Here is a 113,114-nt window from a genome sequence, read left to right as displayed (position 1 = left end):
TAACTCTGCCGACTGCCAGGGGTTCGATCTTGACCAGCTCAAGGTTGGCTCAGCCTTCCATTCTTCTGAGGTCGGCCAAATGAGGACCCAGAAACTCCAATGGGTTCATGTGGATTTGGAGATATTTTGTAAGAGGAGGTGTTGTTGTTTAGTTGCAAAGTCGTGTCTGACCCATCGCGACCCCATGGACAATGTTCCTCCAGGCCTTCCTGTCCTCCACCATCTTCTGGAGTCCATTTAAGCTCATGCCTACTGCTTCAGTGACTCCATCCAGCCACCTCGTTCTCTGTCGTCCCCTTCTTCTCTTGCCATCAACCTTTCCCAGCATGAGGCTCTTCTCCGGTGAGTCCTTCCTTCTCATTAGGTGGCCAAAGGATTTGAGTTTCAGCTTCAGGATCTGGCCTTCCAAAGAGCAGTCAGGGTTGATCTCCTCTAGGACTGACCGGTTTGATCGCCTTGCAGTCCAAGGGACTCGCAGGAGTCTTCTCCAGCACCCTAGTTCAAAGGCCTCCATTCTTTGGCGCTCAGCCTTTTTTACGGTCCAGCTTTCACTGCCATACATTGCAACTGGGAAGACCACAGCCTTGACTATACGCACTTTTGTTGGCAGGGTGATGTCTCTGCTTTTTAGTGTGCTGTCTAGATTTGCCATGGCATCACTGGAGAATTGAGCGGGACGACCTGTTGTGTTCTTGCCTTTTTTAAAAACAAGGTATTTTTTTTACCCCTGCATGTACTTTCTGCAGCATGCTACATTGTTCACCAACATCTTGTATCTACATGACTCTTTCTAATGTGGAGAAAATAGGGAGCCAGCTGGCGTAGTGGTTAAGGTGTTGGCCTCGAAACCAAAAGACTGTGAGTTCTAGTCCTGCCTTACGCACGAAAGCCAGCTGGATGACTTTGGGCCAATCACCAGGACCTCTGCGTTCCAGTCCCGCCTTATGCACGAAAGGTCAGCTGGATGACGGTTAATATAGTTGCAGCCCATTGCACGAACTTCTTAGCCCCTGCTAAGCGAAGCACTGAGGTTCTTAAGTGAACCGGGCAGTCGTTAAGCAAATCCCCCATTGACTTTGCTTTTCAGAATCCGGCTGGGAAGGTTACAAAAGGCGATCACTGCAACTGTCCCAAGTACACGCCAGTTGCCAAGCATCTGAATTTTGTTCACGTGATTTTGCAAGGGACTTCACCGTGAAAGACGGTCCTAGGTCCCTCTTTTCAATGCCGTTGTAACTTTGGAACGGTCAGTAAATGAATGGTCGTAAGCCAAGGACTACTTTATTAGGTAAGAAAACTTTGGTCTTTTTTTTTTCTTCTTTTTTTTTTTTAAAAAGTATCAGCTACTTCTGTTTCTGCTTCGTGAAAAAGCCAAGTTGAAAACTCTCCTTCGTTTTGCTTTGATAATTCCATTGCAAAAAAAAAAAACCCCAAAAAACACAATTCTCCTCCAACTGTTTTTCTCTGAATTCGTGACCTTCTCTAAGCAATCTGTGCCGGAGCTGCTTTCCCAAACAGCAAAAATCCCTGTGGTCTGATGGCCTTTTTCCTTGAGCAGCTGCCTACACTTCACGTTTCTATGGAGCGGTTGAAGATGTCGTTCCTTCGCGGGCGTCCCCGGCAAACCTGCCGATGCTGAAGCCATTTCTGCCCCCCCCCCAAAAAAATGTGAGTCTGACGAGTTGTTGGTTCCGCCCCCCTTTGAAGAGGTTGGGCTTTCCTTACCCTACCTTATTGAATTCAGAAGAAACATGGTTTGCCTGCACTACATTATAGGCACGCTTTAATCATTCTTAACAAGTCTTCCTATGTCCAAATCTGAAGTTGAAACATTTCCTTTGAGAACGTCTAAGGCTGAGCAATGCTAGTGAGCGATCTTGTGTCAGCCTTCTCTGTTTTTATAGTGTGCAAAATACCTGATTGGACAGCTTAGAGACCTATCATCAGTAATAAGGTTAAAAGAAAACAGAATATCCACTATAATGATCTCATTCTCTCATCTATCTATCTATCTAATCTATCTATCTATCTATCTATCTATCTATCTATCTATCTATCTATCTATCTATCTATCTATCTATCTATCTATCTATCTATCATCTATCTATCCATCCTATATTTCTCTATCATCTATCTATCCATCCATCCTATATTTCTCTATCATCTATCTTATCTCTTATCTCTCTCATCAATCTACAGTATCTAAGCTATATCTATATCACGTCTATCCATCCACCCATCCTATATTTCTCTATCATCTATCTTATCTATCTCGTTTCTCATCAGTCTACAGTATCTAAGCTATATCTACTGTATCTATATCATGTCCATCTATTCTATCCATCCATCCTATATTTCTCTCATCTATAAATCTTATCTCTTGTTTCTCTATCTCATCTATGATCTATCATCTACAGTATCTAAGCTATATCTACCTTATCTCTCTATATTATCCACCCATCCTATAATTCTCATCTATCAATCTTATCTCGTTTCTCATCTCATCTTTCCATCCATTCTATCCATCTATCTATCTATCCATCCATCCATCTATCATCTATCCATCTCTATTTCTATCTATCTGTTTTGATCTATCTATCTATCTATCTATCTATCTATCTATCTATCCATCCATCTCTATTTCTATCTATCTATCTGTCTGTTTCTATCTATCTATCTATCTATCTATCTATCTATCTATCTATCTATCTATCTATCTATCTATCTACCTACCTACCTACCTATCTTTATATCACCTCTATATCATGTAGCTATATCATCTATATTTTATTTCTAGGATTTAGTCATGATCAGGAAAGTTTTTTTTTTTAAAAATAGAAAGCTTAATGAGAATGAATTACGTGAGAACTTGATGTCCGTCAAGCAATCAGAACTGGGAAATACTCATTTCAATAAATGGGATTTATGTTTTGCTGATTTTATGGGTCAGCTCTCAAGGGTTATTAAATACAGCTACAAATTGTACCCTACTGCTGCATGTAAAAAAATGTTATTTTACTTGCAGTCAGGATATGACTCTGCATGAGAACATTTAATAGATTCCAGATAATTCCATATGCCGAAATCCAGTATATTGCAGTTTTTGCATTATCAGTTGATATTTTGTGTGTGCGCACACACACACACACACAGAGATTGAAAATCTGTAAGTCACTTTTTGATCTAAAGGTGCCCGTAAAATAGTATTTTAAATAATTAATACTCAAAATGCACACACCCCAAAATGTGATTGTGGAACAGTGATGGCACCTAGTGACTAGTAAGGCAAATGACAACAGGTAACATATATGTTTAAAGCACACCTAATTTCCAAAGATCATCGTAAAATGTGGCTTTCAGAGCAAAGAACATGCAAAGTTTCCCTACACACTCAGGCACTGCCAAGATATTTAAAAGTATGAATTACAGCTTCTACTTGAGACACCATGGCTTTTACGCAAGAATACTTGAGCCGTTGCTCCTCTGTTGTTTTCTGCTTGAACAGACAGAATAGGAACAGCAGAAATTTACCTAATTGGGATGCCTTGGTGACTCATTACAATTTTTTTCCTCACGTGAAATAAAAAATTGTATAGTATTCATGGTTTATGTTACTGACCGCGCCTCCCAGAACGATGAGTACCGAGGTACCATTGTATGCCCATTTGGATATACAGGTGAGCAGGGCACGCTAGGAGGACTATAAAGCCGAATATAGCGAGAATAGATATTTAAGCCTGTGCTTTTGTGCAGAAAAGTTTGAGAAGGAATGGTTGTGGAAGGAAAGGATGTGTCACCAATATGAAAGAACATTTAGGACTTATAGGTGGTTTGACTATAAAGAAGAGTTGACTCTGAAGAGAGCAAACACGAAGGAAGAATGAATGTCTAAAAAGGAAGAGTGACTGGACAGCGTTCATTACATTTTGAAAGAAGCTGAGAATCTGGGAGAACAAAAAACTTTGTGGGAAGAGATATGGCGTCGTAGTGGAAGCAGGTAAAAATGAACTTAATTAAAAAGCTCAAAAGTCCTTTAATAATGCAGAGGGCAAAAGGGAAACGTCACAGTTCCAACCAAAGGTGCTTTCCCCCCCCCAAAGGCAACTCAATTTTCTTGAGGGTTTTTTTCTTTCTTTGAAAACCTTTCGCTTCTCCTCCAAGAAGCTTCTCCAGTTCTTCAGAATGTACACTGCGGGCCTTTACAGAATTTTAGGCTAATAAATAATGCAGCATTTCTTGTAGGGAAAAAAATAAAATAAAAACTTTGTGCAGTTGAACCTAATACGCCGAATTTATTTATTCCATAGTTTTCTTCTAAAATGATGAGGCCACAGGCGACAAGAATCTACCCTCCGTAGCCCATGAAAATAATCCATGTAGTCTTGCTGACACCTTTTTTTGATATTAACCACCATGTCTTCAGAAGCTGCCCTTCGTTCCTGAACACTGGACAAAGCCTCGGTCCCGTTCCTGAACAGCAGTGAACATCTTCCTAATTCATTTTCAGAAGCGATGAATTCGTGGTTTAATTTTTTTTTCTGAAAACCAATCTGGTAACATGAAATTGTTCGGCCAAGGTCTCGGGGTGCCCCCCAACGGCTTCCTACGGACTCCATAACTCTTGGCAAATGGATCGACCCCATCAGCTGACAATCCCACCAGATTCCTACGTTCCCAAGAACTGCGAGCCAACACACCCACCACTCTAACTCAGAATGAGGGAAAAGCCAAATATTTTGGCAGAGGGGGAAAAATAAAAAAAAGACTCTTTGTGATAACGATAAGCGGCTTTCTTGGGTGCAGAATTTTTAACATCTTACAAGACCTACTGATTAATCTTCTTTAGAAGATGAAGGCCACCAGCCTGGGTGAGTTAGATTTTTCAAAAATGCTTTCCGCATGCAACAGTTTAAACCTACTAGTTTGATGCCCCCCCCAAAAAAAAACTGTGGCGTACTGATCTGACCATCTGAATGAGTTACGTTCATCTCCCCACAACAGTGTTGCTGGAATACAATATTTTTCACTGGCATCAGATTGTCTATCCCAGGCTGGGCGACTATGGCATCTTTAACCCAAAGGTGGTTTGTTTGTTTGTTTTCCCCAAGAGGCAATTGGACTTTTTGTTTTCAAAGGAAAAAAAAACAAGACATTCAAAACATTCAAAGAAAAACAAGGAAGTCCAATTGCCTTTTGGGGAAAAAAACAACATAAAAGCACTTTTGGGACAACCATGACCTGGATCATTAAGAACAGGGGTCTTCAAATTTGGCCCTTTTATGACTCGTGGACTTCAACTCCCAGAATTCCTCAGCCAGGCATGCTGAGGGAAAAGGGAAAGCTTTCCAAGCTGAGCCATGCTGGCTGAGGAATTCTGGGAGTTGAAGTCCACGAGTCATAAAAGAGCCAAGGTTGCCTACCCCTGGCCTAGGCCGCTTCATGACTTGTGGACTTCAACTCCCAGAATTCCTCAGCCAGGCACGCTGAGGGAAAAGGGAAAGCTTTCCAAGCTGAGCCATGCTGGCTGAGGAATTCTGGGAGTTGAAGTCCACGAGTCATAAAAGAGCCAAGGTTGCCTACCCCTGGCCTAGGCCGCTTTATGACTTGTGGACTTCAACTCCCAGAATTCCTCAGCCAGGCACGCTGAGGGAAAAGGGAAAGCTTTCCAAGCTGAGCCATGCTGGCTGAGGAATTCTGGGAGTTGAAGTCCACGAGTCATAAAAGAGCCAAGGTTGCCTACCCCTGGCCTAGGCCGCTTTATGACTTGTGGACTTCAACTCCCAGAATTCCTCAGCCAGGCACGCTGAGGGAAAAGGGAAAGCTTTCCAAGCTGAGCCATGCTGGCTGAGGAATTCTGGGAGTTGAAGTCCACGAGTCATAAAAGGGCCAGGTTTGAAGACCCCTAAGAACCTCCACAGACATATGGCATCCTTACGACCGATGGACTTCAACTCCCAGAATTCTTCAGCCCGCCAGGAATTCTGGGAGTTGAAAGCCACAAGTCGGCCATAGTTGCTCACCCCTGCCCCGTCCCTTCCATTGTCATTAAAATCAGATTTCCCCCCCCCCCCCACTTCCACTTTGATCTTTCCAACTAACAGCCATGGGGTTTGTTTTTTTTAATCGTTGATAAAGCACCAAGCTGGTACTTTTGAAGTTATTCCTACATTTTTATTCTTCAATGCAGAGGCGGCTACGGTGGAGCCATCCTACCTTTTTCCTTCTGTTAAGCTTTCCAAATAAATAATGGAGCTCTAGTTCTTATTTAGGCTCAGTGGGTTAGGACGCTGAGCTTGTCAATCAGAAGGTCGGCAGTTTGGCGGGTCGAATCCCGAGTGCCGCGTAACAGAGTGAGCGCCTGTTACTCGTCCCAGCTTCTGCCAACCTAGCAGTTCGAAAGCACGTAAAAAATGCAAGTAGAAAAATAGGGACCAGCACGGTGGGAAGGTAACAGCGTTCCGTGCGCCTCTGGCGTCTAGTCATGCTGGCCACATGACCACGGAGACTTATTGTATACTAGAGTATGGAATTAAGAGGCACTGGATTCAATTCAGTAAAATTCATACTTCATCTGCAATATCAGTGTCCACTAATTCCAGTATTGCTTTTGTCCACCGTCTGCTGTAAATTCAAGAAAGATTTAAGGCAAGGCACAAGCAGCTACAAGGCAGTCCTCAGCTTATGACCACAGTTGAGCCCAAAATTTCTGTTGCTGTTTGTTAAGTGAATTTCGCCCCATTTTACGACCTTTCTCACCACAGTTGTTAAGTGGATCAGTGCAATTATGAAGTTAGTAGCGCAGTGGTGAAGTGAAACGGACTTCCTCATTGCCTTTGCTTGTTGGAAGGTTGCAAGAGGGGATCATGTGGCACTGCAAACGGTCATAAATACGAGTCAGTTGACAAGCGTGATCACATGACCATGGGGCGGCTGCAACAGTCCTAAGTCTGAAAATGGTCGCGAGTCCCCCTTTTTAGTGCCATTGCAACTTCAAAGAGTTACCAGACAATCTGCTGTAAGATGTGATTATATACCTGTACGAACCAGCCTACAAAAATAATGCCGATCAGCACCGCAATCCAATTGGATGGTACCTTAAAACTCCAGAAAATTAACCATTTACCACGATGGATGCTTCAGATTGTCAAGTGTCCCTAGAGAAAGAGGCCGTCAATCACTCTCAACAAGTTACATTGCAAAGAGCCCATAATTCTTTGATCAATCCATTTGCCCCTCCCACCCCCACCCCTTGAAAGAGTTTGAAAACAAGCGATACGCTAAAAGGTTTTCCACATTTGTTTAAACAGCCAATTCGTAAATCTGTTTACATGCTGCATGGGTCCCAGGACAAGATTTTTAACTTACTTTCTTGTTCGATTATTCTCTATTTCCTGGGATTCTTACGGCAGCAGTTACATGCTAAAAGATAGGAGATTTTTTTTTTAATTTTTTTTTTAAAAAAATCACACCTTCCATCCTATTTTAAAAACAAAACTATGGAACTTCTGAGTTTCGGCTGCAAATTTTCCTGCCCTGCTGCCTATGGAAAATACATCTCTTTCCAATTTCATTCCTTTGAACTTTATCAGTTAGGAGACTCTGAAACACCGAGCTGATAGGTTTCACAGTTTAATTGCAGTTTCTGAATTACGTCTCCTCTCAAAACCACCGTCCTGTTTTTCTCCGGGTAGTAGGACTTAATCATCTCGAACTCTTTTTTTTTTTTTTGGAATCCTCGAAAGGACAAATAAGTCACACAGAAAAGTTAAAAATGGTTTTCCCTTTTTCGTTGCTGCTGCTGCAAAAGGCTCCTTTGTCCTCCGTTCGGGACAGTCTTTTAACGTATTGCACAAATGTTTCGCTATAAAAATGCCTTTCCCGCGGGACGGAAAGACAACCGTTTCCGAAGGAGGGGCTATTCCGTCGGGTCCTCGGTCACGAGAGGTTCGTGGCCGTTTCGTTGACTATCTGGAAGTTGAACCTGTCAGAAAGGAAGCAGAGAAGTTAAGTTTTTTCCCCCCCTGCTTCTTCGTGCACTTCGGCTCGTTGTTGTTCAACTCCACCTATTCCTTTTTTTTAAGAGGAAAATCGTAGCACAGCTGTATTTGGGAAGGGTTAAGACAATTTGCTCTACTGGTTAAGGCTCCAGGCTAGAAAGCAGGAGGTGGTGAGTTCTAGTCCTGCCTTCGCCATGAAAACCAGCTGCGTGACTTTGGGCCAATCACCTGGAGACTGTGAGTCTTAGTCCCGCCTCAGCCATAAAAGCTGGCCGGGCAACTTTGGGCCAATCACCAGGAGACCGTGAGTCTTAGTCCCACCTCAGCCATAAAAGCTGGCCGGGAGACTTTGGGCCAATCACCAGGAGACTGTGAGTCCTAGTCCCGCCTCAGCCATAAAAGCTGGCCGGGCGACTTTGGGCCAATCACCTGGAGACTGTGAGTCTTAGTCCCGCCTCAGCCATAAAAGCTGGCCGGGCGACTTTGGGCGAGTCTTTTTTTCTCTTAGCCTAACTCACCTCACAGGGTTGTTGTGGGGAAAATAGGAGGAGGAAGGCGTGTTGGATATGTTCGTTGCCTTGAGTAAAAATAATAAAGGCAGGATGCAAATAAATAAAATAAAATATAAAAGATGTATCAAAGATTTTGTTAGAATCGTAGTACCGCTGCTAATGTTTATTCACTGTATTCATGGACTTTAATGAATACTCTAATGACAGGGCTCTTCAAACCCGGCCCCTAACTGTTTCAACTTTGCTCCTCAGGACGCTGCTAGGGCATTGCATGCCAAGGAAACCAGACACACAGATACTCTTCCACACCCCCATGCCATCGCTCTGCTAAACACCTAATTCTCACAACACTATCTTATGCCTAACAATATCTAAGCTTATAGTAGGACTGAATTACTATTTCCCTTCTCATTTTTCCTACTTTCTCCCATTGGTACCTTACGACTTATCCCCTGTTGTTTTGTACCTTATAAATTAGGACTGTACCTTATGAATTATGATCTGTGACTTACCATTTTCTTTCCTGGTATGTACACTGAGAGCTTCTGCACTGGAGACCAATTCCTTGTGTATATAATCACACTTGGCCAATAAAAAGTATTCCTATTCCTATACGACCCATGGGGTTCCTATCAGTTCTGTGATTCCATAAATATTCTAACGTCAACTTTCCCCCAAAGGCTAAAGAAATGGGGTGCAAGGGTGTCATTACAAGGAAGACCCCCTAAAAATTGGGATGTCAAGACTGAATCGCTATGAAACCTGCTAACCTTTATTGCTAACCAACTTGCCACGGAAAAGGCGGGAGGGGTAGAAAGCGCAGGGAGGAAACTTGCACGGACCTTGAGAGCCTGCAAGAATGTCAAGGTCACTAACGCAGCTGCTTGATGGAGAAGCGGACTGTTCCCATAACAAGCCAAAGTTCTATGATTGGACAATGGAAGCACCCGGTGAGTGAGGGCAGGGGAAGCTATTCTTTAACTAAGCAAATTTTCGGGTGGGAAAACCAGAGCTGGTTTTTCTTCTTCGGTTCTGAGATGTCTATTCCATAAAGTGTTATCTTTTACGCCACTGCAAAGTCTTGACGATTCTTTAAGTTTTGAGTTCGCTAGTCGGACAGTTGACGTGGGATGCGCTATCTGCTGTCAGCAAAGCTCCGGTCCCAAAACAGCTCTTTAGATTTTTCCAAGGATCCTTCCCCCTCATCTGGATTTATAACCTTATTCTGTTCCGTTGGCTCTCTGAGCGAGGCAGGAAAGGAAAGCAGAGTCCTGTCTAAGGCTAGACACAAACAAAGCCTCTCTGGAATCCTTGGTGCTCTCTATGATCTTGGTTTCTTGCTTGCAGACCTTTTGCGATCCAACTAGGGAACCTTCATCAGCGACAAAAACTGTTCTGTCCCAGCCTACGTACGTCCTTGTTACTTCACAAGACAACTCCTCTTTTAACAGGCAGACTGGAAAAACAGGCCCTTTTTATTTAAGTTACAGACCTTGTCCACAAACAAAACAGCAGGAGCCAATAGGAAATAACTCAGTGGTAACAGAAACAGACCATCATCTCTTGACACAGAAGGTCTTTGCAAACGGTTGCTTCCAGCAACCAGCCCTGCCCACGCATTCCCTTTTTGTTACGTAGCCCCCAAGCCGTGGCTTCTCACTGCTTTCTCCTTCTCCCCTGGAGTTGCCCCATTGCCTCCCTCTGATTTGCTCGGGTGACCTGTCTACGTTTTTGAGCATCTCTGAGGTTTTCCAGCTGTGCTTCCTCAGAGTCTGACTCATCCTCCCAGCACAGCTGGCTTTCAACTTGATTACGATTGTAGGGGCCAGGTTCTTCCTCACTTTGTAAGTCTTGTAACTCATCAGAGCCTTCCTCCGACTCTGATGGCTCCCAGGCCTCTCCTCCTCCTCCTCCTCTGATGCCCTGGACTCAGCTGTTGGGATCACAGGCTGGCACGGAATCACAAAAAAAAAGTCTGAGAAACTTCACACTGATGACGTTCCCTAGTTGGGTCATGAAATGTCTGCAAGCAAACAGCCAAGCTCAGAGAGAACCACGGACCGCACAGTTCAACCCTGAGCTACAAGTATTCTCTTCTCTGAAAGCCCAGGGGTTACTCGGAATATACTTACAGGTGTAGATTTAGAAGACTTCAGTCTGAAACGGCAACAGAGAATTTCCACTATGAATCTTCCAATGCTGTGTAAAATGCCTACAGCAAGAGAACAAATTGAACATTTGGTAACGCTGGTTATCATCCGATGCTGTATTGTGGTTATGCGGTCATTATCCAGAGTGTGAAATGATGAGGCTGAGAGCAATTTTACAACACTGGACAGAAGACCCGAAGCAATCCTAAATCCCGGACTAGTGCTGCTTTTGGGGTGCACAATTTACAGCCCCCCTCAAATAAATCTGTAATCTGAAAGTGCTTTCCCCATTCCATTTTCCTTTCGGATCACAATTCCTATAATTCTTAAACCCAACATTTGGTCGGCTCGGGAAAAAGGGAGTTTTAGATCAGACCAGACTGCTGTAAATTTTGAACCGCCTGTTGAAAATACCTTTAAAATAGATCTAAAATGTATAACGTGGGAACCAGCCCTTAGAAAGCTCTGAAATTGTTTGTTAAAGGAGAGTATGAAAATAAAATTAATTTCAAAAAGATTCGGGGACCATACTGAAGAAAAACAAACAAGCCAACTGCAACACGGGTTCACGGGTTTGTCATTTGCACACTCCACAACCAGCTTCCAACAAGCAAAGGCAATGGGGGTGGGGGAAAGCTGGATTCATTTAAGGACTACCTGGTGTCATTTAAGGACTTACTAACCCACCGGGCCGATGGTAGGTAAACAATGCCTTGAGGTTCTTTGAAGAGTTTCATCTGTCGGAACCATGACACCTGGTTGACTTAATAATTGTGGCGAGTCCCTTAACAATGGTTGCCCCCCCCAAAAAAGGGGGATCATAAAATTGGGGGTGACTCATTTAAAAAGCGTCTCGTAGTAATCTGTAATAGATCAGAAGGTATTTTTACCTGTGGTAGAAAAAATTCCTCCAACTATACCACAGAGTCTCACTAAAAACTGCCAGAAAGGCATGTGTTCCTCGGTCACAGTCACCATGAGGGAACTGATGTCATATTTCATGAAAATTCCAGAAACTCCGTGGCTTCCAGCGGCGTGGTTGATTATACGTTCCTAGGAAAAGCAGCAATACAGAAACTGCATCAGGGACAGCTTTGCGATACCCTATGTGGAGTCCTCAACTTACAACAGTTTGTTTACTGACCGTCTGAAGTTACAACGGCACTGGAAAAAGTGACTTATGACCATTTTTCACACATATGACCCTTGTAGCATCCCCGGGGTCACCGGATTTACATTTGGATTCGTATTTATGACGGTCGCAGTGTCCCGGGGTCACGTGATCCCCTTTTGCGACCTTCTAACAAGCAAACTCAATGAGGAATCTGGATTCACTTAACAAACGTGTGACTAATTTAACAACTGCAGGGATTCACTTAAGAAATGTGGCAAGGGAAATCATAAAATGGGGCAAAACTCACTTAACAAATTTCTCACTTACCAACATAATTTTGGGGGTCAATTGCGGTCATAAGTTGAGGACTACCTGTATTAGGTCCAAGACAAATGAAGACTCTGATTTACATACACAAGACAGAAATCAGAGTCAGGGTTGTTCAACCTTGGCAACTTTAAGACTTGTGGACTTCAGCTCCCAGAATTCCCAGGGAGTTGGCTGGGGAACTCTGGGAGTTGAAGTCCACAGGTTGCTAAGTTTGGAGACCTGGCTGGTGAATTCTGGGAGTTGAAGTCCACAAGTCTTAAAGTTGCCAAGATTGGATACCCCTGATCTAAACAGCAACAGTCTGAATGGAAACGGCATCAATGACAACACTGAAATATTGTCTACTTAAAAAAACAACAACCCTCAAATCAAGATGTGACTATTATTTAAAATTTATTTCAGAAGGGCTGGCACATATTAAGGAACATTATAAAAGAGAAAAAAAATGTACTTTTATCACAAAGGAAAACTACAGAAGAAATACCACCTACAGCTCATACACACAAAATACTTCTAAAATATTTTACTTTTTTTATCATCAAGGAAAACAACAGAAGAAAATAGCACTTACAGCTCACACACACACAAATTGTTTCTAAAAACTGCATTATTTTTTTTTTGAAGCCTGGATTTACCCTTTCTGTTACTGCAAACTGATGCGTTTCTGCTGAAATTTTGTGCGTTTGAAGTTTTGTCGGCACCACTGTGACAAAGTACTGGAACATCTGATTGTCTGTAGAAACACCCCCCCCCCAAAAAAAAAACAATTAAAACAAAATTCATCACACAGGAAAAACAACAGTCTGAACACAAACCTACATCGTTGGTTTTATTCCATGTCACAGAGAAAGCTTTAAAGCGGATTTAAACCTGAGATAAACTCATTTACCCACAATTAAAATGGAATCACTGTGCCTACGTCTCTCGTGCCTCTTTATCTGTCCCCTTGCGTTTACCTAAATGGATCACCCCTTCAAGCAAGCTGATTAATCTTTATGTAAATATGTTAATAATTTGAGGGAGGCGAAAGAGGTTCCACAGAAAAACGTGCCATTGTTCTCAAGGCAAAATTCCCTGAAAGTGACAGATTTATTTATGAAACGTATTACCCTACCGATTATGATTATTAAGTTCTCAACGGAGGTGTGGTTAGCACCTCACCAGAGTAGTTTAAAAAAAATGCCACTGAAACGCTGCAATAAATCCCGTCTAAAGAAATCAAGAAGAAAATTGTAATCCAAGCGGAACAACAGATAAACCTGATTTCCCCCCCCCCCAAAAAAATAAAATAAATAGAAACCCACTTACGATCTGATGCAATTTTTTCGGTACCATCTAAAGGATTAATAATGCCCGGGATAAGCTCTCCAAAAGACAAGTGATCTATCCTATGGGAGAAATTGTATGCTGGAAGACACAACGAAAGACAACAGATTAATCCTGTGATTTTAGCTAGAGGCACATATATGAGTACGACTGACGGAAACAGAAGCTTTGACCTATTCGAGGGGATATTATATTACCAATTAGATGTTTCAATATGGTTAAGAAGAGATTGTTAGAAATAAAGGTAAAGGTAAAGGTTCCCCCGCACATGCGTGCTAGTCGTTTCCGACTCTAGGGGCCGGTGCTCATCTCTGTTTCAAAGCCGAAGAGCCAGCGCTTGTCCGAGGACGTCTCCGTGGTCATGTGGCCGGCATGACTAGACGCCAAAGGCGCACGGAACGCTGTTACCTTCCCACCGTAGTGGTCCCTATTTTTCTACTTGCATTTTTTACGTGCTTTCGAACTGCTAGGTTGGCAGAAGCTGGGACGAGTAACAGGCGCTCACTCTGCTACGCGGCACTCGGGATTCGACCCGCCCAACTGCCGACCTTCTGATCGACAAGCTCAGCGTCCTAACCCACTGAGCCACTGCGTCCCTTGTTAGAAATAGAAATATTATTATAACTAGATAGATGAGATTGGTAATCAGAATATCATATTTTGGCGTGAAAAGGGAAATAAGAAAACGCTAAGAAGTTAGAATAAGGGAATCTTTGGGCTACCCCAATATAACTCGTTTTGAAACTATAAATGATATTTTGAATAGGGATGGGAAATTAAAACCGAAAGAAAAAGCGGAAATAGGATACTGACTGAATAAATGCACACTGAGTGCAAAGGCAATTAAGATACGCTTTGATTAGAAAAGATATTTTAAACTGATATTATTAGAAAACTAATAAATGCTGACGTTCAACTGTACATCTATTCATAACAATAATTAGTTAGAAAAGATATTTTAAACTGATATTAGAAAATGGTAATAAATGCTGATATTCAACTCACTAAATGAAGTCAAGGATTGCCTTCAATTCAGGTTCAACTATTCAGGGCAATCGCAGAGCTTCATTCTTCTACTCAAAATTGAAGACGAAATCTCATTGCCTATGTCAGGGGTCTCCAAACTTGGCCACTTTTAAGACTTCTGGACTTCAACTCCCAGAGTTCCTCAGCATGGCTGGCTGAGGCATTCTGGGAGTCAAAGTCCAAAGTCATAAAAGGGCCGAGTTTGAAGACCCCTGATCTACGTCCACAGCTTCCCATTATCCCTCTAGCATTTTGACAATGCCATGCTACCCACTCTCCAGGGAATCAGATTTGGATTCAGACCACAAGATATTCTAGACCAGGGTTAGGCAACCTTGGCTCTTTTATGACTCGTGGACTTCAACTCCCAGAATTCCTGAGCCAGCATGGCTCAGCATGGAAACCTCTTCCTTTCCCCTCAGTGTGGCCGGCTCTGGAATTCTGGGAGTTGAAGTCCACGAGTCATAAAAGAGCCAAGGTTGCCTATCCCTGAACTAAGGGGCAGGAAGATATGAAAGGTCTGTGGCTAGTCTGGAATTGTAGGTAGTCCTCGATTTAGGACCACAATTGAGCCCCACGTTTTTGTTGCTAAGCGAGTCGGTTTGTTAAGTGGGGGTTCTGCCCTTTTTGACGACCTTTCTTGCTACTTGTCACATGATCCAAATTCAGACGCTTGGCAACTGATTCATATTTATGACCGGGATCCTGTGATCCCCTTTTGCGACCTTCTGAGCAGTAAGGTCAGATTCATTTAACGACCAAGTTAAATGATTGCAATTCACTTAACAGGCATGGCAAGCAAGGTGGTGAAATGAGGCAAAACTCACTTAACGCTGAGCAACGGAAATTTTAGCATCAATTGTAAGTCGTGAGTTAAGAACTGCCTGTATTGCATTTTTTTTTAATCTTTGGGCACAGCCTGAAAACCCTTAATGGCTTCAATTCAAGCTATTAAGATTGCCTCAACGAATATCATGCTTCAGCGTTTTGTAAGAAAGCCGGCAGTTGCTGGGGATAAAAACATCTGCAAAACATTTACACGGGTGCCAAGCAATAAGGAGAAGGGTGCAATTCCTTTCTCAGCTCAACCAATCTAGTTGTGGCTGTGATGTGCCTTAGTTTAAGCACCCATTCACAGGCCTGCTGCTTTTGCAGAGTATATGCCACAAAGTATTTTGGCGACCTGAGAAAAATATGTCCAGTTATATTATCAGGGGCTGCCCCAAAGAAGAGGGAGTCAAGCTCTTCTCCAAAGCGCCTGAAGGCAGGACAAGAAGCAACGGATGGAAACTAACCAAGGAGAGAAGCAACCTAGAACTCAGGAGAAACTTCCTGACAGTGAGAACTATTAATCAGTGGGACTACTTGCCACAAGAAGCTGTGAATGTGCCGACGCTGGAGGTTTTCAAGAAGAGATTGGACAACCATTTGTCTGAAATGGTATAGGGTTTCCTGCCTGAGCAGGGGGTTGGACTAGAAGACCTCAGAGGTCCCTTCCAACTCTTTTGTTATTCTATATGCTAGATATTATGGGTCCCCCAAACCCTGCGACAAATCACACTTTCACGCCAAGAGACGGAGCTGACTTACATTCATGGCTCACAAGGGCTGCCAAGTGTGCGTGGCCCCTCGGGTGGGGGATTGCCCTAAAAAGAAAAGAAAAGAAAAAAAGAAAAGGGTTGTGTTGGAACTCGAGAACATTATCAAAAGGCAGACTTAAGCAAGGACCTGAAACACATTTCCAAAGGAACCTTTTTTGTAAACAGACTTCCAAATAAACATACCTACAGTTGCACTGTTGGTCTGTTCCTAGAAACAGTGCTTTTACGTGGGAAGAAATTGGGTTCGTTTATAGCAAGGGTTTCCCAAGCGTGGCACCTTTAAGACGCGTCGACTTCAAGTGCCAGAATTCTCCAGCCAGCCATGCTGGCTGGGGAATTCTGGGCGTTGAAGTCCACAGGCGTTCTTACAAGTTGCAAACTTGAAAGCGTCTCAGGAAATGAAATGAACATACTTGCCCACTGTGACGTGAAAGTTGCCTGCTACTTTGTTCACGTAGAGATGTCCATGAATTCGGCAGGCGTCGGCCGATTGTATGGGATGGTCTTCCCTGTGCGGAGGGGGGAAAAAAAACACCACGCAATTCTTAAAGTAGTACTTCACATTTGAGGGACGCGCCAGCGTCTGGCAGGCCTTTCGAGGCCTTGCAAAGTACGAATTCTCGGACAATGTAGGTTACGTAGGCAAATTTGTAACGGTCCCCCATGACCACAGAAGTAGATACAAGCTCAAACTGAGAAAACATCGGGAGTGACTTACCAGTGTGTCTCAGAACACAGAATATAGAAAAACAGAGTCGGAGGGGACCTTGAAGAGCTTCTAGTCCAACCCCCTGCTCCAGCAGGAGACCCTATACCAGGTGTCTTCAAACTTGGTCCTTTTATGATTTCTGGACTTCAACTCCCAGAATTCCTCAGCCAGCCATGCTGAGGGAAAAGGGAGGGGTTTCCAAGCTGAGCCAGGCTGGCTGAGGAATTCTGGGAGTTGAAGTCCACGAGTCTTAAAAGAGCCAAGGTTGCTTACCCCTCCCCTATTCCTAGGCCGCTTTATGACTCGTGGACTTCAACTCCCAGAATTCCTCAGCCAGCCACGCTGAGGGGAAATGAAGAGGTTTCCATACTGAGCCATGCTGGCTCAGGAATTCTGGGAGTTGAAGTCCACCAGTGATAAAAGGACCAAGTTTGAAGACACCTGCCCTATATCATTCCGGACAAGGGGCTGTCCAGGGTCTTCTTAAAAACCTCCAGCGATGGAGCACCCACAACATCTGGAGGCAAGTCGTTCCACTGTCTTAAAATCACTCGTCAGGAAATTTCTCCTCAGTTCTAGGCTGGATCTCTCTTTAACAAGCTCCATCCATTGCTTCTTCTCCTGCTTTCACGGGCTTTGGGGAATAAGTCAACCCCTTCTTCTCTGTGACAGCCCCTCAAATATTGGAAGACTGCGATCATGTCACCCCTTAATTCTTCCTTTTTGATTGACTAGACATAACTTCTCTGCCAACTACCCCAACCATGTGGCCACAATCCCTGCAACGTCATAATGGTGAGCCAGCCGTCTGAGTCCCTGGATTAATTATGTTCACAGGACCACTGCGATGGCTGAAACTTCGAGGCTCGGTGGTACATCCATTTTTTTCCAGCATCGCCGTAAGTTGGAACGGTCGTGGGGTGGTGGTGGAAAAAATGGACGTTAAGCCGAGGACGCCCTGTATACGTCTCACATGCATTTTCTTTCAGCTTTTTCTTTTTCCCCCCTCCTTTTATCACTTTGCGCGTTACAAAACTCTCCGACTGAGAAAAGCCTTTCGCGTATCCAGTGCTTTTTTTGTAAAAGAAAAAGGTGCCGGAATTCACACATGTCATACAACCCGCCTTGCCTACCCTACAAGGTTCCATCCAAAAAAGGTGCCGGAACTCTGTTCTGAGCATTCTATGAGAAAAAAAGCCCTGCGTGTATATATTCTAAAAATATGGCTTTTATCCCCGAATTGCCACGTTTTGGATTGCATTACTTCTTTTTCATGTTTTTTTTTTCTTTCCCCCCCCCTCAAGGCCGGGAGACCCTGTGAAGCCACCGCCTCACCTTGGCGGCAGTGCTGTTGAAGCACTTTTAAAAGCACTTTTGAATATTATGTCCTGAAGAGAGTGTTCTTCCTGGAGCCGAGACTGAATATTTTGTAGTATCCTAGAAGCAAAGCAAAAGACAAAGATTCAGCTAACCAGGTCCGCCCGTGAAAAGTTCGACTAAACTGGTCTATTGCTAGAAGCCTTTGCGCAAGAATCTTCTGAACTAATCCACATATCTTCTCAACACGCTTAGCGTTAGATACGGGTCAACGTAGTCAAGGGAAGTTGGACTTAGTTCTCATGTGGCTCTGTAGGGATTCTAGGCTGATGCCTCTTTTAACTCTGCCCCCCCCCCCAAGATTCTGCCATTTTCTTGTCCTACAACAGCCCTTCTAACAACAGAGAAACACTTGCACAATAAAAGCAACGTTAGCAGTGAATTATGCACAGCTACAGCTCGTCCATGGAACGATTTAAGTAAGCACTTGGCCAGTTCAAAGTTGGAATAAGGTGTTCTTGGATAGACAATGAATTGTTACAATAATTACTGCAATTATTGAATTGTTACCTTTGCCATTCTCTTTGCAATGGACTGAGTTCAAATATTACCTAAAAGAAAAATAAATTCTCAACGTTAAGACAAACACTGCCTTAGTTTGTTTCGCAAACAAAAAAAAATTAGGAGTCTGAGAAAGCTGCACAAAAAGATAATTCAGCATAAGTCACGAGGCTAGAAGATGGGAACCACAGGCCGGTCAATCCCTCTCAGCCCTGGGAAGAATGCAATGGCAAACCATTTCTGAAAGACCTTGCCAGAAAAACTGCAGGGACCCGCTCAGGTGGTTGCTAGGAGTCAAAATTGACTTGAAGGCACAAAATAATAATATTCATCCCAACGGACTTTGATGCTGCTGGTTACAGTGGGCAGAATTACCAGAGGCGACACAGAGAAAAGCTACTTGAAGCTGAAGAAATAATTTAGCAACGAGCACCTGTTAACTTGTGCATTATACAGTAATTCAACAAGTCATTTCCTGCTTTGTCCATTTCTTAATTTTCCATTTATGTTTGGCTTCCTGAGTGAGGCTTGATTAACCGTCATTGCAAGCCCATTTATTTATTCTGCAAGGCCATTTATTCTGGCTCCCAGCCACTGTCCTATCATCACTACAGCATGACAACTTTGGCAACAAAAGCTGCTACGGTTAGATAGGTGTGAATTGAATACAGAAGTTTCAATTCTGTGTTAAGTTACAGAAAAATAGCTTGCTTCCTTTGGCTTCATATCCGGGAAAAAGAAAATGGCGTCCACCTACTTGCCTTCACTCCTTGCTGTTTTTCAACCTCCCTCTGCTCCCCTATACAGTATAAGCCAGGGGTCCCCAACCTACGGGCCAGGGCCTGGCACCAGGCTGTGGCTCTTGGCTAGCGGGCCGCAGAAATGGCTGGCCTGGGCGCGCACACATGGGCGTGCATCCTCCCCCCACTCGTGCTAGCATCCACAACCCTGTTTGCATATGCAGGAACACTAACACAGGGTGTGGGCACGCCGAGCGTGTGCATGAGCGAATGGGCCGCTAGCATGGGGGTGTGTGCCCCATTTGCACATGCGCTAATGGGCACTAGCCACTGTGGGGGGTGCACGTACCTGTTCACACATACGCATGGTGCCAGTGCATGCCGCAGGCGTGAACTCGGCCGCTAGTACTGCGCCAGTGGACGTGGCCCTGTTTGTGGGTGTGCACGCGCACACAATAATTTGGAAGCTGCTTTCGCCTCCGGGCTGTGAGCCCGGAAAAGTTGGAGAACTCTGCTATAAGTAATCCTCAATTTACAAGCATTCGTTTAGTGACCATTCAGAGTTAAAATGACACTGGCAAAAAAGAAAAGAAAATTGACTCATGACCAATTTTCACACTTACGACCACTGCAACATCCCCAGGGTCATGTGATTCAAATTCGGACGCTTGGCAGCTGGCGTGTATTTATGACGGTTGCACTGAGTGATGTGATCGCTTTTTGGAATGGCTGTCCTGGATCATGTGATCGCTTCCCAGCTGGCTTCCGACAACCCGAGACAATGGGAGAGGGCACATTTGCTTAGGGACTACATGATTAATTTAACGACGAGGGCCAAACTCACTTAACACCCCGCCTTGCTCAGCAATGGAAATTTTGGGGTCAGTTATGGTTGTAAGTCAAGGACTACCTGTAGTGTAAGATTTTTGGAACAGAAATCCATCTTCTGCTTAAAGTTGCCATGTCCCTCATGACTCTACATAGCATTCCGTGGCTCTCCTGACTGTGGATGTCACCTCCTGTCATATTTTCTTATACTGTGGATATTCAGGCAGGCTCAGTAAAACAAGAGCAATGTGGGATAGTTTCCATGTTCTTCGCCACAGGAATACATAATGAGCCAGGGGTCACTGCACCTTTGAGCAAGGAAATGAAATCTACTTACTGGCTCATAGACTAATCCATCCGCAGTAGCAACCATCGTTTCTGCCAAATCCAGTACATCAGCACCAATGTCTGTTTCAAAAAAGTTGAAAGGGAGAGATAAGAATTTGCAAAGGGTGACATTAAAACTCTTTTCTTTTCTACACATCAGTCATGAAAACAGAAAAAAAAAATGGAACGGGCTGATCCCTCTGTTCCTTTAATCAAAGGTCTCAATTCATTACAGTAAATTTATTTATTTAACAAACTGACGCGTGGAAAACGGGGAAACTGGAGCGTTTTGAGCATCACCTCAAAAGCTGAAGGAACTTACAAATCCTGCTTTCTTCTTAAAGAGGACTGCAAAAAACATTTTGCAGCTTCTTCTGGCATAGCGACAAGTTCTACTGCTTATTAAAACTCTGATTATTAGTACTGTAAATAATGGCAATTCAAGATGCATTAGTTGGTAAAAGGAGTGGCCGAGAGTAATGGATGCCATTATTTCAAAGCATTTTGCTAAATATTAGCTCCGACACTTACTGAAATTATAACAAATCCAAATAACTTTTTTTCCCCAAAGCCATTGATTGTACCAGCTATCACACTTCTCTCCTTACAAGCTGGAAGGAACCCAATTAAATATGGTTTAACTTCTGGTAAGTAATTTATTGTAGAAAAATCTAAGGAGTTATTATGAAAGAATTCTAACAACTTGTGTCTGTCTATCTGGGGCTTTCTTGGGATCACCCAATTTTAGTTTAAATAAACCCAAAACAGATAAAGTGGAATAAATATCTACGCCACTTGTGTACCGGAAATGATACTTATTTAAAGTGAAATCAAAGTTCATCTTTTCGTAACTTTTTCGCCTATTCAAGCTACGCAACAGGTTAGTTGGCCCTGTTTCAACTGACTGTTGTTTTGGCAACAAACTAATTCTGAATCAGATTGTATTTTTCTAACCATCCGAATCTTACCAGCAATGAAAAATATGGGGGGAAAAAGAGAACAGTACGAGGCGGTTACACACTTAGGAAATAAACAGTTGTCCCAATTTAAATTAAGCCATCAAGGCTCTAATAGCAACAGATCGTCTGTCAAAGCTTGAAGCAAGAAATTTCGAGTAGCATTATTTGATTTCGGTCTTGTTTTCAAGAGTAACATGTCAGGCTAGCCTTAAAAATTAATATACTAAAACAAAGGTCCGAAACAGGATACTTACGTTGACACTTCATTGCAACTGTGATGTCTACATTTATTCTTAATTTACTAGAAAAGGGAAAAGACAAAGATGTTGATTTTATCATGGCATTTACTAGTGTCATTTCATTTTGTCCTGACGTACAATACAGGCAATCCTCGACTTTAGAGCCAAATTTTTTCTGTTGCTAAGCGAGACAGTTAAGCGAATAAAATTCGAAACAATAAAACAAATGAGCAAAATGAAACAAAACAGAAGCATACATTCAGCTCTGATGACAGCAGAGAGAAAAAAATGGTACACACAAAAAGAAGGAAAAGGGGTCAGTTAAATTTAACAGGCCCCTTCCAACTCTGTTATTATTATTATTATTATTATTATTATTATTATTATTATTATTATTATTATTATTATTTATTCATTAAACATGAACCTCAGTCAACTGAACATTCAAATTGACTGGTGCTGATGGTTGACATGGGTTGCTGCCAGCATCCTAGGTATCAACCAGGTACCTCCTTAAAATCATTTATTATTATTATTATTATTATTATTATTATTATTATTATTATTATTATTATTATTATTATTATTATTATTATATGGATCCACCCTGAGCAAATTTTCATCCCTCTACATATACACATACACATACATATACACACACACACACACACAATGAAGAAAGAAAAAGCAGTCAACAGATTGAGCTAAACAATGCCCCATTTTACGACCTTTCTCGCCAGTTGCCATGTGATTCATTGCCATTGTTAAATTAGTAATATGTTGTTAAGTGAATCTGGCTTCCCCATTGACCTTGCTTGTCAGAAGGTTACAAAAGGTGATCGTGTGACTCCAGGACGCTGTGACCGTCATAAATACGAATCAGTTGCCAAGCATCTGAACTTTGATCACGGAACAGCTACAACCGTCGTAAGTGTGGAAAAACGGTCCTCAGGCATTTTTTTCCAGTGCCACCGTAACTTCGGTCACTTGTAAGTCTTAAAGCATCATATGAGGTGGTAACTATCTGGACGTCATTAACTTGTACTGCAATGTGAAAGCCTTAACAATATTCCTGCGTCTTCAAATTGTGGTTTGGGGAAAAATGGAAATGTGATGTTCCAGCTATCCAAGACATCATTTTTTTTTGCCTTGCTATATATGGAATAGCCTAGACTGCCTTAACACAGCTTTTAGAGCAGGGGTCTTCAAGCTTGGCCCTTTCACGACTTGTGGACTTCAACTCCCAGAATTCCTCAGCCAGGTGCACCTGCCTGAGAAATTCTGGAAGTCCACAAGTCATAAAAGGGCCCGGTTTGAAGATCCCTCATTTAGAGAAACTGCATCCCCAAACCTTTATAAATCTTTGCTAGGGCAATATTCTCCAACCTAGCCATTTTCTGAGAGGTGCCACTGAGGAACGCTAACATCTGGAAAGCAACAGGTTGGGATTTAATTAATTTAATTAGACAGCATCAAGCCTTCTCCTCAGAGGCCAATTAGAACTCCAGAAATCAACCTTGTTAAGAGCCTCAATTTGGCAACCTGAGTGTGCACCACTTCGCCTGTTGGGCTTCTGCTTGCCTTCAGAGAGGGGAAAATAAAGCAAGGAACCCAATTTACATTTCCATCTAAAGAAAGGTTGTCTTTTTTTTCCAACTCCGCAAGATAAATCTAACTTGAATTCTATTTTTGGGGAAGAGAACAGAGAACTTCCTGTCTGAAGAAATCTTGTCTGAAGAATAGTGCCCCAAAACTCCTGTTTTTTTAGTCTAAACGAAGTGTGTTCTTCCTGGGCAATGTTAAGACTTGGCAACTTTAAGGCTTGCGGATTTCAACTCCCAGAATTCCACCAGTCTTAACCTTGCCAAGAAAGATTGGACACCCTGGTCCAAAGCCAGATATAAAATGATTGTGATAAGAGACATGCTGTGATTTTTTTGAAGAAACACAGATAGACAGTGATCAAATGATTGTGACAGACATGCTGTGCTTTTTTTGAAGAAACACCAATAAACAACGATCAAATGATTGTGACAGATGTGCTGTGCTTTTTTTGTTGTTGAAGAAACACCGATAAACAACGATCAAATGATTGTGACAGAGACACGCAGTGCTTTTTAGAAGAAACACTGGAGTATTCAAAGAGCGCGAATCAAAACATTCACGAACTCTGATGCAACGTGGGGAATGGGACCAGCAGAATCGTTTTCAACTGAAGGCAAAGAAAAGAAAAATCAATAAAAAATAATGCTTTTCGCTGGGACCTCTTACCGATGATTGTTATATCTTGAAATTTGCAAGCATTGCCTATAGGCTTCTGGTTGAGGCAGGCAATTGCCATGACAACAACACAAAGAATCTAAACAAGCAACTATTATTTCCAAAAGTGTTAAAAATTACATCAGCTTCCAGCAGAGATGCAAGATGTTCTTGGTGCCCCAAAGGCACATACACACACAACAGGCCAGCAGGAGACCAATAAATGCATGTAAATTCCCAGCTTGACAGATGAACAACAGGCAAAGAAATATCGGAGTAGGATTCACATCTTAATACAGACGGCTCTCAAAGTCAATATAAAGATAAAACCACAGACTTTTCTTTTGGGTTTAATGGAAAAAGACTTGGGGGGGGGGGAAATTGGAACTTTGATGTTTATATATGTTGACGGCAGCAAGATTACTTTATGCACAGAAATGGAAGGACACTTTGATCCCCACACCTTGGATATGAACGGCTGCAAAAGATGATGGAGTTGGCAGAGATGGCTAAAATGACTGCTTTGATATAAAAGAAAAAACAACACAATTACTTTTCTTTCTACTTGGAAACCGCTTCTGGACTTTGTGCTTGAGGTGGAAAAAAAAACAAACCCGAAACTTGTGATTTTGGGTTTTACCGATTAGATAAGATTTGTTGTTATAGAAACGGCTGGTTTACTGTATACTATTATGTGAAAGTAAAAAGTTGAGGTTTGATGTTATTATCTTATTCTACTGCACCAAAGGGAATCAGAAGTTGGCGTCTTTTCCCCACCCCCCCATTTTCCTACACTTTTCCCTTCTCTTCTTCCCTCCCCTATTTTTCCTACTATTTTCTTTGGTATTTTTGTATTGGCTCAGTGGGTTAGGATGCTGACCTTGTCGATCAGAAGGTCGGCAGTTTGGCGGGTCGAATCCCGAGTGCCGCGTAGCAGAGTGAGCACCGGTTACTCGTCCCAGCTTCTGCCAACCTAGCAGTTCGAAAGCACGTAAAAAATGCAAGTAGAAAAATAGGGACCACTGCGGTGGGAAGGTAACAGCGTTCCGTGCGCCTTTGGCGTCTAGTCATGCCAGCCACATGACCACGGAGACGTCCTCGGACAAGCGCTGGCTCTTCGGCTTTGAAACGGAGATGAGCACCGGCCCCTAGAGTTGGAAACGACTAGCACGCATGTGCGGGGGAACCTTTACCTTATCATAAAAGTGATTTTAAAAATGTAAAAAAAAGGGGGGGAAGATGAACAACAGCCATGGATTGTATTTTAAAGCATGAATCTCTATGGTTCTTTCTGCCAGTTTCAAACGCGATTAAGGGTTATGAAGATATCTACACCAACCAGGGATAAACTAGGTTTGTTGGAAACTGAAGCCATGTTTAAACAGAAGTGAGGGTTGGCTTCCGAACGTTTCATTACCAGGCTAAGGAACCACTTCAGTGGAATTGAGGGGGGATGTCAATGTTTTATTTATAAGCGAGTGTCGAGTGAGGGTCTTGTGATCGGTGAGGTGTGAGTCATCAGTGAGGGGCTTGTGATGGATCTTGACCCTTGACCCTCATCCGATGTGATCTCCCCATCACAAGGCACAAGACTCTCATGTGACACATCCACACCTCAAGCCCTTATAAACAGAACACCCACACTGACATCCCCCCTATCTTGATGACCCAAAATATCCTTGACTGTCAGAGCATGCACAGTCTTATTGCGCTGAGGTAACTGAGGAGTAAATACAGTACACAGTGGTCTGTATTAAATGGTGGTTTATATTACACTACCTACAAATATACACTAGGAACAAGATACACACACGTGGTGATTCAGCAAACTCCAATACACAGCAATTACAGCAGGGAGGAGAGAGAAAGACTCCAGCAAAAAGCCTTCCCTTTTATACTCAGACTCTTAAAGGAATACACACACTGGCTGAGTCATTCTTACCACTGCATCATTCACCTCACATTATACAAGCTGGTTAACTTTTAAATCATTACCTTGACATGTGACACACCCACACCTCAAGCCCTTACAGTATAAACAGAAGAAGAGCGACACTGACATCCCCCCTATTGTGATGACCAAAAACATCCTTGACCAGGGTAACGTTGGCTCAACTGCCACCCTTGTCTATCATATGAACTCACAAAGAGCCCAGGAAATGCATATTTGAAGGGAAGGGCTGTATAATCCCACCTCTGGTTTCTGACAGAACTGATGAGAGAAGAACTGGGATTTTTTAAAAAAGAAGACTGATGGAGACGAGGGAATGGATTTATTATACTGTACTTAACTGGAAAACAAATGTTAAGGCAAGTTGTGTTTCACTCTGGAGGAGGAGGGGGGTGTTGCGAGCAAAAGGTGCTGTGGAGATATCCCACACCCAATTGCAAATGCTTTAACAATGACTGTGGAATTAGCTTAAACTGGTCCCTGTTCTTAGAGGCAGCCAAATCAAAGAGGCAGCTGTTGGGCCATAAATATCTCCCCTCCTCAGAAATCAAACAGTATTCCACCGAAATAGAAATTGCTCCCATAATACCAAGGCAGATATTTGAATGGATTTCAGCAGAACTGACAAAATGAGTGTAAGAAGAGAAATGAACGTTTGCAAAACACTTGTCAGAGAACAGATGGAGTTCCTATTTGTATCTTTGGGCCAATCACCAGGAGACAGGGAGTTCTAGTTCTGTCTTAGCCAGGAAAGCTAGTTGAGTGACCGTAGGCCAATCACCAGGCAACTGTGAGTTCTAGTCCTGCCTTAGGCATGAAAGCTGGCTGGGTGACCTTGGGCCAATCAACAGGCGACTGTGAGTTATAGTTCTGTCTTAAGTCATGAAAGCTGGCTGGGTGATCTTGGGCCAATCACCAGGCGACTATGAGTTCGAGTTCTCAAGTTATGAAAGCTAGCTGGGTGACTTTGGGCCAATCATCAGACGACTGTGAGTTCTAGTTCTTAAGTTATGAAAGCCAGCTGGTTGACTTTGGGCCAGTACCACTCTCTCAGCCAAAATCACCTCACAGGGTTGTTGTTGTGGAAAAATTAGGAGGAGGAAGATTGGATTATCTCCCATGCCTTGAGTTACTTGTAAAAACAATAAAGGCGGAGTACAATAGCATAAAATAAAATAGAACGGAATAATAAAAATCATAAAATAAAATATAAACAATAAAATACGAATAAAATAAAATATAAACAATAAAATAAAATATTAATAAAATAATAAAATATAAAACAAAACATAAAATAAAATAAAATATAAATAAAATGACGTCAAGGAGGACGTCTAATTATACCCACTGATAAGCAGGAAGCCAAAGCACATACGGTGTATGTATATGTGTGTGTGTGTGTGTGTGTGTATATATATATATATATATATATATATATATATATATATATATATATAAGTAGTTGTGAAATACAGTAAACTCACGCCTTTTCCTTTCACTAAATCTCTCTAATGAGCTTCTGGGATAATCTAGCTTTCTCCATTTTAAACAGCTTGACTGTTTAAAAGCTTTATTCCTAAGCAAATCTGTTTGGATCTCCCTTACCTCCCCCGCTTCAAAGGTGTAGCGAGCACGTTTCTTCCTTATGTCCCAGGAGACACATAACAATTTTGTTTTTGTTTTTTTTCCCCTTAACCACCTGGTGTTCCTGTTATCGAGATCTCAAGAATTAATACAGGAATTTTGAAACGGTGGCCCTTAAGGCATCAAGATTCTTTTTTATAAAAAAAAACAGATTAAGTCACGTACAATCAATAGAAGCTTAAGGGGAAAGTATTACCTAGTGTAATCCTTGTCGACTTCATACTCATATTTCATCCAGGTGTCTCGATAGACCGTAAACTCCATTATGGTTAAGAGAGCCATAGTTGTAAAAGCTATTAGAGAAACTAAAGAAGAAGAAGTACATAATGAGATAAAAATTGGCATTGACTGGGAGAAGCTATACGCTTTAAAGCAGACATGTCAAACACAAGGCCCGGGGGCCGGATCCGGCCCGTGAAGTGGTTTCATGTGGCCCGCAAAGCCATCCTGGAAACAGTGAGGGAACGGCCCCCACTGCCTTGGCCCTGGCCCAGAGACCCTCCTTCTGCCAGAGACCCTCAGATCTGTCCCACTCCTGCCCAGGCCCCCATAGGCACCCTTGATGCCAACGATGTAGAGCTGGCCACGCCCACCCAGTAGGCCATGCCCACTCTAGCCACGCCCACCCGGTAGGCCATGCCCACCCAGGCCACACCCACCCGGCCCCCTGAAGGCAACCGCAATGCTGATGCGGCCCTCAATGAAATTGAGTTTGACACCCCTGCTTTAAAGCATACATTAATGGACTAAGTCAGGGGTAGGCAAGCTTGGCTCTTTTATGACTCGTGGACTTCAACTCCAAGAATTCCTAAGTCTACCACGCTGAGGGGAAAGGGAGAGGTTTCCAAGCTTAGCCATGCTGGCTCAGGAATTCTGGGAGTTGAAGTCCACGAGTCATAAAAGGGCCAAGGTTGCCTACCCCTGGCCTAGGCCACTTTATGACATGTGGACTTCAACTCCCAGAATTCCTGAGCCAGCCACGCTGAGGGGAAAGGGAGAGGTTCCCAAGATGAGCCATGCTGGCTCAGGAATTCTGGGAGTTGAAGTCCACGAGTCATAAAAGAGCCAAGGTTGCCTACCCCTGGACTAGGCCGCTTTATGACTTGTGGACTTCAACTCCCAGAATTCCTGAGGCAGCCACGCTGAGGGGAAAGGGAGAGGTTTCCAAGCTGAGCCATGCTGGCTCAGGTATTCTGGGAGTTGAAGTCCACGAGTCATAAAAGAGCCAAGGTTGTCTGCCCTTGCACTAAGTGATTCTATAGAGTGTCATTTTGGTCTAATGGATAAGGCACCAAGCTAGAAACTGGGGGGGGGGATGTGAATTCTAGACAGGAAAGCGCAATTTGACACCCTCTGGATGTACAGGGACAATCTATAATTCTCCAAATTTCAACCAGCAGGATTATTCTAATCGGCCTAAGATCTGGAGAGGTCACGTTCCAAGAAAGTTGCTCTTAAGGGCATTTTTCAGAAACCAGACATTTCATTAAAGTAGGGTCCCCTCTCGCACAGGTGAGCAAAACGGTCTGGTTGCCTGGCCCATAAATAACTTTTGCTATCTGCTCACAATGCGGCAAAGCGACCGCTTTGGGCTCGCCAATGCAGAAGAGAAAATTGTCGAAGCGAAACCACGGCAAGTGGGTGAGACGGCAAAAGCTCAGAAGACCTCAGAAGGAGCTCAAAGGAAGCCGTGCTATCAAGCACATCTGCAAAGAGCGATTCCCCAAGAGATGTGTCTCTCCCGAGGGCCCGCTGGATGATACACCAAGCTGAAGATCTAAGCAAAGTCGCATCTGAGGCTCCAGATTCTTTACTGAGAAACAGCTACACCTTTGGGCTTCCCTCTCATTGAACGCAATCTTGACGTGCGACAGCTACTAGTCATTGGAACAGCTTGCCTCCCCAAAGTTGTGGCGTCCCATCACTGGAGGTCTTCAAGAAAAGACTGGACCACTTCTGGTCCAGGCTGGAATAAAAACTCCAGCTAGAGCAAGGGGTTGGACTAGAAGACCACAAGGTCCCTTCCAGCCTTGTGATTCTACAGATAGTCCTTGACCTACGACCACACGGAGCCCCAAACTTTCTGCTCCTAAGCGAGTCAGTTGTTAGGTGAATTTTGCCCCTGCTTACCACCTCCCTTGCCACGGTTGGCAGGTTAGTAACATGGTGGTTAAGTGAACTTGGCTTCCCTTGACTTGTCAGAAGGTCGCAAAAGGGGATCTCATGACCGGGGGGGGGGGGAGAAAACGCCGTACCCGTCATAAATATGAGTCAGTTGCCAAGTATCTGAATTTTGATCACGTGATCGTGGGGAGGCTGCAACGGTCGTGAGGTGTGGAAAAAAACGGTCATGAATCTCTTTTCTGGTGCTGTTATGACTCCGGACGGTCACTAAACAATCTGCTGTAAGGTTGGGGGCTATCTCTACTCTCAAACCACAAAGCGAAACCGATCAGCCCGGCTCACCTGTTCCTCCACTCGTCGACGTCTCGATGTAGCTTTCTGGAATCTTCGGGAAGGCGTCCAATTCTTTCACTAAATTCAAAGTCTTCTTCCGATTCAGTCGCCTCATCTTCAACAGATCCCTCAACAGATCCCTCCTTCATAGAGACGCGGCTTCGGCAGGAGCGTCACTGAATGGGAACAAAACCGCAAGAGCGTTCGCCTGGAGCACGGCAGCCGAACAGGTTTCCTAACGTGTGAAACTGGGCGAGACGGATGCCACACCAACAAGAGATCCCTAGTGGGGTTAACATTCTAAGCTCCGTCTTCTTGCCCCTCTGATATCAGAAGATCAGCGTTAGCCTTTGCTTCAGCCACGGGGAAATAGATATTTATAGCACGAAATTAAATCCAGATTCAATATGAAAGGAGAGCATTTACACTTATATACCGCTTCACAGTGCTTTACAGCCCTCTCTAAGCCGTTTACATAGTCAGCATATGCCCCTCCCCCCAAAAAATCTGGGTCCTCCTTTTACTGATCTCAGAAGGGACTGAGTCAACCTTGAGTCGGTCAGGATCGAACTCCTGGCTGTGGGCAGAGTCAACCTGAAATGCTGCATTCTAAGCACTCTCGCACCATGGAAGGAGAACGAGAAAGGGAGGGAAGGAGGAATAGCAATAGCGCTTAGATTTATACACCGCTTCACAGTGCTTCACAACCCTCTCTGAGCACCTTGCCCCCAATAATCTGGGTCCTCATTTTACCAACCTCCGAAGGATTGAACTTCTGGCAGCGGGCAGAGTTAGCCTGCAATACTGCATTCTCACCACTGAGCCACCAGGAAGGAGAATGAGAAAGGGAATAAGGGAGGGAGGGAGGGAGAAATAACAATAGCACTTAGACTTATATGCCGCTTTACAGCCCACTGCAAGCGGTTTACACAGTCGGCCTCTTGCCCCCAAACAATCTGGGTCCTTATTTCACCAACCTCGGAAGGAGGGAAGACTGCTGGGTCAAACTTGAGCCGGTCAGGATCAAACTGTCAAACTGCAGGCAGCCTGCAGGTAAGCAGAAGTAGCCTGCAGTACTGCATTCTAACCACTGCGCCACCAGTTTGGTGTAGTGGTTAAGGCACCAGGCTGGAAACCAGGAGGCTGTGAGTTCTAGTCTCACCTTAGGTACAAAAGCCAGCTGGATGACCTTGAGATGGATATTTATGTGCAACAATCTGGAAGAGAGAACCAGTGTGTAGTGGTTGAATGTTGCCTTGGGATACTCCCCAAATTCCATGCTGAGAGGAGAATTCTGGGAGTTGAAGTCCAGACATTTTAAAGTTTCTGACTCCCTGAGAAATATGGTCAACTTACAACCATAATTGAGCCCAAACTTTCGGTTGTTAAGCGAGACATTTGCTAAGCAACCTTGGGGCCAATTTACGACCTTTCTTGCCACGGCTGTTAAGTGAACCACTGCAGGTGGCAACAAAAGATGATCACGTGACCCCAGGGCACTGCGACCGTCATAAATGTGAAACCGTTGCCAAGCCTCTGGATTTTGACCATATGAACGTGGGGAGGCTGCAAAGATCGCAACTGTGAAAAGCAAGTCATGAGTCACGTTTTTCAGTGCCATTGTAACACTGAGCGGTCGCTAAATGAGCTATTGTAAGTCGCGCACATCCCTGCTCCACGGGGATGCTCTCATTGTGGGAATGGAACGGGGAGAAGGTGTATGTCACCTTGAGCTTTTGTACAAAAAGCCGGGCATAAATCTAAAGCAAATAAATAAAACTCTCAAATGAAAAATAATAATAAATAAGTAAAAATCTAAAAATCGGGCTCCTTTCTGTAACCAATCATCCCATTTGAGAATATTAATATTTGCCAAAATAGTAAAGGTAGCCAGGAGAAGATCTGAAGTAAAATACAAGGATTCTCCTCTTCTTGAGCTACATGTGACATTGCCTAGGATCCTGTAACCGTGTTATCTTGGAGAAAAGGTGTTAATGGCTTTTATTGATTTGGTCCCTTCCAGTCGGTTTTTGACTTCTAGCGATTGCCTGGACTTTTTATCAAGAAAAGCTGCACCTAAGGTAGGACTCGAACTCACCGTCTCCTAGTTTCTAGCGCAGGCTAATTTCTAGCCTGGTGCCTAAACCACGAGACAAAAATGGCTAACTCTATATCTGCGTAAAGGAGCTGTAAATAGGTTTTTATGCTTTTACTCTGTGCTCCACAGCCTGGTTTTGCTTTTGAACCCCAAATGCTGCACAGCCTTCTTAATTAATCTTGATTTATGCTAAAATCCTGTCCGGTTTTATTCCTACTCTTGAAATTTATTGAGGAGGGGGTACTTTGCAACCTAAGCAGTCCTCCTCCTCCATCGGCTAATTTTCTCTTCCAGATGTTCACGCTTCGCTACACCTACGGATTTACTCATACCTGGCTCTGCCTAGAATATTATAACCTGACCGTAACACAGATAAATCCACAATCCCGGGTTTTCGGACTGCAATAAAGACATTTTTATTAAAAAAAAGAAAAATCTACCACAGACCATAACGTTATTTGGTCTGTGGAGTGGCTTCCTTTCTTTTTTCTTTCTTTCTTTCTCTCTTTTTTGCAACATGGGCCATGAATTATGCAAATTTCCCTTCGGCTTTTTCCATTTACGGATACCAAGCTGTGCTTAAAAGCACTTTATCTGAAATTTCGCTGGAAACCCGTTAAAACACAAGACAATTTCACTCATGAAAGCACAGGTTTGAAACAAAGCAAACACACACACACACAGACTCGAACAACATTACCTCGATTATCTGCTTCTTCTGTGTTACCAAAAAGGACGGAATCTGACCGGGTTTTGGGCAGAGGGTCTGAAGCAAAAAATAAAATAAAATACAGATTGTGAAGTTACAGAGGAAAGTCAGAGAAGCAGAAAAATTCTTAAATAAAGCACGACCTCTCAGCCAGAGATCTTCAATCTTTTCCAGCCTTGAGTTACTTATCATAAAATGCCCGTTTTCAAAATTAAAAAAAACACACAAAAAACATTTTTGTGATATAGCTGAGCCTTTACGACAGTTCAGGCAAAAACCTCAAACAGGAATTTATCAGCGTCGGTGCAAATATGCACAGTTTGCATATTCTGAGGGGAGATTTTTGCAATTAACCGTATTCATACAGGATCTGCCAATATGTCACTTTATTTTTTTTAAAATGATTTTGCTCTTAACTGAATTTAGGAGAGGGTGCAGGTATCAATTGGGGGGTGGGTGGGTTAGGGCATCCCCTTCGCTGCCTTTATGTTGCCAATTAGGCTACAGCAGTGGTGGCGAACCTATGGCACGCGGGCCAGAGGGGGCACTAGCAGCTCTCTCTGTGGACACGCACACCTCGGTCTTTGGCTAAGATTTTGCAGGAAAAAACCATTTCTCAAGCCCCTTCCTAGCCAAAACAAGCGTCCGGAGTGAGTGCGCTGTTTTCAGCCTTGAATTATATCAAGTCTGACACCAGAAACAGACTAACAGATGACCTGAGTACTGCATGTGTTGCTCTCAAACTTACAAAGTATAAGCCAAGGCTAGACAAATGATCAGCAGGCATACAACAGCAAAAATCACATCCATTGTTCAAAAGCACGCCAAAGGCAAACTTTTACCTTTCAGTAAAAAGTTGTACCATTGAAAGCTTGGTAATTGTGTTTTTCTTTTAAGACAAAAATTAATGTACAAGTTGTTTTTTCCAAACTAAAACCTCCATATTCAGATTCAATTGCCGTGTTGGCCCTTTGCGATAAATAAGTGGGTTTGGAGTTGCAATTTGGGCACTCGGTCTCTAAAAGGTTCGCCATTGCTGGGCTACAGCATTGTTCCTCGGCTTTTAGACGCTTAATTTCGTCTGCAAAGGATTTAGACAAAAGTCTATCAAACTGACATCAACGGGCAAGTCAAAGATTAAAAAAACAAAAACAAAACCCCAGCTCAACACAAAGAAGCTGAAAAAAAAAAGCCACGGGGAACGAAGTTGAGAAAGATTTCAAGACTTCAAAAAAGCATTAAAAGGACACAGTAAAAAACAGAGATATTTTTTAAAAACTAAAACACAATCCAGAATACGGGTAACCCGCAACTTACGACCACAACGGAGCCCAAAATTACCCTTGCTAGGCGAGGCAGCTGTTCAGTGAGTTTTGCCCCATTTTATGACATTCCTTGCAACAGCGAAAGGCTGCAGCGGCGAAGTGAATCATTTTGGTTGTTAAGTGAAACTGGCTTTCCCCACTGACTTTGCTTGTTAAAATGGTGATCACATGACCCCGCGACAGTGCAACCGTCATAAATACTTGTCAAGCCTCCAAATCTTGGTCACGCGACCATGAGGATGCTGCAGCGGTTGTTAAGTGTAAAAAAAAAAAGAAGTCGCAAGTCATTTTTTCAGTGCTGTTATAACTTCAAGGTTGACTCAGCCTTCCATCCTTCCAAGGTAGGTAAAATGAGGACCCAGATTGTTGGGGGCAATTAAGCTGACTTTGTAATAATGCCTCTTGGGGTGTGTGTGAAAGCCCTAATAAGCAGGCATATACATAGAATGAAGGCTACTGCTAAGCTTGTAAGCCGCCCTGAGTCTTCGGAGAAGGGCGGGATATAAATGGAATTAAAATTAAATTAAATTAAATTAAACAGTCACTAAATGAGTGGCTGTAAGTCAGGGGCTAGGTGTAGTAGAGGGAGGGGGTCAAAAAAGTTACATCACGTGTAAAAGAGGTGGGACTTTGATTGTATGGCTGTGGTCACCATATTGACTTTTCTGACTCGCCGGACAGATACCCTTGTGAATTACAAACATTAAAAAAATCGATGGAATCACATCTGGTCATCCAGCACCATCATGTGATCTCGTGTCAAGGCAGCCCTCTCCCCAATGTAGAATTTCCCTAATAATCCGGAGCCAACTACCCCTTCGTGTATATAGAGCGGCTGCTGGAATTGGGGATGTCCAGTTTAACGAAGAGAAGGGTGAGGGGTGACATGATAGCTGTGTTCCAGTATCTCAGGGGCTGCCCCAAAGAAGAGGGAGTCAAGCTCTCCTCCAAAGCCCCTGAAGGCAGGACAAGAAGCAATGGATGGAAACTCATCAAGGAGAGAAGCAACCTGGAACTAAGGAGAAACTTCCTGACAGATAGAACAATTAACCAGTGGAACTCCTTGTCTCCAGAAGCTGTGAATGCTCCAACACTGAAAGTTTTTTTAGAAGAGACTGGACAGCCATTTGTCTGAAATGGTATATAGGTTCTCCTGCTTGAGGAGGGGGGGTTGGACTAGATGACCTCCGAGGTCTGGTCTATTCTATTCTATTCTATTCTATTCTATTCTATTCTATTCTATTCTATTCTATTCTATTCTATTCTTCTAATTTTCCAAAATCTAATCTAATCTAATCTAATCTAATCTATTCTATTCTATTTCTATTCCTATTCTATTCCCATTCCTTATTCTGTTCTGTTCTGTTCTGTTCCGTTCTATTCCATCCCCATTCTATTCTTCACACACAGTTTCATGAGATATTGATATGAGATACACATTATTTGCCATTATCAAAATGAATGAAAGCCCAATAAATAGAATTCAGGAGTCCCACCTGGACAGGACCTCATGTTATCACGATGGCACGATGTAAACAGAATAACAGCAATGAACAAAAAAAAAAACAAAACACTCTTGTGTGGCTTCTAATTACAGTCTGCACTAAATGCAGGTCCCACAAGTATACCCTTTACTATGTAACAAGTAACTTGAAAACACAAGCATTAAAATACTTGTTATTTTTCCACAGGTAGCAACTCACATCTCACCAAAGCGTTGCGTGTCTGTGAATCGTGGCGAAATTAATTCTCTCGTATTTTAGGCAGGGAATTTCTAGGCAGCCGTGAGATTTCACTGAATTGTCCCAAAGGTGCTTTTTTTTCAAGAGGCAACTGGACTTCGTTTTTTTTTCTTTGAAGACATTTCGCTTCTCGCCCAAGCAGCTTCTTCAGAGCTTCTTCAGAGCTGAAGAAGCTTCTTGGATGACAAGCGAAACGCCTTCAAAGATAAAACAAGAACGTCCACTTGCCTCTTGAAAAAAAAGCACACCTTTGGGACAACCCTGACCTGGATGACTGAGAATCTCCACAGTCAGTTCACTGAATTGATTTCTCTTGGAATACACAATATTAACATTTTATACCCAGCTAGTCAAGGCTATTGTCTTCCCAGTTGCAATGTATGGCTGTGAAAGTTGGACCGTAAGAAAGGCCGAGCGCCAAAGAATGGAGGCCTTTGAACTATGGTGCTGGAGAAGACTCCTGCGAGTCCCTTGGACTGCAAGGCGATCAAACCGGTCAGTCCTAGAGATCAACCCTGACTGCTCTTTAGAAGGCCAGATCCTGAAGCTGAAGCTCAAATACTTTGGCCACCTAATGAGAAGGAAGGACTCACTGGAGAAGAGCCTCATGCTGGGAAAGATTGAGGGCAATAGAAGAAGGGGACGACAGAGAATGAGGTGGCTGAATGGAGTCACCGAAGCAGTAGGCGTGAGCCTAAATGGACTCCAGAAGATGGTAGAGGTCAGGAAGGCCTGGAGGAACGTCGTCCATGGGGTCGCGATGGGTCGGACATGATTTTGCAACTAACAACAACAACAACAACAAGCCAGCTAGAAATCTCGTTCTTCTGAAGCTCGGTGAACTTAGGGTGATTAACCTCTGAATACATAAGACCATGCTACAAATGTTAAACACATATCAGTTTCTTTGTGCCCAGAAGTGGACTGTGCCAGACCACATGCCAACAAATATTTGTAAATGTGGGCGAGGTTCAGATAAGTTGACTTGTAAGTAACAAAAACGTCAGCAGATGCATTGACAAAGCTGCCCCATGGAGTGGATACGTTTTCGTTGACAATTTCATTTTCTTCTTCTAAAAATGAGAAGCCCAACTGATTCAAATGGTTGGTGGAATTAGGTATGTCTGGTCTAATGAAGAGAAGGACGAGGGGGGACATGATAGGAGTGTTCCAATATCTCAGGGGCTGCCCCAAAGAAGAGGGAGTCAAGCTATTCTCTAAAGCACCCAAAGGCAGGACAAGAAGCAACGGATGGAAACTCATCAAGGAGAGAAGCAACCTGGAACTCAGGAGAAACATCCTGACAGTGAGAACTATTAACCAGTGGAACATCTTGCTTTCCTAAGTCGTGGGTGCTTCATCGCTGGAGGCTTTTAAGAAGAGACTGGACAGTCACTTGTCTGAAATGGTATGGGTCTCCTTCCTGAGCAGGGGGTTGGACTAGAAGACCTCCAAGGTCCCTTCCAGCTCTTATTATTCTGTTAGTTTATCTCATTAGAGAAGGAAGGATTCTCAACCTAGAAAATGCCATCCATTTCCAAAATAAAACCTGATACTCCCAATACAAAGGCATCGGTATGAAGACATAATTTTCTTACAAAATAAGTCGAACTTTGAGTCAAATGATCCTACAATGAAGCAGAGGGAGAAAACCAAACAAAACACTGTAAGCCAGGGGTCTTCAAACTTGGCCCTTTTATGACTTGTGGACTTCAACTCCCAGAATTCCTCAGCCAGCTTTGCTGGCTGAGGAATTCTGGGAGTTGAAGTCCACAAGTCATAAAAGGACCAAGTTTGAAGACCCCTGCTGTAAGCCTTGCAAAGACTTGAGGCTGTAGGAGCAGCTTAATCTGCCCCAGGCCCTCAAAGCTTTGACAAGGTTTACAAAAACCTAACAATAAGAAATCAATAGAAGCCTAATTTGCGGGCTTGAAAAACCTCAGCTCTCCTTCAGTCAAGCCACAATTTTCACTCAAAAGCCACAGGGATTTTCAATCAATTCTGAGTCGTCCAACCCACCACCCCGCTGGGATTTAGTCAGAGCTAACCTCGGAAAGTTTTATACTAACTACTTATTAAGGAGCGGGCCACAAGCAGAGGTCACGCCGCCCACCCAAGAATCCCAATCTACTTAAAGGCCAATTTAACTTGACACTTGATACTTTCTGCTCAATTTCCTGCCTGGTTTCCAAAGTGTCAGCAAGTTTCCTTCTATCCCGAGGATGTATCTTGTTAGAACATCAGGCACAGACGATTCTGCGTTGGAAAATATGACAACGAAGTTTATGCAATAAGCAGCAGAGCTAAAAAAAAATGGGATAATGTTAGGATCCTGGATCTTCTTTTTTTTTTTGGTAAAAATTTTTATTGGGTTTTTCCCCCCCCCATACATTCAGCAATAATTTTTCAACAAACCTGCTGTCTGAGTTTACATTCGCTAATATATCTTTAATGCCTAATCCTTTATTCTTTCCTCTAGCCATCGATAAAATAAGTCCCAAGTTTGATAATAGTCCGTTTCTTCTTTTTCTTTCAGTCTCATAGTCTATCTGTCCATCTCTGCGCATCTTAGTATTTTTTTTAAAATTATTTCTTCATCCGTTGGTATCCCTTCATTTTTCTAATACTGCACAAATGTAATTCTTGCCGCTGTTGTGAAATGCAAAATCCAATATGTGCTTTGTTAGTCTTTTCTGGCATTGTCCCTAATAAAAAAAGTTCAGGTTTAAAATCTACATGTTCTCCCAACATCTTTTCTAGCCAGGCATGTATCTTTTCCCAATAACTCTTTACTTAGTCACAAGTCCACCAAACGTGATAATAAGTGCCTGACTTATGTTTTACATTGGGATTCTGGATCTTAACACTAGTTTATCTTACACAGATAGTGCTCAACTTACAACCATTCATTTAGAGACTGTTTGAAGTTACAATGGCACTGAAAACAGTGGCTTATGACTGTTTTTCACACTTACGACCGCTGCAGCGTCTCCATAGTCATGTGATTTACATTCAGATGCTTAAATGACTCACATGTATGATGGTTGCAGTGTCCCGGGTTCACGTAATCCCCCTTTGCCACCTTCTGACAAGCAAAGCCAATGGGGAAAGCCAGATTCACTTAACAACCATATTACTAACTTAACAACTCCAGTGGCTCGCTTCACAACTGTGGCAAGGAAGGTCATTAAAATGGAGCAAAACTCACTTCACGAATGCCTCGCTTAGCAACAGAAATGTTGGGCTCCATTTTGGTCGTTAAGTCGAGGATTCCCTATACCCTAAAGAAGAGCTACAGAAAAGCTTGACAGGATCTAAGTCCAGGCATATCATTTTGATCTATTTGGCAGCTGGTCCAGCACAGGAGTAGGCAACCTTGGCTCTTTTATGACTCGTGGACTTCAACTCCCAGAATTCCTGAGCCAGCCACGCTGAGGGAAAAGGAAGGTTTCCAAGCTGAGCCATGTTGGCTCAGGAATTCTGGGAGTTGAAGTTCACGCATTTTCAAGGGACCACATTTGAGAAACATAGCCTAATGCAGGGGTAGGCAACCCTGGCTCTTTTATGACTTGTGGACTTCAACTCCCAGAATTCCTGAGCCAGCCACGCTGAGGGGAAAGGGAGAGGTTTCTAAGCTGAGCCATGCTGGCTCAGGAATTCTGGGAGTTGAAGTCCGCAAATCATAAAAGAGCTAAGGTTGCCTACCCCTGGTCCAGGACAACAGGTACTCCTTGAGGTACGACCATAACGGAGCCCAACATTTCTGCTGGTAAGTAAGACAGTCGTTAAGTGAGTTTCGCCTCATTTTACGACCTTTCTTGCCACAGTCGCTAAGGGAATCACTGCGGCTGATAAGTTAGGAAGCCAGTTGCCTGGCTTCCTCATTGACCTTGCTTATCAGAAGGTCGCAAAAGGGGATCACATGACCTTGGGACCGCGCAACGGTCGTAAACAGGAGCCAGTTGCCCAGCGTCTGAATTTTGATCATATTTTGACGATGGAGATGCTGCCAAGTTCGTAATTGTGAAAAGCGGTGGTCAGTCACATTTTTCAGTGCCGTTGTAACTTTGAACGGTCACGAAGCCAGCTGTTGTAAGTCGAGGACTACCTGTATTGCAGCAAGGAAGGAATGGCCTGCACACTGCTACCAACCCTAGGGATTTTAATCCCCAATTCCCCTTTTGTAAAGGATGAGTGAAGCACCTAGCACAGGGGTCCCCAACCACCGGTCCGCACAAACAAGCAAAGCCCCATTCGCGGGATGCAGGCAGCACACAACCCTCCGCTCTGCGGAAAAAACCTTTCTCCACGGAACCGGTCCCCGGTGCCCAAAACGTTGGAGGCTTCTGACCTAGTATACACCTAGCTCTTCAAAAGGCGGTGTGTGTGTGTGTGTGTGTTTGTGTGTGTGTGTGTAATATAATAAAAATAATAAACCTTTATTGTCAAAGTACAACATGTGTACATTGAGATTAGCTGAGCCTCCCCTAAAACTGTGCTCTCTCCCCCCAACACACAGTGACAACAAACCCTCCATCCTACCACACCATGTGACCCAACTACACCACACACCGGCCTCCCAAGTCAATTCTGCACAAGATTATGTCCCATTTAAAAGCCTAACAGCCCACGGATAAAAGCTATTTTTCAGCCTGTTGGTACGGCTGGCTATATTCCTATATCTCCTACCGGATGGTAGGAGAGTAAAGAGATACCGTCCAGGGTGTGAGTCATCCCTGAGAATCTTCCTCACTCTTCCAAGGCAACGAGCCCTGGCGATGTCATCCAGTGGTGTCAGGGAACAGCCCACAATGTCTTGTGCTGTGTTCACTACCCTCTCTAATACTTTCCTGTCCGCGGCTGTCAGACCAGCATACCAAACCACAATACCATACGAGAGGACGCTCTCTATAGTAGACCGGTAAAAGAGGGTCATTAGCTGTTGTTCTACCCTGTTCTTCCGCAAGAAAGTGAAGCCTCTGTTGGGCCTTTCTAGCCACCTGGGTTGTGTTAACTTTCCAGGTCAGATCTTCGCAGAGGTAGACTCCCAGAAATTTAAAGGAGGAAACTCTCTCTACACAGTCCTCCCCGATGTAAAGTGGGGCAGGTTCCTCCTTTTTTCTCCGGAAGTCTAACACCATCTCTTTCGTCTTGCCGATGTTTAGGTGCAAGTTGTTGTTACTACACCATATGGATAGTTTTTGTACCTCCGCCCTATATGCTGTCTCATCCCCACCTGTAATAAGACATAACAGTAACCTGTAATAAGATATAACAGTTACAGAAGTGAAAAAGAGACTATGCCAACTTATACCGCCAAAATATTGCAATACGCTCAAGCGTGAACTGTGTTGGATGTTGACTTTTCATTTTTTAACGTCAAACACAATCCCGTTCTGCAACTTAGCTGCGTCTCTTTCCAACGTGCACCTCTAGCAAAGCAGCCTATCAGCAATTGCCAAATTGCCTTTTAACGACTTATTCACTAAAAAACGAGGAAGGAAGAAGGAAACATCTTGGGGATTTTTTAAAAAAATTTCTTCTACTACATGTATGTTTCTCTCTCTGACATCCTTTTCAGCTCATTCACCAATCCGAGGTTCCAGTATTTAAGGAATGGCTTGATGGATTTTTTAAAATTTTTTTTTTGTAGTTCTAGAATAGTTAATGAGAATAGGGAAGAAAACATTTAAATTTTGACTTTTTGCATTCGTCTTTAATCCCACTTCTTGATCGCTGCCCTCCAAAGTCAACCCATAAAAGAACGTGTCTTAATTTTCAAGGGCAGGCAAACGCCTTCACGCAAACACCCCACAACTGTGTATTAGTTTTTACTATTGCACTGCCCACGGCCGTTTAGGGAAATGTGTCATCTGAACGCACTGCTTTCACGTCAGAACTAAATCTGAAAGAGAACAACCTATAAAAGCGTCACAGAGAAGATTATACATTTCCATGGCAATAAGCAACTTACCCGTGAGCCATCCTTTTTTTTTTTAAACAGATCTTTTGGGTGCTTCCGCACAAACGCTACCAAATCAAAAGGTATCACACCACTCATTTTTCCTTGCCCACAAAAGAAACCTTACACAAACACAGCTACATCGGCCAGCATCAGACAGACACGGCAATTGAATACCACTATTAATCTCAATGAGGGAGAAATATTTGCAGCTCAGGGCTGAAATGAGGGGTCCTTGGTGCCCTCCATTAATCTCCCCATGAGATTAATGTGCTACTGCAAGACAGTCAGCCTGGAAAAAAGAGGGTGGCAATTGACAGATTATCAAAATGCAAAATGATTTAAGAGTTTGGGGGGGGGGTGCGGGAGTTGAAAGAAAAATCTCAGCTCTCCTTCAGCCAAGCCACCACTTTTACTCAAAAGCAACAATATTTCAATCAATTCTGAGCCGCTCAATTAACACACACACACACACACCCCGTGTCACTACAGATAGCCCTCGACTTACAAACGGTTCATTTCGTGACAACGGCACCGGAAAAGTGACTTACAACTGTTTTTCACACTTAACGACCGTTGCGCAGCCATCCCCACGGTCAAGCGACCAAAATTCGGACGCTTGACAAGAGACTCGTATTTACGACGGGTGCATTGTCCCTTTTGCTACCTTGTGACGAGCAAAGCCAGTGGGGGAAGCCAGATTCACTTAACAACCGGGTTGCCGACTTCACAACGGCAAAGGGTTTACTTAACAACTGCGGGAAGAAAAGTCGTAAAAGGGGCCAGAACTCACTTAAGAAATGCCCCACTTTGGGGCTCCACGGCGGTCGTAAGTCCAGGACGACCCGTACTCGCTCAGAAAGCTTTATGCTTACAACTTTATTAAGGAACGAGCCTTAGGTAAATAGGAAAGAGAAACACGACCCAAGCAGAGATCACACCCACACAAAGAACTAAATCTACTTAAAGGGCGATTTAGTAACTTGGCAGGTCCTATTCTACACACAGAAAACAACTCGGTCCCAGCACATGGCTGCAACTGTTGCAGCCCCGCATCCAAGGGGGCAAACCGAACCCCTTTTTGCATCCTGCCCGACCTGGACCGCATTCACACGTAGTAGCACCAGGGACAGGTTCAAAAGCCCCGACCGGGAAGGCTTTTCACGACGAAAGCCATTTGCCAACCTCGACCCCAATTCCTCGCCTCCGCTTAAAAAGCAGGGCGGGAGGAGCCCCCCGTCCCCGCCACGCTTCTTTCCCGTGAACAACATTCACACGTGCAGCGCACAAAGAGGGATGCTCGCGGGGTCACGTGGGCCGAACCGGAACTGGGAAGGGGCGGCCGGTCCGGGAAAGGCGGGGAGGGTCCCAAACCCACCCGGAAGAGGGGGGGGACCGTGGCCGGGGGGGGCTCTCACCTTCCCCGCCGCATCTCAGCAGCAGCAGCAGCAGCTTCGGGTCCACTCGGGCGGCGAGCCGAAGAGCCGAGCGGCGCGGCGGGAGGCTCGGAACCAGAGAGAGGGAATAAGAGAGAGAGAGAAGCCGCGGCGCGCGCGCCGAGGAGAACGCCGCGACGTCGGCAAACCCGGGACCAATGAGAACGCCGCTCCCGCCCCCTCGCGGGCCCCGCCCCCTCGCTTCCTGGAAGAGGCCGGGGAGTTGAGGGGGGGGAAGAAAAAAAAAACCAGAAAGAAAAAAAAAATAAAGGAAAGATCGGAAAGGAAAGCCGTTCTAGCCTCCTCCTCTATGGTTAATCCGACTCCGCCTTTCCTCCTCGCCCTTTCCCGCCTTGGATCTGTTTTTTTTTTTAGAGCCGTTCTTTTCGATAGGGGGCGCTGTGGCCTTGGCAGAACTCCCCGGGGCGAGGAATTTTCGTTTTGCAAATGTGGCCTGTTAGAATAGAATAGAGCTGGAAGGGACCTTGGAGGTCTTCTAGTCCACCCTCCCTGCTCAGGCAGGAGAATTTGGGGTTTTGTTTTGCTTTGTAAAAAAAAAAAAGTTTCTCTTAGTAGATGTAGAGAAATTCTCTTAGCCCAGGGGTAGGCAACCTTGGCTCTTTTATGACTCGTGGACTTCAACTCCCAGAATTCCTGAGCCAGCCACGCTGAGGGAAAAGGGAGGTTTCCAAGCTGAGCCATGTTGGCTCAGGAATTCTGGGAATTGAAGTTCACACATTTTCAAGGGACCACATTTGAGAAACCTTGGTTCTTTTATGACTCGTGGACTTCAACTCCCAGAATTCCTAAGCCAGCATGGGGGAACCATGGCCCCTTCATGACTTGTGGGCTTCAACTCCCAGAATTCCTGAGCCAGCATGGCTCAGCTTGGAAACCTCTCCCTTTCCCCTCAGCGTGGCTGACTCAGGAATTCTGGGAGATGAAGTCCACGAGTCATAAAAGAGCCAAGGTTGCTTATCTCTGTCTTAGCCTTTAAAATGTAAAAATGTATATGAGGGGTCCTCAGTGCTGGTTAAGCTAGGTGGTTTTCTTGCAGATGTTTCATAACTGGGCAACGTTATGTAGGCACTGATGATGTTACCTAGTTTGGTACTGAAACGTCTGCCACAAAACAAGCTCATACAGCACCGATGGACCATACAGCCCTCCTCTATACAGGCACCATTTCTTTGCACCACTGATGATGTTACCTCGTTGGGTCGTGAAACGTCTGCAAGAAAACGACTAGCATCCGAGCTACGGACATTCGAAGAATCTCAAAGAAAAATAAGAAAACCCATTTGCCTTTTGGATACCTCTGGGATAGCCAAGCTGAGTGAGAAACCATGGACCCCACAGTCCTCCTCCTCCTCCTCCTCTCTGCAAACCTTCTCCCTTATAACATTGATGATGTTCCTTAATTGGGTCATGAAATGTCTGTGGAGTTTTCAAACACCTCATTGCGACTGAACAATTAATCCATATAAAGAGATTCTACTGTTTATTTTAGAAATCGTTTTCAACGGATGCATACTGTAAAGGTTTACACGGGATTTATACTGTATAAACACTCAAGGTGATTGAGAAAAGCTACGTAGGATTATGTCATGCCTTTGATCGTACTCCAATTTAATAAAGGAGAAAGATCTGTGAATTAAAACAGTCATAGTGCACGCATGGAGTTAAAATGAGGTCTTATTTCAAAGACAGCAAAACATCAAAACAGAAGAAAACATAACTTAATTCCTTAAGTACGGTATTTACAGAAATATTACTTTATGAATTAATGGGTCAAACTGAATGCCACAGTTAGGGGAATGGAGAGAGAGACAGATCCTTCTCTATCCCTATCCATCTATCTCTCTGCCTCTCAATCCATCCATCTCTATCTCTATCTTTCTATCTGTGGGAAGAATCCAGAGAAAGAAATATTTTGGGGAATGTTAAAAAGGCAGAATATATTTCCCCAAAGGATCTTAAAGTCAGAAAAGCAAGCCCAGTTTTTCTTAATAGCCCCAAGCAGAAACTCAGCAGAAACCAGCTTTTAGAAATGCAGATGTAATAATCCATTCAGGAAGGTTGGAGACAGTAAACTAGAAGCTGATGAGATTAGGAAGACAAAGACCCCTAAAATTATATACCCCACCCAAACTCTAAACGACATGACCTATGGGGACATGCACCTTTGGCGTTTAGTCATGCCGGCCACATGACCACGGAGATGTCCTCAGACAAGCGCTGGCTCTTTGGCTTTGAAACGGAGATGAGCACCGGCCCCTAGAGTCGGAAACGACTAGCACACATATGCGGGGGAACCTTTACCTTTTTATGGGGACATAATAGGATTAATCCACCATCAGAATCCCAAAAAGACACATTGAGACTCAGGTCAAAGTACATGACACAGGAAATACAAAGCCTCAAAAAGGAACAGGAACGCACCTCCAAAGCCCCAGAAGGTATAAAAACCCACCACTCCATTTAGAATTTACAATAGAATAGAGCTGGAAGGGACCCTGGAGGTCTTCTAGTCCAGCCCCCTGCTCAAGCAGGGGAACCTATACCATCTCAGACAAATGACTGTCCATTCTCTTCTTAAAAATCTCCAGTGATGGAGCGCCCACGATTTCAGATGGCAAGCTGTTCCACTGGTTGATTGTCCTCACTGTCAGGAAGTTTCTCCTTAATTCCAGGCTGCTTCTCTCTTTGATCAGTTTCCAACCATTGTTTCTTGTCCTTCCCTCTGGTGCCTTGGAGAATAACATGACACACACCCCCCCTCTTCTTTGTGGCAGTCCTCAGATACTGGAATACTGCTATCATATAAATTTAATAAAATAAATATCACCCCTGTTTCTTCTTTTCTTTAAACAAGCCAAACCCAAGTCCCGCAGCCGTTCTTCATATGTCTCCAGGCCTTTGATCATCTTAGTTGCTCTTCTCTGAATTTTTTTCCCAAGGTCTCAACATCTTTTTTTCTGATATGGTGACCAAAACTGGCTGCGGTATTCCAGATGTGGTCTTACTAGGGTTTTATCAAGCGGTACTAATACTTCACGTGATCTTGATTCTATGCCTCTGTTTATACAACCCAGGATTGTATTAGCTTTTTTTGGTGGCTGCTGCACACTGCTGGCTCGTGGTCAAGTGATCGTCCACTAGGACTCCAAGGTCCCTCTCACAGCTGCTGTTTTTGAGCCTTGCCTAATCTGTACTTAAGCCTTTGATTTTTCCTTCCTAAATGTAAAACTTTGCTTTTCTCCACATCGAAACTCATTTTGTAGGACAGGGCCCATTGTTCAAGTTTGTCAAGATCTTTTTGGATCCTGAGTTTGTCTTCTCTCATTGTTGGCTACTCCTGCCAACTACATGTGGTCAGCTTTCCCAGAGCCACGCTTCTGTCTGGCTCTCCTCTTCAATAAACTGCAACCTTCTTTCTAAAGCCGTCTCCATTTTGTTTATTCCCGGCTTGGACTGGATCCTGGTGAAGATTTTTCTTTCAATATATCTATGCATCCATGTATTCCTACCTATCCATCTGTCTATCTACTTATCTATTTATCTCTTTCCATCCATCCATCCATTATCTATCTATCTATCTATTTATCTATCTATCTATCTATCTATCTATCTATCTATCTATCTATCTATCTATCTATCTATTTATCTATCTATCTATCTATCTATTTATCATCTATCTATCTATCTATCTATCTATCTATCTATCTATCTATCTATCTGTCTATCCATTCTATCATCTCTCTATTGTTACACAAACTTTGTCAAGAAAGAAAATTAAAAGTTATTTAATCCAGGAGTCTATGTCCTGGGTTCATACTTAACCTCTCAGTATTTTGAAGGCTAGACACAATCGCATTTCTTCTGACTTTGCACCTTTTAACATCTATTTTCTCTTAAATTCTAAGCCGTTCTTACGGACCTTTTCTTTCATATATAAGCCAAAATTTAGCAAACGGTCTCCCACACATTGCAGTGATCAGTGATCAGACGATTCAAGAAAATGGAACAGTTTCGAAGTGAATTATATTTTCAATAAATTGCAAGATATCAGGTTTGTTTGTGGATGAACCCTTTCCTTCCCAGTCAGCCTTGTTAAAGGAGCGTAAACTCTAAAGATACCTCCTTTCATTCTGCTTTCTTTTGGCAAGGCTGCCAACAGTCTCGTCCCGAAAACTTTCCACTTGTGCAGTTTTCTGGAGCAGGGCTTGTCCTAGCAGATAATGTTGAGGAATGTTGCCCATACACGGCTAATTCTGTAAGCAAGTCTACTCCTGCATAGCAGGTCTGTTTGAGAAACTTCAAAAGGGACTTTATGTTCCATTTCTCAGCATCAAACATGTCATTTGATGAATTAGGAAAACAAATCTAACGCCCGCTTTAAGATTAGATATATAATCTTGCTTTTTTTGGGGGTCACTTTATATGAAAGTTCCCTGTAGCTACCTACGGCCGTGAAAACTGGACCTTAGAAAAGGCAAGACAGGAAGAAAATAGGCTTGTTTGAGCTGGGGGAGGGGGGGGTGCTGGAGAAGGCCCCCGAATATTCCTTGGACAGCAAAGGTGAGTGACAAGCAAACATGGGAGCGCGCAACACCAGAGGTGTTCCTGGGAGGCAAAAATCACAAAACTGTGTCTCTCACTTATTTTGCCCATGTCACACGGAGGGAGCAATTATGTTTGGAAGAGTTAGCGGTAAAAGGAAACCAGATCAATATGATCGTTGCAAGCAAACATGGAAGGGCTGCCCATCTCATCTTCCAAAGTGCACGATTACATTAAACCTCAGGAAGGAGAGAACTACTTGACATGAATTAATGCAATTAATGGAGAAGAACAGCCTGTTGTTAGAAGATAACATATCTTTCCCTCCAATCTGAACGGTGAATTATTGTAGTTTGGAAGCATCAAGAGAGCTCTGCTTTATGTAAAAACTCAAGTTCCTACTTGTTGATGAGTGTGTGTGTGTGTGTGTGTGAGAGAGAGAGAGAGAGAGAGAGAGAGAGAGAGAGAGAGAGAGAGAGAGAGAGAGAGAGAGACAACCTTCGGTCAATAGAGTGAGATATATAAGGCACCACTCTCAAGTTAGCAGTAGGTAATAAAATGAAGCAGAGTTGGAAAAACACAATATCGCAGGCTGCTAGGGAGCTAAGGAGGATACCCACTGGGGGAGCTTCCGAGATTTGGTGTCCTCCATACGTAACTGCAGCACATTGGCGGAAACGTTATAAATGGAGTAATTTCCATGGGGTGGCTGCAGTTTTACCATAACATCCTTTTTTCCATTCAAGAAATGGATTGGTGCCATTTGTTTCTGAGCAAAGTACATACACCAGGGGTCTTCAAACTTGGCCCTTTCATGACTCGTGGACTTCAACTCCCAGAATTCCTCAGCCAGGCATGCTGGCTGAGGAATTCTGGGAGTTGAAGTCCACAAGTCATACAAGGGCCAAGTTTGGAGACCCCTCCCAGAATTCCTCAGCCAGGCACGCTGGCTGAGGAGTTCTGGGAATTGAAGTCCACAAGTCATAAAAGGGCCAGGTTTGAAGACCCCGGACATACACTGGTGGATTTCGCCTCGCGTGCCTTTTTTTTTTTTTTTTTGGCAAACGTCAGGTTCCGTTGCAACTGTTAAATGCATCAGGCAGCCCAGCTTAACAAATCATCTTTTGGCAGGTTTTGAACTCATTTTCATCTACACCCAAGTGCCTGAAGGGAAAACATTCTCACTGTTTCCTTCCAACTCAGCGGTACGACTTTAATTCTCTTGTTTTCACCTGGCTGGTCCCGTTTCAAGAGTCACTTATAATTCGAAGGTCAGGTAAGAAAGGTTTAGATGGTTTGAAATTCTTTAATAGTAAAAAAATAAGGGCTGTCTGGTGATCTCTGCACGAATGGATGCATACCTGGGCAATCTTTTCATTGCTTCTGCTGCATTCCATGTAGCAGTGAACATAGATCTTAATGGAAATCTGAGTGTGCAGTGCTGAGTAATAAATTGTTCTTACAGTTGATGGGTTTAGCTTGCTAAGGTTGTGGTGGACATCTACATGGTGCTGGGTCAAAAAAGGACAGGGGGAAGGGGAAAGGGAAGGAAAGGGAAGGAAAGGAAAGGAAAGGAAAGGAAAGGAAAGGAAAGGAAAGGAAAGGAAAGGAAAGGAAAGGAAAGGAAAGGAAAGGAAAGGAAAGGAAAGGAAAGGAAGGGGAAGGAAAGGAAAGGAAAGGAAAGGAAAGGAAAGGAAGATAGAAGAAGGGAAGGGAAGGGAAGGAAGATAGGCAAAGGAAAGGAAAGGAAAGGAAAGGAAAGGAAAGGAAAGGAAGGGGAATGAAAGGAAAGGAAAGGAAAGGAAAGGAAAGGAAAGGAAAGGAAAGGAAAGGAAAGGAAAGGAAAGGAAAGGAAAGGGAATGATGAGGGAGGGAGGGAAGAGGAAAAGTGAGAAGGAAAGGAAAAAGAAAAGGAAAGGAAATGGGAAGGGAGGAAGAGAGGGAAGAAAAGTGGGAAAGAAAAAAGGAAAGGAAAGGAAAGGAAAGGGGGAGGGAAGAGAGAGAGGGAGGAAAGGAGGGAGGGAGGAAAAGTGGGAAGGAAAAAAGGAAGGAAATCTCGCAATCTTGATGCATTGAGAATTCTTACATATTAGAAATATAGCTTGACATAAAACCCTGACAACAGTAATACGTAGAGCTGTTGTAAGCCTTCTTTTGAAGCCATCGTCTCTGCACTCCTCTACCAAAAACATTAAATCTATCATTTCAAACTCTGCTCTGAACTTCCAAAAGTGATTGAACATTATGTCCTCACTGGGTCTGAGACAACGAAGCCTCAGTTCTGATGCTGGTTCCCCAAGCTGCCTTCTCAATTTTTCTGGACTTCAGTTACTGTAATCCAAGCACCAGGCTAGCAGGGAGGGTTAGGAGTTGGTCCAACATATGTGGAAGGGATCAACTTACAGAAAGCTAGCCTATTGCAAAGGGTTTTTGTCACTTGATACTGACTTCTTTCTCTCCTCAATATGTTAGACTAGACTAGACTAGACTAGACTAGACTAGAATACAATACAATACAATACAATACAATACAATACAATAGATGGAGTGGAGTGGAGTAGAGTAGAGTAGAGTATATAGTAGAGTAGAGTAGAGTAGAAGAATGAAGAAAATAGAATAGAATAGAAGAATAGAATAGAATAGGAATAGAATAGAATAGAATGGAATAAATGGAGTGGAGTGGAGTGGAGTGGAGTGGAGTGGAGTAGAGTAGAGTAGAGTAGAGTAGAGTAGAGTAGAGTAGAGTAGAGTAGAGTAGAAGAATGAAGAAAATGGAATGGAATGGAATAGAATAGAATAGAATAGAATAGAATAGAATAGAATAGAATAGAATAGAATAGAATAGAATAGAATAGAATAGAATAGAATAGAATTAGAGTAAATAGAATTAGAATAGAATAGAATAGAATAGAAGTAGAGTAAATAGAATAGAATAGAATAGAATAGAATAGAATAGAATAGAAGTAGAGTAAATAGAATAGAATAGAATAGAATAGAATAGAATAGAATAGAAGTAAATAGAATAGAATAGAATAGAATAGAATAGAATTAGAGTAAAGAATAGAATAGAATAGAATAGAATAGAATAGAATAGAATAGAATAGAATAGAATAGAATAGAATAGAATAGAGAATGGTAATAAGAATAGAATAGAATAGAATAGAATAGAATAGAATAGAATAGAATAGAATAGAATAGAATAGAATAGAATAGAATAGAAATATAGAAAGTGAATAGAATAGAATAGAATAGAAGAATAGAATAGAATAGAATAGAATAGAATAGAATAGAATAGAATAGAATAGAATAGAATAGAATAGAATAGAATAGAGAATGGTAATAAGAATAGAATAGAATAGAATAGAATAGAATAGAATAGAATAGAAATATAGAAAGTGAATAGAATAGAATAGAATAGAATAGAATAGAAATATAGAAAGTGAATAGAATAGAATAGAATAGAATAGAATAGAATAGAATAGAATAGAATAGAATAGAATAGAATAGAATAGAATAGAATAGAATAGGAAGGGACCTTGGAGATTTTCTAATCCAGCCCCCTAAAACAAAGCTGGAGGCTTTCTTCTCTAAATGATGGATTTTAGAAGATGATTATTCATAAAATCATATCATTATTTTCTCATCGTCTCACATCTACACATGCCTGAGGAGACTTTCACTGCCTTGTGATTTCAAGTATATCTCTTTAATGCATCAGATGGTTGTTGTTTTTAAACACAAAGGGAATTTTTCTTTTTCTTTTTCTCCTGAAGTTCAAATTAAGCCAAGGCAAGACTTCACAAATACCTCAAAATATCTACATGATGTTTCCATCGGTAATTCTTCTGAATCTTGGTAAGTTCAACAACTTCAGATATGCCCAAACATATTCCGTATGTTTTATTTTAGCCACTGGGTGACCGATGCTGGGAACCTGCTGCTTGTGCAGCCGGGTTGAGAAATTAGCTGCTGGTGAAGCTGGGCAGAGGCTGCTCCTGCCCAGGGTTGGCGCCCAAGAAAGAAGGACACAGAGATCTCTCGGGGGGAAGGGCTCCGCTGCTCCTGGGATGCACTCTCAACCACGAGGAGCAGTGGACCTTGTTTATTTATAGTAAAAGCAACCAATCATATTTTATTATTGTTCAAATAGACCAATCATGATACACACGTGTTCTTCTAAACTATCCTGAAAGGACATTGGTGTTAATAGTAGATTCAAATACAGTAATGACCAATCACCTGCAGGAGGCGTCAGAATTTGCCTTATATGGAATAGCCAATGGTGTGAAAGAATTCTGTGATTATGCCCTTATATGGCTGCAGCCAATGACATCTCTCCTAGGTTTCTTTGTTTACTAGGTTTCTTTGTTTACTTCCTTATACATGGTTCACTGAAGACTTTCCATGGTAGAAAAGTACTAGCCAGCTTCATGTATAGGAACAGAGATCATGGTTATTCCAACAGACCGATTTATATTAATTATGAATGCCTCAGCTAGCAAATTTGATGTGAGCCTAGCTGAGATCTAGCCAGATGTACATATTTCACTACACACCATGTACTATGTGATTGCCCATCTCTAACTCATTGTAGGAGATGAGATAATCTATGTTTGCAAAATAAATAAATAAATAAATAAATAAATAAATAAATAAATAAATCAGGAAGATTCTGGCAGCACAACTTCAGACCCACAAATATTGTTACAAGACGTGTTAGATGTTTTGTGCCAGCCATTGGCAGTTACCCAAAAAGGTCATCAGATGGAAGCAAAGAGGCTTCTTTGCTTCCACTGATGAGTCAGGGGTCCCAGGCCCTACAGCCCCATTGGAGAGAGTGTTTTATGGTTAGGGAGGAGCTCAGACCCCCCATAAATACCTCTGCTCAGGGGCTGCTCTTTGTTCTAGTTCTCGTCTTTGCTTTCTCTCTTGCATGCATTCTCTCTCTATCATACAAGCATGGATGCCTCCATGCCATATAGCTCTTTCTATATAATCTATCGATGAATAAAGCTTCATAATGATTGCATCTCTGCATCCTGCCTCTTTTACTTGGAAGCACCTTAACGGCCCATCGATCTCTCGTGAGAGCTCCTCACAAGTCAATTAGCTGGATCACAAACAGCAAATGCTTGTTCATATTATGTTTGCCATAAACCTTGGTTCTTATTATTTGGAGTCATGATGAAATACTTTGGGGTAATCTTTTCAATTTCACCCAAAACATTAAGAGTTTCATACTGAAATTCAGCAGCCCAGAATTCTGCTTGTATACAGCATGTGAACCTCAACAAGAGTTGTCCCAAACTGCAACTGGACTTTTCTTGTGTTTTTTTTTCCTTCCTTGAAAACATGTCGCTTCTCATCATGAACTCAACAAGAGGCAGCAACTAACCAGGCTTGGAGCGTAAAGCTGGTTGAGCAAATGGGTGGAAAACACCCAAGTAGTGCCAAGCTCTTGGATAGACTGAGAAGTAAACACACACACACACAAACACACAGACACACACTCCCTGCCAAGAAACTATATGGGTGCAATTACCTGGATTTGGGCTGGACTTGGGTTTCAGATGCCAGGATGCTTTTTTGCTGGTTTTTGTATTTGTTTATTGTTTTATTATTGTTTGTGACCTGCCCTGGGATTATTTACATATGGTGGGCAACTACAAAGTTCTTTCAAAGAAATAAAATCTTTCCCCTCTATGGACACTTGTGAAACAGCTCCAGGTGCTGGAATTATTAGCCTTTGCCTTAGCAATAGCATAGCTTTTAGATTTTTTATACTGCTTCACAGTGCTTTACAGCTTTCTCTAAACCAAGGGTCTTCAAACTTGGCCCTTTTAGGACTTGTGGACTTCAACTCCCAGAATTCCCCAGCCAGGCACGCTGGCTGGGGAATTCTGGGAGTTGAAGTCCACAAGTCCTAAAAGGGCCAGGTTTGAAGACCCCTGCTCTAAACGGTTTACAGAGTCAGCATATTGCTCCCAAACAATCTGGGTCCTCATTTTATTGACCTCAGAAGGGCAGAAGGCTGACTCAATCTGGAGCCAATCAGGATCGAACTGCTGACATTGGGTAGAATTAGAGCCTGCAGTACTGTATTCTAACCACTGGGCCACCACAGCATAGATAGCACTTAGACTTGTATCCTGCTTCACAGTGCTTTATAGCCCTCTCTAAGCGGTTTACAGAGTCAGCCTCTTGCCCTCAACAATCTGAGTCCTCATTTTACCGACCTTGGCAGGACGGAAGGCTGAGTCAACCTTGAGCCGGTCAGGATCGAACCCCTGGCATTCGGCAGAGTTAGAGCTTGCAGTACTGCATTCTAACCATTGCACCACCCTGCCTTCCCTTGTTGTATCTCACTTTGCAACTCACGTACATCTTCCTGAAGAACTGAACTTGATTCCTTGGATGTCTTTACCATCCGCGTTCTCTGTATTGGCTAGGTCAAGGGTGGCTGGCTCAGGAATTCTGGGAGTTGAAGTCCACAAGTCATAAAAGAGCCAAGGTTCCCCACCCCTGGGCTAGGTGGACGCTTAAATGCAATGATACACTTAAGCCAGAGACAGTACAGTACAAGTAAATAAGAAAACTATAAATAATGTCCTGGAAAATGCAAAGTTGGACAGCTTAAAGGTTCACATCAAGTTACCAGCCTACCCCTATTCAGTATTTTCCAGCTGTGGTGGGCATCAATGTTCAAGGTTCCCAGATGATTGAGACTTAGCATCAAGATATCTGGAGTCATTCGTTCAAAGAAGCCTGTCATTCAACAAACTCTGTTTCATCTTCATTTTGTATTCAGCGCTACTCACAGACTTCCTAAGCAGTCAGAACAGCTGTCAGCAGGGCGCTTGTCACCCATCTGTTGGAGACCTGCTTGTGGGACGCAGCCAACAGCTGACTGCTTCATCTACGTGTGGACTGTTTGGCCCTGAGAAGTACTGCATTGTTGGGCACCTTGGGGTGAGTTTATTGTGTTGCCCAAAAGATAACTGGAACTATAAATATTATAGCATCCAGTTTTGGTCACCACGATGTAAGAAAGATGTTGAGACTCTAGAAAGAGTACAGAGAAGAGCAACAAAGATGATTAGGGGACTGGAGGCTAAAACATATAAGGAATGGTTGCTGGAATTGGATATGTGTAGTTTAACGAAGAGAAGGACGAGGGGTGACATGATGGCAGTGTTCCAGTATCTCAGGGGCTGCCCCAAAGAAGAGGGAGTCAAGCTATTCTCCAAAGCACCTGAAAGCAGGACAAGAAGCAACGGATGGAAACTAGTCAAGGAGAGAAGCAACCTAGAACTAAGGAGAAACTTCCTGACAGTTAGAACAATTTACCAGTGGAACAACCTGATTATTATTATTATAGTCCTCCCAAATCTCTTTCTGTTGGAAACGTGATCCACTTTGTTCAACTGCAGGCTAACCAGCAGAAAACAACAACAACATAGAATATAGAATAGGATTGGAAGGGACCTTGGAGGTCTTCCAGTTCAACCTTCTACTCAAGCAAGAGACCCTATGTCATTTCAGACAAATGACTGCCCAGTCTTTTCTTGAAAACGTCCAGCGTTGGAGCACCCACAAGCCATTGCACTGATCGATTGTTATTACTTTCATTCGTTTCCCCTCAGTTCTAGATTGGATCTGTCTTTAACGATCTTCCTCCTGTTACTTCTTTGTCCACCCATCAGGTGCTTTGGAGAATAGGTGGACCTTCTCTTCTCTATGACAGCCCCTCACCTGCTTGAAGACTGCTATCGTGTCATCCCTAGTCCTTCTCTTTGTTAGACTAGATCAGGGGTCTTCAAGCTTGGCCCTTTTATGACTTGTGGACTTCAACTCCCAGAATTCCTCAGCCACCGTGCCTGGCTGAGGAATTCTGGAAGTTGAAGTCCACAAGTCATAAAAAGGCCAAGTTTGAAGACCCCCGGACTAGATATATCTAATTCCCTCAATCGTTCATCGTATGGTTTAGCCTCCAGACACCTGATGATCACCTTTGTTGCTCTTCTCTGCACTCTTTCTAAGGTCTCCACATCGTGGTGACCAGAACTGGACACAGTATTCTAACTGTGGTCTCACCAGTGCAATATAAACCACGCTCAGTTATGGGACCTAAAGAGGACTTACCGCTGTCAATGATTTGAAAGTGGTTTGAAAGAAAGGCTTACGGTCTCATATAAGATCAGCACTTCTCTGCTGGTCAAAGAAACTTTTTTCCAAGCTCCTTCACAAAGCTGATTGTTTGATATCTCCAGACCTACCAACCTAGCAAGTCTACTGTCACGACAGATCTTAAGCTGTAGGCTGGTTGATCTGAATGATAACACAGCCTTTCTAAGGCTTTAGCCCTAAACGGCATTTTTAAATTGAGTTTGCTTAGGTAAGGATGCAAATCAGAGCAGCTGGTCCCATCTGAAACCTGGATGAATCAACTGCCTACTGCCCTCAGATTTTGAAGAATCAGAATTTTACACCAGTTTCCACATCTAGCGATCAAGGTGATCGCTAGATAAGGCTTAATTCTAAGGAATTGTCAATTGTCGTAAAAAAATGCTAACCTCTAAATCTGAACTTTCACTCCTCAATCAAACGTTATTAATACAAATTTGCAGGACTAAAAAAAAGCTATCTAAGATGTATTTCACAAGTCTGAACTTCTTCAATAGTTTTCTACTGTTTTGTCTCTAAGGAATCTATGCATTTAACTGGCAAAACATTACATTCCTCATTACATTCCTCTATTCATGGATACTTTGAATTTGCCATCAAACAATGTCGTCTTTAAACTCTGCCTGACCTGAAGGCTTCTTAAGCTCTGCCATACATTCAGACATTTGTCATCACTTTCAACTTTTCGCTCTTCAGAAAGACAGAGAAAGAAGAAATAAAAAGAGAGATCAGAACAACGAGAGCTTTTGCGCTGGATACAAATTCCATGTTTGTCTAATCACACTTGGCCAAATAAACTATTCTGTTCTGTTCTGTTCTGTTCTGTTCTAATTCCATTCCATTCCATTCCATATTTTCTTTTCTATTCTATTCTATTCTATTCTATTCTATTCTGTTCTGTTCTGTTCTGTTCTGTTCTGTTCTGTTCTGTTCTGTCCCGTCCTGTCCCGCCCCGCCCCACATCATTCTATTCTATTCTATTCTATTCTATTCTATTCTATTCTATTCTGTTCTGTTCTGTTCTGTTCTGTTCTGTTCTGTTCTGTTCTGTTCTATTCTATTCTATTCTATTCTATTCTATTCTATTCTATTCTATTCTATTCCAGTCCATATTTTCTATTCTATTCTATTCTATTCTATTCTATTCTATTCTATTCTATTCTATTCTATTCTATTCTATTCTATTCTATTCTATTTCCATTCCATATTTACTTTTCTATTCTGTTTCCATTCCATTCCATATTTTCTATTCTATTCTATTCTATTCTATTCTATTCTATTCTATTCTATTCTATTCTATTCTATTCTATTCTATTCTATTCTATTCTATTCTATTCTATTCTATTCTATTCTATATTCTATTCTATTCTTTTCTATTCTATTCTATTCTATTCTATATTCTATTCTATTCTATTCTATTCTATTCTATTCTATTCTATTCTATTCTATTCTATTCTATTCTATTCTATTCTATTCTATTCTATTCTATTCTATTGCATTCAGTTGGTTTTCAAGTTGAACTAGAAATATTGCCGTATCATTTTCACATAAAGGGGTTGGACTAGAAGGCCTCCAAGGTCCCTTCCAACTCCGTTATTCTATGATGATGATGATGATTTTGGAAGGGACCTTGGAGGTCATCTAGTCCAACCCCTGCTCAGGTAGGAAATCCTAGACCATTTCAGACAAATGGCTGTCCAATATCTTCTTAAAAACTTCCAGTGTTGGAGCATTCACAGCTTCTGGAGACAGGCTATTCCACTGATTAATTGTTCTCACTGTCAGGAAATTTCTCCTTAGTTCTAGGTTGCTTCTCTCCTTAATGAGTTTCCATCCATTGCTTCTTGTCCTGCCTTCAAGGTGCTTTGGAGAATAGCTTGACTCCCTCTTCTTTGGGGCAGCCCCTGAGATATTGGAACACTGCTATCATGTCACCCCTTGTCCTTCTCTTCATTAAATTAGACATACCCAATTCCAGCAACTGTTCTTTATATGTTTTAGCCTCCAGTCCCCTGATCATCTTTGTTGCTCTTCTCTGCACTCTTTCTACAGTCTCAACATCTTTTTTACATCATGGTGACCAAAACTGGATGCGGTATAAGTGACAAAAATCAGTTCACCATTCTGATGAGCATATTAGATCTTACTGACTTCAAATCATCCGAAGTCTTGGCATTAAGTCTGCACTGGGTTCACTTCTGTAATCCCACCCCATTCTACCCCAATTTGGAACAAATAATAATAATAATAATAATAATAATAATAATAATAATAATAATAATAATAATAATAATAATAAAGTTGGAAGGTACCTTGGAGGTCATCTAGTCCAACCCCCTGCTCAGGCAGGAAACCTTATACCATTTCAGGCAAATGGCTGTCCAGTCTCTTCTTAAAAACCTCCAGTGTTGGAGCATTCACCACCTCTGGAGGCAGGCTGTTCCACTGGTTAGGGGCTTCAACTGGCTTCAGCTGGCTAACCCCAATCATGTGGCCTTTGCATTACCAAACTAATCTGCTTTCTCCCTCCCCTGGCTGGGATTTTCCTGGAAAGAGAATAAGCAGAAAGGGTGAGACTTTTCAGGAAAGAGAACAGGCAGAAACAGACACAGGAGGCTTGTAAGGTGACACCATCTCTCATCTCCTCCGTCAAATTGCACCCATGAGGCAGACATTCCCTTCTCACTTCTGAGAGCAAAGAAGCAGGCAAGGATGAAAAGCCCAAGGCATGTGCAAATCACTATTTTGTCAACTCATCTCCCTTCTCCACATTTGGCACTTGCAAAAACAACTTTGGGGGGGGGAATTGAAATCCATTGGTCTACTAAGAAACCATCACTGCTGAACCCCCAAATGTGATGGACGAGAAACAACGGTTGGAAACTGGTCAAGGAGAGAAGCAACCTGGAACTAAGGAGAAACTTCCTGACAGTTAGAACAATTAACCAGTGGTATGACTTGCCACCAGAAGTTGTGAATGCTCCAACACTGGAGATCTTTAAGAAGAGGCTAGACAGTCACTTGTCTGAAATGGTATAGGTTCTCCTACTTGAGCAAGGGGCTGGACTACAAGACCTCCCAGGTCCCTTCCAGCTTCTATTCTATTCTATTCTGTTCTGTTCTGTTCCGTTCCGTTCCATTCCATTCCATGCCATTCCATTCCATTTTTCTATTCTATTCTATTCTATTCTATTCTATTCTATTCTATTCTATTCTATTCCATTGCATTCCATTCCATTCCATTCCATTCCATTATTCTATTCTATTCTATTCTATTCTATTCTATTCTATTCTATTCTATTCTATTCTATTCTATTCTATTCTATTCTATTCCATTGCATTCCATTCCATTCCATTCCATTCCATTATTCTATTCTATTCTATTCTATTCTATTCTATTCTATTCTATTCTATTCTATTCTATTCTATTCTATTCTATTCTATTCTATTCTATTCTATTCTATTCTATTCCATTCCATTCCATTTCATATTTTCTATTCTATTCTATTCTATTCTATTCTATTCTATTCTATTCTATTCTATTCTATTCTACTCTACTCTACTCTACTCTACTCTACTCTACTCTACTCTACTCTACTCTACTCCACTCCACTCCACTCCATTCCATTCCATTCCATTCCATTCCATTCCATTATTCTATTCTATTCTATTCTATTCTATTCTATTCTATTCCTATTCTATTCTATTCTATTATTCTATTCTATTCTATTCTATTCTATTCTATTCTATTCTATTCTATTCTATTCTATTCTATTCTATTCTATTCTATTCTATTCTATTCTAGGTTTAGGGATGACATACATGATCACTGTCTTCCAATATTTGAGGGCCGGTCACAGAGAAGAGGGGGGATCAACTTATTCTCCAAAGTCCCAGAGGACAGCACAAGAAGCAATGGGTGGAAGCTTCTTTTAAAGGGAGATCCAATCTGGAACCTAAGGAGAAATTTCCTGACAGCGAGAACAATGGAATAGTTTGACTCCTGGAGTTATGGGCGCCCCATCACTGGAAGTTTTTAAGAAGAGGCTGGACATTCACCTGTCTGAGATGGTATAGGTTCTTCTGCTTGAGCAGAGGGCTGGACTAGAAGACCTTCAAGGTCCCTTCCAGCTCTATTCTATTCTTTGTGTTTGTTTCTACCCTTTTCTAGGAGAAGAAGAAATGTTTCACCTGCGATTCCAGGCACCCCTATCACCCACTTTTCCAAAGCAACAGCCACTCCATCGAAAACGTCGTTGCGCGTTTGGAACGCGATCGGAAGAAGTGGTGGCAATCTGAAAACGGTGAGCGGTTTTGGCTGGTTTTATTTCTTTTGCCAATTTGGTCGGGCTGTCATCTGCTCAACCTCTGTCTGACGATCTCACGAGCAAAGTGGCAAATCCCTGCCTGGGGACGGTGTTGTCAGAAAGCTTAATATTTCTTTTGTAGCAATGCCAGTTTATGAAATTACCCAACTAAACGAATTGATGGCTTGGAGCCTAACACCAAGCAGAGCGGCGGCCTTTTCCTGCAACACAATTTCACATTTGGAACTACAGGAGGTGGTTAATTATTTGCAGCAGCATTGAATATTTTCTATTTAGCTGAATAACAGAGCTGGAAGGGACCCTGGAGGTCATCTAGTCCAGGGGTAGGCAACCTTGGCTCTCTTATGACTCGTGCACTTCAACTCTCAGAATTCCTGAGCCAGGGTGGCTCAGGAATTCTGGGAGTTGACGTCCACGAGTCATAAAAGAGCCAAGGTTGCCTACCCCTGATCTAGTCCAAATCCCTGCTGACGCAGGTGACCTTTAGGGTTAGGGTTACATCACCATGAACTTGGAGAGCAAAATGGACATTGCCAACAAATTCGGAGTGCTTGGGTATGGTTAGGAGGGCACTGAATTTCTAGCCTGCCCTATCTATGTTTCCTGGTAAAATACATGGGAAAATACCATTGGAGGAATAGTCCACTTAGGGTTAGGGTTAGGTCACCATGAACTCAAAAAGCAAAATGGAAATTGCCAACAAATTCGGAGTGCTTGGGTATGGTTAGGAAGGCATTGACTTTTCTAGCCTGCCCTATCTATGTTTCCTGGTAAAATACATAGGAAACAAAGATTATTATGGGACTGGAGACTAAAATGTATAAGGAACGGTTGCTGGAATTGGGGATGTCTAGTTTAATGAAAAGAAGGACGAGTGGGGACATAATAGTAGGGTTCAAATATATCAGGGGCTGCCACAAAGAAGAAGGAGTCAAGCTATTCTCCAAAGTGCCTGAAGGCAGGACAAGAAGCAACAGAAGGAAACTCATCAAGGAGAGAAGCAACCTAGAACTAAGGAGAAACTTCCTGACAGTGAGGACAATTAACCAGTGGAACAACCTGCCTCCAGAAGCGGTGAATGCTCCAACACTGGACGTTTTTAAGAAGAGACTGGACAGCCATTTGTCTGAAATGGTATAGGGTTTCCTGCCTGAGCAGGGGGTTGGACTAGATGACCTCCAAGGTCCCTTCCAACATCATCATCATTATTATTATTATTATTATTATTATTATTATTATTATTATTATTATTATTATTATCCCATTGGAGGAAAATTTCACTTAGTGTTAGGGTTAGGTCACCATGAACTCATAGAGAAAAATGGACGTCACCAACAAATTCAGAGTGCTTTGGTATGGTTAGGAAGGCACTGACTTTTCTAGGCTGCCCTATTTATGTTTCCTGGTAAAATACATGGGAAAATCAGACTGGAGGAAAATTCCACTTATCATTTCAGACAAGTGGCTGTCCAGTCTTTTCTTAAAAGCCTCTAGTGGTGGAGCACCCACAACTTCTGAAGGCAAGCCTTTCCACTAGTTAATTGTTTTCACTGTTAGGAGGAACTTTCTCCTTAATTCCAGGTTGCTTCTCTCCTTGATTAGTTTCCATCCATTGTTTCTTGTCCTGACTTCAGGTGCTTTGGAAAATAGGTTGATCCCCTCCTCTCGGTGAGACCCCCCCCTCAAATATTGGAACACTGCTATCATGTCACCCCTGGTCCTTCTCTTCTCTAGACTAGCCATACCCAATTCCTGCAACTGTTCTTCATGTTTTAATCTCCAGGCCCTTAATCATCTTTGTTATGTATGGGGATAATAAAATATACGTAGCAGCAGCTCAGTGCGTGACCATCAGGTGGCGCTGTACCGTATCAGGATTGGCTGGTAGCGGACGGCGGGAAAACCTAAATAAGGGATTGGCTGTCAGTGCACCTGGCCAAGTATATAAGGGGGTACAGGTAACCCCTTTGTCCTGTTCGATACTGCTACCAATAAAAGAGCTGCCATGCTGGATCCTTTGTCTGTTGTTTGACCATGCGGCCAAGAACCCACTACACAATAATCTTTGTTGCTTTTCTCTGCACTCTTTCCAGAGTCTCAATATATTTTTTATAATGTGGTGACCAGACCTGGATGCAGTATTCCAGGTGTGGAATACCTGGATGCTAAATTTTTAAAGATGCTGAAGTGACATTAGTCCATGCAACTGTATTGAAAAAAAAGCAAGAAATAAAACAGGATAAAAAAAATTATATTTGAATGTTTACAATTTTTATTTCTATTATCTGTGACCCCAATACATCAATTCATTATTATCCAAAATTAATAGAATTGGATATAGTAAGAATTTGTGCTTGGTAAGACTTGCAGATTGGGGGATATTCCTTGGAAAATAATTGTGATCGTTCTGATATTAATCAAGATAATTATAAAAATTGCTTGAGAGTTGCAAGCATAAGCCATCCAATTGAGTTACTTAAGCCAGAAAATTAACCTCAGCGGTACCACAAAATGTCAATCCCTTGGCAATTTTATTTTGAAAATAAAATATATCTTTGAAGTGGTTTCTATAAGATAGACCCTAAATGCAATTAATTCCTCAGAAAGGGGGGGAATAAATATTTCTTGTTCCTGTTTTTTTAATTTCGTATTATCTGCATCTGGCTTATTAATTTGCAGGTGTTGACCATGTCAGTATTCAGTTGGACTTGGAAAATATGTTTCAATTCAGCCATCTTATCCTGACCTTCAAGGTACCTTCATACAAAGCCACAAAATACAGTATTTAAATTATTTAATAGCCTAGCAATTATTTAGAGTGGGTAACGTTAAGGCAATTTTTGCTTTTATGTTGTTTAAAATTGATACGATGTAGTTCAGAATTACTTAGCTGTTGTTGACTGGGAATTGTGATCACCTGGAAGGCAATCTACCTTTTTCAAAAAGAATATACAATTCTCATATTTTACTAGCAAGAAAGCAGAGGGGGGGAAAAAACTCTTTCAGTCATTTCTTCATATTTAACATATCCTAAATTTAGCCTATTTAGGATTTCAAAACAGGCACTTTAGCTTGCCTTCGTGATGCCAAGATCTGCAACGGATCCACATAAACCCTTCATGCTTCAGCTAACATTTATAGCAACAATTCAATGAAACGTATCATCTCCTGAGCTTTTAAATCTGATTTAATCCGATTAAGTGTATTTACACACCAGACTTGTGGCAACAGGTAAAATAAGGAGAGATTTGCAGTATTTTGGGTTTTAGGAGGAATGTGCAGACTGATTGTATTTTATGGATGGCTAAGGGACGCAGTGGCTCATAAGGGACACTTAATGGTGTTTACCTATATTTGCAGCTAATTGATCTGATCAGCCTAGTATCAAGTGAGTCTATTTGTTTGCTACCAGAGAGAAATGTTTCTATATCAGATCCCAAATGAACAGATAATATATGCAGTAAAATGTGAATGCTGGGAACATGCTCTAAAATGGTTGTGCCCAATATATTATTTAATTATATCCGTTGCCCAGTCAGCCAGGTGTTTGGACTGGATTTGGTATTTTTGTCCACCTATAGAGACCTTCCCAAGGATTTGGATAGGCAGATGTTGTTGTGTAATAGTGTTAAAGGTATCGATACAGGATGTAATTTCAATTTGCACAACTTCTGGAGGCAAATTGTTCCACTGGTTAATTGTTCTAACTGTCAGGAAGTTTCTCCTTAGTTCTAGGTTGCTTCTCTCCTTGATTAGTTTCCATCTGTTGCTTCTTGTCCTGCCCTTTGGCGCTTTGGAGAATAGCTTGACTCCCTCTTCTTTGGGGCAGCCCCTGAGATATTGGAATGGTGGTTTACAACTGTGGTAGCTATGCAAGAGGAAAAGAAACAGATTGGAGACATGCCATCAATAAATATTGGGCACTGAATATTTATTTTTAGTTAATTATCATAAAAATTTCTAGGTAACAGCTCAGTTGCACAACGGTCTACTATCCTCTTTAATAGAATTGAGATCCAATCAGGTCACTTTCTTCAAATATATGCCAGTTTCATTTTAGGTCATCGTAAACCCTTGAAAAGAACTCTTTTATAGAGGCATGGTGAAAGCTGAATCTGCCCAGTATTTGTTCACAATAATAAATAGACAGGGGTATCAGGTGCTTAAGAGTTGATAACTGAAATCTTCAAACAAACGTCAATCTGAAGTTGTATCTCTTGCAGACGTTTCGTCCTGCCGCCATGTTGGTGGAACGCTCTGCCGATTACGCTCAAACCTGGAAAGTGTACAGATATTTTGCCCAGAATTGTGCGGCTTCTTTCCCCGGCATTCCTTCAAAACCAGCCGAAGCAGTTGGGGACCTTGTCTGCGACTCCAAATATTCAGATATCGAACCGTCAACCGAAGGGGAGGTACGTTCATGATTGGACTTCAGTGATTTTGATTCTCTGTGCGATTACAAAAGTCACGCTGTGCAAATCCAGTCAAGCTTCCTTGAAGTCAGAAAGCTGCCAGACACTTCTTTTACGGTTCATTCTGTAGTTAAGGATTGGTAATAATAATAATAATAATAATAATAATAATAATAATAATAATAATAATAACAACAACAACAACAACAACAACAACAACAATAACAATAACAATAACAATAATAATAATAATAATGTATTTCAGGTCAGTTCTTTTGCCTCCGTGCGCTTAACCTCATAAATATTATTTTGGATGTTGGCAGGTTATTTTCAAAGTTCTGGATCCCGGTTTTGAAATAGAAAATGTGTATGATCCATACATCCAAGGTAGGAACCGTTGGGATTTTAACAAACAGTCCTTTGCCAATTTTAATTTACTTCGAAACAACATTTTGTGGCTGCTTGGCAAAACACAACTGTTAATAAAGAGTTAGAAATTGTACCTGCAACACCAGGTCAAAACGTTATTGGATGGAATGGCTGAAAAGTGATTTGGAGAGCGTTGCAAATGCGAATTAATTTCAAATTAATTTGTACACCTTCGTCTCTTCTCTTTTTCAACTGTTATAGGAACTACAGCTAGTCCTTGATTTACAAACTTTGTTTAGTGACCGTTCAAAGTTACAAGGGCGCTAAAAAAAGTGACTTAATTTGCCATTTCCCCACGCTTTCCACCGCAGAGCTGGTTGCTTTTACAAATCTGAGAATCAACTTTACACAGCTTCACGTGTTGGGAGACACTTTACTGGGAGAAAAGAAAGGCAATCTTCCGGAAAAATACTACTACGCGCTGTATGAAATGGTTGTTCGTGGGAGCTGCATGTGCAATGGTCATGCCAGATACTGTGGCGCTGGGGAAAACCTGCGAGGGGACGTCTTCCACCAGCCTGGGATGGTGAGTTGAAAAAGCGCTCTCTCCAGGAGACTTCATTTGAGCACAAAGTTGTCTTGAAAACATTGCAGAAATATTGTATGAGAAGAAGCAGCCGAGTCTGAGGGTGGAGTCAAGAGAGGGTTTAGCCTAGAATCGTTACGTTGCCACAAATGATCCGAGTCCAATCCCTCTTGAAGTCTGTTAACTCTGATCTAGCATCAATTCAGTGCTGACCATTCACTGACTAGATTCTGGTATGTAGGCATGAGCAATAAATTAGCTTAACTGGAATTTAATGCGTGATCCTGATTCTTTGCACCTGACAAATGTTCCTAAGGACAGCTAGGACAGCTAGGATATCTGAGTACCAATCAGGCTATCATAATTCATTTAAACTCTGTCATTTTTGTGTCCAAACGTTCTACAAGTTGGGTGCTCTAAGACGATGCCTCTTAAAAGAGCAGAGTTTCATAATGCTAGACAATGACGTATGCACATTTTATTGTGGATATGCAGTTTAATCCCATGGCCCTTGCCCAAAGTTCATTTCTAGCAGGCCACATTAGAGGAACGCAAAGCACGGATGCCGACACGCACTTCCACAATCTTCACTGATGTGTTCCAGGTGCAGGGAAACTGTCTCTGTGAGCACAACACAGACGGTCCATCCTGTGAACGATGCAAAGATTTCTACAAAGATGTCCCTTGGAGACCGGCTGAAGGATCCCGGGAAAATGCTTGCCAAAGTATTCCAGTGATTGGCTTAGTTTTTACCAGATTTTTTGGATAATAATCGCCTGTGGTCCTGCTGAATATCTAATGGCATGGCAGTGTCAAGCTCCGGAGAAATCAGGCACTTCAAATGAGTATAAAGATTTATTGCAAGCTTAAGGTCTCTACAAGAATCTGACCAACTAACAGTCAAGGGAAATGAGTGGGAGATAAGAATAGAAAGGAATTCAAGGTGGGCTAGACTTAGCTCTCTTGTGGGTACACAGCCTGGTCTACAGGCAGGCTGAAATTTTATTCTACAGGCAGTCCTCAGTTGATGATCATTCATGGGTTGACTGTTTGACGTGATGACTGTGCTGAACGCGGAGACTTCAGGCCTGTCCTCGAAGTTGCAGCCATCCCAGTGTGCCCTGGTCATGCAATTGTGATTCGGGTGCTTAGCAACTGTCCTGCAGTTAGGATGTTGCAGCATCTCACAGTCTTGTGATTGCATTCGCAATCTCCACAGCTGGCTTCCAACAAGCAAAATCCATGGAGAAGACAGAAGGAAGTAGTAAACAGTGACCAAAGGACCTGGTGCCCAACAACTGCAACCAGGGCTGCTGTAGTAACTTGATGCAGTCGTGTCATTATGGTTTATGGCCACATGGCTTAGCAATGGAGGAGGTTCAGGTCCCCATGACAATCGTTAACTGAGGACTACCTGTCTTTCATTTTAATTATTTACACTGGTGCTGGTATCACAGCCTTGACCCTGGGGGGTGTAAACACATGAAAGCAAAAGCTTCAACCTATAACCAAAGGAACACAACTTTCAAAAAGTTAATCCTGATCACAAATGATCAGGATTGTGACTAGCCTAATCTCCTGGCTCAAACCTTTGGAGTCTTCCAAGCCAAAGTGTCCTAGTTCTGACAGATGAATCTCAGATCCTTCCCCCAAGTCAAAGTCTTGCAGGGTTGGGTTTCTCTGGATTTTGGAGAAGATGCTGTTCCACAGGTTGGCCCTGCTCCAGAAAAGGCACAATTCCTGGGTTCGACAAGGCAGCCTTGCTTTATGAAAGGGACCACAGATCTGGTGGGAGACTGACGTTCCTGCAGATAGGCTGGTGCTATGCCAGGGAATGCTTTAGAGCAGGGGTGTCAAACTTGCGATGTCACGTAACACATCACGAAATATCGCAACTTTTTTTTCCATTGCCAGCAATGGTGTGGGCGTGGTTTTGCCACAACACATTCAGCCTGCGGGCCGGCAGTTTGACACCCCAGCTTTAGAGGCAACAAAAGGTAAACTAAATAAAAAACAATGAAAGGAAACAAAATAAACGTAGCGTTTTAATGGGCAGCAAAATCTCTGCTGGGGCCCCTGTCCTTTGGAACATCTTGCCACTGGAAGTGAGATCCGCCTCCATCTTTCTGATCTGCTGGAAGAGCTTTAAAACCTGGCTCTGCCAAGTAGCTTGGGGGCCCCAATGCAGACGCACTACGCTGGAGATGGTTGAGTGAGGGAGAAAAACCCACCCTAGGGCCATCTTGTTTTTTCATCTTCATTTCATTGTACGTGTTAATGCTTTTATAGTTATGCTTCTGGGGGGGGGCACAATGGCTCAGTGTGTTGTGATTCAGGGTCAGTCTGTGGGTTCAGCAGTTGGGTCGGATGACTCAGATGAGGGGGAGGAGGGGGGTGTTGAAGAACTTGCTGATGATGGCTTTGAGGCTCTGCAGAGCCCCCAGCCAGGCCCCTCCTACCTGGTGGAGACCCAGCTGTGTGAGCCTGACAGTGTGGATGAAGATGACCCACAGCTGGCCCGGTTCAAGGACGCCCGACGCAGGAGGCAGTCAAGTAGGAGCAAGCAGAGGAAGGCTGTGGGACTTCTCGGAAGGAGGCAAAGAGAGGCCACACCCTGAACTCTTTATAAAGGGAATGTTTGGGGGAGGGCTGGTTTGCTGAAAGCAACCGCTCCGATAGTGTTTCAAAGCTCCGGTATCTTGTTTCATGTTTTGTTTGTGTAATAAATTTGGCAGACGTATTCCAGCCTTTTGCCGTCTGTAAAGGGGTTGCCTTTTCTGCAAGGCCGGTAGCAGGCTGGTACAGAACACAGTGGTTAAAGGTGGTGAGCTTGTCAGCTGGAAAGCTGACATCCTGGCTTTGAGATCTGAGCGCCATGCAAGTGCGAATAGATTAATAGGTACCACTTAGATGGGAAAAATAACAGTATGTTCAATGTGCCTCAGGGTATAGCCATGCTGGCCACATGACCACGGAAATGTGTTCGGACAACGCTGGCTCCCTCATCCAAGAAATGAAGATGAGTACTGTCCCCTAGAGTCGGACGTGACTTGACAGGGGAAAACCTTTAACTTTACCTTTATGCTTCTATGTGATACCAGCTACCCAGGTGTCAATGCTGCTAACATTGGATGTTCTTGCTTGACAACATAGGGAGATGTAGCCTTCCTTTAACTCGTATACTATTTTTAGAGCTAGAATTAGTGGGCGCTGGGGGGGAGTAGGGAGAACGTATCTCAAGACTGTTTGTAATAAGAGAAGATCAGAATTTGGCAGGTTGCTAAACAGGAGGGGAAGTTTGCATTTTAAACTAATTGGAGAATGTGATTTATGACGTTAAATGAAGGGAGGGAATTGTGTTTAATAAGAAGTGTTCAGGGGAGGAGAACTCAGATCTTGGCTCCAAATACATACGTGCGGAAGCTATGCGAGTATAATACAAGATTCTTTAAGGTAAACAATGCCTTGAAGTTCTTTGAAGTACTGCATTTGTCGGAACCATGACACCAGGATCCCTTACAGGAAATAACCCCTTTCACTATGTTCATACTCTATTTTGGTGCTTGGATGCATCTGGTTCCTACTGGTGTGGGAAGGCCCGATTGCATTTGCTTTCTGTTTCAGAATGTGAATGCAACAACCATTCGGAAACTTGCCACTTTGATATGGCCGTGTACCTCGCTAACAACCGTACTACAGGCGGAGTTTGTGAAGACTGTCAGCACAACACAACGGGGCAGCACTGCGAGCGATGCAAGCCTTTCTTCTACCAAGATCCTCAGAAGACCATGAGAGATCCTCATGTGTGCATCGGTAAGCGTGAAGCTCTTTGTGAGATGATCCAGTGGGTTGGGTTCAGACGACTTCGTACGGCTGGCTGTGAACTTGTTTGATTTGACCCGTATTAATCGGGATGGTGTTTTTACCAAAGCGTCACGCTGCTCCCTCATATACTGGTATTTGTCTTGTCTGTCCCTAGCTTGTGACTGCGATCCAGAAGGCACTCTGCAAAATGGGCTGTGCCAGAGTCATTCAGATCCCGTCCTTGGAACCATTGCCGGCCAGTGTCTTTGCAAGTCCAACGTCGAAGGAGTCCATTGTGACAAGTGCAAGCCGCACCACTATGGAATAAACGGAAGCGATCCACTGGGCTGTCAACGTACGCGTTTTTCTTTCCTTTTCTTGTGGTCCAGGGCTTGAAGATTTTAAGTCACAGTGTGAAAAACGCAGGCGTGAGTTGCATTTCAAAATACTCAGTTGCCTGCCTTGAAATTCTGTGATTTCACTGGTTCTTCGCTGCAGGGAGAAGAATACGAAGAAAATTTTTACACTGTTTGAAGTATGAACAAATGTTTACAATAGTGGCCAAAATTGTGGAAATCTTTTGGGGAAAGTGCATTTTTGAGGTTTGAGGTTTAATAACACCACTTTTATTTTTTGGAGTAGTACCATAAAATTATATCTCAATGGATAGATAATTTAATCAAGAATGTAATGCGACAAAGTTTGTTCAATTATCTGTACTGTAATCTATGATAGCCAAATAACCAGAAAAAGGAAGCACAACATGCTTAGATCAGGGGTAGGCAACCTTGGCTCTTTTATGACTCATGGACTTCAACTCCCAGAATTCCTGAGCCAGCCATGCTGAGGGGAAAGGGAGAGGTTTCCAAGCTGAGCCAGGCTGGCTCAGGAATTCTGGGAGTTGAAGTACAGAAGCCATGAAGGGGCCAAAGTTCTCCTATGCTGGCTCAGGAATTCTGGGAGTTGAAGTCCACGAGTCATAAAAGAGCCAAGGTTGCCTGCTCCTGGCTTAAATTGATATCAGGTAGCTTTCCTTCATCTGATTGTAGCCAATGAGTATGAGTGTTTAGAGGGCCAATCGGGTGTCATCTTGTTTTGGCAATGAGCCAATCGGATCACAGTAATGACTCAGTCATCAATGTCATGTATTGAAGCCGAGAGGAGGACATTTGTCAGCGTGTTATGTGATGGCTGTCAAGTTGGTTGTGGGTTTTTTGTGTTCTTTCATGTAGTGAGCTTGTAAAATGTAATAAAATTAAAGTAATGGTGCCAAGAGTTGTCTGGTGGCCCAGAAAGCAATGTCAAATAGTATTACTAAGTGAACAAGGCTAAATAAAAATTTAATAAATAATAATAATAATAATACAGTTATAAAGAAATTAGAAGGAAAAAAATGGGTGGAAATTTAACCAAAGGTGGCATTTCTAACTGTACACTTTTCCTAAAATGTTTCCACAATTTTGGCCACTGCTGTATGTTAGCTTCTGTTACATGCTGTCCTGAAATGAAGGGGAACAAACATTTTTATTTATTTATCAAACCTTCATGTTTTCAGCTTAAACACTTATCCCATGGGTTACAAAATTGTTTTGAAACGGTTCCCTTGTGCCTCTCAGCCCTTGGTGGGGAATGAAAGGAGAGTCTCAGAAAGAGTGCTAACGACCAGATGACTGCAAGGAGCATAAATCCTTCCATTCCCCACCATTCAGTCAGGATTGAAGAAGCTTCTTGGCTGAGAAGCGAAACATCCTCAAGGAAAAACAAGGAAAGTCCAGTTGCCTCTTGAAAAGAGCATCTTTGGCCAAAGCAAATAAGGACACAAGCATTGCACTATTGCAACTCAAGCTCTGCCCCTTTGGTAGTGGACTATGAAGTTGCACACAGGCACATATGGGATGCTGTAAGCTCACTGTACTTGTTACAAGAGCCCTGGTGGTGGCGCAGTGGTTAGAATGCAGCTTTGCAGGCTAATTCTGCTCACTGCCAGGAGTTCGATCCTGACCAACTCAAGGTTGACTCAGGCTTCTATCCTTCCAAGGTAAATTGAGGACCCGGATTATTGGGGGCAATTATGCTGACACTTGTAAACAGATTAGAGAGGGCTGTAAAGTACTGTGAAGCGGTATATAAGTCTAAGTGCTGTTGCTACATTGTGCGGACTAAGCCAAGCTGTCAGACGTTTCTGCTTCTCACCCAGATGGTGATCTGGAATTCTGTCTTTTCAGCCTGCAGGTGTGACTCATTGGGCAGTTTGCCTTTCTCTGTTTGCAACCCAGAATCTGGAGAGTGTGTATGCCAGGAATTTGTCACTGGACAACGTTGCGAACACTGTCTTGTATGTACTGGGAAGTTTTTCAAGCAGAGTTACTTGCTTAGGACTTTCCTTGGTGTCGTTCCCTTTGTTTTCCCTGTCTTTTAATCCAAACATCAGTAGTAATACACAAGTAGTAGTATACAAGTAGTCCTCAACTTTACAACAGTTTGTTTAGTGACCATTTGAAGTTACAACGGCACTGAAAAAAGTGACTTATGACCATTTTGCACACAACCGTTGCAGCATGCCCGTGTCAGGTGATCAAAATTCAGATGCTTGGCAACTGACTCATATTTATGACGGTCACAATGTCCTGGGGTCATGTGATCCCCTTTTGCAACCTTCTGACAAGAAAAGTCCATGGGGAAGCCATATTCACTTAACAACCGTGTTATGAACTTAACAACTGCAGGGATTCACTTAATATCTGCGGCAAGAAAGGTCTTAAAATGAGGCAGAGCTCAATTGATGTGTCTTGCTGAGCAGCATAAATTCTGGGCTCAATTGTGGTCGTAAGTCGAGGACTACCTGTACATTTTTAATTGAACTCACACACTGGGGTAATCCCTCCCCATTTCTTTCCTATTGTAGGAAGGCTATTGGGGTCTTGGAAGTCATGCATATGGATGCTCGCCATGTGACTGTGACATTGGTGGTGCCTACAACAATTCGTAAGTTTCTATTTTAGCTCTTTCACAATATTGGATTGAATCCACAGCAGTATTCATATTGAAAGTACTGCGTGTGGGAGAAGGAATGGCAGATCCTGGGGTTGGAGTCAAGAAAGGAATCAGCCTAGAGTCCTTATGTTCCCACAAATGCAGTGGTGGGATTCAAATACCTGAACAACTGGTTATCTTATTGGGTGCAGGCCTGGACCTCCGAGGCCTAGAACAGACTTCCGGAAGTGGCATTCATGCACTTCTGGCAGGCCATTCTAGTCCTGGGAGGCCTCCTCCAGGTCTCCGAGGCCTAACACAGGCTTCCGGAAGTGGCATCCAAGCACTTCTGGTGGGCCTTTTTAGACTTGGGAGGCCTCCTCCAGGCCTAGAACAGACTTCCGGAAGTGGTATCCACACACTTCTGGTGGGCTGCTCTAGGCCTGGGAGGCCTCCTCCAGGCCTCCAAGGCCTAGAATGGACTTCCGGAAGCAGCCGCTTCTCTGAACTCAGCAAAATTTAGCTACCAGTTCTACCAAACTGGTGCAAACTAGCTGAATCCCACCACGGCACAAATGATCTGTCCAACCCATTTTGAATAACTCTTATCTGGTGCCAACTGACGGCTAGTTGGCTAGATTCTTATGTATAAGTATGAGCAATAAATCAGCTTAATTGGAACTTAATGTGTGATCCTCATTCTCCATGCCTGATAAGAAGAGAAACACAATTTTTAATAGCAGAACAGCTAAAGATAACTTAAGAGAGGTCTCAAGCACAGAATAGAATTAGATGCCAGTATCTTGAGGAAAGATCACTGCAGATGGGGACTGTAGCTAAGAAATTAAAAGACGCTTGCTCCTTGGGAGGAAACCCATGGCAAATCTCGACAGCACACTAAAAAGCAGAGACATCACCCTGTCAACAAAAGTGCGTATAGTCAAGGCTATGGTCTTCCCAGTTGCAATGTATGGCTGTGAAAGTTGGACCATAAGAAAGGCTGAGCGCCAAAGAATTGAAGGCTTTGAAATCTGGTGCTGGAGAAGAATCCTGTGAGTCCCTTGGACTGCAAGGCGATCAAACCGGTCAGTCCTAGAGGAGATCAACCCTGACTGCTCTTTAGAAGGCCAGATCCTGAAGCTAAAACTCAAAGACTTTGGCCACCTAATGAGAAGGAAGGACTCACTGGAGAACAGCCTCATGCTGGGAAAGATTGAGGGCAAGAGAAGAAGGGGATGACAGAGAACAAGGTAGTTGGATGGAGTCACTGAAGCAGTAGGCGTGAGCTTAAATGGACTCCAGAAGATAGTAGAGGACAGGAAGGCCTGGAGGAACATTGTCCATAGGGTCGCGATGGGTTGGACATGACTTCGCAACTAACAACAACAAAATCTTGAGGAAAGGCCCATAATGTGTATGGTTTTAGTCTCATATGATCTATAAGCCCCCTTTAAGATGATTTGGAATATTGGCCGCTATTAATTGGTCAGAAAACTATTTCAGAGGCATAGCTTAATCTTCTTTAGCTTCTTTTCACACTTTATTTTCCGCTGTCGTTTCTTCCTAGGTGCGCACCCACCGATGGACAGTGTGACTGCCGACCTAATATAGTAGGCCGTCATTGTAGTGAACCGGCTGTAGGCTATTTTTTCTTACCTTTGGATTATTACATATATGAAGCTGAAGATTCAACGCCACTCCTTGGACCTCTGCCCTTGGTATTTTAATTAATACGCACTGGGTTACACATGGTAGAGATTAAGAAATGTGTAGGATAGTCCATTTTGGACCAGCAGGAGGCAGAAGACAACATAAAAAATGGAAAAAGTATAGGAAAAAGAAACTAGTGCATTTTCTTTATTTGTGGCTGGCAGGAGTGCCTCCCACTCAGAAGATTGAGAGTTCAGTCCTAGGCAGATAGCACTTAGCTATAGCACTTAGACTTATATACCGCTTCACAGCCCTCTCTAAGCGGTTTACAGAGTCAGCGTATGGTCCCCACCAGAATCTGGGTCCTCATTTTACCGACCTCGCAAGGATGGAAGGCCGAGTCAACCTTGAGCGGGTGAGACTCGAACTGCTGGCAGCTGGCAGTCAGCAGAAGTAGCCTGCAGTACTGCATTCTAACCACTGCGCCAACAGTGCTAGGGCACAAAGAGAAAATATTTGCTCTGAACTCCACATAGGCATCAGGAAGGGCATCCAGCCAATCAATGCTCAGCTCCATCCTCGATTAAAGGGCCATAAAAAGGAAATATATATATTTGTGGATGTCACATTTAGAGTAGCTTTTCCTAATTGGGGCAACTTAATCTTACTTCTCTTTCTCTTTGTGATTTTTGTTTCCTTTCATTAGCATAATAATTTCTGAAAACGGAGGTTTAACTTTCTTCCATTTAAAATTTTTTGTTGTTCCAAACAACAGGAAGTTCCATTTTTACAGGGAAAACGAGATACAGTTCAAATTCTGCCCTTTCCATGTTTGCCTCATTATTCATGGAATGCATTTCTAACACTAACTCTCAGATTCTGATACTATTATCATTTTAATATATTTATAAAGGTTCAGCCAACAGCCATGCCACGCTGTGATGTCTATTTTCAGCAACGAGGCTACGATTTCACAATTGAAAATGGAAAAATTGTCTTAAAGAAGATTAAGAAAAGGGGCCTCAGAAAGCCGATAGCTGGACAAGTAAATCTGATATTTTCTTAAATATTAAATAATCCGATTCATAGAATTCATCATTTTTTTTTCTTTCAAGGGAGCAAGGTTTAGTCTGTCAAATTCTCAATGGACATCAATTGACTAGAAGTTATATACAAATAGGAATCTGTTCCCTTACAATGTATTTCAGTGTCGGTGTGATGTTTTGTTCTGGCATTTGTCAAAACAAAATCAATTTTTTTTCCTCCCCGAGCACAATTCTCACCACGGTATTAGCAAGTTTAAAGAGGTGAATGGGACAGAGTTACAGAAATTCTGGCAAGTGAACTATTTCCCACCCAAAAAGCAATTTATACTCAAATATATTAGCAGACGTTGTTCTTCATATTTTCTAACTGCCTTGTTGTGAGTCAGCCAAGTGGCAAGTAGCTTCACCATTAACTATCTTGCAGTTGGATTTTTCAGGAGGGGGGCAGAACCTGGGGGCGGAGTTAAAAGAGGTATCAGCCTAGAATCCCTATGTAGCCACAAGCAGACTAAGTTCAACCCTCCTTGAATGCCGTTGACCCATATCTAACTCCAAGCAAGTGCCAACCATTAATTGAGCAGGTTTCTGTACATAGGCATGAGTAGCAATAAATCAGTTTAATTGGACCTTCATGTGTGGACCTGGTCTTTTATGATTGACAGTTAATTGTATCAGTCATACTATGAGTTATCAGTCTAAGAACAAACTCTTATGGGTAGTCTAAAATATGGACACATGGCAAGTACAATATGAATATATATCGATCTTCTTAGCTTGTTTATTTATTTGTTTGTTTATTTGACTTCTATACTGCCCATCTCCCTTATAAGGTGACTCTGGGTGGCGTTGAACTTAAACTTTTTGTGGCAACATAATGACTCTAGGTGGATGACTCATTTAACTCCACCGCCAACTGTATCTGCTCTTCTCCATCTACCTTGCTTATCATTGTCAATGCTGCTAACATCGGATGCTTTTGCTTTGACAACAGATGGAGATGCAACCATTTTCTTCTTATGTTTTACTCTTAGAGTTAAGAGTTAGATGATGCTGGGGGGGAGGAATGTGCATGAGCATTTAGCTAGATATAACAGTACTGAACCTCGTGTGAGAACCAAGGTTATTGAAATAAGAGATGATAAGAATTGGGCTGGAGAACTGGAGGGGAAGTCTGCGTTTCAAACTAATTGGAGAATGTGATTTATGACTGTTAATTGGGGGAGGGAATTGTGCTTTGATACTATGTGCTCAGGGGAGAGGAACTCAGTTAGTTTTTGGCTTCGACTATGTTAGTGCCGATGCCAAAGATTCTTTAAGGCAAACAATGCCTCAAAGTTCTTTAAAGAGTTTCATCTGTTGGAACCATGACATTAAGCCAATAACTGAGTTTAAGCGTAAATGGAGATTATCCTCATTTATTTTGTTTTACTCCCTCTAAAATTGAGGTGGCTGGGATCTTAATCCATTCCGGGTTTTTTAAAATGGGTATGTGAAGCAGAAAAATACAGACTTTTCATTCCAAAGAGATCACTGAAGGAGGCAGAGCAGAGACTAAAAAGCTTTGTGCTGATTCTGCCAGTGTGTTTCCTTGAAGCAAGACTGGATGCCCTTTGCTACTAGAATAAAGTTGTTATTCTAAAATCATCTTTCAGAATTCACTTCCATTCGACAGAACCCCTGCTCTGAATATTGTGATTAAAGAGGTTGTGCCTGGAAAACCTGCGACGTGGTCAGGACTGGGTTTTGTACGTGTGCGAAACAAAGCAGGGTTACGTTTTTTGATCAACAACATTCCATTTCTGATGCATTTTAATATCATCGTTCGCTATCAGCCAGAGGTAATTATTACATACCTAATTATTTCAGTATTTTAATAGAGACCCAGATCAAAAAACAAGGGCTCTGAAATAGGCAAAGTACTTGGACTTAATAAAACGTTTTCAAAAGACTAAAATTTAAACCTGCCAAATTTACCTTGATTGTCATCTTTATGACATTTTCAATCATCAGTATTATGGATTCAAAGATTTTCTCATAGAATACAATCCAAGAATGATCCCTGTTGAAACAAAAGGCCTTAATAGGCAATACATATAAATAGTGTGATTTTGTGTCACCATTGATTAGAGCATCAACATTCCTCTCAATGGAATGAGAAATTGAGCAGTATAGAGATAGTATAGCAGGGGTCTTCAAAGTTGGTCCTTTTATGACTTGTGGACTTCAACTCCCGGTCCACAGGCCAGGGTTTGGGGACCCCTGGTTTAGGGTTTACGGCAGGGGTAGGCAACCTTGGCTCTTTTATGACTCGTGGACTTCCAACTCCCAGAATTCCTGAGCCAACATAGCTGGTTCAGGAATTCTGGGAGTTGAAGTCCACGAGTCATAAAAAAGCCAAGTTTGCCTACCCCTGCCCTAGGCCTAGGCCGCTTTATGACTCATGGACTTCAACTCCCAGAATTCCTGAGCCAGCCATGCTGAGGGGAAAAGAAGAGGTTTCCAAGCTGAGCCATGCTGGCTCAGGAATTCTGGGAGTTGAAGTCCACGAGTCATAAAAGAGCCAAGGTTGCCTATCCCTGGCCTAGGCCGCTTTATGACTCGTGGACTTCAACTCCCAGAATTCCTGAGCCAGCCACGCTGAGGGGAAAGGGAGAGTTTTCCAAGCTGAGCCATGCCGGCTCAGGAATTCTGGGAGTTGAAGTCCACGAGTCATAAAAGAGCCAAGGTTGCCTACACCTGGTATAGGGTTTCCTGCACGAGCAGGAGGTTGGCCTGGAAGACCTCCAAGGTCCGTCCTAACTCTGTTATACTGTTAAAAATAATAAAGATGGGATACAAATAGATAAATAAATCTCAGTCCTGAGAGGGAGAGAAGTATGTAATGCACAGTCCCACATTAAAATGTATCACCTACTAAAGCTGTCTTATTTATCGCTCAGTGCTCCACAATGTCAAAAATAAGGCGCAGATGCAAAATCGCCATCTTGTCTTTTGAACACACACACACACTCACTCCTCTGAATGCTAATGCCGTTGGAGTTGGTTGTCCTCAAAAAATGATTTTCTTTTGGGGGGTAGCATCAACTCACCTGGGGGACAATGATCTGTAAACATGAGATGTATCTTTTCAACCTCTGTTGAACAGCTGTTTCAATTCCTGGTCCAATAACTCAGTATGCTCTTGTTGACATCTCTCAAAAAGTTAAAAATATTTGTTTGAATCTTGTTGTTGTTGTTGTTTTTCACCCAAACATCCAGACTGCAGCTGACTGGAGAGCAACCATTACTGTTAAGTCTTCTGGTCATGTAGAAAGTGAACACTGCACGAAGCAAGTTGCTCTGGAAGAACCACGGTTTCTTGATCTACCATCCACAAGGAGGTCTGCATTCACTTTTTTAAAAAATGTAAATGGGATGGGATGGAACGGGACAGGATGGGGTTTGATGGAGATAGGGTGGGGTGGGGGATAGAATAGAATAGAATAGAATAGAATAGAATAGAATAGAATAGAATAGAATAGAATAGAATAGAATAGAATAGAATAGAATAGAATAGAATAGAATAGGAGAGGAGAGGAGAGGAGAGGAGAGGAGAGGAGAGGAGAGGAGAAGAGAAGAGAAGAGAAGAGAAGAGAAGAGAAGAGAAGAGAAGAGAAGAGAAGAGAAGAGGATATAGACTAGACTAGATTAGACTATAGGGACGCGGTGGCTCAGTGGGTTAGGACACTGAGCTTGTCGATCAGATGGTCGGCAGTTTGGCGGGTCGAATCCCGAGTGCTGCGTAGCAGAATGAGCGCCTGTTACTCGTCCCAGCTTCTGCCAACCTAGCAGTTCGAAAGTGCATAAAAATGCAAGTAGAAAAATAGGGACCACTGCGGAGGGAAGGTAACAAACTTGGCCCTTTTAGGATTTGTGGACTTCAACTTGAAGTCCACAAGTCATAAAAGGGCCAAGATTGAAGACCCCTGGTCTGTATCCAAGCCTGCAGTTTCATCAAAATGGCTGTCTGAGGAATTCTGGGAGTTGAAATCCACCAGTCGTAAAAGGGTCGAGTTTGAAGATCCCTGCTTGAACCAAATGAGTGATTTAATAGTGAGTTAAGAGGCATATAACTTTAATAATCAAACAACCTACTAACATACATGCACAGAAAGTCTAAAGATATGATATATGGTACCAAAGATATATAATACTCCATGTTCATTAAACACTGGATTACAGATTATTTCTCAACCTTATGAACTCTTAAGATGTGTGGACTTCAACTCCCAGAATTCCCCAGCCAGCATGTATTGACAATGTATTGGATAACAACATCCCAAAGATAATTTGATAGCATCTCAGTCACTTTTTATTCCACCAGCCCTTTCTCAGTGGACGTTAATATTTGCAATACGTGAACATGCGCACCTCACACTGGTATAATTAATGCTAAAACCAGAATCACTGCATTTTTAAATCCATCAACGATGCATTAATTCTCTTCAACAGAATCCAGTTGCTACCTGCTCCTATATGCTTACAGCCAAAGACAGAATATTTTGTAGATGTCTATTTCACCAAGACTTCGGATCCTGAAGCAAAGTCTCAATCCTCCATACTGGTTGATTCAGTAAGTGACAGTGATACATGACAACTTTTGTTTTCTGGTTGATCTAACTGATGGATTGATTAATATTACCTGTCAATTTATCCCAATAATTAAATCATTAATTGGACAGTACAGGTAATCCTTGACTTACTAGTTTTGAGCGCAAAATTTCAGTTGCAAATGGGCACTAAAATATATTTTTTTAAAGTGAAGTAGATATTGTTTTATCTTCTTCTTCACATCCTGCCTTTTCCCCCTTTGCTATCTATAAATTTTGTTATCTGCTCTTTTGTCTTATATATGTCTCCTTTTATGCGGATCGCCCAGGCTTCCACAATGTAATTTTTTTTCATACTTTTATTATTCCATGTTAATGTTACCTTTCCTAACAGGGCAATTTTTTTGCAACTTGCAAAGCAGAATTCTTTTTACAAACTTCTAGAGAGCATCGGGTTTGGGATTTTGTGGGGGAGGTTAATTGATTAATGCTAACTTGTTACTTAATCACCCCAGATGGTAGCCTATTAATTATTGTCTCAATGGTATAGTTATACCCTATGATTGGTCAGAAATATTGGGGGAAGATCCATACAGAGGGGCATTCATGCCATAATCAATGATGTCAGTGGCGTAGCGTGGGGGGTGCAGGGGGGGCCGGCCGCACCGGGCGCAACATCTGGGGGGGCGCGCTCGCACTCGCAGCTCTCTGCCCCTGCCTGGCTCACTCACTCTCTCTCACTGCAGTGCTGGCTGTGCGAATCCGATCGGAGCCGCCGGGTCGCTGCCCACTGTGGAGGGGAGGGTGTGCCAGGCGTGCGGTGCGGTGCGGAGAGAGAGTGAGGGACTATCTGGGGGAGGGACAGTGCAGCGGCCGCCCAGCGGGTTAGGGGGCGCAAATTACTTGCCTTGCCCCGGGTGCTGACAACCCACGCTACGCCACTGAATGATGTTAAGATGGCAGGCACAAGAATAGCCTGGGCCAGGGGTAGGCAACCTTGGCTCTTTTATGACTCGTGGACTTCAACGCTCAGGAATTCTGGGAGTTGAAGTCCACGAGTCATAAAAGAGCCAAGGTTGTTGGCTCAGGAATTCTGGGAGTTGAAGTCCACGAGTCATAAAAGAGCCAAGGTTGTTGGCTCAGGAATTCTGGGAGTTGAAGTCCACGAGTCATAAAAGAGCCAAGGTTGTTGGCTCAGGAATTCTGGGAGTTGAAGTCCACGAGTCATAAAAGAGCCAAGGTTGTTGGCTCAGGAATTCTGGGAGTTGAAGTCCACGAGTCATAAAAGAGCCAAGGTTGTTGGCTCAGGAATTCTGGGAGTTGAAGTCCACGAGTCATAAAAGAGCCAAGGTTGCCTACCCCTAGTCTGGGTGATCATTTTGACCGGGATGGTATAAAGCCTCCTGCCGTGAGCTAGGAGTTGGACTCTAGGACCTCTGAGGTCCCTTCCAGACCTAAAATTCGATGTTAGCCAGGCAACTAAAGTCCCACCACTTTTTAATACACATTACACACTCATCCCCTGCACATAAAAAGACACAGGGCTTGGCTTTCCCAGTTGCGGCTGCCATTTTGACAATGTTGACTATCGCTGCAGATGTTCGTGCACTAGGCGCGACTTAGGAGACAACACCCAATGTTGCTTTTAATATGAAAAAAGAAATTTGGAGACGTGTCAACTTAAGCTGTGAGACCTAAGACCAGAAAAGAGCTATTCACTTAGAATCAGGTATTTTGGCTCACAAGGACACCCATCAGTTCCTAAAGCAGTGTTTCTTACCTTCAGGTTACTTTAAGGTGGGTGGATTTAAACTCCCAGAATTCCATGCCAGCCAGGCATGCCGACTGGGGAATCCTGGGAGTTGAAATCCACCCGTCTTAAGAGTTGCCGAGTTTGAAAAACACTGCCCTAAAAGTAGTTAAAGACATTTATTTATTATTTATTTATTTGGAAAATTTACATAGCTACCTACTTGCTCACAATGAGTCTAGGCGGCTTACAAACAATAAAAAACAGTGTAGAAAAAATAATGATAGATAGATAGATAGATAGATAGATAGATAGATAGACAGACAGAGAGAGAGAGATAAGGAAGTATGTATATGTAGATAGATATAGAGATATAGAGATATAGATAGATAGATAGATAGATAGATAGATAGATAGATAGATAGATAGATAGATAACCTTTATTGTCATTTTTTCCTGTGGGCACAACGGCACACATTAAAAATGAAAGATAGTTGCTTGCTCTCAAAGCCTACACATACTGTACATACACAGATTTAAACATGCTATACACAACATATGTATGTATATACCTACACCCTTACATATAAATAACATATAAATATTAATCACTGTCCATCTTGAATACATAGTGGCAATAGGAAGCATATCATAATAATAATAATAATTTTTAAAAACCCCAACCCCAGTGACAACACACAGTTAAATAAGCCATTTTATGGATTCCGTCGCCCTCTGTGTGCCCCAGGCCCACTGGCAAAACCAATTCTTAGGGGCCTTACGAAAGACTATCAAAGTGGGGGCGGGATGGGGGGCAGTCTAATTTCTGCAGGGATGATGTTCCAAAGGGAGGGAGCCACCACGGAGAAGGCCCTTTTTGGGGTTCCTTCCAGGTGCAAAAGAATGAAAGAGTCATTATCCAGACTCATCCGTATTTGCCACTTTCAGCAAGAGCCTTTATTGATTATTTGCAATTACGATGCATTTATACGAACCGTCGGGCAATCATCTTATCATCGTTCCTTTCTTTCAACTGCTAAAAACAAGATCATCCCCGTGGTCAGTCCTAAGGGCGAATGGCCGCAGGGGCTCTGCAGCCGCCGTAACTTCGAAACAGTGTCATATGTCATTTGGGGATGCCTGTCGTAACTTTGAAGGGTTGTTAAAGGGACTGTCAGATCTCAAGGACTAGCTGAACGCTTCGATGTTTTGGGACTTGTGCTACAGATCGGGGTCCTCCCTGTCATTGCTTCTGTGGAAAACCTTTGTGATCAAAATGATTTAGAGGAGTACCAGCAGTATCGCTGCGTGGAAAGCGCCTCGGAAATTGGACCGCATATCTTGGCGGAAACATGCGCGAAACTTATTGCGAGTTTGTCTGCCTGTATTCACAACGGTGCCATCCGTAAGTGTTCCTCTTTCTGCCTGTTGAAATATTTTATCTCGCCTCTTGTACTATCCACATATGTTACATCCCCGCGTTTACTGACGCTTCATTTCAAGCTGCGGTTGTGTTTGCAGGTATAGTGTGTTTTATCAACACAGGCGGTCCTCAACTTACGACCGCAACCGAGCCCCAAATTTGCTGTTGTTGAGTGAAACATTTGTTAAGGGAGTTTTGTTCCGTTTTACAACCTATCTTGCCACCGTTCTTAAGTGAATCGCTGCAGTTGGTAAGTTAGTAAGTGAATCTGGCTGTCCCCGTTGACTTTGCTGGTCAGAAGGCAGCCAAAGGTTGGTCACGTGAACTTGGGAGACAGCAATGGTCATAAAGACGAGTCAGTTGCCAAGCATCCGAATGTAAATCATGTGACCGTGGGGATGCTACAAAGGTGGTAAGTGTGAAAAATGGTCGTAAGTCACTTTTTCCAGTGCCGTCGTAGCTTTGAACGGGCACTAAATGAGCTGTTGTAAGTTAAGGACTACCTGTGCTTCTGGAATTTGATTTTTCTCCCTTTTTTCTACTTTGGCATCATAAATCAAGTGTCTTCCTCCCGACAGCCTGCAGGTGCCACCCACAAGGATCTCTAAATTCTCACTGCACAAAACTTGGAGGCCAGTGCCAATGCAAAGCCAATGTTGTAGGACGCTGTTGTGATAAATGTGCAGCTGGAAGCCACAGCTTCGGGCCCCGAGGTTGCCTTGGTAAGTAATGGTCTATGTCCACCTATGTTCCTACAATGATGGCATCTTTTTATTGGATACACATACACAAAGAGGCAAACTTCTCTAACAAAATGAAATTCAGTGGTGAAAAAAACAAAAGTTCTACATTTAGGGAAGGAAAACCAAGTGCACAGGTAGAGTATAGATCAGGGGTAGGCAAGCTTGGCTCTTTTATGACTCGTGGACTTCAACTCCCAGAATTCCTGAGCCAGCCATGCTGAGGGGAAAAGGAGAGGTTTCCATACTGAGCCATGCTGGCTCAGGAATTCTGGGAGTTGAAGTCCACGAGTCATAAAAGAGCCAAGGTTGCCTACCCCTGGCCTAGGCCTAGGCCGCTTTATGATTTGTGGACTTCAACTTCCAGAATTCCTGAGCCAGCCATGCTGAGGGGAAAAGGAAAGGTTTCCATACTGAGCCGTGCTGGCACAGGAACTCTGGGAGTTGAAGTCCACGAGTCATAAAAGAGCCAAGGTTGCCTACCCCTGGTATAGGTGCCGTGGTGGGATTCAAATAGGTGAAGAACCGGTTGTCTGTGTGGATACCACTTGCCGGAAGTCCATTCTGGGCCTGGGCAACAAAAAATTAGCTACTGGTTCTGCCGAATTGGTGCAAACTGGCTGAATCCCACCACTGTACAGGTAGTGTCTTGCTCAAACAGTAGTAACTGTGAGAGGGATCTCGGAGTCCTAGTGGACAATCACTTCAATGGGAGCCAACTGTGTGCTCCAGCTGCCAAAAAAGCCAACGCAGTGCTAGGCTGCATTTAACAGACAGATAGAATCAAGATTACGAGAGCTGTTACTACCACTTTACAATGCCTTGGTAAGATCACACTTGGAATATTCCATCCGGTTTGGGTCGCCATTATATAAAAAAGATGTTGAGACTCAAGAAAGAGTGCAGAGAAGAGTGACAAAGATGATTGGAAGCCAGGGTGGGTGGGGGGTGGGCTGTAGGCTAGAACATATGAAGAACAGTTGCCAAGAATTGTGTATGTCTAATTTTAATGAAAGGGACGCGGTGGCTCAGTGGGTTGGGACGCTGAGCTTGTCGATCAGAAGGTCGGCAGTTTGGCGGGTCGAATCCCGAGTGCCGCTTAGCAGAGTGAGCGCCTGTTACTTGTCCCAGCTTCTGCCAACCTAGCAGTTCGAAAGCACGTAAAAATGCAAGTAGAAAAATAGGGACCACTACGGTGGGAAGGTAACAGCGTTCCGTGCACCTTTGGCGTCTAGTCAGGCCGGCCACGTGACCACGGAGACGTCCTCGGACAAGCGCTGGCTCTTCGGCTTTGAAACGGAGATGAGCACCGGCCCCTAGAGTCGGAAACGACTAGCACGCATGTGCAGGGGAACCTTTACCTTTACCTTTAATTTTAATGAAAAGAAGGACGAGGGGGGACATGATAGCACTGCTCCAATTTCTAAGGGGCTGCCACAAACAAGAAGGGGATCAGCCTATTCTTCCAAAGCACCTGAAGGCAGGACAAGAAGTTATAGATGGAAACTAATCAAGGAGAGAAGCAACCTAGAACTAAGGAGAAATTTCCTGAACAGTGAGGACAATTAACCTTGCCTCCAGAAGTTGTGGGTGCTCCGTCACTTTTTAAGAAGAGCATTGGACGGCCGTTTGAGTTTCCTGCTTAAGCAGGGGGCTGGACTAGAAGACCTCCAAGGTCCCTTCCAACTCCGTTATTGTAATTGTAATAATTGTAACCTAAGTGTAACCTGCCTAGAATTTAGATTTCCTTCCCTTCTCTTCTCTTTCCCCTTTACCGACAGCCGTCTCAGTAAGTCCAATGTACCATTTTGTTAGATAGACTTCATTTATCCTAAACGTATGAACCTAAATTGTATTGGGAGGCCCTCAAGAAGCCCTTTGGTTCCCATCAGTCTTTGTACAATTAGGAAGCAACAAGCAACTGTAGAGATGCTGGAATAATTGCATACTGGGTCTCGGTCTCCTCCTCTTCCTCCTCCTCCTCCTCCTCCTCCTCTTCCTCCTCCTCCCCTCTGCAAGGCCCAGTCCCTTCTAGCACTGATGATGTTCCCTAGTTGGGTAATGAAACATCTGCAAGAAAACCACCAAGCTCAGACAGTACCAAGGACCCCACAATCCTCCTCCTCCTCCTATCCACAAACCCTACTCCCTTCTAGCAGTGATGATGTTCCCTAGCTGGGTAATGAAACGTCTGCAAGAAAACCACCAAGCTCAGACAGTACCAAGGACCCCACAATCCTCCTCCTCCTCCTATCCACAAACCCTACTCCCTTCTAGCAGTGATGATGTTCCCTAGTTGGGTAATGAAACATCTGCAAGAAAACCACCAAGCTCAGAGAGTACCAAGGACCCTACACAAACTAACCAACAAGCCATTTGAAATGATTTCCTTTTCTTTTTTTCAATCAAGCGTGTGAATGTCATCCTCAAGGGTCAGTCGGCACCCTGTGTGATCAGATAACCGGGCAGTGTCCTTGTCGATCGGATATAGCCGGCCAGCAATGCAATCAATGCCTAGCTGGATATTTTGGGTTTCCTCATTGTCGCCCTTGTGCTTGCAACGGCTTGGCGGAACTTTGCGATCCACAGACGGGAGCATGTTTGAACTGTACGAGGTTTACCACCGGATCTAACTGTGAAAGGTATTTATTTATTTATTTATTTATTTTATTAAATTTTTATACCGCCCTTCTCCCGAAGGACTCAGGGCGGTGAACAGGGCATATCTTAAAACTACAAAAGTACAAAAGTTAAAAAGGAATTAAATTATTGCCCACAATAAAAAAAAATAAAAAATATATATAAATATTAAAACCCTAAGTAATTCCCCATCAGGCCAGGCCAGCTTGTTCAAATAAATGGGTCTTTAACCCGCGCCGGAAGGAGCGGAGATCCGGTGCCATCCGGAGCTCAACCGGCAGCTGATTCCACAAAGCCGGAGCGCCCACAGAGAAGGCCCTCCCCCTGGGGGCCACCAGCCAACATTCTCTGACTGGAGGCACCCTGAGGAGGCCCTCTCTGTGGGAACGCACGGGGCGGAGGGGAGTCGACGCCGGCAGCAGGTGGTCCCCGAGGTATTCCGGACCCATGCCATGTAAGGACTTAAAAACCATCACTAAGACCTTGAACCTCACCCGGAAGACAACTGGTAACCAATGCAGCTCGCGGAGCAAAGGTGTAACATGGGAGTACCGGGAAACTCCCAAGACAACTCTCGCGGCCGCATTCTGTACCAGTTGGAGCCTCCGAGTGGTCTTCAAGGGAAGCCCCATGTAGAGAGCATTGCAATAGTCAAGACGAGAGGTCACGAGCGCATGAGTGACCGTACACAGGGCATCCCGGTCTAGATAGGGCCGCAACTGCCGCACCAGGCGAACCTGTGCGAAAGCCCCCCTGGTCACGGCTACTACATGATCTTCTAAGGTAAGCCGTGCATCCAGGAGGACTCCCAAGTTGCGAGCCCTATCTATGGGGGGTAAAGACTCACCCCCCATAGAAAGTGATGGAACGTTTTGAATGTCCCGGGATGCCGGAATGTACAGCCACTCAGTCTTGTCAGGGTTGAGTTGAAGTCTGTTCCTCCCCATCCAGACCCGAACCGCCTCCAGGCAACGGGACATCACAGCGAGGGCATCACTGGGGTGGTTTGGGGTCGAAATGAAAAGTTGGGTATCATCAGCATATTGATGATACCCAACTCCAAAACCACGAATGATCTCACCCAGCGGTTTCATGTAGATGTTGAACAGGAGAGGCGAGAGAACCAAACCCTGAGGAACTCCACAAACGAGAGACCTAGGGGCCGATCTCTGCCCCCCTGTCAACACCGACTGCGAACGTCCCAGGAGATAGGAGGAGAACCACCGAAGAACTGTGCCTCCCACTCCCAATCCCCTGAGACGTCGCAGCAGGATACCATGGTCGATGGTATCGAAAGCCGCCGAGAGGTCTAATAGGACCAGGACAGAGGAATATCCCCTATCCTGGGCCCTCCAGAGATCATTCACCAGAGCGACCAATGCCGTCTCTGTGCTGTACCCAGGCCTGAAACCCGATTGGTACGGGTCCAGATAATCCGCTTCATCCAGGACCAGAGGGAGCTGATGCACCACCACACTCTCAACAACCTTCGCAAGAAAGCGAAGGTTGGAGACTGGACGAAAGTTGTTCAAGACAGCTGGGTCCAAGGCAGGCTTCTTGAGGAGAGGTCTCACCACCGCCTCCTTCAAGACGGTGGGGAAATTACCCTCACTCAAAGAAGCAGATATCACCACCTGGAACCAGCCTCGTGTCCTCTCCCTGGCTGCATAAACCAGCCAGGAAGGGCACGGATCCAATAAACATGTGGTGGAGCTCAACCTCCCCATAATCCTGTCCACTTCATCAGGGGTCACAGAATCAAACTCCTCCCAGATAACATTGACAAGACTGCCCGTGTCCTGATCGTCAGACTCTGCCCAGCTGGAGTCCAAACCGGTCCGAATCCGAGCGATTTTATCCGACAGATGTTGACCAAACTCCTCGGCACGACCCTGCAAGGGATCCTCCCTCACCTCCTGATTAAGGAGGGAGCGAGTCACCCTAAACAGGGCGGCCGGGCGATTATCTGCGGACGCGATGAGGGTGGAGAAGTAATTGCACCTCGCCACCCTCATCGCTGCGAGATAAGACCTAATATAGGTTCTTAACCGCAACCGGTCGGGTTCGGATCGGCTAGACCTCCAGCAGCTCTCTAGGCCCCGTTTCCGACGCTTCATCTCCCGGAGCTCCGCGGAGAACCATGGAGCTCGATGGGAAAGGTAGAGTAGACGGATGTTTAAGCCAGTGCCAAATTTATGCACACGTGACAGTGACTGGCTTGAAAAAAATAAACAGAATGCAGAGCTGACATAAAAGGGCTTTCTTGTTTTTCTTTGAAGACCCTTTCGTTCCTCATCCAAGAAGCTTCTTCAGCTCTGACTGGAGGGTGGGGAATGGAAAGATTTATACTCCTTGCAGACAGCTGGTCATTTGCCTTCTTTTAGAGAGTCGTTGAGGTTACTTGTAGGCTTCCCTGTGTCCTGAAAGTCACCTGAGTGGTGCAAATGGGTGTGTGGAGCCTTCTTGGAACTGCTGAAAGGATTGTGTTGAGGAGCTGTGCTTTCTGCAGGACGTTTTCTGCCCTGTCTCCCTGCAAAACCTATTGACTACTACAGCACAGTTGGGTCCGAAAAATAGTACTACTTCTAGAGCATTCTCAACTTTGGCAACTTGTAGACGGGAGGACTACAACTCCCAGAATTCTGGCTGGGGGATTTTGGGAGTTGGACTTCCCTCACCTTCAAGATGCCACAGGTCTCGATCTTTTGATCTACAGATTGCTTTTCCTATTTTTGTCTCAGGCCCAAGACCAAAGATGACAGAGTGAAATCCAATTGAGTCCAAATTCTTTATTTGCTAATAGACAGAATCTTGCCGAGCTAAAGCTATAATCTCCTGATCTGATGGATGTATCCGAAGAGATTCTAGGCCAGGGGTAGGCAACCTTGGCTCTTTTATGACTCGTGGACTTCACTTGGTGGAGCAGTGAGCTAATGCCTCCTTAAGTAACACCAGCTGCCTGCAATTAGTGCAGGTTCGAGTCCCACCAGGCTCAAGGTTGACTCAGCCTTCCATCCTTCCGAGGTAGGTAAAATGGGGACCCAGATTGTTGGGGGCAATAAGCTGACTTTGTAATAATGCCGCTTGTGGGGTGTGTGTGAAAGCCCTAACAAGCAGGCATATACATAGAATGAAGGCTACTGCTAAGCTTGTAAGCCGCCCTGAGTCTTCGGAGAAGGGCGGGATATAAATGGAATTAAAATAAATAAAAATAAAACTCCCAGAATTCCTGAGCCAGCATGGCTCAGCTTGGAAACCTCTCCCTTTCCCCTCAGCCTGGCTGGCTGGGGAATTCTGGGAGTTGAAGTCCACGAATCATAAAAGAGCCAAGGTTGGCTACCCCTGTTCTAGGCTAGGGCTATCCTGCCTCCTCATCCAGTTTAGAACTGCTCAACCTACTAACAGAAGAGAATATTTGTAGCTCAAGGTTTAACGGTGGGGTCCTTGCTGCTCTCTTAAGCTTGGTGCTTTTCTTGCAGACGTTTCATTGACAAACTAGGTAACATCATCAGTGCTACGCTACATGCTGTAGCACTGGCGATGTTATCCAGTTTAGGTAATGAAATACCTGCAATAAAACCACCAAGCTTAAGAGAGCACCTTCGTGTAACATCTTAATCCCTTCGTGTAACATCTTAATCTGGGCTTTTCTATTCAATGTACTGCCTCTTTTCTGGGAAAACTTGGTGGCTCATGCTGAGATCCCCACCCCACTCTAGAAAAAGACTCTAGAGACTCTAGGGGAAAAAAAAGTGCAGAGAAGAGCAACAAAGATGATTAGGGGCCTGGAGGCTAAAACATATGAAGAACGGTTACAGGAACTGGGCATGGCTAATCTAGTGAAGAGAAGGACCAGAGGAGACATGATAGCAGTCTTCCAATATTGGAGGGGGTATCACAGAGAGGGGGGGGGGAAGTCAACCTATTTTCCAAAGCACCTGAAGGCCAGACAAGGAATAACGGATGGAAACGGAATGTAAGGTTTTCCACTTAGCCTCACAATTGCTCCAGCGTTACTCAGGGATTTAAAAGAGCCAAAAGAAACTCTCCAGCCGAGGTTTCAGCCAGCAAACCACTTTTATTTTGATCAAAATAGAGTTGGGGTGGCCACATCTCTCTTCGTGGCTGGTAGAGAGATGAAGGCAACAACCGGGAAAGATGTCTTCCACCTTTTATACCCCTTTCCAGAACAAAGAGATCCGGTCTCGGTACTAGGAACCAAACGGTACAGAAAAATAATTCCTACATGATAACTCATACACAACAACCCAGGCTCCACCACAGCTCCCCTCACCATGCTCTTTTCATGTAAGCAATCCCCTGTACCTAAAGCATGAAACATTTGCTTTTATACAACTAGTTTCCCAATGTAAAGCACCTACAAAACTGCTTGCACATAAACAAAGATGATGACAAAGTATCACTACTAATATCAATATTACTAACATCAACCTTAAGCATGATAAAATCCCTTCATGATCAAGGAGAGAGTCAACCTAGAAGTAAGGAGGAATTTCCTGACAGTGAGAACAATCAACCAGTGGAACTACTTGCCTCCAGAAGTTGTGGGTGCTCCAACACTGGGGGCTTTTAAGAAGAGACTGGACAGCCAATTGTCCGGAATGGTGTAGGGTCTCCTGCTTAGGCGGGGGGGGGGGGGTTAGACTAGATGACCTTCCAATTCTGTTCTAATTCTAATCCTTCTCTGGGTGCACATTCCATCACAATATATTTATAACGCTCGGTCTTGGTAGGACTTATTTAGACTGATTACTTTTCTAGGATGATGTTTTAGTTATTTTTTATGCGATGCAGTATTTTTTTTTAAAACATTCACTATTAACTACGTTTGGTGCAGGTGTTTGGATGGGTATTATGGAAATCCTCCAGAAGGAAAACCTTGTCGTCCTTGCATGTGCCCAGATTCCCCAACCAGCAAGGGATATTTTGCTCATTCCTGCTTCCAAGACCCTTGGACCAAACAATTAGTCTGCAAATGTTTTGTGGGATACTCAGGTAGGAAACCTGCCATCTATAGGTTGTTCTTTGTGGCTAAAGATTCACAAAAATGTCACATTGTTCCATGTCTTATTTGGGAAGCTGTGCCACAAATTATACTAACACTTACTGACTTACTGACTTACTGTACTTACTCACTTACTTCGTTCTACCAAATTCAGTATATCTTAGTGACATAGGCAGTCCTCCAGTTAGGATCACGATTGAGTCTGAAATTTTTATTGCTAAGTGAAAGATTTCTTAAGGGAGTTTTGCCCCATTTTACGACCATTCTTGCTAGAGTTGTTAAGTGAATCACTGCAGTTGTTAAGTTAGTAACACGGTTGTTAAGTGATTCTGGCTTTTTCCCCTTGACTTTGCTGATCAGAAGGTCGCAAAAGCTGACTCCATTGCAACCGTCATCAATATGAGTCAGTTGCCAAGCATCTGAATTTTGATCATGTGACCATGGGGACGCTGCAACGGTCAAAAGTGTGAAAAACAGTTGCAAGTCACTTTTTTTCAATGCTGTTTTAACTTTGAACGGTGTTGAAGGAAAAGTCTTCACCAGGGTCCAGTCCAAGCCGGGAATAAACAACATGGCGACTGCTTTAGAAAGAAGGTTGCAGTTTATTGAAGAGGAGAGCCAGACAGGAAGATGGCTCTGGAAGAAAAAGAGAGAGAGAGCACATGTAGGGAATGGGTTTTTATATCCTATGGGGCTTTTGTTTGGAGTTGTTTCCTGTTCCTGTCTGAAGCTTTGTATTTCCTGTGTCATGTATTCTGACCTGAGTCCGGGTGTGCCCTTTGGCATCTGTGGGTTAATCCTATTATGTCCTGCCTTAGAGTCTGGGTGGGGTATGTTGATTTTAGGTGTCTTTGTCTTCCTAAGCTTCTAGCTGGGGGCCTCCAACCTTCCTGAATGGATTATTACATCTGCATTTCTACAGAGCTGATTTCTGCTTGGGGGAGGGAGACCTGGGGATATTAAGAAAACTTTTCTGCCTCTTTAAGATCTTTTGAGGAAATTTTTTTTCCTGCCCTTTTAATATTTCCTTCTCTGGGGGGCTGACTTCGCACAACGGTCACTAAACAAACCGTTGTAAGTCAAGGATTACCTGTACTAGGCTTAGAAGCAGTTAAGACTCAAATTCTCCCAAAACCAAGGGCTGTGGGAAATAAGGAGTGATCTCAGAAGTTTGCTGGAATGAAAGAGGACAACAGGATGCTCTGAGATCTGAGAAGTACAATAAGTGGAACTGGGAACTGAGGAAAAACTGGGAAATCCAACCTAGAATAAAGGAGAAATTTCTTAACAATTAATCAGTGAAACAGCTTGCCTCCAGAAGTTGTGGGTGCTCCATCACTGGAGGTTATCAAGAAGAGACTGGACAGCCATTTGTCCAAAATGGTATAGGGTCTACTGCTTGAGCAGGAGGTTAGACTAGATTAGAAGACCTCCAAGGTTCCCTCCAACTCTGTTATTCTGTGTTCTAAGCAAGAGGAAGCAGGAAACGTAAGTGTTTGTGTAGGAAATTCTGTTTATATAAAGCACCACAAACAAAGAGTACAGTCAACATGTGCTTTACTGCTCAATTATTTTACTGTAACAAGAAAGAGTAAACTCTACTTAGGACAAAAGACCATAGAATATATATCATAGATTCAAATGTGTAAATACTGCCATCTACTGGCTGAATACTAGTATATTTGCTGCATAGAAATACATTCCGACAATGAATTCCAGCAGTTTGAATCCAATGAGCTTTTACTAGTAATTAACAGGTTGGTTGGTTTTTGTTGGAAAATTTAGTCTTGTAATAACCAACTTACGTATCAGTACATTTAATTGATTGTAATTGTGTGTGACTTTCACATTCGTAGGTGACCGCTGTGACGAGTGCTCCAGTGGGTTCTATGGAAATCCAAGGGTAGCCGCAAGTCAATGTCTTCCTTGCTCCTGCAATAACAACACGGACGTGGCAGACCCAGAGTCTTGCAACAAGGACACTGGAGAGTGTTTAAAATGTTTATACAACACTCATGGACCAAACTGCCAATTCTGTAAACCTGGTTACTTTGGATCAGCACTTCTGAGGAATTGCGAAAGTAAGCAATTGCGGTGAAACGTAGTCTGGATTCCAGCAGAGAGAGAGAGAGAGAGGGAGGGGCTGCATTCCAGAGCAGCAAGAGACAGTGAAGTTTAGCTTGTGTGAGAGAAAGAGGGTGAAGCTAGCTCCTCCCTAACAGTTTCCAGAATATATGTTTTATGTGCAAGTAGTCTTCTTCAGTTTGGCAAGTTTTCTGTCTCTAGATGGGGAACAATAAAGGAAATTGTTTGAAGAACCCTAATGTGTCTTTCTTGGCACAGGAACCAACTGGAACAGTGCCAGGGATAAGTGTCAATTAATTAAACATGGTAATAGGAAATTATTTACTAAATTGATCATCGTGTGTGTGTGTGTGTGTGTGTGTGTGTGTGTGTCCTTGGTGCTCACTGAGCTTGGTTGTTTTCTTGCAGATGTTTCATTACCCAACTAGATAATATCATCAGTGTTAGTAAGGAGTGGGATTTGCTCTCAGTGGCTTGCCCTGTTAGTGTTGGTGGTCTTTGGTTAGGCTGTTTACTGTTAACTTGTTTGGCGGTTTGTTGATTGGGGTATTGGTGGCTTCTTGACTGATGGTCTGATCTTAATCTTGGATCATCCTTCTGTCTTTTCAGAATGTAACTGCAACCTTTCGGGTGTGGATCCAGCAAAATGCCCACCTGGAAGTGACTTTTGCGCATGTGACCAGACCACTGGCGAGTGCCCTTGCTCGCCTCATGTGACAGGCGAGAAGTGTGACCAATGTGCTCCTGGCTACTGGAACATGGTCCAGAGAAGAGGCTGCTGTCCTTGTGGCTGCCATCCCAAACATTCCATAAACAATGTTTGTGATCAGGCAAGAATCTTGATCTTCTTGCTTTATTTTTAAAATTAAAGGATATGGTGGAATACCAAGGCCCAAACATTTATTCAACTGAATCATCTTATCATAATACATAAGGGCATGTGGGGATGAGGGCAGAGGAAGAGCTACAGACTGGGCAGGCAGCATGTAAAAGATTTCCTTGCCCTCAGAAGGAGGGAGGAAATGGTAAGCATCTCAGAAAGGACCCACCCTAGTGTATTGGACTGTAAGGGCGAAGAGATGTACTTGCAAGATTCCGCTAATGTCATCTTACAACTGCAGTTGGGGATTGCAGCCATGAAATTAAAAGATGCCTTGCTCCCTGGGAGGAAAGCTAAGGCAAACTTAGACAGCAGATTAAAAAGCAGAGACGTCATCTTGCCAACAAAGGTCTGTATTGTCGAGGTGTTGTTAGAAATTCTGTACATAGCCCTACAGAACAGACAGTGCACCGTCCACATGTGCTTTTCTCCTTAACTGCGACAAGAAAACAGGAAACTTTATTCAGAAAAAAAGACATAGTGTATATCAGAGGTCCCCAATCTTTTGGGCACCAGCGACCGGTTATGTGGAGAGAGGTTTTCCATGGGTCGGAGGGAGCGTGGCTTTGTGTGCTGCCTGCATCCTGTGGATAGGGCTTTCCTTGTTTGTGCAGACCGGTTGCTGGCACAACAACAACAAACAACGTTGCAATAGACAGTATTCATGGTTCTGCTTCTTGTCTGGACTACCGTGAAGGGCCAATTTTTAACAATGAAACAAGCTGTGATTTGCAACCATCAGGATCTAGCTGAAGCACAATGACCTCGCTTGTTTTCCCTCTTGCCAATCTCTAATTGCGGACCCTTTTTTACAGCTTACAGGTCAGTGTTCGTGTGAAGTAGGTTATGCCGGAAGACATTGTGACATCTGTGCTGAAAACCATTATGGCACGGATTGCATCGGTAGGTGGACTGGGTTTGTTAGACTTACATAGTTTAACGAGTCCTAGAATTTTTGCATTAATTATGGCATAACATACACAGCAGCCTGCTGCCAAAGCCCTCTAGACCTGTGGGATTGTAACACTCATCAGCCTACAACCAGATAATTATTTATGCCTAGAAAATATGGGAATTGTAGTCCAACACATCTGAAAAGCAGCAAATACCACAAGGAATGTAAGGTACATTCATATAACTAAAAACCTTAAATCACAGGTAGTCCTCGAGTTACAACAATTTATTTAGTGACCATTTGAAGTTACAACAGTAATGAAAAAAGCGACGTACGACCATTTTTCACACTTACGACCATTGAGGCATCTGCACGGTCACATGATCAAAATTCAGAGGCTGGGCAACTGACATGTACTTATGACGGTTGCAGGGTCCTTGGGATCACGTGATCCCCCTTTTTTGACCTTCCGTCAAGCAAACTCAATGGGGCAAACCAGTTTTGCTTAAAAATTGTGCTACTAACTTAACAACTGCAGAGATTTGCTTAACAACTTTGGCAAGAAAGGTTGTAAAATGGGACAAAACTTGTTTAATGACTGTCTTCCTTAGCCGTGGGAAATTTGGGGCTCGGTTGTGGTCGTAAGCCGAGGACTACCTGCCGTGTTATTTTTACTGTTCTACTAACTTCCATTCCAATTTTTTAATTTTTACTGTCCGCTGCTGAGAGTCCTTAATAGCAGCAAAATAAAAGTGACTTATGACCATCGTCCCCGCTTATGTCCGTGACAGCATCCTCTTGGTCACGTGATTTACATTGGTATGCTTGACAAGTGACTCACATGTACGACAGTCCCGGAGTCATGCAATCCCCTTTTTGCAACCTTCTGACAAGCAAAGTCAACGGGGGAAGCCACTGATTCACTTAACAACTGTGTGACTAATTGAAGAACGTGTTCTGTACCAGCCTGCTACCGGCCCTGCAGAAAAAGCAGGGACAACCCCTTTACAAACGGCAAGAGGCTGGAATTAAGCCTGCCAAATTTATTAATATAAAACAGAGCAAAACAAGACACCAACCATGAAACAGGAGCTATGAAACAGGAACTATTCAAGCGGTTGCCTTCAGCAAACCAGCCCTCCCACGCATTCCCCTTTTATACAGTTCAGGGCGTGGCTTCTCTCTGCCTCCTTCCGAGGTGCCCCATTGCCTTCCTCTGTTTACTCCTGATTGACTGCCTCCTGCGTCGGGCGTCCTTGAACAGGGCCAGCTGTGGGTCATTTTCATCCACGCTGTCAGGCTCACACAGCTGGGTCTCCATCGTGACCAGGTGGGAGGGGCCTGGCTGAGGGCTCTCATCAGCAAGCTCTCCAACCCCCTCAGCAAGCTCTTCAACACCCCCCTCCTCCTCTGAGTCATCCGACCCAACTGCCGAACCCACAGGCTGACCCTGAATCACAACAGAACTGCAGGGATTCACTTAACAAACGCGGCAAGGAAACTCGTAAAAAATCGGGCAAAAACTCCACCAATTTCCCACTTAGCCACATAAAGGTTTTGAGTCCGTTCTGGTTGCAAGTTGAGGGCGACCTGTATTGCTTTATGTATTTGTTTGTTTTCCATCTTTTCCTTTTCACCAATTTAACGTTGTTGTTTCTCTCCTCATCAGAATGTAAGTGTCACAAGGAGGGAACTCTGATTCCTGCGTGTGATAAAGACACTGGAGTGTGTCACTGCCGCACTGGAGTCACCGGAGAGCGCTGCGATCAGTGTGCACGCAATCACAATCAAGCGTTCCCGTCCTGTTCTCGCTGTCACGTTTGCTTTGATCGGTGGGACAATATCACGAATTCTCTGTCTCGGAGGATTCAGAAATTATTGAAAGTTGTGGTAACGCTAGCGGAGAAGAGGAGAGCAACGCCGAGCTGTGATTTCAATCTTAAAAGCTATGAAAATAAAATTTCTGACCTAGGAAAGATCCTGAAAAGCCCTTTTCTGTCGTCCGAGGCACTCTTGAAGATCGAAAAAGTCCAGGACAATATTAGGTAAGTTGTCTCATCAAATTGTTGGGCTGGAAGAGATCTATGTCAACCAGAATAGAGCTGGAAGGGACCTTGGAGGTCTTCTAGTCTTACCCCCTGCTCAAAAGGAGGAGACCCTATGCCATTTTCAACAAATAGTTGTCCAATTTCTTCTTAAAAATCTTCCATCCATCCAATCGGAATACAGGTGGAAGGGACCCTGGAGGTCTTCTAGTCCAGCCCCCTCCTCAAGCTGGAGAACCTATACTGTCTCAGACAAGTGACTGTCCAGTCTCTTAAAAACCTCCAGTGATGGAGAACCCACAACCTCTGGTGGCAAGCTGTTCCACTGGTTAATTGTCCTCACTGTTAGGAACTTCCTCCTTAATTCCAGGTTGCTTCTCTCCTTGACTAGTTTCCATCCATGGTTTCTTGTCCTGCCCTCTGGTGCTTTGGAGAATAATTTGACACCCTCTTCTTTGTAGCAGCCCCTCAAATACGGGAACACTGCTATCATGTCGTCCCTGGTTCTTCTTTTCAAAAGACTAGCCAAGCCCAAGTCTTGCAGCCGTTCTTCATATGTTTTAGTCTCCAGGCCTCTAATCATCTTAGTTGCTCTTCTTTGCCCCTTTTTAAAAATCTCAACATCTTTTTTGTAATCTGGTGACCAAAATGGATGCTCTATTCCAGGTGGGGCCTTGCTAAGGCTTTACAAAGCAGGACTAATACTTCATGTGAGTTTATGCAACCAAGGATTGTGTTTCCTACTTTCTAAAAATCAGAGTTATAAATACAGGTAGTCCTCAGTTTAGGACCACGAGTAAATCTGACTTCCCCATGGACTTTGCTTGTCAAAAAGTTGCAAAAGGTGATCACGTGACACTGCAACCCTCATAAATGCGAGCCAGTTGCCAAGCCTCCGGATTTTGATCACATGACCCTGGGGATGCTGCAACGGTCGTAAGTGTGAAAAACGGTCAGAAGTCCCTTTTTTCACTGCCATTGTAACTTTAAATGGTCACTAAATGAACTGTTGTTAAGTCAAAAATGACCTGTATTCATTATGTTTGACGTTATTTTTCCAGAATAATTGATTTCTCCACTAGCTTGATGCTACAATAAATAAATAAATATGTATGTATGTATGTATGTATGTATGCATGCATGCATGCATGTATGTATGGATTAAATGTTTCCATCTTTTAATTTCTAAAAGGGTCCAGAATGGTGGGGTTCAAATTTATGTTCCTTGCCAACCTATCATATATCTGTATGAAATTTATTTTTAACTACTGAATACATCACTTGCAAATACTTTTAATTAAATGTTGTTGTGCTGGTCCATTATTATAGCTAGCTCAGAAATTAAGAACTGTGTTAGAGTATTTAGCATTTACAGGGTTAATGCTGTATCCTTAATAGAACTCTATGTAAGAACATTTAGCATGTAAAGGGTTAAACGGTGATTCCTTAAGAGATGGCTTCTGGGAAATGTAGTCTCTAGTTGTTAGTCCTATATCTTATCTAGTCAGTGGGAGGAGCTTCAAAGTTTATTGCAGGACATCCTGGCTAGGTGCCAGGTTGTAAAAGCCCTTTGTTTTAATCACCATCGTGCATGCATCAATTAGCATCCATAACAATGCTTAGCTGAGATGGAGAAATCACTCCTTTTTTACACTACGAGAATGAACAAATATGGGCATAAGTATGCTTCTATGACTGGATGAATCTACTGCAAACATAAGTCTTTGCTTAGAATTCCTGGCCAATAAATATTTATTTTAAAATAATTTCTGTTGAGTTTATACTATCTGAAATTGGGACTACAAAGCATTTTAGTTCACAGTTCCAGAACAGTTGTTCAGAGGATCTCCAAGTCTATGTGTGTACACTCAAGTGCCACTTCTGGGAAAAAAAAACAGACAAATGGCTCCAGTATCAAGCGAGATACTAAAGTGAGGTCAAGTGCTAATCTTAACATTAAATCTAACATAATCGTTGACCTATTTTTCTTTTTTAGACAAAGAGTTTCTCGCATGTTTCTGCAACCTGGCCCTCTGGATCAGTTTCCTGATCTCCACCGCATAATTGAAAACCTACACAAAGATGTTGACAATCTCTCTGAAACCCTGCAGAAGAGAAAAGATCTGCACTGCAGGATGAATTCCTTGCAATTCCAGGGTAAGCAGGCCGGGAATTAAAAATTAAAAAGTTTTTACCCATTGAAAACATTTCAAAGTATCTTCTCTAACAGCTCAAAACTAGAACTTGTTCACAAACCATTTGGGGACTGATGCTCTTTAACAGATAGTCCTCAATTTAACAACCGTTCATTGAGTGACTGCAAAAAGGGACTTTTTGTATTTTGTGTTAATTTTGTATTAATTACGGCATAACATTTATATAGCAGCCTGCTGCTAAAGCCTTCTAGATACGTGGGATTGTAACACCCATCATCCCACAACCAGATAATTATGTATGCCTAGAAAATGTGGGAATTGTAGTCCAACACTACAATTTACTGTGAGTATACAAATGCTAACAGAGAAGACAAGGATTATCACAGGAAGGCATAACTTGAGGCAAGGACAATTACAAGAGACATTATCACAGGAAGGCATAACTTGAGGCAAGGACAATTACAAGAGACAGGAAGCCATATCTTGAGGCAAGGGCAATTACAGGAGACAAGTCTTGTTATATACAATTGTAAATGGAGCAGGAGACAGAGGTTTATCACTAGAGACAGGAATGCAGAACTTTATAACTTTGTATACAATTGTAAATGGAGCAGGAGGCAGAGGTTTATCACTGGAGACAGGAATGCAGAACTTTATAACTTTCAATATAGGAAGCAAAAAGGTCTTTGGGAGTCTAGGATAACTACAGCCGAGAGCCCTTAATTGCAGCAACATAAAAAGGTTAATAATAAAAAAACTGTAAATGATAACAAATGGTTTGTTCTTATCATAGTACACAGGTTTACATTTGCTCAATTTATTGATGTCGTGGGAAGTGCCCTGGTTAAATGACCTTGTCGTTCGATTTAGATTTTTTCAACAAAATAAAGAATTATTATCAAATAACGTTGGCTGCTCAGAAGAGGATCAAGGAAACCAAATCCATCATAGTTGACGGAGGAAAGGCAAGGAGCGAGGTGCTTACCCTCCTGAACGATCTGGACGTAAAGGAAAACATTACGCTGGGTCAACTGAGGACGTTCACAATTTCAGAGATCGAAAATCTAAACGAAAAAGTAAGATAATTAATTTCTTGGGAAAAAGAAACAGCATCAGCCAAATCGCTGGAAGCGGATACATCAGGATCAGAGCGAATGAGATATCAGATATGTTGTCCTTATATTAAACTGTCCTGAGACGTATTATTCAGTCAGTTGAAAAGGTTTCAACCTGTGATTTTAACTACTGTCCAGGTAGTCCTCGACTTAACGACCACAATTGAACTCCCCAAATTTCTGGGTTGCTAAGCAAGAAACTTGTTCAGTGAGTTTTGCCCCAGTTGATTTATCTTACTTGCCCCAGTTGTTAAGTTAATAACACGGTTGTTAAATCATTCTGGCTTCCCCCACTGACTTGTCAAAAGGTCACAAAAGAGGATCACATGACCTCAGGGACACCGTCATAAATGTAAGCCGCTTGTAAGCCGCCCTGAGTCTTCGGAGAAGGGCAGGATATAAATGGGATTAAAATAAAAAAATAAAAAAATAAATATGAACCAGTTGCCAAGCATGTGAATTTTGATCACATGACCACGGGGATGCTGCAACGGTCGTAAAGTGTGAGAACTGGTTGTAAGTTCATTTTATCAGTGCTGCTGTAACCTTTGAACGGTCACTAAATGAACTGTTGTAAATTGAGGACTAAAGGTAAAGGTAAAGGTTCCCCCGCACATGCGTGCTAGTCGTTTCCGACTCTAGGGGCCGGTGCTCATCTCCGTTTCAAAGCCGAAGAGCCAGCGCTTGTCCGAGGACGTCTCCGTGGTCATGTGGCCGGCATGACTAGACGCCAAAGGCGCACGGAACGCTGTTACCTTCCCACCGGAGGGGTCCCTATTTTTCTACTTGCATTTTTACGTGCTTTCGAACTGCTAGGTTGGCAGAAGCTGGGACGAGTAACAGGTGCTCACTCTGCTACGCGGCACTCGGGATTCGACCCGCCAAACTGCCGACCTTCCGATCGACAAGCTCAGCGTCCTAACCCACTGAGCCACCGCGTCCCTTAAATTGAGGACTACCTGTGCACTATTTTAAAAATAAATAAATTTCAATGCTCATGAAGTAGTGAAATGTGAATTAATCTTGGTCACCTCCCAGTAAATTTGGGTTGCAGAATGAAAACACACTTGGTAACATGTTTGCTGGCCACTTCGGTATGAATTGCCTCGCTTGTATTTTTGTGCAGGTATGCGGGATGCCAGGAAATGTGTCGTGTGCTGTGGCAGAGTGTGGCGGGGCTTTGTGTCGCGACAGGCGGGGCAACAAACATTGCGGCGGTCCAAATTGCGATGGAGCGTACCCTCTTTCTATCAATGCCTTTAGAAAGGCCGAGCGCACGGAACTGCTGTTGAATAATCTAATCAATCAGACGCAAGGATTTCAGAATAAGGTACCGTATGTTCAACACTCATGTTTCTTGCAAGCTCCTGAGCTTCAAAAGCTTCATAGTTTTCCAAGTGCTGTGGTAATAATGTCCCCCCCCCATCCTTTTTAACCCCACCCCCCCTCAAATCACAAGAATAAATCTCAGGAAAAGAAATACAGAAACAATATTTCACTCATGAAACCCCTGGATATTGTGAAAAGTGGAAACATTGAATCAAGTCTGCTGATTCACAAAGAGAGCTCAATGGAGGCGACAGACTAAAGATGAGAGGGTAAAATGGATTACATGTGTTTGACAGGATTAAAACCCAAGGAAGTCAGTATTTTAGACCCATTGCTAGCCTTTGCAAAACATGCTAAACAAATCGAATAACAAAAGCACACAAAGCAAGCCTCCAAATTACGAAATGCTGTAAAATGGTATAAAAATCCTCGGACTCATCAAATCAGTTTGTCAGCTGTCCCAGAACTATATGCTGTTGTTGGTTCTGCTCATCATTAAACCTTCTTTCCTAAGCAGCCAGCCTCCATTTTATTTCCAGCATTTTAGCCTCCATTTTATTTCCAGCATCTTATTCCCAGCTTGGAATTAGACCTGATTTTTCTTTCAACAGTGCCCCAAAGACAGATCGCATTAATCCCAGTTAATAGATGGGGAGCTAATTGTGAAAGATTGTTAGGAAGCTGAGGAAGAAACCAGAATAAGAGAGTGGGAAGGGACCTCGGAGGTCTTCTAGTCTGCTCAAGCAGGAAACGCTATACCATTTCAGACAAATGATTGTCCAATCTCTTCTTAAAGAGTGTTAGAGCACCCACATGTTGGAGTGTTGGAACACCCACAACAGTGTTGGAACACCCACAACAAACCCAGAGGCACTCTAGACATAAACCATCAACAAATTAAAGAATTTGTTAGCAGCTTATCTAATAAATGGCAGCTCAGTCCAGCTAAGGTACAGAAGACATCCAGAACTTCCAAATATGAACTACCCTAATGATCTCAAGCTCCTATTCTTTCCAAATTTTGTACCTTACTGCTAATTCTTGTATTAAAAGCTTCTTATGGAGAGCTATGTAGTTCTTACTTCCTTGATTGTGTTCTTTTGTAAGGCCGAGAGACAGATGTATGTTAGTACCCAGTAAGTCAATGATTGACATTGGATTTGATCTTTAACGCATGCCATGAGGACATCTCTCTTAAAAATAGCAGAATACAGAATAACAGCGTTGGAAGGGACCTTGGAGGTCTTCTATTCCAACCTCCTGCTCAAGCTGGAAACCCTATACCATTTCAGACAAAAGGTTGTCCAACCTCTTCTTAAAAACCTCCAGTGTTGGAGCACCCACAACTTCTGGAGGAAAAATAGCAAAGAAATTTCCAAGGGAATTTCACATTTTGTGCAGTCTGTGATTGCTGATGTTGTTGAAGAACATTTTGCATCATTTATCATAACATGTGGCTCCTGCACTATTGTTCTCAAGAACAATGACTTAGTTAATCAATTTGTTCCATTTGTATGGTGTTAATGAATGTTGTTGTTAATGGCAAAGTCATGTCCGACCCATCGCGCCCCCATGGACAATGTTCCTCCAGGTCTTCCTGTCCTCTACTATCTTCTGGAGTCCATTTAAGCTCACGCCTACTGCTTCAGTGACTCCATCCAGCCACCTCATTCTCTGTCGTCCCCTTCTTCTATTCTCCAACAGTATAGCTGGTCTGCACCAGAAGAGCAACTTTTTTTGGATGTCTACACGAGCTTCCCGCTCTGTTCCTGAAGAACGCAGATCCTTTATATCAGGGGTCCCCAATCCCCAGTCCATGGACCAGTACTGGGCCACAGCATGCCAGCAACTGGTCTGCATGAACAAGCAAAGCCCCATCCGCGAGATGCAAGCAGTACACAAAACCACGCCCCCCCTCCGGTCTGTGGAAAAACCTTTCTCCACGGATCCGGTCCCTGGTGCCCAAAAGGTTGGGGACCTCTGCTTTATATTACAGTGTTAAATGTTCTCAGAACTGAAATAACTCCAGGTCCAGCACAAAGAATCTATTTTTTTTAAAAAAAAATTACAGAAACAACATGGAAACTAGTTCCATACTACACCCACAAATCAGGAAGGTAGAGAGTGTGTGGCATGAGAACTATGCTGGTTTTGTTTATTCCCATCCATCTTTCCCTGATTAGCTTCATTTGTGGTTTCCTCCAGTTCGATATTTTTCCAGCAGTAATGAAGTTAACAACCGCCCCATTCATGGCGGACGGGCTTAGAATGGTAAAAATAGATAGTACTAGAAATGTTATGACTCAGATTCTATATATGTCTAACACGTGGCTATTTAAAAACTATTTGCCCCAGGCAAATTCATTCGGAGGGGGGGGAGGGGGGAGGTTAAAAAAGTCTAAATTGTGGCTTCGCTTGTGCAATCGTTTTTGTAGGAGAAGCAGTGGCAGAACCTGGGGGTGGAGTGAAAATAAGGATCAGCCTAGAATCCATACATGGCCACAAATGAAGTGTCTTGAATTCTATACACCAGTGATGGCGAACCCCTTAGAGACCGAATGCCCAAACTGCAACCCAAAACCCACTTATGTATTGTCGGGTGCCGGGTGGGTGTGGCCCATTGGCTGGGTGTAGCCCATTGGGTGGGCGTGGCCCATTGGCTGGGCGTGGCTGCAGTGGTAACGGCAGACTGGGTGGGACTAAAAAGTTCCATCAATCAATCCCAACTTTGCGAGATCTTTTTTTTTCCGCAAGAAGTTGAAATTGATTGATTGATTGAACCTTTTTTCTTTTTTTTTTGCACACGGTGGCGGAGGCCTAAAGCGAAAGGGTTTTATTAACTCAGGTGAAGGCCTAGGTGCAACGGCATGCGTGCCCACAGAGAGGGCTCCGCGTGCCACCTGTGGCACGCGTGCCATAGCTTCACCACCACGGCTATAGAGCCTTATCCTGCTAAGACTTAGCTGAGAAGATGCATAGGCTGTTTAGCAATGTTATCTAAATGTACTTTGACAGATCGAAAGTATTAGGAAAATGACCGAAGACACCAAGGAGAAAACATTGGGGATACACGGAAAACTGGAGAAAAGTAAATATCAAATTGAAAATGAAAGGGAAAGCATGAAAGACCTTATCAAGAGGCTGAGGAACTTTTTGCTGGGTAAATGTGCTATTCTTTCTCTCCCATTTTCAGTACGCGTCACACAGAATAAATTCAACCTAGCAGGCCTGTTAACAAAAAAAAATGATATTATTTACATCAATTGTAGCCCACCTTTGATTAAACTGATTTAGCTCATATTTAAGCAGCCATTCAGACCAAGAATTGACTGTTCAAAGTAACTCAGGTATGTTAAGGTAAAGGTAAAGGTTCCCCCGCACATGCGTGCTAGTCGTTTCCGACTCTAAGGGCCGGTGCTCATCTCCGTTTCAAAGCCGAAGAGCCAGCGCTTGTCCGAGGACGTCTCCGTGGTCATGTGGCCGGCATGACTAGACGCCAAAGGCGCATGGAACGCTGTTACCTTCCCACCGGAGTGGTCCCTATTTTTCTACTTGCATTTTTACGTGCTTTCGAACTGCTAGGTTGGCAGAAGCTGGGACGAGTAACAGGCGCTCACTCTGTTACGTGGCACTCGGGATTCGACCCACCAAACTGTCGACCTTCTGATCGACAAGCTCAGCGTCCTAACCCGCTGAGCCACCGCGTTATAGCACTACAAAAATGGAGCTGTGTGTGTGTGTGTATGTATATACACAAACAGTATACTTATAAATAATATACTAATGTCTATATAAACAAACAGAATACTAATAAATAATTAGCTGCCCAGCTTTTATCCATAATGCTGGTAGGGAAATTCTGTCACTTGAATTCCACCCATCTTAAAGTTGCTGACCTTGAGAAACATTGATCAAAAACAATGTACCAAAAAGAACAATTAGATAATAAAATGTTATTATTGTTAACGGGTGGTGCGGTGGTTAGAACGCAGTATTGCAGGCAAATTCTGCAGTTCGATCCTGACGGGGCTCAAGGTTGACTCAGACCTCCATCCTTCCGAGGTCGGTAAAATGAGAACCCAGATTGTTGGGGGCAATTTGCTGATGCTATGAAATACTTAGACAAGTGGTATACACGTCTGGGATGCGAAACAGTGACCCTACATGATCCTCTCTTTTATTTATCTAAGAGGAAAGTGCCCCACCTGAGGATATAGAAAGAGTTGCAAATTATGTTCTGGGCATCAAGGTGCACAAGGGACCTCAGGAGCTGCCAGACCTGCTCAACAACCTCAAGAGTCTCGTGAAACAATGTGAGGACAGCACAGAATATATCAAAAACTTAAAGGAACCAGAGGAAGAGGCAGAAAAGCTTTTGAAGAAAGCCAAAGAAGCTGAGTAAGTACGGCATTTTCTTATTTGTATTGATAGAAGAACCTATTTGTAGCTCGGGGTTGAACTGTGGAGGTCCTTGGTGCCCTCTGAGTTGTTGGTTTTCCTGCAGACATTTCATGGCCCAACTAGGTAACATCATCAGTGCTAAAGGGAGGGTCTAATGAGAACAAACCACGCTCCTTACTAGCACTGATGATGTTCCCTAGTTGGGTAATGAAACGTCTGCAAGAAAACAACCAAGTTCAGAAAGCATCAAGGACCCCACAGTCCTCCCTCCCTTCCTCTTTTCCTTCCTTCCTCCTCCTCCTCTCCCTCCCCCACTCTCTTCTAGCACTGATGATGTTCCCTAGTTGGGTAATGAAACGTCTGCAAGAAAACAAGTCAGCTCAGAGAGCATCAAGGACCCCAACAATTTTGTATTTGTGATCGACAAATGCAAATCCCTGAAAATGAATTTTCTGATTGGGCTAATCTTATCCCATGATAACTTTTTCGATCATTCGGTGAGAAAACCAACGTCACCTGGGCAATGCAACCACCATCAAGTCTTTCGTTACTCTAATGTTCTGTCCTATCCTTGTTCAACTTCGTAAACGACTTGCAGGAAAGATTTATTTGGTTTGTTCATTGGGTTCTCTTTCTTTCTCCAATTATTGTATTCTGCTTCCAATTACTAATTTTAATTTAATTTAATTTAATAATTTAATTTGTATACCGCCCTTCTCCCGAAGGACTCAGGGCGGTGAACAGGGCAATACATAATAAAAAACAGGATACAAAAATTAAAAAGTGATTAAACAACTATGCCCGTAGTAATTAATACATATTAAAAATTAAAACTAATTATAAAAAACCCAACCCCATCCCGTCAGACCACGCCAGCTTGTTCAAAAAAGGTTTTGAGATCGTGCCGGAAGGAGCGAAGGTCGGGGGCCATCCGGAGCTCGACCGGTAAGCGGTTCCATAGGTCTGGCGCGCCCACAGAGAACGCTCTCCCCCTGGGGGCCACCAATCGACATTCTTTGATCGGAGGCACCCTCAGGAGGCCCTCTTTATGGGAGCGCACTGGAAGGAGTGCGCTAGCATGCACATTTCTTGTGACTCTCAAGATCTGGCTGATTATTATTATTATTATTATTATTATTATTATTATTATTATTATTATTATTATTATTATTATTATTATTATAATAAAACTCAGGGGAAGAACGAAAGCTCTCACTGTACCTGATGAAATAATAACTGACTTGAAAGACGTCGAAGATACTCAGAGACAAACCCAAGACGCCTTGGCAACTTCAAATGAGAAAATAGAAGAAACAGTGTCAAATATTTCAGAGGTATCCCCAGTTAACTTAAAAGATTGCAAATTAAAGCACGTGATGTTTATTATTTTTTTTAAATATTCTCTTGTCTCTTTCCTTAATTGTCCTCTAATAATGAGCAGCAATGTTATGTTTCTCGGCACGCAGGCTGAGAACCAAATGAACAAGGCTGCCACCGAGTTGCAGGCTTTTCCAGAAAAACACTCCAAGCTGACAGATGAAGTCAATTCCCTGAAAACCAAAATGGAGACGAACAGAATCCAAGCCACAGATGCCAGATCAAAAGCAAGAAATGCCCAAACTCAAGCGACAGAAAGTAATAAGGTAAATTACTATTTAAATGCCCTTGTTTATCGTCTCCCCCCCCCCGCCATGGAGCTTTGATTTACAATTTCCAACTTTTGCATTTTGATTTACAACTTCCAACTTTGGTGTTGGAAAAAGAGTCCTGAGTGTACTGTGAATAGCTAAGAAAACAGGAAGACGTATAAGTCGGGATTGTATTAACTATTAGTAACACTTTATAAAATCCTAGTAGGATCACACCTGGAGTGCTACATCCAGTTTTGGTCCCTGCACTGCAGGAGAGATATTGAGGCTTTGGAAAGGGTGCAGAGAAGAGCAACTAAGATGATTAGAGGCCTGGAGACTAAAACATATGAAGAACGATTGCAGGACTTGGGTTTAGCTAAAGAAAAGAAGAAAGAGGGGCAACATGATAGCAGAATTCCAGAATTTGAGGGGCTGCCACAAAGAGGGGGTCAAATTATTCTCCAAAGCACCAGACAGTAGGATAAGAAACAATGGTTGGAAACTGATCAAAGAGAGAAGCAACCTGGAATTAAGGAGAAACTTCCTAACAATGAGTACAATCAACCAGTGGAACAGCTTGCCTTCAGAAGTTGTGGATGCTCCATCACTGGAAGTTTTTCGGAAGAGACTGGACAGCCACTTGTCTGAAATGGTGTAGGGTCTCCTGGTTGAGCAGGGGCTGGACTAGAAGATCTCCAAGGTCCCTTCCAACTGCTACTACTACTACTACTACTACTACTTATTATTATTATTATTATTATTATTATTATTATTATTATTATTATTATTATTATTATTATTATTATTCATCGCACAGCCAGTCAGATGTTCAAACTAGAGTTGGCATTTTTGTCTACCTATCGAGTCCTTACCAAGGACCTGGGATAGGCAGATGTGGATGTTTGATGATACTGCTAAGCTTGAAAGCCGCCCTGAGTCTTCGGAGAAGGGCGGGATATAAATGGAATTAAAATAAAATAAATAAATATTACAGATATTGTTGCAGGATGGAAGCAGTTCCTAGTAAGGCCGACTTTTGCAATTGACTAATGGCGAATTTGTCAATGCCAATGGTGTTCAAGTGGTGCTCCAGTTGTTTTGGGATTGCACCCAAGGCACCTATTATTATTGGTACTACCTTTGCTTGCCTTTGCCATAGTCTTTCTATTTCTATTTGTAGGTCTTTGTATTTTGTTATCTTCTCCAGTTCTTTCTCGTCTATTCTGCTGCTCCAGGCACTGCCACGTCCACTATCCAGACTTTTTTGTCTTTCCTATCGACAATTGTTAAGTCTGGGGTGTTATGTTGCAGGTGCTCCTCTGTTTGAATTCTGAAGTCCCAGAGCAATTTGACTTTATCATTTTCTATGACTTTCTGTATTTTATGATCCCACCAGTTCTTGCTTATAGGCAAATGATATTTCTTGCAGATCTTCCAGTGCACCATTGTTGCTACTTTGTCATGCCGCTGCTTGTAGTCAGTCTGTGCAATCTTCTTGCAGCAGCTTACCAGGTGGTCCACTGTTTCTTCAGCTTCTTTGCATAGGCGGCACTTACTGTCTGATTGTTGTTGTTGTTGTTGTTGTTGTTGTTGTTGTTATATGAACTCAGCTGCAATAAGGAGGGGCACACAGTTGGAAGAATTGAAGAGTTCAGCCTGGAGAATTATCTGTGTGATCGCTAAGAGTTGTATCTAAAAAGGTTAAAACCATGGCAACTGATTTTATTAGTTTATTAGTATATTAAATGGAGACGTTTTGTTACTCATCCAAGTATCTTCTTCAGCCAAAATAAAATTTTTAGTTAGGCTGAAAGTCATTGCAATGTACTAACTCTTGCCATACCAACCGCAGGGGTTTCTCCCCAAAATGTATTGCAATACATCAACGAAGACTCAATCATTCAAGCCCAAAGTATCTTAAAAGGTTAAATCATGGCAACTGGATAAAATATTTTTTTTAAAATTTTGACTGAGGAAGTTACTTGGCTAAGTAACGAAACATCTCCGTTTAATAAACTTTGGTCCCGTTGTCATGATTTTAACCTTTTTAGACGCTTTTGGCCTGGAAGATTGAGTTGTCATTTATATATTGCTAAGAGTCGACACTGACGTGGTGGAAGATAATCAACTGTGTTTAAGGCTGCAGTCCTGTAGTATTGTACTTGGTAGCTAGTGTCACCGAATCCAACTGAACGTATTTTTAAATCAACAAAATAAGAACAGCATAGAATTAGAAAATAACGGTGTTGCAATCAGTCAGATACCGGTCCTCCACATCAAATTCCTTGCCTGTACATTCATACATACTGCATTCCTTGGTTGTTGTTGTTGTTTTTTTTTAGGAATTTGCTAATCTTAAACACGGATACAGCAACTTGCAAGACAAATTTCTGACCAGCGGACTTACGTTAGAAATCTTGCAGAAACTCAGCTGGTTGAAAAAAGAGGCAGAAGATCTGGCAAACGAGACCGCACGGAAAGCAAAAAGAATCACCGGTAACTTACACGCCACGCATACGCACAGAGACCCACCTACATACAGTACATACATAGCCAGAAAGTCTATTTGTCTTTTGCTCCTATAAAAGACTTTTCTAATCCACTTCTAATACTGTAACGGTTTTAATGCTCCTTCCATATTTGTATCGAGTTAGAGCACACACACTTGTGAGTCTCTTACACCCCATTGCTGCACTTGATTTTTGCAACCTGTTCTGTTCTCCCCACCCCCCGGGGTACAAACAGACAGACAAGCAGGCATGACTAGCAAGGGTTAATTCCTCAGGCTTTAGTAATTGCCTTCTGATAAGGCCTTGGCAGAAAAATACAGTCAGCCAAAATAGGCTCGTTACCTCTGGAATGAGTTAACTTCCAAACAATTACTCAAAATGAGTCCAAGCAAACAAGCAAACAGTCCAGAAACAAAAGTACAGAAGCGTTGTCAAGAATTCAGGCCAGGGTTTCAAACAGGTAGTAAATCCGACAAAATTCCGAAGATGTGACCAGAAGTTGATTATTGTTCATCACAAAGTCCTGAGAGCAGCCACACCCCCTTTTGTACCTTGTGGGGTGTGGCTCAGTGACTCAGCTGATCCCCGACCCTCCTACTCTTTCTACGCTGCTGTAAACGCTTGGCTCTGCACCGTTCTCGTGGATCTAGCCATGGTTCATCTCCGCTACTCTCCATCTGCTGCAGCTGCTCTGGCTGGCTCCCAGCCTGGCTAATCACAGGCTGCTCCTCTTTACTGTCGGCCTTCAGATGGAGACAGAGGCCTCGCCAGAGGGGAGGGTCCTGGAGAGGGAGGCCTTGCCAGTTCCTCCCCATCATCCTCAGAGTCCTCTTCCTCGGGTAGGAAAGGCTTGGGGGTCGGAGCCACAACATAACCCAGATATAGTCTGACAATGTAAATGCAAATACCTGGATGGGGTGTAGATCCCTTTCAGCTCCAAAAATCTAAAATTCCATCTATACCCTTAAGGCAGCTAAGCAGACAACATAGCTTGACCTCAAGACAAGTAACTGGGAAGTTATTGAGTTTTGTACAATCGGTTGGTTCGGGTGTACATATATGCCTAACAAGGCATACATTTCTGTACACGCATTGCTTTTGTCCTTTCAGATCTAGAGAAGAAGATACAAAGTCTGAACCAGATCAGACAGCAAAAAGCTGACCAGCTGAAGCAACTGGAGGATCACGTCCTAGCTATTAAAAATGAGATCGCTGAGGAATTAAACAGATACGCTGTTTGTAAAAGCTAGACTCAGAGAAGGTGAAAGCACGTGGGAATCACTGAATACGTCTTTGTAAATGGTTTGTAGTAATGATGAGCATTGGATAAGTTACCTAGTTATTATAATACAAGGGTGATGCAGTATTATAGTGTATTATTAATAAATGGTGTTCTGGGGCAAATCTTACTCCCATTTATTCCAAAGCATTCAGTGCCTCATTCTAAGACTATCCCAGGTAGTCCTTGACTTATATTCATTAAGTGACTGATTGAAGTTTCATTAAGTGACTGATTGAAGTAACAGTGGCACTGGAAAAAACGGACTTATGACTGATTCCCACACTCGTGACCATTGCAACATCCTCAAGGTTATGTGATCAAAATTCAGACCACTGGCACGTAGTTATGACGGTTTGCAGCATCCCCGGGGTCATGTGATGCCCTTTTGCAACCTTCTGCCGAGCAAAGTCACTGGGAGATTCATTTAACCACCATGTTACTAACTTGAACAACTGCAGTGATTCACTTAACAACCGTGACATGGCCGTTAAGGTCGCAAAACGGGACAAAATTCACTTAATTCAACTGCCTTGCTTAAGCCAATTTTATGAGTCTATATTTCAAGTTGTGGCGTTGTTCAACTAAGTGGAGAATAACAAGGAACAATATGAAAGGGTGCAAATTATTTCAAATTATTTCACCTCACAACTTGCCCCTCTCCAACAATTTATTTTAAGCGGTTGGGTTAAATCAGATAACTACTTTCGTTTTTTCCAAAGAGATACTTCAAAGGTACTTCGTTGCTGGCAAAGCACTTTTAAACTGTTTTGAATTAAGAGCTCAAACTCATGCATGCACAGACATTAAAGCTTTCTTCTCTGCAAGATCCCAGGTATGTATACATAAAGCATTGTTTAACGTTTCCCCAAAACTGTTAAAACCACACTAATACTTCTTGACACATAATAATTTTAAGCTAAATAAAGATTAAAATGGTGTGATTGTTGCTTTAGTATTCAAAATCTTAGGTAGATAGATAGAATTTGTTTGGGCCACAAACCATAGTTAAGCTTTTATTTAAACTGAAAGTTAATTCAATTTAAATTCAATTCCACATATTCATTCCGATGATACAAATTCTCTGTTTGCAAGTGTACACACCTTTGCATCTATTGGTATAAATTCTATTGGTTTGGCTTTGTTGATTCTGTTGTTCATTGGATCATTTTAGCCGATCTGATGTAATGTTTTTAGCTTTTTTAATGGTTTTTTTGTTTTTCACTTTTCTACATAGCCCAAGGTCTAGTGGAGTTGGTTGGCTAATAAACTTAAAATAAAAATAATGCTGTATGAGCTTATCCTCATTAACATTATTATTGTTTACCATATTAATGTTTAACAGGCTTTTATTGTTTTAATGTCTTACTGGGTTTAAAGGTTTGT

The 113,114-nt window shown here is 43.0% G+C and overlaps 2 protein-coding genes across 4 annotated transcripts; one reads left to right on the top strand and one right to left on the bottom strand.

Annotated features, from left to right (window-relative positions):
* Window positions 1-7,613: 7,613 nt before the first annotated feature.
* On the bottom strand, window positions 7,614-43,653 carry ERGIC2 (ERGIC and golgi 2). 3 transcript variants are annotated; one of them, XM_083366336.1, is made up of 15 exons: window positions 43,302-43,653; window positions 32,846-32,911; window positions 30,057-30,223; window positions 27,787-27,895; window positions 21,752-21,798; window positions 20,549-20,619; window positions 18,653-18,693; window positions 18,101-18,202; window positions 16,470-16,565; window positions 16,046-16,101; window positions 13,412-13,510; window positions 12,739-12,836; window positions 11,550-11,712; window positions 10,642-10,721; window positions 7,614-8,574 (listed from the first exon to the last, which is right to left on the bottom strand). In XM_083366336.1, exons 3-15 carry the CDS (start codon window positions 30,160-30,162, stop codon window positions 8,512-8,514), a joined length of 1,131 nt encoding a protein of 376 aa, XP_083222462.1. In that variant the 5' UTR covers window positions 30,163-30,223; window positions 32,846-32,911; window positions 43,302-43,653; the 3' UTR covers window positions 7,614-8,511. The 3 variants fall into 3 exon arrangements, with proteins under 3 accessions (XP_083222462.1, XP_083222460.1, XP_083222461.1); XM_083366334.1 differs by having other exon boundaries at window positions 7,614-7,981; XM_083366335.1 differs by lacking the exon at window positions 32,846-32,911 and having other exon boundaries at window positions 7,614-7,981.
* Window positions 40,183-111,699, top strand: LAMB4 (laminin subunit beta 4; the record flags this gene model as incomplete). The annotated part of the gene is made up of 34 exons (XM_083366539.1): window positions 40,183-40,275; window positions 47,810-47,900; window positions 54,691-54,851; window positions 60,238-60,370; window positions 63,074-63,147; window positions 64,618-64,806; window positions 65,130-65,193; window positions 65,547-65,761; window positions 66,366-66,486; window positions 69,386-69,574; window positions 69,741-69,920; window positions 71,791-71,900; window positions 72,471-72,550; window positions 74,106-74,256; window positions 75,102-75,233; window positions 76,887-77,072; window positions 78,493-78,614; window positions 79,726-79,846; window positions 82,801-82,978; window positions 83,575-83,718; window positions 86,147-86,378; window positions 91,235-91,392; window positions 93,259-93,483; window positions 94,097-94,317; window positions 95,183-95,270; window positions 96,932-97,307; window positions 99,304-99,464; window positions 100,334-100,539; window positions 101,705-101,908; window positions 104,923-105,067; window positions 106,098-106,305; window positions 107,504-107,951; window positions 110,282-110,435; window positions 111,560-111,699. The coding sequence occupies 34 exons, from the start codon at window positions 40,183-40,185 to the stop codon at window positions 111,697-111,699; spliced, it is 5,700 nt and encodes a 1,899-aa protein (XP_083222665.1).
* Between the last annotated feature and the right edge of the window lie 1,415 nt (window positions 111,700-113,114).

The sequence above is a fragment of the Vipera ursinii genome, assembly GCF_947247035.1.
Source record: "Vipera ursinii genome assembly, chromosome: 6".
Taxonomy (NCBI): domain Eukaryota; kingdom Metazoa; phylum Chordata; class Lepidosauria; order Squamata; family Viperidae; genus Vipera; species Vipera ursinii.
This window is presented reverse-complemented; position numbering and strand designations above follow the sequence as displayed.

What these genes read in the sequence shown, in the direction of transcription:
- ERGIC2 (XM_083366334.1), bottom strand. Translation starts at nt 30,162, where the DNA reads ATGAGGCGACTGAATCGGAAGAAGACTTTGAATTTAGTGAAAGAATTG. An exon ending in ATGGATTAGTCTATGAGCCA is followed by an intron (nt 18,694 to 20,548) that starts GTAAGTAGATTT and finishes TTTTTCTTTTAG; the next exon opens with GTAATATTTGAACTCAGTCC. An exon ending in TCAACAGCACTGCCGCCAAG is followed by an intron (nt 16,566 to 18,100) that starts GTGAGGCGGTGG and finishes CCCTCCGCACAG; the next exon opens with GGAAGACCATCCCATACAAT.